Raw genomic sequence first — 121946 nt, forward strand, 5'->3', positions numbered from 1 at the left:
TTTATTGAAATATGTTTAAAATAGAGGATAACAAAATAATATCTGAAACAAGTTAGGTATTTCACCAAATTATAATAGATTCACCAAGAACATTTGAATCTGGTAATGACATGACAATATTTGAGTTTAAGAATTATAAAATTTGAAATTTATTTGTAGCACAAGAAATTATAAACAAAGTCTAGCAGAAAATGCATAACTTTTTTTGCAGTAAATGCTATTTTCAATTTGAGAAAAAAGTTCATAAAATATTATTTAGCTTATGCATTCCACACATAACACATAGTCTGTCAGAAAATGCGGAGCAAGAGTAAAGAATTTTAAGCAAATAAAATTAATTAATGTATAACCATGTGTATATTAAAACATAATAATATATGCTAGAACATTATAAAGTGCTTGTATTAAATATTGTAATTATCATCTGTTTGCTTAAGATCAATGCTATTGACCAATGTTTTTTTTTTTTTTAATTAGATAATATACAATCTACACCCAAAGGCATAATAAGAATATGTGCTACATTATATTAAAAACATGAATAAGGTGAGGGAAGAAACCATCCAGTGATCACACTTCCTTTGTTGACCAATGTTAAATTCAAAATGACCATAACAGATTTAGAAAGTGGCATTAGTCAAATGGCTAACTAGTTTTCAAAATGTCTTTTACCACTCAATAAATATGAATTGAATAATATAAATTTTTTTGATTTGTGCAAAAGTTCTAAGAATTTTAGGTTAACTAGAAACACCGAGCAACTTTAAAATGAACTATGTTTTAAAACATTGTCCATTTCCTTAGTTAGATTAATTTTAAAGTACTGTTCCATAATTTTGTCGCCTACTCAAACAGATCTAATCGAAGTAATCGAGTTCAAAGATTTTTATTGTTTTTAAGCGTAACCTGCATTTTAACATTAACTCACCTGAGTTAATACCTCTTTGTTCAACTCAAGCTATTCTTAATTTAATAGACATAAGTATGCTGATATGTATTTTGTTTTTTGTCTTGATTATTAAATGATTTGATATCTTCTCTCAAATTATTTGTCATTTTTACTTCCATGTTCCTTAATATCAATCACATTATTGTCAATTGTATATATTTTTATGGTTGCGATAATTTCATTTATCAATAGGTCAGACCAGGATGATAAATTTTGATTTATTTAGTAAGAGAGATCCATAAAATCCTTGTTTTTAAGTTATTTAATATTAATTTTTTAATTCATTTGATTCACTTAACTTGATTTATTAATTACTGTTATTATTTAAACCTTATTTGTTTTGTACTATTTTAATAATATTAGTAGTATTGTATTAATGTTAAGATGAGATCGTATAACATACTTTATTAGAGCCCTTAAGGACATTTATTGAAATAAATAAAATGATATGGTTTGGATGTATTATTCTTATATTAAATACACTTGAGAATAGTGTGGAATCTGATATAATGTTATTTTAGTATTTTTAACAAATAAAAAAGTAATATCACTGAGTGCAAGATAAGAACTATAAAAGAGTGACAGTATCCTATCTACAGCAGATAATATAAAAAATTTAGTACGAGACTGGGTGTTTTCAAGAAAGAAACCTACACCACAGATTAACATTTGTCTTTTGGTATTTTTTAATTTTTCACCATAATTTATTAGGCTTCATATAGGACATATAATTTATTGTAGCACCTAATATTGCACTAGATATTTGTTTTTTTTTTTTTTTTTTTTAGAGCTGAAATACGTTGATATGTATGGTTGCATCTGCTAAAATTCATGTCTCTGCAAATAAAAAGTACAAATTAATATGTATAAACTATAAAGGTAATAACTAAAAAAATAAAACAAAAACGTTTACCTTATATTCATTCTTGCCATTTCAAAATATATGTACTAATTATGATGACATGGCAGTGAAATCTATGTAAGTACTGCATAGCCAATAAAAATATTTCACTTAACTGTGATTCATAAACCATGTTTTCATAAGATTTATTATGCATGTAGGTCAGCCATAACTTTTTACTATAGAATTTTTTATCAAATAATTTGTTTTAAATATTTTCAACTTTAATTAACTTTTAATATTCAATTGATTCTTTAACTTCCAAAGATATATTTTTATTAAAGCCAATATTCATAATTTATTAAAATAATTTATGTAATTACAATATTTTTTTAAATAATATTCAATAACATTTGATTTACTTAATATACATGTAATATTATATAGACCAAACAACAGTTTTATTTGGGAATATTTCAATAATACTTATTAGTATTATTGGAAGATCCAATTGATATAGAATTTATGGTTTACTTTCCTAGATTTGTTGACAAGGAAATACTTAAAGTATTGAAACAAATAATATAGTGGTAAATATAAGTAACTATAAATTAACAAATACATAAAAAGCAATATCATAGACTTATTACTCAGCCACATATATTCTAAAAACTGAGAACTTCTAGGAATCGTGCAAGACAATAAGAATATACGTAAAATTAAACTTAATTTGACCTTACAGAATGTTCACAAATATTAATATCTTGTATCCGTATGTCTTATTTCTAAGAAATAGTAAAAATAACAGATTATATCACCTATATATATATATATATATATATATATATATAAAAAGGTAGACCAATAAATTATGAAATACAATTCATTCGTGTTAACAAATTTAACACAATTTAATAATTTGAAGATAATCACCAACGTTACAGTCAACAAGAAACATTAGTAGTACCTCCATAATAGAAACTCCAAGAAATAAACTAGAAATTTACATAAAGTTCAAAGAATTTAACTAGATCATCTAAAATTGTTTTGTTTTAAGTATTATAAAAATATTCTCAAAAAAAATTATTATAAGAGTTAAAATATTACATAAATATATTGTATTGGGTAAATCAAATATCACTAATTATTATTCAGAGTTTAACTACATACTCTGAGTGTGAAATTTTTTTTCAGGAATAGCAATAATATTTAAGCAATATTACACAAAGTAAAAAATTTGGTTAGGTGATTAAACAATCATAATTAAAATATATTATCATTTCAATTTTAATAAGTAATTTATAATATTATAAAATTATAATTAATTGTTTACATTTTTAATCTTATGTATAATTAGTATTTTAAAATATTTAAATAAAAATGAATTATTGATATGTTTTCTTAAATTATAAAAGTCAAGCAAAGGCTGGTACCAAGTAATTTTCAACTTTTTATGTAAATACTGAGTATGTTTAAAATTTTTTAGTTTTTAACAATGGTCCAAACATCTACCTATCTAATCAATTGTATACAGTCCTATTTTAGGTTTCTTTTGAAAATTTATTTTTGTTTGCAACAAAAGTTTTCAGCTATCAGTTGACTAGAATTTATTCCAAAGAATATTCTATTTGGATCAGCAATGCTCATTTTTTAAATATTGAAAAATGATGTTCCATAAGTTTTTCTTGATACAGCTATTCCTATGATTAACACATTATAAACAATATATATTTTTATTTTTATATATCTTAGTTTCTGTACAGACCTTATTAGTAGAAGTTGATGTGGCTAGGGGCTGAATGTTTTCCAGCATATTAGTATCATGTGAGAGTATTGAAGTGAAGAATATTAGCAGAAGTTAGTACTGGAAGTTGACAAGGAGTAGCAGTTGTCTAAGGCTTCATCATTGTAAGTTTGGGTTGTATTCAGACCAATCATTGTTTTGTAATAAAATTAATTTTTATCAATGGCATAAAATACAGCCTGTAATAACATAAAAAGTTATGATTTAAGTTAATAAATGATAATTTTTAATGGTACCTTAGAAAGTTAGAAATAATCACAACTTCATCCACAATACTTTCTCCAAACTCATTAGTATCTATAATAAGTTGAAAGTTTAGTACACCAATCTTAGGAAACATCATAGATTATTAAGTATCAAGCACGGCACTAGAATTTTTTTCAGGGAGGGCAGAGCGGGGCAAGGTTTTACATGGCCTAAGATTTTTCTTATTTTACAAATTTCAAAACATATTTTATTAAAATTGTAGTAGATTTTTCCCTTATTAGACTAGTAGGTTAATCCACCGTAGAAAGACTGAAGATGTTATTTGTTCAAACTTCATTAATTAAATTATTATAATCTATACTAAATTCAATTTATTTAGTAGTGAAAAATATATTAAATAAACTAAATATTAATATTTTACACAATATCTGTTTATGCACCAAACAGTAAATGATTGAAAATCTTAAAACGTTAAAATAGTTACAAAAATGTTTAAAATTGCATCAATACCAGTAGGAATAATATTTTTTTTAATAAAAATTTGTGATTACCTACCTAATAATATTATTTAACTAGTAAATTTCAAGTTTTTAGTTCAATATATTTTTAAATTGGTATTTGCATAATATATTATGTATTAAAGAATCTACTTTGTATTTTTTGTTGAATTTTGGAGGTTAAAATAGTTCATAGATATATATTAAAATATAGACACTTAAAGAAATCTTTTCTTTTTATTAATTATTAAGTAACTTCTTACACAATATTAGTGTATTAATTAAACATATTAAAAATAATAAGTAAACTAAAAATATTTTTACTTGTAAACAATAAACATTAAATTAAGTTAATAATATTCTTCTGTTTTTGTGTATAAAATATCAATGTTATTAAATCGGTTTTCATAACAGCAAAAACTTAAAACACATATCTACAAAAATAGGAAAGTATTTACATAATATTACTAATTTTTAAAAAGTATATTTCATAAATTCTCTGATATAGCTCTTTTAAAAATAATTTTTTATGACTTTATTATATCGTTCATATTATTTAGTAGGGTGGCTGGCGAAGGGGCTGAATTATTTTCTGGGGGGCTAAAGCCCCACCTTGCCCCCTCTTGGCGCCGTGCCTGAATAAGTATTATAAACAATTACTTATAATATTGTTAAGAATAGTCTAATAAAGTTTAAATGTTTTATGTATAAAATATACTCTGTTTACAACAAGAATAGACTATGTGGTATATCACAATTAAGCTCTTGGCGTGGTCTAACTCCCTGCCAACTAATTTGTTTATAAGTCGGAAATAATCATTTATAATGTGCGCCATCAACATCCCACAGTCGTATAAAAATGGTTATTACGGGTAGATTCATCGTGATTTGTAGTAAAAATAATCCTCCTTTAAGGTACCTATAGAAAAAATGAATAATCAATAATAAAAAAAACTATATAACCAACAACTGAATAAAATTATCAATATTAAATGTAAATAAACATACCAGAGGTAATATTATGGTTCGTAACATCTTCATAATTGTTGTCATATATATTTTAAATGGATTTAAAATGTAATCGAATAAGTCACACCAATATAGCCATTTTTGGATGAGCTAATACTTTGTTAGTTTTTCTTTCTACTTTTTTTTTTCAGGGTTTGAACCGATGGCGCCGCGAAGACTGCTTGCGTATTACTTCCACGAGCTTTTCCACCAACTAAATCATACAATACCAATTCATAAAAATACCTTATCACCTAATGTAAATGCAATACTACCTGTGCTATGATCGTAGTCTGTTTGCATAGCAGTTGCCCAAATTGCCGACTTCGCTTTCCTTTTGTGATTTTCACTACAGCATTTTCCAGCCGTAGCTATTTCTTGTATGCATAAATGGTTTTACAATGTATACTCAGCAATTTTAAGTTACTCAGCACTTTTAATCTAACACTCACCCTATTAACATTCTTTGATTCGATAACACTGAAACTCACAGTAATAATATCCAAAGGAACTGACTTCTCAGTGTACTCAAAATTTTGTTCAAGCTTCCTTTTTAAGTTTTCCATTACTTAGAAATTAACGATATTGACGAGTTTTATACAAAACTCTAGGTACCTACCTACAGGCTACAACAGAAATACAGTATACACGAACATTAATTATCGTGATTGATTAATGAGAAGTAGTTTTTATTTTTTATGATTTGAATAAAATGAAAAACGCGAACACCGTGTGTTATCACAGTTATTATCTGTTATCATTTCAATAGATAGTAATCACGCGCTTGAATTTTATTGATAATGTTTTAAAATTTAAAATTTTATAATTATCGTGTGTTCAAACTTTCTTCGAAATTAAAATGCTCGGTAGTGTAAGATCCTGACAATATTTGTGCCTACCTATTCGATAATAGGTCAAATATTACTCTAATAATAATAACCGAGTAAAATAGATTCCTCTTAACGTAAAATTGGCTTGGCCATGTTAATTAGAGGGATATGACATCTATGCAAATGCAGTAATATTTTATTATACATTCACTCATGATTAAATATTTAAATTTAAAAATTAAAATATCGAAAAAAAATGAAATTTCAAATACAAATAATATTTATGTATTTAGTATAAATCTAGTTTAGAGTAGGGCTGAAGCGAATTTTCGGTTTTTTTTTTTTTTATCGAAAAATGATGTAAGCAATTAGAATTTATTAGTAGAACTTAGTTTTAAAGTTCACAATTTTACGTTTTTTTATGCATAACCGACTGCAACAGACACGGATCCAGAGCAAAGATCTGTGGGGGAGGGGCCCAAACAATTTTTACATAGGTACCTATCTACTTTATTCATAGTTTAAATTTTGTAATCAATGTAATAAATGAATTAACGATTATTTAATATTATATAATATTTATAAATTAAATCTAAACGTCTATTTACAGTTTTGCTTTTTCCTATATATATCCACTTTGTATAATATATTATATTATTAGACATATATGTGATTTGAAATAAAATAATATTAGGATCTGTAGGATTATAAAAAAATTTTGAGAAATAATATATCTGGGGAAATCCTGGGCCCCTAGGCCCTCTCCCTGGGCTGCAAGCACTACGTTTTAGTTTATTATAGGCTTTACCCTAATACCGATTTTTTTTTTCATCGTACCTACTTTGTTTTTATATCAGTTCAGCACAACAAAAATCGGGAAAACAAAGTTTCAAAGTTATAGTCGTTTGAGGCGACCAGATCTGTCTATCGGACTTTGCGCTTGTCTTGTCCACTCGCGTATTGTCAGCCAAAACACCGTCGACATTCGACATTATTATACACTAAAATTAGATGTATATTTGTTGACAGATACTTTTAGATGGTTAATTTACATATTATGGTAGTGCGGCGATGAACGTACAAGAAAATACAAAATGTCAACTGACAAATTCTGATTACACTATCGTCCGTTTAACATGCAAATATGCAATATAACTTTATAATATCCTACCTCGTACAATTTAATTCGTTATGTCTAGCCGTCTAGACTCTAGGGTAATGTGTCATTTTTCTTATGAAATACTCTCTGACGAAGAAGTTGCACCGTTATACATTTTTCGGTGTTCGTGTATTTATTTATTAAAAATATTTTGATTGGCATTCCACCCACTGTATTGCAGTTGTTGCGAACAGGGGAGAGTTTTAATAGGAACAATTTTTTTATTTTTTGGTCACTGTACTTATTGAAGTACATTCAATTTTTTTATAACTGAAACATACATATCATGCACGATCACTCAAATAGTTAAATATAAATTTCAAAATATTTTATATTTTATCATATTTAGTAATTACTTAGTAAGAACATTTACTAAAATTTAGATTGTATTTAAATATTTGATCAATGGTAACAAATAAGTAACTCAGAGACAGTGGCGTAGTTCATCCCAAACATAGGCCTGTGTGCAGAATTAAAAAAGGCCCCCTTCCATCTTTTTATTCTACAATTATAAAATATTATTTGAATATAACAGGTACTTTCCATGTTTATTAAAATTTTAATCACAAAAAACAAAAAAAAAATTAGATGAAATTACATACAATAAAATAACATAATATATATATTTATTAATAATGATAAGAATATCAAAGGTGAGTAAGTTAATGAAAATATTTAACTCGAGTTAAGTTAAATTAAAAGAGCACGAGATCGATAAATTAGAAGTTAACAGTTAATAAATTATAAATTTAATTTGATAAGTTAATGTTTAATTAAGAAAAAAAAAATAGGAATTTAACTCAGTTCAAAAAAAGTTAAACTATTTTTTTAAAGTAGTATATTAATCACATAAATAATGACTATCTATGTCTTTCTAATTTACTAAATTATAAAAAACAATTTTATTTAATTTTTATCATAATGTACATTGTACAGTTTAAATACCCTTTCACGTCAAATAATATTATAATATCTATTAATTTAAACTATACAAATCTCAAATTAGTAATTTAACAAATATTATTTTTATTTTTTTATATAATATAACAATTGAAGGTCATAAAACATTAAAACAATACAATTTATAATTCATAATTTTATTAAAAAAATGTTTAATATCAACTGCAAAAAGCTAAGTTATTTCAACTTTCAATTAAACTCCATAAGTTTATAAGTTGATTAGAAAGTAAACTAACTAGTTAAGTTAAAAAGTTAAAAAAATTAAATTGTTGACTAGTTAATGTCCATTTTTGAAGAATATAATAGGTAGGTAAGTACTTAATAATAATTCAATGGAAAAATGGAACTGATTCAGAATTCTATTTTTTGTAGAAAACAACCAACATAATTGACAACATAATATTTTATTTAAAGTTAATGAGTAACGTAGCCATGTACGTTATAAAATGGACCTTAGGCTGACAAGAGCCTTGAGAAATCATAAAACTTTTTTCTGGGTCACTGAATAGATATTTAAAATGAACTTTGTCAGTAGGAAAAATGCTCAGATTAAACTGTAAAAATATTAGGTTCAACATTTTTAGTGTTGATAGTATCATTAGTATCAATACTAAACGTTGCAGTTGTTTTTAAGACGGAAATATAAGTAGTATTCAGTTTATTTAATAAAACATCCGAGTTATCAATATCTTTTTTCTAATTGCTCTTCTTCTGTTTTTTAATGGTTTTGTTTGAATTAATGTTTCATTCAAATGAATTTATAAAAACAATGTATTTACTTTTTCTTATATATTTGTATTTATTTAATTTATTTTTTTTTTGTGGAACGTTGAGCAATAATGGGCCCTCCAAGTCGAAAGCTGTGGCATCAGCATACATTACATACATGTATGACACCTACTTCTCAAAGATATGATTTATGGCAGACACAAATTTTTTATGATTAAAATATAAAATAACACTAAGTCTGGCAATTGTCAATCTTAATGTTATTGTGATTACAATTCATAATATTAAAATACTATTATTTTAATTCATTAATTCCAATAATGATATCTAATACAGGCAACATGATATCAACATATTAGAAATTAAACAAACCTTGATTTGTGACTGATGATGTAACTAGTTTAAATTGAATTATTTTATTTTTCTAACTGGTAGGTACTTAATTTTTTTTTATTGTTAAATCAAATGTCCAGTAAAATATTCTGTACAATGATAATATATGAACAATTTAAATACATACGACCACAAATGCACAAATAAATATTCAACCATAAAAAAGTTAATAATGACACCTAATTGAAGACAAATATCAATGATTGTTTTACTTATTAACTTTCATCAGTTAAACATTAAAAATGTAGATTTTTGATTACTGTTTGCAGATATATATGTAAAAACCATTTATTATTTTATAAATTCAAGTCACTTGTGGAAATTGATGCTAAAAGGTAAAGGATGTGTTTGCTTGATTTACATTTCATTTGAACAATAAATTGTTGAGTAATAATCTAGTTACAATCATCTCACTAGCTCAGCAAGTAAGGTAAATGTGTAAACGAATGAGTAAGTGTATAATGAATACATAATCAATATATTTTGATTGTGATCGATAATAAATTATTATGTATAAAAAGAAAAACATAAAACTCCATTTCAGTTAAAACCATACTTGCTGAGATTACTTTAAAAATATCCTAAAGTTATTTATAGAGTTGATTTCCAGTATTTACACTTATATTAATACTAGATGAATACTGTTTAAATTTCTTAATGCGACAACATTATCAAACAACACTCGTTTGCAAATAAAGATATTAATTATAGTTGTAATTATTAAAAAAAAATAATAATAATAATAATAAACATGAATGTAAAAACAATACATTTTTCACTTCACCTAAAACCAGCCAATAAATGGTAGACTTTAGGAGTTGCTTGTAGCTGCTGTTTCAAAAAAACTAATAATATAAAATACAAAATAGGAATTTTAAATACAATTAATTTGCATCTATACAAATATAATAAATGTTTTTTTTTTTTTTTTTTTGATCGAAATTAAAAATAATTATTAATTACAATATAATAAACTAAATAGTGGTATACATATTTTATTTAAGAATAAATTAATAAACATTTTTCTTTTAAATTTTTTAGTATGACAGTCCAATATGAATAGCCATCATGGTAATCATGATCAAATTTTTATATTAAATAAGATTAACATTCAGAAGATAATATTATTACATACATATTAAATGATTTTCTGAAGTCGCTATTTCATGGTAATACAATTTAGTAAATTTCCTTATTATCCATCATATATTTAAATTAAAAAAAAACATGATAGCAAGTAGTTTTGTAGTAAACATATTATATAATTAATTATTGCATTACTACACGGACCCAAACATATACGTTTATAATGGTATATTGGATACCATGCAATAATATAATATCATGACCAATCGAATAATCAAAACACCTGATTAGCAGTTCACGTAAATTAAAACCTAGACGAGCATTATTTGTAATATATGTAATATTTTAGTATATGGTTGAGTTTTTGAAAAATAATTTACTACAATATATTTTATATATTAATTTATATTACAATGATAAATAGTGATCAAAGTGAAAGGAATAATGCGACACTTTTTTACGATAATTGAAATATTTAGTTAAATAAACATTTAAAAATAAGAATAAAACACCTTGTGTAATTAATACAAGACATATAGAAATAGTACTAATTTATATCGCAGCTGTACACTCTCTGCGAGTGCAATTTCAATTACAAAATAATAAGATATATATAACATAAAAAAAAAAAAATTAACTACAGTAGGGTGTTTGTGCACTAGTTTGTGCTGTACATTTAACACTCCTACTAGTTGTTTGATTATTTTATAAAATAAAACATAAAATGAATTATCATTATTATTATTATTGTTATTAATTCACATCCTTTAATAACTTGGGTCCAATATATATTTCATATTATTTGCTTTTAGAATCTATACTAGGTAAAAAATAAAAATAATTAATAATAATAATAAATAATAAAATAATCAATACATTGATAAATAAAAATAATATATGTATGTATACAGACATATAAAATAAGATTATATAAACAATAAATCATTAAAATGGGTTTAACAATAAATAGAATGCAATATTATACAGTACGATTAGAGAACACACTTAATAAGTTTTGCATAATTAAATTGGTCCTCTGGTTTATACAACACACAGAACACAATAGACAATATGTTTATTAAGAAGATCATAACGGTTCAGACATATAAAAACCATTTTATCAGTATGAATACAATAAAGTTATTTTCTTCTTTTAGTGTAATTGGAATTAGTTGTTAAATGTATAATTAGATAGAAAATAAATAAGTAATATTAACATTTACATGTTTATGAAGAAATACGTAAAAAAAAAAAATAGCAGTAAAATAAATAATTAAACCACTAATGAAATTTTACCATTCTACCAACAATAATATTGTCTAAAACTTGGTTTCATTTATTTATTTTTTATAAGCATAAAAAAAAAAAAAAAATAATAAAAGTAAACAATTACTTCAAAAATTGTATTTTAAATTAATTATGCTGTTGTCAATATTAAAAGAATTAGGACTCATACTATAAATGAATATACTAAATATTGGCCTACAAACACTTATATGTTAAATATATATAAATGCATAAATGGTACCTATAATTACACTTCTGTAATTCATTAATAAATACATACACAAAATTATTTATATATATATATTTAAATATATATTTATAAACATTTTTTTTTTTATTTATATGTATTTGCACATCCTTACAATTATGGGTTTGTTAAGTAATATTTATTAAACAACTATTAGAATTGAAAATTGTTAACAAGTCGAAATACATATATTATAATAATAATAAAAAAAAAATTAATTTTATTTAGGAAAATGCTAAATTTTTCTAAGCTACAAACATCAATTTTATTTAGTGTCAAAAAAATGCTGTTTAAAAGAATAAAAAATTTTTATCTTGTAGTTTTTTAGTCACAATAACTTTAAACGAGTACCTTGTGTGATTATACAAATTTTGTAATAACAGAAGTTATAAATGATTATGTTTGTTCGTTATCACAAGAATATTATTGTGCGTCATACATACAGGTACAATATACAGAAACTATAACCATTTAATATTTAAATAAATAAAATATGGATGATCATAAAGTATTATGCCAGATTGAAACATAGTACATGAATAAGGAATTGTTCGATCAATGTTTTTAGTTGAAAAAAATATTTGTCTTATGAGTAGGATTGAATCTATTAGATTTTCATAGTGCAAAAATATACGGTTAACATAAAACTCTACCTTGAATGAATAAAATTAATTTTCAATTTTTTGATAAAAAATAGTATGAGACTAATGAAATCCAAGGTTTTCCAAACAGAATATTAATATTTAAAATTGTCTTTTATATTATAATTATAGTTTATAAGTTAAATAAATGAATATCAATAAATTAAGAATGTGAAGAATAGCACACAATATATGGAAAATACTCATCAAGTTCTAACAGGTAGACCTATTATACTTATAACTGGTGTTTATCTTAAACCCTGGATGATTGAAAACGCGATTTAAAACAATCAATGAAATAATACAATAATAATCATAAGCTCAGTTAAGATAAAAGACAAACTATAATAATATATTTAGACAAGCTTTAGGCCTAAATACAATATTTATGTACAATTCAAATGTATACGAATTGTATGGTAGCTAATAAATAAGTATATAACTACACTAAAAACTTTCCGGGAATTTAACATTTTTAAAATGAAACAATTTTTAAACACTTCATTACTTTAGTTGGTTATTTAGTTATTTTATAATTTATGTGCTATAAATAATAAGTATATATATTTTTTAACTCTGTTTATATGTAATAATATTGAAAAAGAAATAGTAATAAAATTAGTATTGGAATGGATAAATTTATTATTTTAAGTTTATGTATTATGCCAAGGGAGTTTCAAGTTTATGATGTTTCCAAAATTAATGAATAATTCAAAAATTCAGTATGTCATGGTTGATGTATTGCAAATCTAAAACTCAGGTGCAGATTTTTAAATTACCAAGAAACAACAGTTATTATTGGCAGCATAATTTTCAAAATAATCACAATTTTATAATTGGAACGTTTGTTAATGAGTAAATATTTTAACAAATATAATTGATGAGTTATGAACTTTAAATTGAGAAATGATACATTGCAGATTTTATGTATAAATGAAATCTATATTTAACTATAAACATTGGCACTTTAATGGAAAACTATGTCAAGAATATTTATTTTTTAAAATATAATTTCAATAATAGAGAGAAAAAAAGGTTTAAGTTTTCAAAAAATAAATTAAAAAAAATAAAGGATCATTGACACATTAGATTTATAAACAAAAAAACGGCCCATTACACATTGTTGTTAGATTGTGTAAATTTTTTATAATTAATGGTATTTACAGATCCAGGCCTCAGAAAAAATATTACAATTCTGGCTATATCCAATAATGAACAATAAAATAATAATAATAATAATAATAATAATAATAATTAGGTACTTATAAATTAAAAAAAAAAAAAAAAAGTACAAAAGCAATTTGGAAAAGTCGATTTAGCCATTTAAAATAAAAATTAGTAAGCAATAACAAATTTAGCATTGACTCATAAAACAATATTTTTACCACATTGTTAAACTTTCCTTTTTCTCTACGTGGATTGATGGTATTGATTGTTGTATCATCATTGTTATTAAGCTATTTAGAGAAGAGCGCATAGCGACTTCTTTTTTTGTTTCTGTTTTTTCTCTGGACTTTTTTTGTTGATCTGTCTCACTAAATCATAGAATATCTAAAACAAATACAATTTTTTATTTAATAACCCAATTAAAATTAATTAAAAAAATAAATAACTAACATTTTGTAAATAGATGTACTTATTATGGATGATAATTTAAAATTAAATTGATATATTACATAAAAATAAATAAGTCAGATTCATATTAACGAAACAGAGCTGACATTAAATCTTATTTTATAAACTTAAATCATGTAAACACACACACACACACACACACACACACACACACACACACACACACATATATATATGTATTACATTTTTAGTATATTAAAACAAAAGTTTTTAGTTTTAGTTTATATTAAATCAATTTAATTATTGTACAAATCTTAAATGTTCAAATTTCGTGTAACAAAGATCATATTAATTTTGAAAATTCTGTTATTTGTAACATTTCGTACTACCAAAAAAATTTTTAGTGGTAACACGCTAAAGCAACAATAAACTTTGACAAAGATGGCAGAATAATAATAAATAATTACAAAAAAAATTAAAAGAAATTAATTTTTTTAAGTATAAAAATTCATTATTTATAAATATATAACAAATAAATAATAGAATATCGAGTAGAATATTTAAATTTTCAATATGAAGTCAATACAAATTACTAGTTTATTAAAATATTAACGATGAAAATATATACTAATTTATTAAATACTCACACTTTGATGTTTCTAAAAAAAAAAAAAAATTAGAATAATAATAATAAAGGGAATGAAATTAAACATACAAGGATACCTTTACTACTTTAACTACTGTACTATCAATAAAATAAAATACACATGTAACGATTGTCATCTATCGACATCGTACATTATTCCTTAAGTAGAGCACACATTGTTAAAATGCTGAGTGTGAGGAATGGCTAGCGAGGCAGACTGCTGACCTAAAGCTTTAAGGCAGCAGTCTAGGGCAGTAGTTCTCAACCTTTTTTGATTCATGTCACCTTCAGTCACTAGAATCAAATACTGCGTCACCCAAATATCAAAATAATAAACAATCTTAGCTGTGTATCACACGACAAATTACTAGGTACACGTGTTTATCGGACCAAAAGATTAAATATAAATAATACAAACTATTATAAAGATACGAACTTTGAGGTATGTTATGTACATGACAGTGGTGGTATAGGTGTATAATATATTTATTATAAGAAATAGGTAATATGATTATTTTCGAAAAAATTATTTTTTATTTCTTTTCTTGTTAAAATTCTGCGTCACCCCGGTTGAGAACTACTGGTCTAGGGTATATAAAGATTACCAATCGTATAGTAATGAGTGTGTGCGACGCGGAGCAGAATAGACGATAAGAAGACTCCTCAAACGATTCATGCGACCATTCTCAATCCACACTCACGGCTGGTCAAATCTACCCGGATTGGTAACCTACATACTATTTATATAATTACAAATTATCTGTTAAAATATACATTATATTTATAACAACTGTGCTTTACTTGAATAAGGTAACCCTGATCTCTAGAATATTAATATTACACATCGAGGTCGAGTCTCTGAAACCCCGTTAATCAAAACATAACTCTATCGGTATGGCGACGCGAGATCGCAACATCAGGTGAAGAGGGGACGTTACACACACATACATATATGGCTTCTTAATACTTACATCAATGACATTAATTTTAGCTTTAGCGGATGTTTCCATAAAAGCACAATTGAATTGACGAGCAAGATTCACGCCATGTTCTTTGCCGACTACTCTTTCTTCTTCTAAATCACACTTGTTTCCCACTAATACCATAGGGACATCATCAGTGTCCTAAATTTTAAATTTTTATACATTAATATGGCATGTTATAAAAGCAATAGTTGTTTTATTTAATAAATAACTATTAAAAATGGTATACCTTTACTCTTAAAATTTGTTCTCGTAAATCTTGTAAGTCATTAAATGTAGATTGCGCTGTAATGGAATATACAAGAACAAATCCTTGTCCATTTTTCATATACAAATCCCTCATAGCTGTAAATTGTTCCTGTAAAAAATTAATAATATAAGAAATGATACAATATACATTTTTTACATCAAATATTTTGATATTATTATTAAAAAAATTAAATAAGTAAATAAAAATTTACACTGCATTAAGAATATACAATTTTAAAATGTAAAAATTAACTAGTCTTATTATTAAAATCTAAAATGAACCTAAATTTTTATTTCATTGGGTTAAATCTGAAATACATATTGATGTTATGGACCAAAATTGTTTGGGGTACAGTAATGAGACTGAAAAGTGAGAAAAATCATTTTGTTTTATTACCATGATTTTATAATTTTATTTTTTAATGATCGAACTTTTGCACAAAATTCAGATACATAACAAAAGCTTCTAGAGTTTTATGTCAATACATTACTCAGCATAACAACGCAATATGATTGGAAAATTTTACATGACAGAATATTTATAGTAGTAATAAATTTATAATCATAAATATTTAAAAAAATATGTTTATAGATTGGTAAACATACAGTAATATATGCAACGTATATATTCATATAGACACAATACATAGATTTTAAACATCTATATCAGGAGTCGGCAATTAAAATCTGGTGGTCCAGAAAATTTAAAAAAAAAATTTCAAGGGCTAGTCAAAATTTAGATATTAGTTAATAATTATTGTGTTATCATAACTATTTTAAACAGTGATAGATAAACACCATCATAAAATAGATAAAATATATATTATGTGCGAAAACCAGCATTATTAATAAAATATTTTTTGTGGTGCAAAAGTAGTTAATATTTCATTTATACACACTTGCTTTAAATGTACAAGTAAACAGAACTGTTAAGGAATCATTTTCTTTGTTCTAATCTGATGCTTATTGTTATGATTTCTACAGTATTTAGCATTTCAATATTACAAAAATAAATTTTTAAATTTAACTAATTAAAGTATTTTTTTCTTTTAAATTTAAATTTCTAAGATGTAAAAATACTCCTGTTTAGCTTCATAGACTCAGAACTAACATATTAAATCTTTAAAATACCCCTACGACAATAATTGTCATAATACTAAATTATTTAAAATTATGATGGTAAAGAAATGTTTTTAAGATGATTGATGTACCAAGAATATTTAACCTATAACATTAAACAGTGTTTTAACATTAGTTTAACATAAAATGATTGACGTAGTACATAATATATACTACTAAAGAAAAATAATCAAATTTTATGATTGAATGTAAAAAACGAGGTAAAAAATATTGGAAATATAAAGAAACAGTTTAGTTCTGCTAATTCACAAATTATGAAAATATGTGAACATGAAATTTATCAATAAGATAATACCCATTATTTTCACTTTGTTATTTTATAGTTTAACCACTTTTCAGTAGCTTCAAAGTTTTTAATACTATCATACAATTTATAATATCGGTTAAAGAAAATATTAAAGATAGCAATAAAAACAATAAAGTTACAATACAGTATATCTACATTTATTAAAGTTACTGAGTTAATTTACTGAATCAATATTTTTTTAACTTTTACTCCATTTCGATGAGTTGGAATTGTCACTTAAGATTTATCATGCAACTTTAATGTAGGACCAACTTCAATTTGTTTACTGCAAATTTGGAAGATCAAAAGGAATTATTGAATCGTGTTTATTAAGTCAACACAAATTCAATTCCTTTAATAAATAAATTATCTATATAATCTATAATGAATCTATAAAATATTTAATAATTGATCATGGCAAGATCTTAAAACATTTCAGTCTTTAAACTATTATCATATTAAGTTAATTTATTAGTTAACAATACCTACAAATCATCTTGTATTAGGATGAAAATAGAAACTTCATAAACTTTTATATTTATTTTTAAATATTAAATTGCTAATTATATATACTTGTATATTATTATTTTAATACATACCGTTCCAGCTGTATCAAGAATTTCAAGCATACATTGTTGTCCATCCACTTCAACTTGTTTACGATAACTGTCCTCTATGGTTGGATCATACTTTTCAACAAATATTCCTTGTACAAACTGCACTGTTAATGCAGATTTACCAACTCCACCACTGCCCAGAACAACTATTTTGTATTCCCGCATTTTATTTGATATTGTTCCAAATATATATTAAATTATTTAAATTAATTAAGTCCTGAAAAAATAAAATTATCATAATTAATAAACAACAAATTATTTATTAAGATAATATAACAACAAATAAACTTATATATTATTAGTTATGTTATATAAATATAAATTATGGCCATAAACATAATAATAGACAATAAATATATCAAATTTCTAAAGCTTAATTGGAGCGTGTGTGTTGGTTGATAATATTTAATTAAAATAGCCTACAAACAAAGTTCAATGTATAATTAAAGATCAAACGGTTAGATAGTCACTAATAATATAGGTAGGACAATGGTTGAGGTAGGCATATTATTTCACTGGGAAAGAGTTAAAGAAAAATAGCCTTAATTTGTTTAATAATATCACTTCAAATATTATGAATTATGTTGTTTATTATAAAATAGAGACATTGAATTAAAACAAATATAATATTTAAAAAAATTAAGCTACTTAGATTTTTAAATCACACACCTAACAACTTACCAATTAGACTATATAGAAGCATACCTACAATATAAATGTAATTATTTTTTTAAATAAGCAATAGTACAACTATTAATTAGGAGATACTAGACATATGTGTGCAGATTAGACAGTTCAATTTTGCAAAGTAATAAGTTAGGTATTTAAATTAACACAAGAATAAGGTCAACTTAAGACAATGGAGCTAATTATTGAAAGATTTTAAGTCAAGAATATTTAACCAAAAAAAAATATAATACATTAAACAAATTTTTTTTGAAACTAGGTATCGATTGTAACTATTTTGTATAAATAATTTTAGCATACTTATCGTAATATATGTAAACTAGTATTATAGGTTTAAACAATAAATATTATATACCTATGATAAATAAATCAAATATTAGATTTGCATAATATTTAATGTAATTTTTATTTTCAATCATGCGTAAAGTAAATTATACATGTTAAATTTGAGGTTTAATAAATATTAAAAAATATTTAGAGTTGGATGCTGTAGTACTACTAGATATTTTGATGACAATTTACTGTATAAATGTAAAAAATACTGTATTTTTTTTAAACAGAAAATGAAATATGGGTATACACATATTATGAACAATGAATGTGCAAAATTGAAAAACATTAGTTGATTAATAAAAGCAAGTAAGTGACTCATATTATATATATGATTTAGATATTAATATCTAAGTAATCTAAACAATAAATAAAAATGTACTTAACTCTTAATTATAACAAATACAAAAATAAATTTAGCTATGAAAAAAATTATTATATAATTGAAAATGTTATAATTAATTACTCGGAGGTATCTCAGAGAATTAGTAAGTAGATACAGTAGGGTCTTGTTAATCCGAACGGGCTTGGAAATTGCTGCATCGCTATACTAATACAGACATGTAGATGTATCATAATAATATGCAATATAATATGTATATATTAACTGGCTAAATAAACATAATTATAATGATTTTGATTGTATTCATTGTGTTTTTCAACAACAAATTATAACAAATTATGCAGTACAGATAAAAATAAATTTCAAAATTTAAATTGCAAGAAAATTGATTTTTTTTAAGTCATAAGTAATCAGAATAATCCCTATCCTGAATCTCGTTTGGATTAACGAGACCCTACTATAAATATAAATTGGTATAAAAAGTACTAAGTCCTTAAATTGGTTTGATATTTCTGAAAATTTAATTTAATTGGTAGGTACCTAAGTTTAATTTTATAATTACTTAATATTTAAATAGGAATATAAACATTCACAGGAAATCACTGTTACGCTCAATTATTATAGGTTGTGAGAGAAAAAAATAGGTATTTGTGCATGGTAGGCTAGAAGACGTCATGCTCAACGTACACCCTTTGCGAATGATTGAAAATGACTTAAATGTATAAGAATGGATAATTAATTAAGAAAAATTAAATAATAACACAGTCCACCATTCGTAGAAGAGTGAAGAAAAGTCAGGGGGTGGGGGATGTGGTTCAATAGTCAAGTGGACCAACGAGGGGCGGGGTGTGCGAAAATAAATTCGTACAGACGCCGCGTTTCAGAAGGTACATACCAGAGAGAATCGATCCGATCACGAGACGTCGTGAATGTTAATCGCAAATGACCGGAACACAAGGGTAAAAAAAAATATTGAAAAAAAGCAAACACAAAACTAGCGAGAACAAACGACGGAAACGACGGCGTTTCAACGTACTGATAAGACTACGCGATTGACCGGACCGGAGCGGACGCGAACGGCAGATGATTAGACGATAGACGGGTGGACAGGGGGCAAGGAGAAGTCGGAGAGACACGCTAACGGAATGATGTTAACGAAAATATCGAAACGGAAAATCGCAACAAGTCCGATCGGGCGTCGGTGTCGTAGAGTTTTGCGCGTACGGCTACCGTGAAATGTCACCGGACGGGCGTGAGACGACGACGTTCACTGCCGTTGAACGACGTGAGACGCGGAAAGGATACGGCACGACCGGAAACGCGTCGGATGGGCGGATGATATCCGCTGATCGCGCGCACAATCGACGACAATAGTAACACAATTAAAATAACAATATAACGGGCGTGCTTATGCAATAAAGACAATAAAATATATAATCCATGCTACCGTTGTTGGCGGTGCGTACGGAAGACGAGACGTACCTTTGAGCTCGGAGTAGGGTGTTGCAGTGGCGGCGGCGGCAGTGGCAGAAGACAGACGACGATCCCATGCAAAGCGGACGACACCGGGGGGGAAAATAAAATAAACTCAAAGTAACCAAACGTGTAATAACGACGATTGCAGTAATAATAATAACGACAACTAAATGAGATTAATGACTGCGTGAATGGACGGGCGAGTCGGTATCGGGATCGCGTTATGATGGTATTGTATCGGCGTACACGACCGACGGACGCACTCACACACACAAACGTAAGCGGTACACACTCACACACACGCGCACGCACACGAAACACACACGCACACACACACAGCGCTATGTGAACGATGCGGTTTTTTAGGACCGACTGAATGACGACCGGGGACGACCGACGACGACGACGCCGCCGCCGCCGCCGGTGCTGCTGCTGTCGGTGTTCGGTCGAGTCGGCGTTATGTCGGGTCGAGGCGACCTCGGCCAAGCGTACAGCGAATTGCTGCGCGGTCAAATATCATTATAATAATAATAATAATAATATGATTTCATTTTGGATATTTTACGTATTTACGTCGAAATGTTTATTTATTTATTTATTTATTTTTTTTTCATATCTGTTTTCTCTGTTGCCGTTACCGCCCGCGGGCGTGAGTCGGCTCGTCCAAAACCGTTTTAATTATTGTAAAAACAACAAATGCCGAACAGTTGGGGGTGGTGGTGGTCGTTGGTACGGGCTGTATAAATTATCAAGCATAATAATAAATTGTAGTAGGTATTATTAAAAGCGTACAGAGAGCAGCAAAGCCGTCTGAAACATTTGGGATCGCGTGATTTTTTTTTTTATTTTTTTTTTTTTATCGCTGTTGGGGGAATATATGTTGATTTCGATTACAATAACAACAATCGGTTAGCCGAAAACCGAACGCAACGTAATATTATAAATTATACGAGTGCGGTGTGGGCAAGGCGGACGACACCGCACAAGAAGCGTATTTTGTATGTGTATGTGTGTGTGTGAGACTGTGTGAGTGTCGGTCGTCGTCTGTCGGAGTGTGTGTACGCGCGCGCGCGTGTGTGAATACTCATACTAAATCGGACGCCCTGCAAAGGTTACCGGCTACCACGTTACCGACGCCACATCCCGTCACCGGTAACCGGGCGAGACCGTCGAAAAACACGGTTACATTTCTGACGTCTGCGTACGCGGATCCCTGTGCGGTTAACACTGCCGCCGTGTAGGTACTCGATATTATGTTATGTTATGATTAACGTGAGACGAATTATAAATGTATACGGTGTTCAGATTACGCCCTGGTTTTTGTCTGACGAAATTATTATTTTTTATTTTCAATTGAGATGCATGTCTCCATACAAAAAAAAAAAAAAAAAAAACGTGAATAATTTATTAATGCACTATATAATTCTTTCTAAAACTTGGGTTTACTGACGTTACTCTATAAATTATATAAATAATAAATATATAGTGGGGTTTATGATATGAATAAATTATGTTTACATGTTCACATTTCATTATAGGTACTTTAATGAGCTTAGGTTATAATTGCATTGACAAAATAATGTTTATCGGTATTGAAAAATCAAATTAATTTGAAAAAATTGTTTTTATTAAATTTAAAGATTTTAATACAATCCGTTGTTCAATAGGCAGATTTGGTACCTATATTTAAGTTTAAGTAATAATATTTCTTTATTACGGAAATAAATTCCAATTAGGTACAGTTTTTATGTATATAATTATATTAGTTATAGTCATTTATAGCTGTCAAATATTTATCAATTGTCCGTCACATTAAGCCACCACTACATATTTTATGTAATTTTTCTTGCATATTTTCATGAGTTTTTTCCTTTTTTTTTTTCGTTTGGATTTTGTCTATTAGAAATTTGGAAAAACGATAGTCTCTCTTATTCTTTCTTTTTGTTTGGTTGTTGGTCCGATGTCCATTACCAAGGGTAGTTTGATGGGGACATTTCACGTTGATGGTGGATAGAGTGGTAATAAAAAAGTTGAAAGTGAGACGCGTGCGATGAAATATTCTGTTTAATTTATTTGGTTTTTTTTTTATCTTATAGCCAATAGGTACGCAATAAAACCTATATCTATGCAAGCTATAAATGAATATGTTTTGAATACAAATTTTTATTTAACTTAAAATTATTTATAAAATATATGATTAATTTATTGAAATTTACTTGTATTAAATATATACACTTTATATTATGACTGTATTCATTTAGTCAATAAATATTAAAATTAAAAATTTTAACCATTATTAACTAAATACTTGCTATACATGTACTTATATAAGAATTTATTTACTTATTCTAGCTTGAATAAAAGATAGAAAATCCCTAAATTAAATCCTGAAACATCAATTAAGATGAAGAGTTTAAAAAAAAAGATTTACTACTAATCATACAAGTTTTTGAATAAAATACAATATTATAGATATTACTAACAATTTGAGAAACTGTAATAGATCAATAAATTATTTTGCTACTTTTTAAATAATATTTTCAACTGGTACATACTTTTTTAGTTGATTAAATTAATTGTTGAACATATTTTCTAAGCATAGAATATTAAACTTAATATTCTATATAAATAAATATACAAAGTTGCTCCTTGTAATAACAAAAAGTTTACGTTTTTACTTGTCAAAAGCATGAAATAGAAGATATTTTGAAACTTTTGTAGTTTTTAAAATTAATATCTTTTGATTTTTGTATTCATTATGTTAAAATATTATGTACGATACATTATATTGTTGATACAATGATTATTTTAATTAAATTGAAAATTAATATTTTAAATACACCATTATTAAAACAAGTGGTAACATAATAAACTTCTAGTGCAGCTTCTAGAACAGAGGTTCCCAACCCGTGGTACGCGTACCACTAGTGGTACGCGGAAGGCTCGTAGGTGGTACGCGAAGAAATTTTTTTATTACTATTTGCATTCAATATTATTTAGTTTAGTTTATTTGATATTAGCTAATTTTATAAAATTATTATTTTATCAAAATAAATTTAATGTCGATAACATGGGGTTTGTAATCGTAGCAATTTAGAATTTTAGATAATCTATTCTTATCGATAAAGCGCATTCTTATAGTTTTAAGTGTTTTAACGTTTGTGTTATTTATATTATATTTTATATAATATGGTATATTGATGACCTTGTAAAAAATAAACAACAACAAATATCACATTAATTTTATTTATTTAATTTTATTATTATTTATATTTATTATTTTTTTTTATTAATTTGAAAATTGTAATTTAAAATTTAAATATTTAGATTTAACTAAAAATTATGATTTTTTTTACTTTCATAAATATCAAATAATAAAAATGTAAAGAATTGAATGAATAATAAAAATATACGCTAAAAAAAATTTGACTCCTAATTTAGTTTTAAAATTGAGGTGGTACGTGTATTGATTATAAAAGTGTCTGGTGGTACTCGATGATAAAAAGGTTGGGAACCCCTGTTCTAGAATATAATAGCCATACTTTTTTTTTTTTTTTTAAGCACTTGTTATTACTTATTTCAACATTTTTTTCAAAATTAGATCATTATTCTTTTTTTTATATAATAATACAGGTAGATACTTAAGACTAAAATTGTGAACCTATCTATATTTATTTTGGACATATTTTATTCAAATATTTATTATTCATAGTTAAATAGTTGTATATAATGAATTACGCATTTGTACTTACTTTTATTTGGTAAGTATCTAATAATAATAAAAAAAAAAAACAAGGCTTTTCAAAAACAATATTTATTTAGTACAGTTCATAAAAAAGAAACTATTTATGTTTGATTTAAAGAAAGGTTATATATTGTTAAATTTTTATGAAAATTGTATAAAATTGAATTTTATAAAAATTTGATCTTTTTAAAAAAAAAATGTTACTCAATTTTTAATGGTTTTAATTGGTTTATAAATAACTTATGAGAAACCTTGTTTTAAATTTTCAATCATTTTAACTTAAAAAAAAAAAAATTAAATCATGCATTCGAAATACAACTATAAAAAGTAATGTATAAAATATATATATTATATTCCAAATAGTTTTAAATATTATACCAAAATCATTTCTATAAATTATTACGTCTTGTAAATACTGACATAAATATTTGGAAAAAATTTAAAGTCTACAGTTATTAATTTTTGAATTAAAATAAAAAACAAATCCATTTTTCAAAAATGGATTTTGTGTAAAACTTTTGGATTTTCCCTGAATTTTTTTCTCAGCTATTTTTAAAAGTTATAAAAGTTATACTTTGGTTGTTATGACGAATAGACGCCAAGCGACTAGATCAAATTTAAGTATTTATGTACAAGGTTATGCTTATGACTTATAAAACGTTTATAATTTATAAGTGTTATTAATTATTATAATAATGAATAAAAACGTAACTAGCAAATCAGGATCCACTATCCAGTTTTTATTTTTGATAGATCTAAAATATTATTCCTAATGATACATAGAATTATATTTTATAGATAGTAGATACACAACAGGATATCTAATTTTAAAACACCCACACGAAAATGTTGCTATTTGTTACGTTAGGAATCATAGAGTATTTTTGAATATGTAAATCAGGGCTTTAGAATTGTATGTGTTAAAATGACGTAGATAACGTAAATAGTAAATACCAAATATTAAAATAAAATATTTCTGTTACAAGTTGTATTTGTCGCCTATAGTAACATGTGTATGTATATTATTTCTAACGATTCAAATTTTGTAAATTTTTTATAACATATTTTATTTCTGGAGGATAAATTTTAAATGGAACACAACTGCCCGTTGAATAAAGTTCAACTTGGTAAGTAAAATATTACGCTAATTCAAATTAAGTTTTATTAACAAAAGTTTGAAGTCTGTTATGATGATTATTTTAAATATCTACCTAAAAAATAAGTTGCTATTGAAAATATTTTTCAATTTATATTTTGTATCTTTGAAACTAATTTTTATACTTAACGTGCAATTTATATTATGTGTATTAAATTGTATTTAATTTACAAGCTTATCTTTTAATCAGTTAATTATAGTACAAACAGTTATTTTACAATTTATTAGAATTAATGGCAAATTTATTTGAGTAATGCATGTGTTTTTGCTATGGAAATAAAATATATACGTTAAGTTAAACATATTACATATATAAGAAATATATTAATGAGTATTGAAACATTGACATATATTATGAAAATTTGAAGGTGATTTATATATATTATTGTATTGTTATACTGACTTTCTGACTTTTTGAATTTACATTACATTTTTTTAATACCTATACCTACAATTACTTAACATTATTTAATTTATTTCAAATTAATTCCTATTTTCGACGTTATGATTTATAATTTTTTTTTTTTTTTTTTTTTTTAAGATATTAATTCTAACATTAAAATTAGGATTGTTAATTTAGCAATAATTTACAATACAGACGTAGAAAATAAAATAATGATTATTAAAAACACGGTTGTAAGTAAAAACGATTTATTAACGTCATACAAAATATTTCAAAAACACGCTTGCAAAGTAGACTTTCTTAACTTTTCTTAATTGTGTTATTGCCAATCGCTTCTAAAGTTTATTTATTCTTCGTAAATCATAATATCTGAGTTCACTCATGCCTCGACATAGTTAAATTGGTAACCATAGGCAACGAATCGATAGGATAGCAGCGATGGCACAATGAAATTATAAAATATTTTATACCCACGTATAAAAACCTAAAACTAGTCTAAAGATAAATTAAAAAGTCCTTTTTTACACATTCTATTACATATATCAGAATGTTTGAAATAATAAAACATTATTAAAACTTAAAATATTTGTTATCGACAGGATATCATACCTGGAATTTGCTTCATACCATAGTGGCAAACTACCCGGACGAACCTTCTTTCCAAAAACAACAAGATATAAATCAATTTTTTGAATTACTTGGACGTCTGTATCCTTGTCAAGCATGTGGTCGTGATTTTACCCATTTGTAAGTTACACATATGCATTATGATATTATAAAGAATATATTTGTAGGTTAGTAATTATTTAAGTATTTTATGTGCCCCAGTAATAGATCAAAATATCTACACATTTGTCTAGATACATTCGAATTTTGCTAGTATTGATATAGTATTTTCATTAATAGATTAACCCAACGACCGCCAGAAACTAATTCTCAAAATACATTATCTGAATGGCTATGTTCTATACACAATGATGTCAATCAAAAAATTGGAAAACCAATTTTCGATTGTGACAGAGTAAATGAAAGATGGAGAGATGGGTGGAATGATGGAAGTTGTGATTAAAATATAAATTTATGATATATTTATACATATACAATATACATGTGTGTATTATATGATTATATTATTATATATAAAAATTGAAAATTATTTATTATTGTTTGTTTTTACATATTATACAATATAGTTTGAGATTTTAATGTATAATGTAGGTAGGCATCTTATGTAAAAGATATTGTTGCAAAATACTTTAAATAATAAATATTAATACTAATCTCAATGGTTTTATTTAGTTTATAATATAACTAAATTAAATGTGTAATAACTTGTATAATTAAATTATGATGGATAATATGTATTTATAGGTAAATCTTAAACAATAAATACATAACATATATAAAGCAATAAACCTACGTCCTACCTATATTTAAGTTACTAATTATTAAATGTTTTATTATAATAAAACTACTATTGTGTAATGTATATTTATTTCTGATTTTATAATATAAATGTATTGATTTTTATCCTGTCCGTCATTAGTCATCACTCATCACCCTTTATGTACTTAAAAATTAAAATTCTTCAAACTTCAAAGTAAAATATTCTTAGCAATTTTCAAAATAATCAAAAAAAAATATAGAATACAAATGATAAAATTTTTTTCATTATTGTAAAATTGTCATTTTCTTTTTAAGCTAGCGTGAAAATATACTTAAAATTAAACTATTATTAACAGTTGAATATTATGTTAATTATAAACAAAAGAGTAATTTTACTGAAAATAAATAAATACTAATTAGTAGAATATATATTATATATTGTTTTTTATTGATGATTTGTTTTTATAACAAATAGCAAATCAAGGAAAAAAATATTCATAGTTTTATAGAGGCCCAAGTAAGATTTTATTGATGTTCAGTACACTGAGCGTTGCAGGACCGTATACTCCTTAAACTCAGACCAGTTTACTGCTTTTTACATTGCTTGATTTATTTCTACTTTTGCGCAATATTTGGTAATAATTTAATTTCATTCAACCCGCCAAAATCTTGATTAAAAAAATGTGGGTAGGTACTTGATTATAATTTTTAATTGAGATTCTTGAAATATTGCTTAAAAATCATTGCTTTATTAGAAATTTAAAAAGCAATCGTTTTTTTGAATTTATATAATTTCTTATGGTTTTCTTATAAATATTGAGATTACAATATTTTATTATTATCCAATTCATTGAACTAATTTATGTAAATATTCCAATTTAATTATTTATTTCTACAAAGCATTCTATGTTCTGCTTTAAAAAAAATATTTTATGTTGGTTGTGTAATTAGGACAGAAAGCGGGTAAATAATAATTAATTTGTATAATAAGTAATAACGTGTATGGACATATATTTATATATATATAGGTATGTAAATGTATAAACGAAAACAAACATGACAAGACACTCAGACTCAGTACATTTATTAATTATTATAATATATTTAATAATATTTTAGATATAACATGTACCTACTCTGCACAAACATCTACCACAATTGTTGCATACATACCTATAAAATAATAAACACATGACACACGGGGCCGTTTTGAATCGTGGGTGTATTTGTTGAACGTGCTGCGAAGGTTGACAGATTTATATTTTTGACGAAAAATCAATTTACCCTATTCGCAGAATTCATACTTGTTTGCATAACCGCCACCCGTCATTCGTTCGCACACAATATATATATATATATATATATATACATAGTACATACGGTTACTATAAGGGTGGTTTGTCAATATTTAATAATAATATGATCGTCGTTTACTATTATTTTAATAATAAAACCCTGATATTATACATTATTCTGTGCGCATATCAAATATCACATAAACATTATAGTGATGGTCGTACGCCTTCGTTGAATATCCATATATATATATATATATATAATATACGAAACGCGTATTGTGTTAAATAAAAGGGGATTAAATCATCCAAAAACGACTTCCCTCGTAATCATTAAAAAAAACATAGTTTTATAATAATCAGTTGAAATAACTTTTTTTCGTAAAATTTTCGTGATTTTGCTTAATATAATAATAATTATGATGCTGGTGATTAATGAATAATGGTAAATACAAATTTACAATATTAAAACTTTATAGCGAGTTAAAAGTTTGTAAAGTTTGTAAAATATAGAATAAATATCTACTTCGAATTTTCCAAGATAAAACAGTTATGATACTCAGACATTCCCTTTTTTGTTATAAGGTCAATACTCAATTCACTCTTAACATTTAAAAGTAGTATTATACAACATAATTATTATTTATTATTGAAATATTTCATAAATGTGTATTTTTATAAATAATATGTATACGTTTATTTTATAAGTTATTATTTTGTTTATTGCGTTCCTTATATTATTTATACTCATTTATATTAGTATCAATAGTATCATTTAAATATTTTTCATTTCGCTTTTTAATTATAGTTATTTTTTTAAATCATTTTTTTTTTAAATTTTTTATTTATATTTAAAATTATATATAATTATATATTATTTTTTATTTATTGAAAATACATTTTTTTAAATAATATACAAAAAGTAAAATTTCTAATTATTAACTTTATAATGAATTGTAAATAAAATTATGTTTAAATCATATTGGTAATAAGTAATAACTAATATTTAATAAATTAATAATTCGTGTACCAATTCAATAATTATGAAAGTTTAAAATTATTAAAAACCTTCAGATTTTATTTATTTATTTATTTTATATTATTAGAATACCATGTAATATTATAAGGTTTCAAAAAAAAAAAAAAGAATGGAAAGTTGAGACTGCTATTAGTATAATATATGTTATGTACAAGAAAAACAAATTTAAGCAGAGTATATTTCATAATATATTTTTTTTATTGATATTGAGTCATTTATATTAATAATATTCTGTAAATATTTCATTCAATATATTATTAGTATTTAAATATAATAATAATATATATTTATACCATATTACATTATTGTTTACTTTGAAAAGTATTAACTATTTTTGGATCTTTCTAAAGTAAAATTACATCCGATTTGCACAGAAAATAGACAAACAAAATACATGTTATTGTAAAATCAATACGTTCATCGCTCCGTTTAAAATCTAAAAAAGTAAAATAGAAAAAATATAATATTTTTAGAAATTTTTTGTTTTTTATGTAACTTAAAATAGTGTAAAAAATAAGATGCTAACAATTTTAGAAATTACGAATAGTTGATGAAAAAAATCACCTTGTATAGAATTTTATCAGCAATTATAATTGTTGATAGTGCGTACAGAGTAGTGACTAGTGAAATATCGAAAATGGTCGCAAGTAATTTGTTATTAGGTGGTTACGATTGTAGTTGGTACTCGATCGAGTAGGTTACTCATCTAAAATTTTTGAAAATTTTTTTTACCAATATTTAGTATTTAATTTGTATGAATTTGTACGAGAATTTTCAAAATTTATACGATCACAGTTTTCCAGTTATCGAAGAAAAATAGTGAGTGTAGCTGGAGTGATGTGATTTCAGTCCCCCCATGCTTAAAAATTATATATTTATAGGTTTAACTACATCATAATTTAGTACTCAATTTATACGAATTTGTGCTGCCGTTTTTATAATTTCTACGATCATTTCTCGGCCGCTATTGTGGTTACTTAAAATAATTTATTATTTGTTAGATTAAACTTAGCATAGCATATTAAACATAGCATTATGCATTTGAAAATATTATTAATACAGGAATATTAAAATATTTTTATTCAATTTGCTTAATAGTATTTTAATGACATCTCACAGCAATACCAATAGTATAATTAATAAATGTTTATTTAATTTAAATGTTTTTATTAATTATTATGGTCATATATTATACTGTAAGTACAATAAATTGATGAATAATTTTCAGAATTATTTTGTAGATATTAATATGTCTTATGTCTGTGGGTCAAAAAATAAATTATCTAATAAAAAGAAATGCAATATTTTTTGGTTTCTCTAACAACATATTAGTTCATGAGGTGAAAACTGACGGAGTGACATGTTCTCAATTACATATTCAAATATATATTCCACCACACCTTTTTCTATTATAAACCATTACTTACAAATTTACAACACTGTTGATATAAATAGTTAATTAACTCAAGATTTGATCATAAGATCAATAATATGTATTTTATTTATTTTTCAAAAGGTAGAAGCTATTTTACTATTTTTATATTAACTTATTTTTTTAAATTATTTCTGTATTATAACATAAATATTAATTTAAACAAAAAACTATTAGTAGTACCTAATATAATATGTATTATTGATTATATTGAACAAAATATTTAGGAATTAAATATTAATATATGATCTTGATTCTACTTATAAAAATTAATAAACACTAATAGTGTTAATAATGGTTAAACATTATTTAAAATAGACGTTTCAGTTTTCTCATGCAACATGTTTTCTATTATAATCTATAGAAATATAAAATCAATGTTAGTATCCTTATCCTAGGCTACTCATAAAATCATAAAAATAATTGGTAGAAGACATAAGCGCCAAAATAAGATAAGAAAAAAAAAGTCGTATCGAACGAAAGTTCCAAATCCTAGATACCAGCTATGTGCCACGGCTTATAGATATTAAATAACAGATAAATAACAGTCATTATAAATCAAAATCAAAACAAGTCGTATAGAATATGAAAAAAATTTGAATTAAAATCAACCTGCAATTTATTAAAATAATTATACTTATTTTTATTTTAACGATTATTGACAATTAATTTTGTCACAAATGATATGTCATATTCTTGTATCTTTGGCGCTTATATATATATAATTTAGCCAAAATAATACTACTACATAAAAACGAAAATATTGTTCATTAATCATTTCTAGGTATACTAAGTAGTAAGTTCCATTAAAGATTCAGTAATTTCCCTGTCATAATCTATGTAACCTAATCATCTAAAAACTTTATACATACTAATCGCTAGAGCTATGACAAAAATATATTCATGTCCACTATGATATCAAAAATACGTAGGTTGATTAAACTGAAAATATTAAATATAAAATAATTTTTTTACAAACAAGTATATCATAGTTAGTACTTATAGTTAGTACTCATGTAGTCATGCCATTAAAAATTGAAAAAGAGTATTTGTTATTTGATAAAGTATAATAATAATGATATTAAACATTTTTAATAGTATTATTAGTATGATAACAATATTTTGTTTTTGTGTTTAGCAGAGCAAAAAAGTTACAGTAAACTGTAATCGTATAATATATAATCAAAATAAAATTCTAAACCTGAAAAATAAATACTTTGCATGTCTAAACTCTTAAGTCTTAATAAATATTTAAACGTAAACGTGACGATAGTTATTTTAGATATAGGTACATTGTGTACTTAAAAGTAATTATGTTAATAATTTGAAAATATTTAGGTTAATCACAGATTGTTAAAATCTAAAATAACGACCGTAAACTGTGTCTGTTATAGTAGGTACTTCATTAGCAGGATCGAACTGGCATCAAAAGGCTCAGTCTGCAATTTGATCAAAGGGCCTTTAGGTTATATTAAAAAATTGTAAATAAAATGTAACGTGTAATAATTGTTTACGGCGCCATTAATACTAACTATTGGATAGTTTTAATAAGCTTTAAAACAATAATTTTGAAAGTTCATTAGAACTCTTTTCAATAATATTAATTAAAAGCTTAAAATATTTATCTGATCGGGAATCTAATAAAATGTTAATGGTTGTTATACTAAGCCAAATGGAAATTCTGAATTCACACAACATTCAAATAAATCGACCATAACCAAATTCAATAGGTACATGCTCCACACAATGTATGTATAAACATAATGGATTCTTGTTTTTTAAATGTGCTTGTAAACTATTGTATGATCCTTTCATGTTGGCTGTTCCATCAAATGAGCAACCTGTAATTTTTAGAAATATCTAAAGTTAATTTATCAAATTAGTTATTTATTATGTTTCAGTAAATAAGTATAAATGGTATAATATATATTATATATATATAGTAATATGTCATTATAATTTATGATTTTATATCATTTAGGTAATATTATATCAGATTATAATTACAAACACCACAAAAATACTAAATATTAAACAATAAAATTATATAGTGGTAATATTTTTATGATTGACACAATATGTTGGAGAAAACATATACGAGCTATAATAAGTACGCAGTTTTTGTAATTATTGTAATGCGACTTTTTAGTAAAATCTCATTTTGTGAAGTTTAAAGTTTGTTTAATGTTCCATATCAATATTGTCGAGTTAAAAAAAAAACACGTAAAACGGTCGAAGCGTGGGTTACTCACAAGGTTGTTTATTACATCTCCCACTTACTATATTTACGTCACTATAATGGTCTGAAGACTGAACTCTGTTCAAAATTGTTATTTTTTTTAATACTATGATTTAACTTTGTTTTAAAATTCAAAAACTTTGTAATACATTAATATATAAAAAAATAATATAATATAAAAATATTATAATATTATGTAATATATATATATATATGTATAATATATTACATAATATATCAATAGCTTGAACCAAGATAATTCGATTTTACAATGATGTATTTTCTTGTACCTGGTTTTTTTAGAAAACAATTTTCGTGCATTAGTTTACGCAGTTAAAAAGTTTTATAAACCTCTATCAATTGATTTTACCTAAATCTAGCAGCAGGTAGCATTTGTATATATTGTCATTTTTCAAACTCCCTACTGTAATATTCTAGTGAACGATTAAAAACTTTAGAAAAAGGATTGAATGTAGCTTTACTATACTATGGCAAAATAAATTTTATCTACTCACTTAAATATTGAACTATTTTTTAAATGATTATTACAAGCACCATTCTAGATGACTTTGAATTTTAAATAAGTTATGTTTTCAGTATATTATATTCAAACTTTAAATAATATTACTTATGACATAAATACCTAACTAATCAATCAAATTCTATAAAAATACTCATAAACTAAGAACACGGTATACTTATTAGTAGGGTTTGGTTGGATTTAAAGAATTAAGAATCATAATAATAAGTGTATAAAAAAGCAATCTAAAAAATCTAATTACCATACAGTTGTACAGTTGAAGTCGTGTACACTTATCATAATAGTTAGCTGGTCACTAACTATATATATGAATAGTTGTTACATATTTTCAATTTTGATAAATCATTGCATTTTAAAAAGGTAAAAGTGGATCTGTTCTGCTGTACATTAGATGCAGTTGAGTGAGTCACTATTATGGGCGTGTAAAATGTAAAATTGAAATTAAATAATTTACTATTAAATATCATAGAATAATAAAAACGATTCTAAGTGGTTTATATCATAAAGTATATATGTGTATTATAGTATGTTTTTTGGTGATAGCTAATAAAATCATTTATTATAGTTGTAATGCTACGTAGGTTGATACAATTGCTACCAAAAATATTAAATTTATTTAATTATAATAATAATATATATTTTTATCATCTTATATTACAAGATGTAATAACATCTTTTTGTAAATAGGTACCATAAAAAAGTAAAGGTAGATGATATCATAAAATAAATCAAAAATGTAATTGCGTATAATAATATTCATAATATTTTAATATAAGTAGAAAGTTTAGTCCTTGCGAATATTGTGTGATGAATTATTACATACTAATAATTAGCAACGTTACTTATCGTTTAAGTAAGTAGTTTCTTTCAAGCTTGAATTTAAAATGTCTATAAAAAATTATTGTCCTTCTATATTTTTACATATTTTATAGTTTCAATATGAACTACTAAATAGGAATCTTGTAATCAGTGGCGTACGCAGGGTTAGGGTCAAGGCGCCTATATGGGGGGGGAAGGGAGGGACATGTCCTCCTCTGGAAAATGTTGAAAAATTGTATAAACAAGATCTACAATGAGTGAAGATAGACTTGATGGATTATGTATGATAAGCGTACATAGGGAAAAAAATTGATGATAAAACGATTATGAAAAATATTGTGATTATAGATTTTCCATATTTTTTAATGGAGAATTAACAACTTATGAGGTGGAGCTTTGTATTAAATTTTCAAATATTTCTACCCAGCGAATAACTTTTAATCAACATTCTTGAAAAAAAAAAAAATCAAAATCCTCAACTAAATTCGATCTGCTATCTAAAACTACCTTAGAAGTAGAAAATCGAAGCATTATATCGACAACTTTATCATGATTATACACAAAAAAAAACACATCATCTTAAAATCAATACATTTATTGTTTCGCTCAGAATCTAAAATGATTCTTAGTGAGTTATAATAGTGGTTTGTCAGCTTACATTACAAAGTATATTTTATCATATATATATTTATACTATTATTATATAGTAATTAATTTCATAATTAGTAATACGACATAAACAAGAAACAGTTTACAATTAATTTAAACATTTTGTAAATTTCATAGTGTATAGAAAAATGAGTCATAATATTTTAAATATTATATATCTATTAAATTTATATACATGAATATTTGGTAAAAATTTTAAATATTATTTGTTTTTGAAAATTAGAATTTTTTTTAAAAGTAATAATTATAGCACCCACCAAATTCATTCTCCAATCAAAAAATATTTTAGTATTTTTTCTATACCCAAACACACACAAAAAAAAAAACACATTGTTTAATCAATATATTATATTGCTTTGCTTAGAATTGAAAATTAGTAATTTTCTAAAAACATTAATGTTTTTTTCTATTATATAATTAAAAAATGCTAAATATTTGTATCTGTGTGGCTGTGCAGTAAATTTATTATTATGGAGGTATGTATTTTTTAATACCTTCTATAGAAATTAATTTATGTTTTTAAATGACTACCACTTGCGTTTTTTAAAAACAGAAAATGTAGGTACTTATCAAATAAATACCTTTCAAATTTTATATTTAAAATTGTTTAGTAACATGTCATTAATTTCCATGCCCAAGTAGGTTTCAAGGAAAAAATTCACTCTTAATCGTTTTACTAATTTTTTAAATGTGATGATATAAATAAACTAAAAGGGAAGATTGATTTCTGTAATTCTTCTCACCTTCTCAAAAATATACCTCAGTTCGTAATAAGATGAGTGCCTATTATTGCAGAACTCTATTTTTTTAATGTTTACTTATTGATTGATGCATACATGATAAATTAAAAAATGTTAAGCATTAAGCAATATATTCATTAAACCGTTTTCTAGGTCCGTAATTGTTCGAATACACTCCAGACTGATTTTAAAAACGAGATGCTTAATTAATTATTATAAATTATTATAAATTATAATACAATACTATATTGGTAAATGTATTACTATGGTAGAAATAATAGTTCAATATTATAAATTATTACATTCATAATTATTATGGAATGTCATGAACTGTTATTGAATAGCGCAAGTCAACATAACAATCAACTAAGATATTTACAATACTTTATATTCAGATATAAAACCTAATTGATATTGATTATGATTCATGGTTATAATTTTAAATTTATACCATACTGTATATGCATTAGGTAAATTATTAAAATTTAATTTAAACAATTAAAATTTAAAATTAATGCTCGAAATGGTTTTAATAAAAAATAAAAATTATAGGAAATTTTATATAAATATTTATAGTAGTATTTTAATTTTACATTTTAGTCTAAAGTTTTTAAATTCTACGAAGTAATAAAATAATAAATCAATCATTTTAATCTTATTTCTTATTTAAATAAACAACTATATTTATTGTATTAACTATTTATTTTATTTTTTTGTTTATTAATTATTCACTCATATATTTTTTAATTATTGTTGTTGTTTTTTTTTTTTAATGTGTCAACAAACTTATGTTTTTATATTAATTAAATTCTAATTTTATCGATAAAAAATATAAATCAACAAATGGTAATAACGACTTCTTTAACACCTGAGAAATATTTTCTTTTTCATTTATAATTACTTTATTATAACCTAGATTACAACTTATACTAATTTAATTTCGTATAGTTACAAAAATAAATAACTTGCCGTAATTTTTTTTCGAGAACATCTTTTCATTTATTATAAAATATAAATGATTAAATAATGAAAAATGAATAGGTGCCTACCAATAAATACGAATACATCAATGTGAGTTAAATATTGAATTCTATTTTCAAATTTAATATTTATCTCATATTTAATTATAATAATACAAATCAATTTTCATTATTCACTATTACTTTATTGTGATGATAATTGACACCATTACATTAGGTGATAATATTTAACTATTATAATTTATATATAATACCCTAGACGGATAAACACATATGCAATCTTACATTCGTTCTGTATTATCATGCACTGGTAAATTAATAATAAGTAATAACTATAATAATTAATTATATAATCCTTCTACCATATTTATGCAGCAAAGTGGTCTCATTTCATCGCTTGTTCTGTGTATTTAATACCAGGTCGTTGGTAAAGTAAAATATATTCTATTAACATTTTATTTCAATATACGTTAAATTGCACTCGGTATAACTAAGTGTCTTGTCTAATATTATTAACATCTAAATCCCATCATATTCCCCTGTTTCATATTAATCTGTCACTGCCACACCGTATCAGAGACAGACAACGGTTAATATTAATAAACGTCTTGTGGCTACCACGTAACATCACTCGAAGCAATATTTTAACGTCATATATTTTATATCTAAACACTTTGTAATATTTGTAAACTAAATATACTCTTATAATATGTATTATTGTATGGCAATTCATCTCGAATAGCTTAAAATTCCTCTATAGTTATGATTTATATCAATGTATAATAAAATAACATCGTGCGTACTCTAAATAAAATGTATGTTATTAATATTAATAATAATATAGGCATATTTTATTTTGGCTTTTACGCTCCTGTTTTTGTTGCACCTCTGTCCTAAGCTAGTTACAAAAAGTCCTAGTTACGACTCTGGCTGTAGAACAAAGCTCTAAATTAGGCTTAAGATAAGTAACAACTAATAACTACCAATATTCAATAATTTTGGCCAGGATTTATTGGATATGTATACTTAAAAAAAAAAAACTGAAAAGTTAAATAATAATAATTTTACAAAAAAAAAAAAAATTGCATCACAACCTATCTAATTTTTTATATTTTGCTAATTTTTTCAAAAAATTTAAACAACACTTTTTCTATTTAAAAAAAAAATAATATTTTTTTCTTACTTATAACTTAAATTTTTATTTATTGCTTGCTATGGATAATGCATCGATATCGTTTCGTCGCCTGATAACCTTGGTTATTGTCGCTTACGAAGGCAAGTAAAGCAGTTTTGAGCAAGTTGAAGGTAAATTATAGAAGTATAATGATATTAATGATAAATTACAATTGTTACATATGGTTGTCATAATAATATAGGTGTATTCTCATGTCAATGTAGGACATAATTTAGTCGTTAGTTAGTTTCCTTTATTATCGAGTGTACACAAATTAGGTACACGTACCTACTTTACCATACAAAGTTACGTTTACCTTTACATCGGGTTTCATTATATTAGACGTCGGCGTTTCTTTGTTTGTAGACGTGTCACCTAATCGCGTTTTCGTGTGCGTCGCGAAACGTATATGTTCGTTAAACATTAAATATTTTATGTTACTAAGAAAGTGATTATTGTCTTAGTAAATAAAACATGTCTCAAAATGTTTCACCATAGATATGGTTTGATAAATGTTTCGTTCAATAACTTAAACAAAATATAACTTTTTTGAAACTGCGAACACGTGCGGATAGCCAATATAGCCGATACCCAAACTAATGTAGGTATTCAATCTTATCAATTCATATTTACCTATTTATTTTAAAGTTTTTTTTATGCATACCCGAATACGAATTTCTTAACTTTTATTACCTACCTACATATGATTTTGATAATTATCTATGCAATAAGTATTCCGAGCACTAAAAATAGTAGGTACAACCTACGTAATAATCGTAGGTACCTATCGTTTTAGAAACGTAAGGATTACGCCACTGTCCATACGACCAAAAACATTTGTTATAATGTGTAGTTTTGTGCGTCAAATTTCGAAGACACAACAAATATTACTCACATTATCTATCTATATTTATTTGTAATAGGTACTTAAGATTACATTTTATAGTTTCGACTAAGGTCCTGTACCACACGTTAAAATTTTAAATACTTACTGGAAAGTAAGATTCATGCCTTCAAATTAAATCGTTTGCCGTACGTTCAACATTATGTATTTACTGTTTTCCACATTGTACTTTAGTATTAGGTTCGTGAAAATATTAAATCGAATCACTATTTTACCTCCGCGTTTGGAGGAATAAATCCGTGTAGTCTTCCTCCATGGCCATTTGGAATACAACGCTAAATATTTTAGTGAGTATGTAAATGATAACGCGTTATGATAATGATATTAATTTTTTTTGTTTTTTATTATTGTATGGCATACGCTGTATGCAATGTTGTTTTAAATTTAATGTAATTTTGATCTAATGCAAACCGTTCAATATTGAATGTTATAATTAATGAGAGTTTAGTCAACTGCGTTTTATTTGAAACTAATGGTTTTTCTATCTACATAAAGTTAAACGTGCACTGCAAAAATTGAAGGAGTTTGGTGAAAACGTAATTTGCAATATTAATCCTAACTGCGTATAGTAGGTGAGAACAGCATATTCTCATAAATACACTAGATAACTTAAGTAATATTCTGTGATTTATTATGTTACCAAATATCTTTAAAAACCAAATTATAAAACTCAGGTCCAAAATCGTTTTGTTCGATTTTTAGGTGTTGCATATTTGTACGAAATGGAAGATCTGCCGAGCTCAAGCAGTTATTCGTTGGATTCAAGTAGCACATCTAAGTCTATAGTTATTCCGATTGGTCCAGATTCACCTTATTCTGGTGATTTTGGTGAATATTTTTCTGAACAGTATTCTGTTCTAAAGTTGGTTTTATCTTATCTAAACTATTATGATCTTAATACACTTCGGGAAGTCAACAGTTCATTAAAGATAGCTACTGATATACTATTAAAAAAACGTACATGGATTCAAGCTGCTGCTCTAAATTATATGCATGGAACTGATCATCGACCAGAGCCTATACACAGTGGACATTTTATTGATTTAAGGATTGAACCAAAAGTATTGTTTACTTTTGAAGGTATGGGTGGTGGACCTTCCTCTAGGTCCAGACCAAAAATTTGTATGCGTTTACGAGATAGAAACGATAACCGTTTCTTTCCCAAAAGTGACATAGTGCCAAAATCAGTTAAAATATTTGTACCGATTGGTGCTAAAGGCATTATTTATCCAGACAAAAATGAAAAAAATGAATTAATAACTGTTCAAACTATGATGCATAAAAAGCTGGCACTTCTCTATATGCCTACTACTGACACTTATGATGTAAGTGTATTTACACGTGTAGTTACATCCGACTCATTTACACCAGAACCAATACATGAATTTTTTCATAGTGATCCACGCCCTATAAAAGGATTAATATTTTTGAAAGTCGGTGCACCATATATTGATGAAATGATGAGGTTTATTGTGAAAATGGTATCTAACAATCAGTCTGAACCATTTGCATTGTCTGGAGGACATGTATCAAGCTTAGATTATGATAATCCACCAAAAAAAAATATTCCTGGTGTTTTAAAGGCAATTATATTTCGTGGAGATGGTATACGTTGTGTGTCAGATTTCATTAGTTCTACAACAGATGATGGAGTGCTTGAGGGATTAAAACATACTGCACAGTATGTTAATAATACTCTTGGGAAATTGAATGTTCACAAGACATTCATAATGATGTTCCAGTGTGTAGATAGACATTCATTGCCTATTGAAGATAATGTTCATATTGCAAAAACATTTCCAAATATACCAATTTTTGGAATGCAGACTTGGGGAGAAATTGGATTTAGGTCTTTTATGACAGATGAATTTAAATTTGCTCCTAAAAAGAGAAAGTTATCTATAATGCATTCAGTTAAAACTACATACATGATTGTTTCAATAGATTAATAATAGTATCTAATAATAATTTTACTTGAATTATTTTAAAGTATTTTAATACTTTCATTTTTTTTTTTTTAGTTTTATTAGTAATTTTTATTGTTTTCCTTGTTAAATATTATATTTTATTTCTGATTTATGTGTAATTGACAATTATTTTAAATTTAAATAACATGATTGTATAAAGTTAAAAATACATTATCTGCAGTCTGAAATTAAGATACAAAAAGAAACTTTTTTTAAGTATAGATACATATTTTTTTACTTTTATTTTATGATTTATATTTTAGATAAATAGTCATAATTGAGAAGAGTATTATTGATGTCAGTGATTTATGCTTATTTACCTATAAAATATTTTATTATTATTGTTTTGAAAACATATTCGTTTTATGGATTGTGATAATATAAATTTTGTCACAATTTGTAATAAATTAAGAAAAAAAAATATATTGTTATAAACAAAATAATTCAAATTGGTTTATTAGTATAAACACAATCTTACTTAGGACAATGCAAATAATTTCAGTTCTTTTAATGTCATTTTCAAAAGAAATTCTTCATTCACTTTGAATTAAATTAATTAAATATGTCTTGAGTTATATATTTTTATATAGATTAAATTGTAAACACCATATTTATTTTTAATTTATATTTATTTTATAAATAGTTATTTGGTTTTTTTTTATATTTTTTTGTGTAATAATAATTTTGTTTATTTGTGCAGAAATATGTAACTGTAACTTATAGTTTAAAATAATTGTATAACCATGCAATTTTAAGAATTATAGTATTTGAGAGTGAAATTATGTATAACATTTCATAACTTGTTATTCTTTAAATTATGCATATCTTAATCATCAATGCTGTTAATTATACTAAGATTATCTAAATAACTAAAAAAACGTTTTTATAGTTAGATTAATTATATTTAAGACACGATATACAAGTCTGATGTAATGTTCACATAATTTTTTAAAGTACAGTGATTCATGAGCTGATCTCAAAATGTATCGTTCCCAAAGTAATTTTTATCTTTATCCTAATTGTTTTCAAAGACTTTAGTGAATATACACTTGAAATTTTATGTATAATATGCTCTAAAAGACTTAATAATTATTTTACTCTTGAGAAATTGTATTTGATATCTTTAAGCCTTAAGGTCATAAAATTTGTATTTTATATAATTCCTAAACTATTAATATTAAATGATCATTTATGTTTATTAATATTATTTAAGTCATAATTTTGTATTTTAATTTATTTTACAAATATGAAATTGTTATTTTATTTTTTAATTTATTAAACTATTATCTATTTATATTTTGATTTCCACCTAATAGATACATGTTATGTATTCATCATACTAGATGTTTTATTGATATTTATGTAATATTTTATATAATTTTATATATATTTATACTTATGTATTCATTTTTTGTTTGTATCCCATAAGACTTGAAAAGGTTTGAATAATTGTTTACAATTATTTCAATAATATACTAATATCTTGTGTCTACAATAATTATATTATTTTATTGAATTTTAATTTTTAAGTAATTATTTGATAACACTCTATATTAAAAAAATTACATAAAAATGGTTATAATTTAAATTTTAAAACCAACATCAACTGTTCTTATCATATAAGAGACAATTTTTTCAAAATATATCATTTCTTTATTATTATTTTTTTGTCATGTATAAATTGTGATTTATGAACTATTAATTTTTACCAAGTCCAATATTTTGATTGTAAAATGTATGCAATTTTTAAAAACTATTTCAGTTGTGGAAAATAAAAAAAATAAATATTTTGAAACAGTTGAAAGTAACAGGGTTAAGTAGCCTTTACTAATTACTTAGTCAAAATTAATTTTATTTAATTACTCGCACATTATATTTTTACTTATAAAATAATATTAATGGTTAATTTTTATTAGTTATTGTAAATGCATCTAGTATACCTTAAAACAAATATTGTTTATAAAGTAAACTTAATAAAATACATTTGTAATAAATTGTGTGATGTTATTATGTACACAATTAAAAATCCAACTTAATTAAATGTTGTTATAAAAAAAAAAAAAATATTTATGATTATTTATTTTTAATTTATATAAACTATGAGAAATAATTAATTTTAAAATTGATCAGTATGTCATTTTAAATTTAATTTTATTAACTGCAGTTTCAATCTTTTTTTTTATTATTATTATTATTTGATTTACATTTAACACATAAGTATCTTCTTATCTATCTCATGTTGCTTAATATAATTTAATTTAAATAAACATTGTGTACTTATAAGACACTATATTATTATTATCATTATATTTAGTTTTTAATGATTTTTAATATAAAAAGTATTATTTTTCTATTAAATATAATATGTAAGTAGATATTTTAACTTAATTAATATTTCATCAAAAAAAAAAAAAAATTACATGAAATATGAATGCTCAAGATTATAATTAGTAATCATCATATTTTTACTTAATATAAATATTATTGATATACAGTTACAATATTAACATAATTTTTTGTCTGTTAAAAAATAATTCATTTTTGTAAATGGTATTATTTTATCCATTCTTTTTGTAAATAAATTATGTTATAAGTTATAAGTAGTTAAATTAGAAAATAAATGCTCAAACAATACAAATAAACTAATCATCTATTTAAAATATTTATTTATTAATATTAAGCTTGAATCAGCAATTTGTATTATTATTTATTTGTATCAATACTTTATGATACATATTATATTAGTTGTATGTTGAGACCTTAAAATATTTAAGTTCTTTAGTAATACATGTAAAAATGATGGGTTAAAATTAAATTTAAAAAAGTATACACCTGTCCGTTTTCTTATAGTAAATATATAAAACGTCTGCTTCAGAAAAAATAATATCCAATAATTTTTATAAATATATTCAACTGTTATTATACATAATGAACAGACCTACAACTAATAAGCACTGTCATCATATAAATATATAAATATTTTATATTTATTAATATATAACCACATTAGATTTAATGGTACTAGCTTAAACATAAAAAAAATATTATTTATCAGCGAATGAATTGATTTAAAAGATGAGATTATAATATTAATTTTTAATTTTTAATTTTTACAGAAGGTTATACAAAGTTAGAAAATATATGGTTTCACTGGTCTTTGTTTTATACATAGGTTGTTTTAAATCTAGTGTACATTTTTATCAAATGCTAATTAATACACTAATATTGACCTTTTTTCTGTGTGTATTTTGTTTCAAAATAGGTGTTAAATCTATTAGAGTTCAACGTTCACATGTTTTTCGTTGTGAATATTAAGATAAATTATAAAAACTCAACTTTAATAATACATCTGTTAGGTAATTGTAATATCTAAGTTTTGAAGTTTATTTATAATACAGATTAGTAAAATAATTAAATAGAATAAAAAAAAGATTGAATGATCATTTTTCAATAGTCAATTTACTTACCTACTGATAATATGTGTTAAAATTTATATCTAAGCTAGCCTTAATTTATTATAAGTGTATTTTACAGGACTGAAGAAATTTCACTAAATCTATTTTAAATACTAATAATTGCATTTAATTGATTTAAAATTTTCTTTTGAAAATTGAATATTGATATTTTTTAATATTTTACTCTAACCACAAGCCAGACCAGTTTTTTGATTAAATTGTAAAATGTATCATTAAAATAAAATGAATAAAAAATTCTCTTAAATTCTCTATAAATTTACATAGTATCTAAAAATAATAATAAAGAAATTATTTAAATTAAGTAATTAAATGTTTTTAATTGTTTTTCTGTGAATGTTTGTTAAAACTTAGTAACGAAAAAGGAAAAAAAAATTATTTTTCTATTACTAAGTACATTTTATTGCATGTCACTACTCCCTTTTGATAATTATTTTTATTATATTTAAAAATTACTATGCAGTACCTACTGACTACTACATGTTTTGTGAATTAGATTAAGATATAGTTTGAATATTATGAAAATATTAAACAATGTAATATTCCATTACCTTACTTTTAACGTTTAATATATCATACTTATCATCAAATTTGTTTGAAATAGAATAATTATAAATTTATAAAATTGTTATCAAGAATTTTTAAAATTCAATGTTTAGTAATATTAAATTTAAAAAAATGTATACAAAATTTTTATAAAGTTGATTTCAAGTAAATGTCATGAAAGATTCAAGTATGTCTTAAAAAATGTTATCAAATAATCAAGCTAGTTAAACAATTGGGATAAGTTTGATACTTTTAGACTAGAAGTAAACAATTATTTATAATATTTATGCGACTGCTATTTATCTTACACTACAGTCATACACAAATGACAAATCATTTAATCCTTTACTATGCACTTTTTATATGATGCACATGCACACGCTAAGAAAAATGCTCATATTGGATGGTTTAAGAACAATTAATAACATAATATCCCCTTAACTTACTTTCTTATACAATTATTTATGTCTATCTAAAATCGACAATCAAAATATGACTTGGTAATTGTTCTAATTTCATTCATACCCATTGGTGGCCAAGAGATTAGTCGGCTCTATACAAAAACATTTTTTATGCTAAGCAAATTAATTCTTATTATTAAAATGTTTTTAACAACAAATGTTTATCAACTGTAAAATTAAAAAATGAATACCTACTCAAATTTAGTATTTTTTAAATTATTTAAAATTTATATTGTTGAATAAAGAATGTATAATAAAAAAATGTCTTTAAAGGCACTAAAAATAATTGGAAACAATGCATTTCCTATTAATTAGGAGTTTCTCTTCAATCCAGATGACTTCACCCTATTTGACTTATGAGAATGTTTAGTTATACTTTTAACATTTAATTGCATAATGTAGTTTCTGTATAAACATTATTTAAAAATTATAAGGTATTACCAAACACGACTAATGCTTAAGGTACTCTCATTTATAATGATATGTATTTTATTTTTTTTATTATACAACAAATTTTTAAAAACTATAATACCTACTAACTTTGTATTAATATTATATTGTAATAATAAAACAAGAATTTAATATAATACATTAATGTATTATATATTATAGCTTTAAGATTCCTTAACTATGGAATACATTAGGTTTTAAAATATTTATAAATTATTTTGTAATATAAGATATTTAAAGGGCCAAGGGGTATGGTATGTCATAGTATTTAAGTGTACTCACTAAATAGTTATGCTATCAAGTATTGTCCAGCATTACTAGCTCTTGAATGGGAAACCACTCAGCAGAGTTTTGGCGATAGTCTCACAAATGGAAAATATGTTGTGGCCATGGGTTTCTAAAATTTAAACCTTTTCCAAAATGGGTTGTATCTTCAAAAGTTATAAAACCTATAGTATAGTTTATAACATCAATAGGTATACACCATATAAATATGGCTATGATAAAAATATAGAATATTTTATATTGGGTTACATTTATTACAAAAATAAATATGGTGAATAAATTAGGGTGATTGTAAATAATTTCACCAATCGTATCTTTTTATATCATATTATAAATTAAAGGTAAAAATAGAAAAATGTATTTAAATTAAACCAATATTATTTTTGACTAATTAACATAATTTATTTAAGTAAAGCTCTTGTCATTTTGTTTATTGAAACAATATACAAAAAATACAATTAATTTCAAAATTTAAAATTAAAATTAAATTTGATTACAATAATAACCATTTTCCTTCTTATTTTAAGGCATCATAAATACTTTAATCCATAAGCATTGTTATAAAATAAATATAAGAATACTTGTTCTTTCTTATTGTAAATGATTTATTATTCAATTATTACTTTATTCATTTCTAACCTAATCTTTACTTTGTTAAATATTTAACAAGCACATACCTATTTTATGATAACTAGGGAAGTAAACAAATAGTTTATTTTAACTTAGTGAAAAGCAAAATATAAAATATTTATTTATTATAATCATAATTGGGCAAATTTAGTTTAAGTTTATAAATATTTTTAAAATGTAGTCAAATAAATACATCTTACTAATTTTACTTATTTATCTGACCTTAAAATTGAGTAGGTACCTACCTTAAACAATAAAATTTACTTACAACCTTATGAATAATCTATATATTACAAAATATAAATTATATACCAAGGATATTTTTTTATTTTTTGAATATTACAAAATATAGAATCATTTGCACAATTTTCCTTATAGAGAAATTTTATGGGCGGTGTACAGCATAGGCAATAGGTACACTTAACATTAATTTTAAACTAATCAACAATTCTGGTATTAACTCGGAAATTAATGGTTAAAATTTAAGTCTGATTTTTGATTAATTATAGACAGAGAAATTATTTTGAAGTTCTCTATCCTTTAATTGGATACATTTTTACTAAACGAATGCAATAACATAAAATTAAAAGCAATTAAAACAGAATAATGTATTCCTAAAATAATTTTTAAATGTTATGATAATTGAAAGTACGGTTTAAAATCAAGAATACCTACTAATATTTTAATTATTGTTCAATAGTTTAAACTTTAAAATTAAAATGTTGAGATTATTTGAGACGAAAAACTAACTTGTTTATTTCCAAATAATAATTAAGAATTTTACTGAGAGGACTTTCTTAAACGTAGCCTATTGTTTTTCCGTGTTTAAAAATACCATGTTCATTTGTAACAAACATTTAAATTATTAGTATCAACTTAAATTTTTAAAATATATCATACATATTATCAGTTTTTTATGTATAAGTAATTTATTGTTAGTTAATTGTAGGTATTTGATGTTTGTTTTTAGATCCTTAACATATTATTTAAATTATGCATCAAAATATCTATCAGTAAAATCAATAATATTTTTAATGTTAAAGGATATTATACTGATTTTAATTGAATAAACCTTTTAAATGTGATATTGTAGGTATACAAGATTATAAAGTTAAATATATTTTTAATAACCATGACTACTAAAACATCACTTATGGTTGTAATAAATAATGTAAATATTTCAGAATAGACAATAAAATACATATTTAACATTTCATTTTTATAAATAAAATTATAGTATCTACCTATTTTAATATTGAATCTAAATTCATAAAAATAGTAGGTAAGTAATCAAAATAAATACTAAAAACTATTTTATTTTTTGAATTGTTCAGCAATTATGTTTAATAATAAAACCACTATTCAATAATTATTTGCTTACAGTCTGCAATGCAAGTTACAGTTGGTTGTTTAACTAAATATTTAAAAAAATCAGGTCTCATCATGGAAAATTTGCATGAAAATTTTGATACACAGATCTCGAAAACGAAACGATCATTGCTGAACAATTAGTTAATAGTTTGTCAACTTATAACCAAAATGAAGACTTTTTTCGATTGACCAAAATTTGAACACTGAAGAAGATAGTAGCAGTGATAGCAAGTAATTAATCATTAGAGACAGAAATGTAAAGAAGAAACCAAAGAAGCTGAAGAAACTGAAGAACCTGTGTGTAATGAATCAAATTATTTAGAGGTTGTTAATCAAATAAAAAAAAACGGGCAAGTGGATACCGCTCTGCTGTACATTAGGTGGTGGGGTGAATCTCGGACTAGGGTAGGTTAAATTTGAATGCAATTATAGGTATCATTGTATACGAAAAACGATTCTGAACGGAGATAATTTGTCAGTCTAGGATATATTATATTTAAATATTGTCATACATTGTATTTTGAAACAAATATTTTATTTTTCAATTAAGACGCATTTGCAAAAGTCATGGTTAATCAATTAATTGTTAATTTTTATGAATTATATCTACAAAATAGTTTGCAAATATTCTTGGTTTTGACGAATGTTTGTCAATATTTGAACTTCAAATGCTAATAAAAAAAAAATTGTGCCTATGTATTCTTAAAATTTTTTGATCACTACAAGAATAATTTATGAGGAACTTTGTATTAAATTTTCAAGTATTTTGATTGGACCAAAAAATTTCATCGACACTTCAAAAAAAATTTTTCAGAAAAATTGAAAATTTCAGTTGTCTGTAAATAGCTCAAAAAAAGTCAAAATATTTTGAAAATTAAATCATGTAAAGAAAATGCCAATCTAAATAACTGGTAAAATTTTTAAGTATCTATGACTTATACTTTTTAAATATTAACAAATATTTAAAATCGTTTCAGGATAAATCGTTATCGTTACGCTATTTCGTAAAAATTTAAAATTTAAACGCACTTAAAATTTTTCCTATAATGATGCTTCGAGTTTTTACTATATCTACTTGAAGGAAAACTTGGGGAAAACATAGTGTAGTATTTTTAACCCTTAGTTATAAACACAAACAATTTTATGATTTTTCAACTTAAAAATTACTTACAAATTTTCGCGTTTTCGATAGATTTCATAAATATTTGAACTATAAACGTTTATAAAAAAAAATTGTGACTAACGATTTTTAATTTTTTTAGCTACAATAAGAACAACTCATAAGGAACCTTGTATTAAATTTTCAAAATTTTTTGGTCATCCAACATTTTTTTATCGAAACTTCAAAAAAAAAAATTCTCATAAAAATCAATAATTTCAGTGGTCTATAAATAACTCAAAAAAAGTCAAAAATTTTTTAAAATTAAACTGTATATAGATAACACTAACATAAACATTTGGTGAAAATGTCAAGTATTTACAGTGATTAGTTTTTGAATTACAACCATATAAGAAAATCGATTTGGTCGATAACTAGTTTTGCGTAAAAATTCCCGTTTTTCCGTCATGTTTTTTTTGTTTTCCTGATTTTTTTGAAAACTGTTGGAAAATGTTTACTTTTTACATCTATAACGCACCAAGGATATTCACTTTGCCATCGGAAACCACCCCCTAAGTTTGAAATTGAAGCATTATTTTGACTACTTATACTGTACACAGACACAAAAAAAAAAAAAAAATTAAAAAAAAAACACACATCATTGTAAAATCAATACTCCATTTAGAATCTAAAATTAGCTCTTTTTACTCTTTAAAAAGATGACGTAGATGGTTTTAATTTATTAAAAATAGTAGAAATTCCTTTTAAAAAAAATGTGTTAAATACTAGAAATTTAAAACAAACTAGACGTTCGGTCGAAACAATTTTTTTTACTTTAATTTTTACCCTCAAAAGATGTAGAAGATGCTTTTGCTTATTTAATTGAAAATAGCCCTGCTGATAATTTTGAATTCACTGATTATAAACTCAATAATTATATAAATATTTTGATGCTACTTTTCTACCAATTTTATGGGTAACTCTAGCTGAACCTTCAACAGAGGCAAGAACTTTAAGATAATTAGGTAAAAGCTACGGCAATCGTATTATGTTTTTTTCAGGTAAAAAGATAAAATGTACGCAATTGTTTTGCATCGCTAAATAATGGTTATGATCTCCGATCTTTTTGGCGACCATTACGTCGTTATATGAAGGTTTTAAAGTATTTGTCACTAATAATTCTATGGGCTATTAAAGATTTTTCATTATTTTTTCCTTTACTTGCAAGTTATAAGGTGTGGTTAATTGGTAATGCTAATCAAATAATATTCAAGTAACAAAGAACAAAGAATTCATGTTATAACTAATACTTTAAATTGATCTAAAAAAGAAAAATAATTTATTTTCAATAATCTTATTTACATAATATAATATCGTATGATTAATGAGGCAATAATTTCTTTAAATTAATTGTTTTGATCTCGGAGTATTGAAATATTCGATACAATTTTTAAACTAAAAAAACCGACTGTAGCTTGCAGAAATAAACAAGCAACCGACAAGTGATACGACAGAATCACATTTTTATTATTAAAATATAATAATTGAGGCGTTTTTGTACAGATTACACACTAATACGGACTGCTTATATAGTACCCTTACTTTTATTTCAATACCAAAAAAATTTACAAAAAACTAGTAAAAGTCATTTTAAAGTACATACATTTCTTATTTTATTTTGTTGAATTTAAAACCTCTATATTAATACTACAACGAGATGAACAATGTAAAGAAACTCATGAAAATAAAATCGAAGTAAATACTTATCGATAATACAGAGCATATAATTTAAATTTAAATTTAAATAAACAAAACGAAAATATTTGTTGGACAAATGGCTGATCCTTATGAAGATTTCTTTCTTTTTTCATAAACAAAAATTCAAAATAAATTAATTTTAAATAAATAATGTAACTCTATGTAGAAAAAAAGCTTTTGATGCACAAATAAATTAAAACAGTCATGATGATAATAATATGTTATACTTCTTTGATTCTCGTCCAAAATGTAAATAATAATGTATTTATGTATATTTAAAATATTCCGTGTTTATTTTCACAGAATTGACATTGGGGGCATTTAAACATTTATTATTATTATTATTATTTGACGTTTGTCAAATCTACTTATACGAACTCGTGTATTTGATGTATTACAAAAATATCCATCTGTACACAAACAACGAACAAACATTTTTTTGGAATGCGAAAAATGACCTATGGAAATTCTATAATATCCTCTCCTATGTAAATACGTACAACACTAAAAACGAGTCTAAAAAAAAAAATTGTATAATTATTTTTTATGGTTTTACCTTGCATACAGAAATTCATCAATATCATTTCTGTAAATAACGGTGCAAGTTTACGGGACATGAGAAATTATAAATATTATATTAGCGCATATTATACAATATAATTAATTAACAATTATTTGGAAGTATTCACGCACAAAGAGACGCGCGGAATGTTTGATGTAATTATTTTTCTGCTGTCGTTAATAATATACTATATTTTACGTTGGTAGCGACTAGTGGGTACCTATATATACATACATATTATATATATATTATACATTGCAGTCTTTTATGGTACCGCCGACAAAGTCAACCGAAGTGCCTACATCCGTTTGTGTCCCGTCTCGTCGTACACCGAGGGGCACTTCTGGGGTAAAGCACTTGTTTACGGTTCGAGTAAAAATTATGCGTCTGTGCGCAACTTATTATTATTATAATATTATTTACTCGACCTTTGCGAGCACTTTTCCATATATTTTTTCAATCTCGAGCGTTTGATTATTTTCTCATTTTACGAAAAAAAAATAATATTATATATACGTTTCAACTATATTATTTGAGTAGTGAGTACCTATCCTATATAATCATCGTTTAATTATTAAAAAAAATATATATAATACGTAGGCATATTGTAAAAAAGAGATGTATATATATATATATCAAATATTTGATATTATCATAGTCGTATTCTATGTACACGAATAGTTATAGACGCTATTTTGTCCACTGCAATTTGAATTTCGTGTTTATTTTTTTTGCATGAATAATAAGTACTCGAGTTATTGAAAACATATTATATGGTTTCGTAAGTATTTAATTTTTATAAAAATATGTATTTATAGTTTATACCATAATATATTAACCTATATAACTCAAAATTTAATAATATCTTTCTGTAAACACCAAATAGTTATTTATCGACAATCATCGAAAAAAATTCAGAAATTTCTCAAGCTTTTAAATAGCTCAAAAAGAATAAAAATATTCTGAAAATTATACCATATAGGTACAGAAAATTATAATAGATATTAACATTTGGTGAAAATTTCAAGTAATCTGCTGTTATCTTTTTTGAAATATAACAAAAAACCAAAAATTGTTTGAGGAGAAATAATTCTTTTACAGGTAAATGTCGAAATGTCGTATGTCATAAAAGCTTTAACTTGAAATGCTCATAAAAATTTAATTAGGCTTTCTGGTAGAATTTTTTCTTATATTTATAGGCTGAAAAATTTAAATAGAATTTTGTATTCAATTTTCAATTTTAAGTAAAAAAATAAAAATTTTTATGGATTTCTAACTACAAAATAATTTGATAATTTTCATAATTCTTATGAATTTTGTAAAAATTAATATTTTTTTATTAAAATGTGAATAAGTTATAAAAAGATCTATATTACATTTTCAAGCATTTTTGCTCAGAAAATAATTTTTAATTGATATTTATAAAAAAAACTAAAAAATTGAAAATTTCCTATACCTACTCGTATAGCCTATAGCTCAAAAAGAAGTGAAATATTTTGATAATGTTACTGTTAAACCGTTAAACGGTTATTTGTTTACCAAACGAATAAAATGGACATTGTCAAAAAATGGATTAGTGTACAAATTCCCTTTTTCCTTTTTATATTTATGTGTTTCCCTATTTTTTTTACTTCTGTCCCCTAAAGTACTGTGGCGATGTGAACAATACACAACGAGCCGCCCAAATTATTTACGATGTCGACAGCGTACAATAGGAAAAACCCATGTTCTAGAATATTCCACGATGGTCTCGCTAGAGTATATTCGGGGATGTTCTAGAACAAAGCGGAGCCTATAAATACCAGCTGATCAGATGCTCAATATTCATTCCGTCAGTGACTATGTATCGCGACTTACCGTGTTGTTCAGTTCGCAGTAATATTGTACGCGTAATTAGTATTTGTTATATTTCATTCTTGTACATACATATCACAGTAATATAGTGCTTAATATTTTATAAATTGTGAGTGATTATTTATTACGATAAACCACAGTACTAACTAGATCCAATTTTCTACAACAAATAGAAAAAAAAGACACGCATCGTTGTAAAATCAATAAATTATTCATTGCTCCGCTTGGAATTTAAAATATCGTGCTTTAATGCTGAAAAATATTTTAAGAAACTAAATACGTGAACTCTATGCACTATGTTTATAAACGTTGAACTTGAAACGAATAAATTAGTTAATATTTAAACTTTTTATGTTTGGTTAAAAGCGATCAGTCATATCTTAAATGAATGTCACAGGAATTCACAACGACTTTCGTCTTGATTCGTCATCTCGTTGCGGGCACAGCCAAACAGTGATATCGCGATCCATGTACATTTTAATCTGTGTGCCATTTGAGTACATTTTTCTGCCGTACAGCGACGCGAGTTTGCGAAGTGTTTTCGTCACGACGACCGACGGCGTCGAGCTAATCAATTATATTATAGCACTACAAGTGATATAATATGTGTGTGGCGTGTACACTGTACATGTATATATAATATATATATATATATATATATAATGTTAACGATATCGATCCCGAGCGACATCTGGTCAAAGGCACACCGCCGGACCGGATATATGTGGAGTGTTGCATATGTTGTGTGCGCGACTTAATATAATATATAATATTTATATGCACAGTAGTCGAGCGTAGGTACTCTCCACATGCTATTGCACACAAGTGTGTACAATAGGGCACGAGACGATAGAGGGGAAAAAAGCTACAGAGAGACTGTATTTTACGACGTGTCTCGTCCGATGATTATGATCATCACATTTCTATTTTCTGTTTTTTTTCTAACACGCTCGCGCGTTGTTTATTTCACGAGCTTATATAATAATCTCTTTTTACCATCGGCGCGATTTTCGAGGACTTTTGCCGCCTTTGACGGTCCATTGTGTGTATATATAACGGTGCTCACCGTTTTCACCACCGTCACCCGATATATTATTATTATTATTATTATCATCATCACCCTGGTCGTCGTCTACACTTTGATCACCGAGTGCAAACACCACGCCACGCCATCGTACAGATATAACAGATACGCTGCTAATGCAGTGGTATCTATAATATATATATATATATATATATATATATATATATATATGTTACGGTAAATGATGTTATATCAGAAATTAACGTTATTCGCCGGTTATTAACGTTATTTACCTACGAATGTGGGAATTATCGTTATTTTCTAGTGAATAACGTTAATAACCGTATGATTTGGGAAATTTTGATCTGATTATAAAATAAAAGAGGTTATTGCGGAAGATTTAAAAAAATAACCAAAGAACCAATCATCAAAGAAGACAAAATCGGAAATTAAATCATAGAAATCGCAGAAAAAAATTCGGAACTTGGTACTTAAATATTTTTTAATTATTTAACGATAAATTTCCGAATTTTAAATATAACAAAAATAAAACTAAAATATAAATATTTGAAAATTATTTTAAATATTTTTTTGATGATTGTCAAGAAAATATTTGTATTGCATGTAAAAATTCAAAAAAAAAATTTAGAAAAACAAGGAGAGGAAATGATGAAATTTTCTAAAGAAAAGTTTCCTCAGCTTGAAATAGGCTTAACTGTATGTGTATTTATACCAAACGTTGATAGAGCTCGTGGTTCTATGCAAAATATACTATCAGTAAAGTTGTCACTCAAGTTGAACATGATTTATACAAACTCTGTAAGTTAATTCTTAATGAAAAAATATACTATTAAAATTAAAATTTGTTTTATTATTTTATAAGTACGGAATATAGTTTTCTTAAATATTATTTCACATGTCAAAAATAGCTGTTTGCAAATAAAATCTATTAGACATGGACAATGTGATAAAATTAGCAGATGGTAGACAGTTGACACTGAGGGAAGTAGCTAGTAATAATTCGGTTGCGAGCCCTCGAAAGTACCAGCGTTGTCATTGCAAGACTAGTTGTAATAATAATAAGCATTGTGCCTACCTTGGGGCTGAAAAATTATGTTATATTAAATGTCATGGGAGTAAAACTTGTAAAAATAAATAAAAATAATAATGCATTTATTCTATTTTTAAAAATATCTGGGTATTTACATAATTTTTCAAATTGTAGTATTTGAGATTCATGCGCTTATCTGGTTTATAACATCAATTACCTGTGTATTTGGTCATTAACGTGATTATCCAGTTTATAACGATAATTACCTGTATATTTGGTAAATAACGTTAATAACCGGTGAATAACGTTAATTTCCATTTAACATCATTTACCGTAACATATATATATTAATGCATAGAATGTGCATTGCTTCGTGTTTGCGATTTTCATTAATTTTTAATCCTTTATAAAATCGATAGATCCTATAATAATAATACCATCTAATTATATTATAGCGCCTTAAAAATACTAATGTTTGTCATTTTCTTTCAAAAACGATGAGTGTCATATTGGATCTATCGTGTTGAAATTTTATAACAATTATGGTGACACAGGTAATACCGAAACAACGTGTTGCCTTCGCAGTGAGAAAATACAATAGAACAATACAGCTGATCCCGCTCAGAGTTGCCCGTGACTAATTAAATAATGTCAACACAATATTTCCAGACTTAAACTCCGTTTAACGTTAGCTACACGTATTTTTAATACAGTAATTTTATTATTTGAACGATTTTGATTAATTAATATAAAATATTAGTATACAATTTTATCCAGTTTCAATGAAAATTAAATTTTTCGCATCTAAAACAACTTCGTACAAACAAATAGAACCATTCGTTTTTTGTGAGCTAATGAATTCTCTACATTAACCAGATGTAAGCATCTATTTTAGTATTTTTTTTAAATTTAAAAAAAAAATATTTACATAATTTTAAATAGTTAGTTAATTTTATAATTAATTTAATAACTTCACCGGGGAATCAACATATCTATTGTAATTTGTAATGATTAATCATTTATGCCCGGTAGATATAAACTCGTTTAGCTGAAGTTGAATTAAACTGTTGCATATATGATACCTATATCATGGCTTAAATTAGTTTAAAATTGTTTTAAATGGTTAAAAATGTACTTTATCTCCAGTTAAACTAGTGGCTGATTTATCACCGTGTAAAATTTTATGTATTTATGGTTAAATTTCTTTATCAATATATTGTGATATGATCATAATTATAGTGTCAACTTATATTGCAGGTACTAGGTACATTTTTATTTAATAACCAGTACATTGGTTTAATAATCTGAATACAAAATAATGATAGAGTAACACTCATAAATTCAATACATTAGTTAAACAAACGTTAGTTTATCAATATATTAAAATATAACTGTAGAAAAAATAATTTACCTATAGATAACAAGTTTGGTGCAACTGGGCATTAGCTTTTTGGTTAATTTGAAATAGGTCCATTTTAATAATTATTGCTGGGTATACAGGCAATTGCGTTCATTAATTTCATTATTTCATCGATCGAAAATTCGGAGTATACGACATTTAGGTGTGAGTTAATTACATGTGCATATGAAATTTAGCGTGAGACGACACGGCGCAATAGTTATTAAATTAAACAATTTATTTATAACCGAAAGAATTTTCAGATAATTACATGGTGTTATCGTCGAAATAGTAGTTATTAATATTACAGTATACCTATTTTTTTTTTATAGATAATCGAGAGGATCAGACGTAATAGTATTGAGTTATATTTTAGTATGAAATAATTTGGTGTAATATCAAATATCAATCATACTTTCGTTACGTCATTCAGTATAACTGCGTATATTTACAGTATAACTATATTTTAGTACACAAATCATTATAACATATTAAGTTTTTTTTTTTGTTTTTAAAAACAAAGCCTATAATATATTACGAATTAAAGAAGAAAACAATAACTATTAACATACAAATATTTTAACAGTCATATCATGGACTCATGGATAGGATAGATGAAATAAAAATAAAATAATTTAGAGGTGCAATGAAAACTAAAATTGTAATTTTGAACCAGGTCACAACTTACAGTAAGTATGAAAATATCTAGTTAAATAAAAGAAATATAATATCGTATAATTAAAAAATATAGCATCATAGTTGAAAATTGATAATTAAAAAATATCATATTTAACTATAACATTATATTATTATAAATTATAATTTATAACTATACATAGCCATATTATAGATATCAATTAGAATATTATTTTTGTATGTCCATTTCACTGTGCAATAGTCTTGATATTTCGCCATTGTATCAAACCGGAAACCTCATTAATTCGTCATATTTTTATTTTTAGATTATCGCTTTCATAATTAAATGTAATTTAAACTTTTGATAACATTGTTGGAATTAAAAAAAATACATAAGCTAATTGTCAGTGATATTAATTACACCTACAGGCATAATTCAATAAAAATGTAATGAAGTTAAATAAATAAATTTTAATTTTTACTCGATTTTTGTTGTTAATGATAAGCCCGCGGTACTATGGTTTCATCAGAGTATAGACACTGTCCGATATTGACCAAATCAGGCGACATTGGCCTTGAACACGGTCTCCAGGGAGGTGTGGCATACATTATCATTTAAATAAATAATATCAATATTATCACAGAACAATATATTGTTGAAAATTAGTTGAAACCGTTGAAAGAACACTGAATAATAATAAAAAAATGCAACTATTGCAATTTCAAATTTACTCGTTTCTAGCAATGTTTTTTTTACATAAGACTCGTGAAAATCACTCGGGCAATGTATTGTTTCTGTTTTTATAATATCGTAACAAATAGGGATACATATTACCAACATCTAGTCAGATTACGGATGCGGTTTTAACTTTTAGAATCCAATACTTCATACCGTAGGGATACAGTAGACCGCCCAGCTAATTGAGTGTCGTTTCTATATTGTTCTGTGGTCTCATATAGGTCAAATTAACAAGATTACTGTATTTACTATTTATGTCACCAGTCACCAAAGGCATAGTGTTTGATACCATTTGGTCTTATCAAAATGTGGTTATCGGCTGATCGGTCACCAGTAACATTTACCATGGTTTATCATTACATAGTAACGTTATCACCTCCTATCCGCGTCATTAGCAGTATATTTAATATTATGTTGCTGACCGATCCGGACATCCGGTTGTTGTAAACCAAGCATTGCATCGCGTGGTTTCGCCATCTTTGCGTTTATCGTTTTTCAGTGTGTTTCTGTACATGCGGTGGAGCTGGTGACGTTGAACAACGAACAAGGTTAGACATATTTCTAGATATATTAAATGTTATAACTTATAATCTATACAGTGGTCGCCAATCTTTTGGACCTCACGGACCATTAAACACGTAACTCTAAATTCTATGAACCACTTATACTCATAAGTCATAACTCTTACATACCAATTTAAAAAAAATAAAATAAATTTACTCATATTTTATGAGATATCAATAAAGGGTTTTTTTTATTTATAACAAAATTATTTAAGTTAGTTTAATTATTATTGATTACAAAGAAAAATAAAAGTTAAAATGAAGACTGGATTCGAATTATTAGTGTTCTTAGAACGTATTGCGAATTTGCGATAACGATGGGCGGAACCTACAATATCATACATATATTATACGATATTAGGTTTATTTATTTTATAACAAGCGATAATAATGACAATATTATTACTTGTTTATTCTTATTTGCTGTAAACAGAATCTACATACGGCAACATTATACAATACTTTTATATATTACGATTATAAACACATTACAAATAATGTTCGAATTTTTCTGTAGACCACCAAATTTTTACTGTGGACCACCCGTTGGCGACCGCTAACGGCGCTGACTTATATATTATATTTTTAAATAATAATTTGTATTAGTGGATAAGCAATATAATGTATTAAGAAGGTATAGAATGGGTCGACCTGGTAAGGTGACAATTGTGTTTGTATAGTGTGCACTGTGCACTGTGCACACATATTTAAAGAGATAAGAAAAAATACAGTCTGTTGCATGTTAAATATATTATAATTTATTGGTAACTTTTTTCGGTGTACAAGTAAACAATCACCATATACATGCGCAGATATACGTGTCTACTCATAGACTGATATGAATAATATTTTTTACCTTGAAATTGTTAAAGGTATGCATTTTCTGTATATGTGATATAATAATATATTATAATTTATATTCATGTTTAAATGTTTAAAATCTTATTGTTGCAATATAATATTGGTAATAGATTGCGATATTACTTAATATGTGCGTATTCGTCATGTATTGATAAAACATTGAACTCAAAATCAAGCAAGACAACTGCGAGTGAACACATAGGTACTAATACGTCTTACAATACGCGGGGCATGCCCTTTATTCTTCAAAAACTTCTAGCAATAAAAATGCTCAAATATTTTCACGTATTAATACCTAAGCGTAAATCACGAGGGACTTGATTGTCTCCGACTGCAGGAGGGTGAAATTCGATTAATTGCTTTATCCAATGACGATGAGTATAATATGTTGAGCCGAGACGTTAAAAATTCCAAGCTCCTTTTAATGTACTGTTGTAATACGGACGCGTAACGTGTTCAGTTGGCGTGGTATAGATATAAAATCTAATCTCAAGTTTAATTATTATAGAGCTAAGGTCTTAGTGCGCTGAACCGATCATGATCAGTACAAAATATATATCTACATAGGTGTTTAACATACTTGCATAACATAGTACTCATAAGTTATACTACCAAATGAGCTGGAGTGATTTAGCTATATACATCTAGAGTCTAGACGAACAATCAAACTAGTGGGTACCTATCGTTTATAGATGGATATAATAGTATATACAGTGGCGTATTTTCAATTTTTTTGTGGGGGGGGGGTCTCAATATTAAATATAAGTTAATAACATTATAATAAAATACATACGAGTTATGATTTAATAATGATATTATTTATATTATATTAAATTTCACTATTATTATGAAAATAAATGTCAATTAATAGTTAAACCCAAGTTATATTATATAAATCAATATTATTTTTTTCTGGGGGGGAGTCGAGACCCGGGACCCCCCCCCCCCCTAATACCCCCCCGCCACTGATATGTATATATATACAGTTCTGTTGTTGTTTTTAGTTCTGTATCAACGACGTGTACAGAATTTTATTCGACATATAAAAACATAATATCGAGTGTGTAACGGCACCCTGAATATCTATACGTCTGCGATAATGTATTACGATTATTATTATTATTATTGTACCTCGTGTGCGCTTAACATTTCATTTCGAAAACATTAATAATATAATACACCCATGTACGACCGCGGGCGGCGTAGGAGAGCTGGTTTATTGTTCGTGCAGACGTGTGTGCAAACTTTATACCATCAGTGTCATATACCTACGTTTTATTATTATTATGAGCGCATTCGACGTGAATAAAACATATTCGAACTTTAAATTTTATATTCTATGTTTTACGATGAACACAATACAATAATGACATTGGCTTATACGCGCGGTGAAGAGCTGTAGAGAGTACCTACGTCGACTCGACGGCGAAGCTGATCCGCCGGAAATCAACGGTAATGTGTCGGGGCGGAAGGGGTAAGTTATTTTTGTGCGTGCGCGCGAGCTCGTCGACGGCCGTCGGAAGTCTGTGTAGAGGACGACGATGACGACGATGGTGGCGAGTCCCGCCCAGCGGCCGTGGCCACGCCTTCCCGGTGGTCCGAACGCGCACGCGTCCATCGCCCAGCCACCGCTTCCACTGTCGCCGACGACGTCGTCGTCGTCGAGTAATTGATTATTTCCGCTACCGCCACCTTCTTCTGCACGATCAGACCGGGAACCGGAAGAGGTCGCCGCCTCCGCGCTCGTTTTAGCCGCTTACAAAGATATTTCCGGTCTACAGCTTGGCGAGTTGATGGGGCGCGTAGGTTGCGCGCGCGCTGCCGAGCTCGGCGCATATATATGTATATTGTATATAGGCAGTTATGTAGACGACAACGGTGTAAACAAGAAAACAAAATTCGCCGCTATCGTGTCGGGGTCGATGCGCGATTTTGGCTTTTACCCTTCTTTCTCGCATTAATAATAATAATAATAATAATAATATCGTTTCTTCGTGCGTACGTCGGTGAGTCTTTTTTCTTATTTCTCCTCCCCACTCCCTTTTCCTGCGCTATCGGACCACCCCTTCACCGCACTCGTACGTAATGTTACGGGGATGGACGAAACGCTCTACACGCGCACACGAACACACTCAAGCGTGCATAATCGAACCGCCTCTGGTTGCTGCTGTTGCGCTGTTGTTGTCGCCACCCACACGCAATAACTAAAAAGCTGCCGACGCGACTACGACTATTTCGCGTGCCGGTAATGAGCATACGACGATAATAAACGCACCGTTAACGCCGTGGCGCTTTTTTTTTTCGGAAACGTGATCGACGCTCATCGCGACGACGACGACAATGACATTGCAACTATTATTATTATTCCAGCCGTAGTTGTAAATAATAATTATTTCACCTCCGGTAAATCACTACTGTACCATAATTACACCGTCGTCGGCGGGAAATGATCGACGACGACGGCGTTTGATTTCGTTAACGCGCCAAAACCACGGCACCTAAAGCCGTCATCATCTCCGAATAATTCTTCGTAAAATTATTATTATATAACAAATACCTCTTGTTAATCGCGACGCGTCGTGTTTTATTGGTACACGCCGTACGATTTTGTACGTCCACACTCCGTCCACGTGTTAATAGCCGGTAAGTGTTTACAAGAGTATTTTATTCTATGCTATACAATATAATAATATACGTTATATACAATTATTACCCATTTGCCTACAATATATCTTTGAAAATATTGCATTTAAATATATCATTGAGTGTTTAAAATATAATAATATATAATATAAAAGTTTCAAGTCTCCACGAACAATTTTTTGAATTTAAACAAAATAATGATCGTTATTTACAGTTTGAATAACAATGTAATTTTGTCCAAACTTAAATTTTAAATGCTTATAAAGATTGATTGTGAATATTTATTTTAAATATTTTTATATAGCTGTTAGAAAATCTTTTGTTGAAACTATTTTTAAATATTTTGACCAGAAGAAAATAATTGAAATTTGTGGTTAAAACTAAAAATAATTAAGAACATTTCAAGTATCTATAGTTACTCGTTTGGGTCGAAATTCTAGTTTTTCTTAAAAATTTTTGTTTGTTTTTATTGATTATTTTGAAAATACTAGACTTTTTTAATTTTGATGTTTAAAAGAACAAACAAAATCCAGTTTGTTTACAGAAACCACCTTTAAAGTTTTAATTCGAAATATTTTTTTAAATACTTATCTTGTGTACAATCACAAAAAAAATACACATAATTATAGAACTAATACTTTCATTGTTTAGCCCAGAGTCTAAAAATCTTTCTTGCAATCGCAATATAGTTGATAGTAAATAATACTTTGCTATATCTTCATATAGGAAAACCAACGTTTGGTACCTAGTACCTAGATAGTGACCGGAATAATCACAAATATTCGAATAATAATTTCAATATTATTTGAGTATAAATCTTTCCTACTACGTTTATAAATTATCTAAAGTGGTAAAAGTTATTAAAGTTTTTATATTCCATCAAAACATTTTATTTGATGAGAGTAAAAGTGAAATAGTTTGCTTATAAATTAATTAATTTTTTAAGTTTATTTTGTACACCGTACACTTAACACTTTTCATCTGCCTTATCACGATTTCAGTCTTTAAAGTTCTTATTCATGTAATTTAGTGATGAATTTAAAAAGCTTACAGAATATTTCATTCGCTTTTCATGAAAAAATTAAAAAAAATATATTTAATGAAAACTTGCTACCCCCCCCCCCCCCAAAAAAAAAAAAAGAAAAAAAATAATTACTGCCTCGTGAGATTGTATAGTTTGTAAACTCGGTTTGCTAATAAAGTATTTTAGAAATTTTAATAAATTCTATTCAATTTTGTATTTAATATTAATACTATACTTTGTAGTCATATAGGTAGATAAATCAACAAAATAAATAGATATTATATAATTATACAAATAAATATACTATTAGTAATCTGAATAATATAATAGTTAAATATTATATTATATAAATAATTATTATACTATGCTTTGGATTATGGAGTCTTGTAGATATAAAATATTTATTTTTTACCTATTTAAAAATTAAAAATAGTTTTATAAGTTATAAAAGATTCTCTTATTTAGAATTTTAACTTTTTTTTATATAATATTTCAATAGATAACACAATACATAATATATAATTGATAAAGTTAAATTGGATTTGGAACTATTTTTTACTTATACTTTAAAAATAAATGTCTAGTTAAAAAAAGATAGCAGCAGAACTACGGTTCATGGGGCCAATAAAGAATCATAGATCAATTTATACTTAGTATATAATTAAATATATGTATAGGTATTAAAATAGATTTAAGAAAAATAAAAGTTAATGATTTTTTGTAAATAATTTTAAGAGACATTATTGATTATAGACATTTTAGGCATTATTAAATAAGCCATATTACTTTGTCAGATATGTATATTACCTATAATATTTATTTATTTATTAAAATAATTATAAAACATCCAACTAATAAGTAATATATTTTAATTTTAAGTATGCATATATACATATGAAAAAAAAATATAATAGAATTGTGAATGCTATATTTAATTTTTTCTTTTAAATTAGTTATGTTGATCAACGAAAATTCAAAGCTTATAACAAAACGTAAAACTGAAATAAACGAAAAATAAAAAATAAATAAATATTTATTAATTACGATGAATTATAACTGTCTCGATTCATCGCCTGTAGCAGAGAACTTTTATTTTATTGTTTTCTTTCTATGTATTTGTAATAGCCGAGGTGATTTTTTTTTTTTATTCAGAAGTCTAAATAATACGAGGATTGAATTATAAAAATATACATCTACTTATTTATGAATAAAATATAGTTGAAATGTTGAATGTAATATTTATATTTTAACTTCAATACAAGTCTTACCTAAGACTTCTAAGGGTATAGATGCTGATAATTGATTGTGGGTCTAAATGATAGAAAAAAAAAATACAGCTCTGTTTTTATCTTTGTTTAAACATTGTAATATTGGTCGCATTGATTTATACACTTCTTCACAAGTTATTTTTTGTTAAGAAATAATATCAGTAAAACATCATTGATTGTACGTATTATGTGTAATTAATCAATAAAATTACTGTCATTCAATTTAAAGTGAATTACTAAAATGTTATCATTTTAATAATATAATATATAGCTAGTTTAAACTTAAAAATTGCTATTATTTAAATACTTATGTAATATTACGATAAAAAATTGACACAAAATATACACTTACATAATTTATTAGACTATTATTTTCAATAAAAAATTGTAATTTAACTTAACCTACCTACCTAATTATCAATAATTACATTTATTTTTATTAATGAAACAATATAAAATTATTAATATATCCTTTAATTTTAAATTTCTAGAAATAATAAATGTATTTACTAATTTAAAATATAAAAAATTTATTTAAAAAAATCCGGCCGTTTTGGAAATTATAAAATAATTTTTTAAATTAAATAAAAAGTTATTCTTGTTTTCTTCTTTTTTATTTTCTCTAGTAAACTGAGATGGTATTTTTTCTTCAGAAATAACTGTCAGTATATGTTTATTGTTTTTATTATATAAATACATGTAAATATGAGTATAGTATACGCATTGATGTGTATCTGGTTTATTTAACTATGACCAAATGACCAAAATGATAAAAAAACTATTATTGTAGTTAATAATATCGATGGTACTTAATTTTTCAAGAAAAAAATATGCCTAAATAGGTCTAAGTATGAGCTATAGAAATATAAAAACATTTACTTATACAAGTATAGAATCTAACTCAATGGTATCATTAAAAATTTGAACAACTATAGGTGATTTTCACTGTTATAGATATTTAAATATGTTATATTGTTTTTCATTGAAAATTTACAATTTAGATTCAATTATTGTAATTATTAATATTATATAACCTAATGCGTAGTTATAAAACATTATAAAAAGGTCTTAAGTAAGATTGTTCGAGATAGATTTTATAGTTGTATTTAAATAAGATCAAATTTGTCTATTATATACTGGTAGGCTATAATCTTGCCATCATATAATATAGTTTATAAGCCATAAGGTCTAAACTTAAAATACCTACTTATTTCTTGTACATTACTGCGGTTTGTAGTGGTTTGTGGAGGACAAATAGTTTTTTTCATTGTTTAAGGTAAGAGTATAATAGTACCTATAGAAAGACATTCATACTTGAACATAATCTTATATCTATTTATTTATATTCAGTGAACTGAAAATCTTTTTTGAGTTGACCAAAGATTTTTTATTTGATTATTTATTCTTTAAAGTATAAAAATACGATTTCACAAAGGTATTATTTACATGCCATTTTATATACAGATGTACTTTATGGCTTATACATTATAATAATATTTATTTTATATTTTATTATTTATTTTTTTTTTTTCGAAATCTTGTGAGAATTTAAAACGCATTTTTATAATGAGTATTTTTACTTTCTTAATATATTATATCATTTAAAGTTCAATGTAAATTGTTTAGTCATCACTAAAATAATTCGTATAGAGCTATTGTAATAAGTTATTACTAATAACTAATAAGTATGTTATATATTCAACATAATTTACTATCACATTTTTATGATAACAGTTTTTATAATTTTGTATATTAAAAATAAAAATAAATATTGTTTATATATATTAATAAAATATATATATTAAGTTTCAAGAATTAATGTGAATGGTTTTTATAAATTAGAAAAATAATTGATAAATGTATAAGCAAGTATTACTAAAGCACAAACTGCTTTACTAATCAGTAATCTAAATCCATTAAAATGCTAAATTGAAATGTATTCAATTTATTACAATATGTCAAATGTCAATATATTTATATATGATATTGTGGTCATTCAGTATTCTTACAGTTACAGTTTTATTTCATAAAATTTGGGCAACTTAACTTTTATACAGATAATATTGTGTTCAATAATTTAATTCAAAATCAAAACATTATTCGTTTTATCTACAGCAGTTTATATTAAACAGGCACGTTATATTTTGTACCATAATCAGATTATTATGATTTAATAAACTATTAATAAAAATAAAATAGATAAGCTTTAGTACAAGTTGTTGAGTTCAAACATTTCAAATGAAACTATAATGATTATTATAAATAAGTAGATGTTGTGATTTATACATATAAGTTTTACCTTACATACTCGTGTGAGGTATAAAATAGCCTGTTAATCATTTGTAGACTGCAACTAAAAAGCGAGCTTTAGAAACTTCGGTTTCTGGTGTATTTCATATCAATATCAAAACGTTTGATCACTTTCTATTTACTAGTAAATACGAACGTTTATTTGTTTTTTGTAGTAGGTAACTGTTATATAACTAGGTAGTAACTATACAAATAAGGAAATAGTGCAATACCCATTTTATAACCCAGGGAAGTTTGTCTTTGATATATTTTACGAGAAGTAAGTATATTTTAAACTTGAATAAATAAATAGAACTTCTCATTTGAATCCAATAAGTTAACATTTATAACCCTTTCCCTCTTATGCATTCCTTAATTTGGGCAAAATTTTGATGAAAATTTAACAATATTTTTTACATTATTGTGTATATATCATGTATAATAGTTATAATAGTTATAATAATTATAATATATTTATAAATGTATTTTATACTGAGAAGATATTACACTCGTATCGAGTGTTATTACTTGTTTTAATCTTTCATATTTTAAACATTAGAAGTTGAAAATTACCGTTGAGTGGAAATTATTTAGTTTAAATACTATCTGAGCAGTGCCAAATCAAGAACAATCGATAATGCTCTTTTAAAGACTTTTTTTATAATGACTTTTAAGTTTGATATTATACATCTATTTGCCTAATACAAAAAACTAACAAAACTAAATGATTTATACTGAACGTACAAACGTACATTTGCAGCAATATATAATGCATAATATATTCATTGTGCATTTGTAAGATGGAGATAACAATTACTACGGGTGGAACGTTCTATACAATTAAATGTTCTACAAATATTTTACTATAGGTACACAATATATTGTATGTAGTATAACGTCATAATGTGTGTATATTATACACAATGAAAGAACGTTGTTAAATTTTAATTACAGCATAAAATGTTGTGTATAAAATATATAGAAACTGAAGCATTCATATATTATGTGCAAGTTCATTTTGAAAATAGGTGAATACAAATTTCTGTGTAAACTTAAATTAGCATCGTACTGCATACATATAATTTATACATGTAGAAACACATTATACTGTATGTCAAAATTCAGTGAACTCGTTTTACATTGCATAAAAAATAAGTATATTTATCGCGATTCATTTTCTATACAAATATTTTAATTTACAAACCTTATACGTAGATATTATATAATATATACAACTAGTATATACGTATGTATTTGAGTTTTGTACATTTCAATTTTAAATCTTACAAAGACGGTAAAATGTACAAATCGTACAGACTCGTGTTTATATATTTTGATGACTACGGTAAGGTACATAATGTACAATACGTATTATTGCAGATGTTGTAATTTAGTATTGCACTTGAAAGTTAGTTTAATATAAATTTCAAAGAAATATATTTTTTACAGTGTACACGATTTACTCTTTGACAGTTAGGGGTAGACAAGTTACTTAATAATTTGTTATAACTGGTTAAAATTATAATTTTCACCAATATTATGAATCAAGATACAAGAAAAATTGGTTACAAGTAGCCCCTGCAGAAACTTAGGTGAATTTAAAGTTAAAAGTTAATAATTACTTAATTATTTATGTTTATTTTTTCAAGAAAATAATGAATATTTGTTTGTAATTACGGGATCATGAGAAAAATGTATTATTTTGTTTATAAGCTTACAACTATAAAATGTTTAAGTATTATGATTGAAATGTTTTTACTATGCAATAATTAATTTGTATTGTATGAGCATATTATTAGGTATATTATATAGATAAAATATGTATGAATATCACTATTATACTAGAATAGTAATTTTTAACACTGATAAATCAATGTTATAAATCTTATAGGTATAAGTAGGTACTATATATATTATAACATCATGCGCGTGTTAAAAAAAAAATGTATAGCTAAACAGGTTATGTATTATATTATACTATAATATAATACCCATAGAATTTATTTTCATTTTTTTTTTTTTTTTTTTTGAAAATTGCATTCTTGCCACGTCATCTCGAACGATCAGAATGTTATCACAGCGATAGGTACTTCCACAATATATTATGATACATATTATTATATACTGTATCATTGTACGAACAATAATGTTGTATATACAATAATAATGGAATTTTTTCGTGTAACGTGTTCAATCGCGCTATCCGATCCCACCTCCGATCAGAAGTGTTTTTACATCGTTGTCCGTGTTGATCCGTGATTTGAAATCAGAGTTCGACGTCAACGAGCAGCGCGATGGGGAGGTCATATTGGGGTGTGTGTGTGTATATGGTGCTAAGGAGAACCTCAGTTGGCTTGTGGAGGAGAGGACGCGGCGCACACTGCTGCGGAGGCGGTGGCATGAAACTCCTCCTATCCTTTGCTGGTGGTGCGTGGAAGGCAACGCAGCGCTGAAAAAATATTGTATTATTATATTTTGTCGCGCAGTCGCTTGCATCGATTATCCAAGAGAAAAAATTTATGAACTTGGTTGTTGTGATGGGTAGTGGGTGAGTAGGAGGTGGTTGATTCTGAAAAATATTGTTCATTCGTTTGTTCAACAGACGTTCATCTGTGATCGTAGCTAGCGTATACTCGTATAATTGTGTATAACTCCAAATAACATACCTTGTAATTTCGTGCACAAATAGGTATTTTAAATGCTCCTTATATACATATAATATTATACTCGTTAAATTTTATGTTCGAAACGTGTTCACATATATTATTATCCTATAAATAATTGACAATATACCCGTAATATAGATAACCAATAAAACAATTTATGTAGTATCTATAATATATAACAAGTACTACAACAATGTGTTTAGTGTTGGCTTTGTAACTTGTGAAAAGGTTATTAAAATAATATGGGTCTAAAAATTTGTTTACAAAGAATAGTGTACGCAATTAGTTAAACTAACTGCAAAATGTGGAGAGTAAACAATGGCATCGTTTTATTTGTAAAAGTGGAATTCAAAATTTAAGTAAATTAAAATTTACTTTTTTGGCTTTGATTTAAATAAGTGTCTGAATGGAAACTCTTATTATTGATTAAAAATTAAAATGTGTTATTAACAAATACCAATTATTACATCAATATTGATATATTTAAACACTCGTTACATATATTTATTTCATAAATGTAAAAATATAAAATGTATAATTTATATACAGTATTAATAATAATAAAAAAAGAGATTGGCAAATAGTACCGCGTTTAGCTGAATATTAGGCGTCAAGTGGGGTTCTGTGATGGATACGTTATATTTAAGTTAAATGACATATCATTAATTATTATCTTAGGTAAAAAAAGAAAAATGTTTGCGTTTATTTTTATATTTTTGTATAAATATAAAAACAGAATTATTTGGGATCTTGTATTAAATTTTCAACAATTTTGAACATTTTTTTTTTTGATTTCCTTAAAATAAAATAAAAAACTTGACTTAAATTATTAATGATATACTAAAAAAACAATTTGTTTGTTTGAATGTAATTGGTTTTAAATACCCACTAAATTATATTTTTTATAGTGCATATAAACTAATTGCAAAATATTTATTTATTTGACAAACAAGATATCCAATTAGAATAGTAAGGCGGTGTACATATTAGATATTAATTTAGAAATAAAACACAGTTAAGAATTAAGAAAAATTAAAAAAATAGAACTAATAAATTAATAATGTAATTGATAGTAGTAGTAGCTAATAATAATAATTATAGAAAACATTTGAAAGAGCCTTAGGTGTTCGTTATCCAGACGCATCAATGCATAATATTGTGGTGAATTGGGTAGTTTCTATTATAATTTTTGATGCGAAACGGAAATTTAAAAGAAGAATTGGATCTAGCGGAATGAGATGGAATTTATTTGGCAAAAAAGAGAAGGAGCTTAATATGTATGTATTTTGAAACATTATGCTTAAAATATCTTTCTATTTTGTTAGTTGATTACTTAAAAAATATAAGATATATTATTATAAATATATATGAGATATATTATTTATTTATTTTATTATATATTTAGCTAGTTAATTAGCTTGATATTTCTTCACAATTGCCGTTCTATACAAAATATATGACTCAGACTTTAAAAAAGGGTTATTTTTTATTCATCTTTTTTATATAATAATTAAATACTTGAAACTATAAAAACAATGAAAAAATTGTTATAATAATAATGTTTTATTTATTTGGTTATTAATTAAATACAATGATTTTCATAGCCAAAATATCAACTAAGATTTAAGAAAAAGAATTTAGGTAAAATGTATGATCAAATAAGTATTTTTGATGAAGATAACTCAAGATATATGCCAAAAATGCTATTTGCTTTACACTTGAAATCATATCAGTTTAATAGCAGTTAGGTACTGAGTTTTTAATACATAATTTGTATTTATTAAGTTATTGTAAAAATAACAAAGATTGTAACTACTCTGTTTCTTTCAAAATATTGAAAAATATACTTTTTATAATATACATAATATATTTATAACTTTATTATAAAAATAAAGTGACTACTGTAGTGCAATACTCTAAATTAACAAAAAATATAAAAATCTATTATTAATTAATGTAGATAAGCAATTTTTCCACATTCTAATGATTATAATTTATAAAGTCTCCAACGTCTTTTTATAATTTTAATTTACAATAAAATATGTAATTAATCAATAATAATAGGAGTTTGGTTGATGGATAATTAATTATTTATAATTGAGAATACAAAATAGTGTTTGAAAAAATAAATTATAATAGTTCTGAATAAATTTATCTTTATTATAATCTATAATTATGTCTCTGCGTTATGTATACAATTTTACATACAAAATCGCTACTTCTATCATAGTGATATAAATAACATAAGTAATATTAAATATTGCTGTATACTACTGCTTCATTTGTAGATTTCGATGATTCTATTATCGATAAAACTGCTCAATTTCTTTAGCTTGAACTTTTCGCCTTCTTGTTAAACGTTGTTTTGCCTGTCTGACACTTACTGCAAAACAGGATTACCGCAATAGGGTGCGTCAAACACAAAAGTGGAATGTTTAAGAAGTTTGAATTTAATCCGTATATTACTTGTCATCTGCCGTCAAATGCATACTGGATCGAAAAAAAAATGCGCAAAACTAAAGGGTTTAGAGTAATTTTTTTTCTTTATATATAATATAGATATTGCATTATTAGCTTTCGATATAATTTCAATATCAAATATTACGCTGTACGCTGTAGAGAAGTGTTTAGTGTAAAACGATACAGTCAATGTCCATAAAATTCTGTATTAACTTAATGTATCTACGTAGAAAATCCATAAATTAAAATAAATTTTTTTTATACAAATCTATAAAAAAATCCAATTTAAGTTCAAAAAGTTTTAACTCAAAGTTGAGTAAAAAATAATCATGTTTGAAGTTGAAAAAATTAAGTTTTTCATGTTAGTGATAATAAATATATCATGTTAGAAAAAACTAAAACAGATTTAATTTAGATTATTTGCTGGTTTTTAGATGATAAATAATAAAAAAATGATATATTTTTTTAAATTGTTTAAACTGTTTTATTCGCTACCTATTTCATATTTTTCAGTGTAATTTAAAATAATTTAATGGTTTAAAAATTAGTAGTTATTATTCCAAAAAAAAATTGAAACATATTATTATAAATTTGTATATTTGTATGCTATAATTATAATTTGATCCTAATTGAATCTGCTTTAACTTGCTAAAGTTTTACTTATATATATATATTGATTTCTTGAAAAAAAAGGTTAAAAATAATATTATTTCAAAAATTGAATCAAAATTATTTTATCAAATTTATATCTTTCAATCAGAATTATTTTATAAATTAACAATAAAAAACTAATATTAAAATAATTGGAATTACTGATTTTCCATGGAAATATTTTTAACGTAAGTGACATTTTTAGCAACCAAGTACTCAATTTTTTTGATGATTCTCTGTTTAGCTTAATAAAAATAAACTATAGGTATAATTAAATTTCTCCGAATTATAGTGCAATTATTGAAGTCGTTAAAAAAAAAGAATATTAAGAACCATCCTTGATTTGACAAATAATCATTTCTTTAAATTAATTTAAACGGTTTGATATTTGTTAAATTTTTCGATTTGTGTAAATTGAGATATAATATTATAATCAGTAAAATAATTTGTACTCGTAGATTTTTTTTCTACAAACATTATTGGAGCAAGTGTTAGCCTTTTCGGAACTTGAATGAAAAACATTATTTTGCATTGAAGAAGAATCGAGAAGAGTTAAACCATAAAATATGTATGCAATAATATATGCGGAAAAACAAATATCTTCAATACTATATTATTAAGATTTTACGAGTACCAGCTATAGCTAAAACACAAGACAAATTAATTTAATTTATACATTTTATTGATTTGGGGTTTAAAATTTTATTTTTCACCAACAGATTTTTTAATGTTTTATTTTAAATTTGAAACGATTCCTTTCTTATTATTAAGTCGTAACTCATAAACATGGATTTTTTTAGGTATTGATATTCAGACTTTGAAGTGTACAGAAAAGTATGCGGATAGTTGTGTATAGGCAACTTCTAGGTACCTATATACTAATATAGACAGTAGACACTGAAAACTTTTAAACCGTATACTATATTATATCACATGCAACTATAGCACTCGATAAGGGTTACGTGTTAATTATTGAAGTAGTGTGATAGCAATAAACGTCGTTTTAATACTCGAAACCTTAACGCTATACAGTCAGAAATATATGTATATCCTGAACGTGAGACCGACCAGGTCACGTTCATATTATTATAACGACGACTAAACGGACTGTTAAAACGAATACGTGAGATGTTTATCGCGTACGTGCGTGTGGCGTTGTAAAAAAATAAAAAATAAACAAATAATGAAAACAAAAACAGAATAGGAAACACATCGTTTCTACCATGTTTTTAAACACGGACCTATTGTGTACAGTACCTATAGATATTATATCACGCGGGAGGTCGTGCAGTGGCCGGTGGCGACGGAGATACGCGTGCCGATACGGCGGTATTGTGGTAAGTGTTGACTATGTTGTATAATAGGAAAAATTCCGGAAATGAAGATGTTAGTAATAATAATAACAATATTATCATTAATCTCTCACAGAAATCGATCGTGTTATTGGTATTTCAACTGCAATAAATAATAATTTTTAGTTGTTTAACAAGGGTTTTGATTCAAGACGTTTATAAATTGTACGAGTAGTATTTAGGAACAGTTATAGTGGAATTTGGAGGAGGGACTTTGACAGATGTCATTAGCTAACATTTCCGGTCAGAATTTAACAGAAATTCTCACATAGTTAAAATTTCATTATTTTTTTAAAGTTATAATGCAAATAATATAATAAAATACATGAAATGAACTTAATAATATTTTTTAAGTTATCATTAAGCAAAATATGATAAATTCTTAAAATTTCAAAGGAAATTGAATAAAGTTATCTCGCATGTAAGCTAAATCATTTTTGTTAGTATCACTTTCAAATAAAATTATAGAATTTTTAAATTTCTTTTTTCGTAAACAGAATCACTGATTTTATTAGATAGAAATCAAGAACGAAATAATTTTTTTTTTTAATTTAGCTTTTTACATGACTTTTGTTTAAATATAGATACTGTAAACACGCATTTGTAGTGTTTAAAGTTTTAATATACAAAAAAATATAGAACATGTGTATCAATTCGAGGCAATTTGTAGATATTACTAATTAAAAAAACATTACATAAATACTTCACCAATGCATAAAAATTCTAGTCCTACTGGCTGCTCGTTAACATGTGGGTATAATTTAATAACCGTGAATTCAGGTATAGAAATTGATAATCATTGATTTTATTGCGCATATGACATAATTGGGTGGTCCTTGAGAGTAAAATACATTTTTGATGAAGTATATATTTAAAGATGCTATTGTAATAAAATGGTTTTCGGCTCCAGAAAAATTGCATTGAACTTTTGATGAATAATTTATATATTACATAAATTATTAGAAAGAATACTGGAATTAATACATAAAATAAGATACCTATAAAAAGCTATATAGTACTTATTATACAGTTACAAGATTTGAACCATATGAATTCGCATACTGGTTTCATGTAGAGGTTTTTAACACTTTATACAGGATGTACATACCTTAACCATGTTAAACATAGGCTTTCGATTGAGTATGTAGATACTTTTATTTTCTTGAAATGTCAATAAAAACCTAAAATAGTGCTTAAAATATAAAAATAGCTCACTTTTAACATGCAATAAGTTTGTATTTTGGTTACCGGAATCAGATTCATAATTCGCTTGGCTCTCTAAGACCTCTCAAAACACATACGAAAATGCTACAAAAATGTCAATAGTCATAATATTATTAATTTTCGTATATTATAATAATATGATACATTATTGCTTAATGGATGTTTTCAATATTCAATTTGAGCGTTTATTATACTTATATAATATATAGTACTAAATACATAAAAATAGTTAATTTCTTGCAATGCAATAGCTTAATTAAAAAACAATTAACTTCGTTGCCAATTTGAAATTGTAGATACAAACACTCATTTCCATAAATGCTTGTTTATATATTTAATCAAACCTATTGTATGGGTGTGAAGGTCATTTCACTCAATTCAATTTACACATTATTTACTTAATGTCGACAAGTATTTTTTTATAAATAATTTCATCAATTTAAATGGAATTTATTTTTCTTTATATTAAAATAAAAATAATAAACGCAGAAAAGCGATGATTAAAATAAAAGCTACATTTAGTCTTTACTTCTACGTAGAAATTGTTCATTTAATATTTGATTAATTTTCTTAAAAAATAATAATAATAATAATAAACAAATAAACAAACAAGAAACAAGTAAGCAAAACAAAGTTCTTATTTTAATAAACGTTTTAAAATTATAATGTGATGTTTAAATACAACATGATTTGTTTATAATTATAAAATTGAGGATATGATTAAGAGGACGCCGCACCCACACGTGTTGTTACTGTCTTACATACATACAGCTGAGTTATAGCCATATAAGATATTGAAACTTTAAAATGCTCATAACTCACTTTAAAATTATAATATTAACAAAAGTCTATGTCATTGCCTAGATAAAATTCTTACATTTAAGTTTGATAATAGGTAAATTTACTCTAATATTAAAGCTAACAACATAAAATGGATTCTGCTGAACGAAAATTTGCTATGTTGTATGTATGTAAGACAGAGATAACACATGCGGGTGCGGCGTCCTCTTAAGATTGCATATTATCATGTTATGAGTGAAATGATAAAAATTCATCTTGAGATTGAATATCTATAATATCATGTAAATTATTATGTGATTTAAGAATGTTTACGGTGAATTCTTTTCATGGGCAAATAAGTTATAACACATTTAATTTCACGCTCTTTTGTCACGAGAGGTTGGGATAAACGAACAATATTCATTGCAATTTAATTTGTATATTGATATACAAAGAAACAATTTTTTTTTTATCACGAGATTACATGATATCACCCATTTGCGCTAAAAAAAAAAAATAAATTCTTTTTGAGTCCCATCTGTAAAAAATAAAAAGGAACATTTGTTCCGACCACCCATTTGCGCCAAATTTACCTATGCTGTACATGATTTTACATAATAATAATAATAAATTTAATATGTATATATTAACATTATAATAGTTATTAATACATTTTTAATTAAAACCACCAATAATTGTGAATCTTTTCACGCTTACATAAATACATCATCCAAAGTAATAGATACATATAAAAACAAAAAATTAACGCGTTATGTATATGTAAAAATAGTTGCATTTAACTAAAATAAAGTTTAGGTTATTTAAAAAAATAAATGAATATGATTAATCATTTATTGAAAACAATTAAATATATATTATTTAATTCTACGAAGTAGAAAAAACGTGTTTGAGAAAATAAATCTGATAATTTTTTGTTATTTCTAAAAAATAAGTTTTATCATCTATTATTATTCTTAGGTAATTTATAATTTGAAAACAATTTAAACAATTAATTATTATTATTATGTAAATTTACTGCACAAAGCTGGTAAATTTGGCATACATAGGATGTCGGAAAAAAATATTTTTATTTTTTATTTTGGCAAATTCAAAATTAATTAATTATTTGGTGCAACAGACAATTTTATTCCTTTAATATGAACGTAAATTATCTAAGAAAATTCTTGTCACAATATTCATAGGCAAGGGCTCGTCGAGTGATGGACCGTTTAATTATAATATAATATTATTTTACTCGTAATAATATTCTCTATGCGGCGTTGAATGAAAACTTGTTAACGACACACTACCTACATACATTTTATATACTTTGATAAGCCCTCTTCGGAGATATTATTTTTGGGAGAGTGATCTTGTTTCGATCGTTTATTCCAAAGGAACGCTCCTTGTGTTCTTGTGTGAAACGCACACATGTGCGTGTGTATGTACGTTTTATTATAGTGTTTACGCTACCTGAATTGGATTTGACGTGATTCTTGTTGACGTATATCTGTATATAATGACAGTTATACAATAGAGACGAGGGTTTATAAATCGCGAAGCGTACGACACATTATGGGCGCGCGTGATTACGTGAACAATAAACATAAACCATCTTCACCGACAGAGACCGACGGCGATAGTTGTGTCGCATCGTCATCGATATAATATAAAATATTTAATATCATATAATATTGTAGGTAACCTAACCTAACCACTCTGTGGCGGATCGTTAATACGTTGCTACAAATAAACAACCACCAGATTAGATTTTTATTGACTCACTTAGATTTGGAATGGTCAAGATTGCAGTGTTATAACTTATAAAAAGTGGTTCATACTTTCATTTATTTGTTATTTTATGCGATTGTATGACGGATTTAACAAATCCTATACTGATGGTGTAGCGTCTTCTTATATCATTAATACAATACTCACGTTTGATTTTCAATTGAAAATAAAGGTACTGCAAGAAACATTTAGACATTTTTTAAACTTACATACCGTACAAATGTTGTTAGATTAAGGGTGTAAAGGTTCATCAAATTACAGTTTCGTGCACTTTTAAACGATTCTTTAATCAAGCTCTGCTACACAGTCTAAATCGTAAACATGACATATTTATTAGTAAAAGCTGAACGATAAAAATAATCTTGATCGTAAAAGATATTTTTAAATAATTGACAACAATAGTCGGTCATTTCCGTATAATCTCTTAATTTTAATAAATTCATTTTTTTTAATTATTTAACCATTTCAATCATATGTAAACAAAACAAATTGCATTTCTTTTCCGAAGTAGTTTTTTATAATATGTTTAATATATATATATAGTTGTTTGTGCACAAGAGTGAATAAAAAGAAGGGATCGATTCCCTGTTGGCAAATCGTTATTGGATAGGTATACGGAATCGTCCGAAAACGATGTTAAAAAAAAAACAAAAACCAGGAAAAGATGAGCGCACATACAATTTTACGTTTTCTGCGAAAAATCCATTAATTTACGCCTGAAATTCAAAAATATAAAAATAAATAAATATTTATCGATGAATATTTGTTCTGGGTAGATTGATTTCGTGGATTTAAAATATATACCGCTAATATAATGTATAAAATATGCATCAGTGTGTCATGTGTAATATATTATACCGTTATGTATAAATGAAAAGCATGAATATCTCAAAATGAACCACTCAAATATCTAATTAAAAAAAAAACTTTAAACAAAAATTCTTTATTTTAACGGAAAATAAACGTTATCCATTTTAATTGTTATACGTATAAAATATACATATAATAATATAAAATTTGTTAATATGTATGAATATTGTAATTTTTTATTATTTTAATAGTAACTAATTGAAATATTAATTCAATTTCTCATTTCAGAGTACGGATTTGAAATTTAAAAAAATACACAAATGTACGTATTATCGAACATTCAGACCGTATATACTTGAAGATGATTGGGTGTCCTTTGGTCCATTAAGAAAATTGGTGAAAATATCATTTCAATACACTTGTAGGAATAGCATATAGGTATAGTAACAGATCAGTGTTTAATTATTTTTATCAATACATTAACTTTAAGTTTTAATCAGTGGTATACACAGAAAAAATTCTAAAAGAATTTTTATGTAAGTATTAATGATTGTCTGGGTCGTGAAATTGAATATATTTGAGTAAAAGAGGTACCGTCAGTTGATAGTATGATATTGGTTATGGTAAAATTGGCCGTTTTCAAATTAAAATATATTTTTTAAATTACTATTAATATCAAGAAAAAAAATACATGACAAAAGTTATTATAAATCATGAAAAAACAGTAGATAAGTGTGAAAATAATTATAAGTTATAAGCTAACTTATGTAATGTTGGTATTTATTATATAATTGTGTATTTTATGACACCGTTTTTTCGTGTCATTTCAATATTTTACAATATAATATATATGTATAGATTATAGATATTATATTATGTTTATAAGATGAGACTTAATTACTCAGGGATTTTTAGTACAAATATTTGCTTCAGTTTCCTCACATGAATAACTCGTATACTTCTTTTACAAATCAGTCAGATTACGAAAATGTATTTTATTTTATTTTTAAGTTGAAGACTTTATCTGCATCGGATTGTATTCCGGTTTTAAAAACGTCATTTTTAGATATTGTATTATAAACTTAATACGAATGGTTAAAAAAAAAATATAATTATATTTTATGGGAAATGTTCATTTTTGTAAGGTAATTTTTGATCATTAAAGTTGTTTAATTTAATTTTTCTGTACGGCTTATTGTAATATTTTGTGGGAAGTATAGTTTATCTAATTATCTACATAATAGATGCTATCAAAAATTATATTTTATCAACAGTAAATAACAAGGTAGTTAAAAACTTTCTACTTATAAGTTCAAAATTATTATTTTTCTCTGATGGTGGTATGGTGGTATAGCTATTGAATGGGTTTTAAATTATATATATTTATTTTTGTATATAGAAGAAAGCCTAATTATTTTATTTATTTAATAAGTGATAAACTATATACTAATTTTATTTACTCTTAAGTTAGTGTTAATTAGTTTGTTTTGGAAAATACCTTGCCAGTATACAATGAAGTTGTTTTATTAGTTAAATCAAAAAAATAAGATAAAAATTAAATTAATTTAAATTTTAGAAGTTACACTGTCCAATTCAGTTATAAATATATAGATTTATGATTACGTCATAAGTATATTAATATTCTGTTAATGAAAAAACAAAAAGTTATTGATATAACATCAAATTAATAAATGAATAACTAATGTGAACAGTATTCACAAAACGCTCACTCAGACATATTATTTTTTGGTTTAACAGTAATTTTTATAATATTATTAAAAGTGACTTTGTATACTACGTTTGTATCTTTGTTACCCAATTTTTTGGCAAGTAACTAACCTTAGAAATCATTTGAGTATTTAAATTATGCTTATAACTTATATAACATTATACTAAACATCTATAAGTTATAAATGCTATAAAATATCCATACTCAAAAAATAGGACTGAAAAAATATTGTGTAAAGTCTTGTCTTTTAATAGAAAAATAGCACGATATTATCCCGCCTAGGACTTATATCGGTTACTCTATAAATTCGATCACCAATACAGCGGTCGGGCGTGTGTGTAATTTCAGTCTCGTTGTAACAACTATATCATTGAAGGTCTTAACATAAGTATAATATATAAAATATTGTGGTATAATATGTGCGCGACAATAACATACATTATTATGAGAAAAACGGCGGCGACAAATCGTTTTTTTTTAACCACCGCCGTGACGCGGGTGTTGTATACAATGATATTCCCAATCCGGTTTTGCGTGTGTGTGTGTGTGTGTGTGTGTTTTTTGTGCTCTATGAGATGTGTGGTTTTATTTTTATTTTATTTTTTTTAATCACTTCCGTTGTCGATTTACATCAGTCCGCTCGGTACAATGTCTATTTACTCGGCGCATACATTTATATATAGGATTGAAAATAATGACAATAATTGTCCTTTTTAGCACACACAAACACGCGGTCGAGTGCCGGGGTTTTAATTAAAATAAAAAAACGGTCTGAAAACAGATTGAAAAAAAAAACAAAATAATGGACACGATGACAATACTCTCCCCCCACCTCTATCGTATACATACACCCTCGTCGTACGTACGTGTGTCACGTCAGCGACCGCGAAGGGTTCGCGGGGGCGGACAAAGAGGTGTGTATGGGTGTAGGCGAGGCGACGACAACGACGACGACTGCGATTCTCTGATTCCGATTCCGATTCCGATTCCCGACTCCGGTCGACGATGACGATAAAAACATATCACACGCGAGTGGACCCTCGGGACACTTCATAAGCAGAAACGAAATATTTTAATGCACGTCCCCGTCACCGTTGCGGTTAAATAGAATTTCGACCCTTATTTTCTTCTTCTTCCTTCTCCTCCACTCGCCTATTCGCCGTTTTCTGCGGGCCCAATCCCTCGGGCCAACGCACTTAATCGGGTAAATGCGATTATTTTTGACATGCGGTGACAGCGGCGGCGGCTCATTACGTCTACCGTATAAACGAGAGCGTTGCGCGCGCGAGCGGGGCGACTACAAATCATTACGACTAACGCGTACACGACATATCATCATCATATTATTTTTATTATTATTATAGCAGCGGATATACTTTTATACGTGATATTATTATTATTGTATTTCAATATTTTCGTCATCGCCAACCCGCGCGCAGATGAACGAATAATAGTATAATGTTTTCGATTTGCCCGAAATATATATGTTATTAATATGTTACGCGCGGTCTCTCCCCCATAAAACAATACACGCGTGCACGACACACACGCACACACATAAAATATTGTACATGTTTATATGTATGTATATACCTACCACCTACCCGTAACGATAATAATCATTCATCCAATTTTCGTGCGCTGCTTACAAATCTTTCGTCGGTCTCCGTGTTTTTCCATTACACCATTTAATGCGCACTTGTTAGATAACATAATAATAATAATATTTATATTTATATTACGCACGAGTTCAGAAATACTTACCCGCGTATGATATGTAGTTCGACTTTCAATCAGAATTTCTATATTCCGACGGGGTTGCGATTCTGACGCTGTATATCATAATAATATAATCGTTCATTACAATCGGCTGACGTTGTGGTGACGATATCACGATTAATCATAATATAAATCGCGTGTAGACTTTGGTCGCAGGAAATGCGACTGATAAAATATGCTTCTTAAATAACTAAATAAAATATGGTGATGGTCATACTATAGTTTTAAAATATTTTTTATTATTAGTGTTCCTAAAAATAATAGACCTTTTTTTTTAACAATATTTGTCTATGTTTAAAAATAAACATATTATATTTTAGAAAAACAGAATATAATATTTATTTTATTTGAATAAAGATGACGTGCTTATTGCAAAGGATTGAATTTAATAATTTTTTGTCACAAAATTAAGCTGTAAATATTTCATTTTATTTTCTTTAAAAAGTGTTATTTTGGGACTTTGTTTATTTATACACTTTAAAAAAAAGTGACTGTTCCCAAGCCGTAGAAAACTTATGCAAACGTATATTCTGCATACTTAATGCGCACACGCTTTGTCTCGAATGTTGTACTATTATTTTTATCGCTGTTTGTTATTATTTTATGATGTAATGCGATGCAATTAGTAAATAGAATTATGTACGTATTACGAGATTAAAATTAACAAAATTTAACGATGCGAAAAATGTGTTAAGGATAAAATATATGGTTTATAATGTATACAATATAATATAGAAATTTAGCTACATGGAAAATACAAAAAATAAAATGACTTTATTACAAAGTAAGATTATTTTTTCGATAACAGATATGTAAAAAAAAGTTATTATGTTTGAAAAACATTTAAATAACATTTGTAATATAATAATGTTTTTTTTTTTTATATATATATATATATTAGGAATTAAATATCGAAAAAATAAAAACTTTTTTTTCATGGTAAAAGTTATCCTATTTTTATTGGAAAATTTTTTTTTTTTTAAATTAATATTATTACTTTAGTAGTATTTCTAGCCCACATAAAAAACGTGTAATTTTCATTAAAAAATAAATGGATGTAACTGAAGAAATTTTGTGACCATATTAATTTTTGGAACACAAAATATTCATTTTAATTTCAATATGTGATTATTACTATAGCAGAGATATTCAACGCGCGACCTCAATAGACTATAAATCAATTAATAAGTTATGAAAAAATTGTATATTTTATATATAAAACTAAAAATTAAATCAAGGCATTTATATTGATTTAATAACTAGTAAACAACATGATATTGTTATTTATAAAGATTTTTTTTTAAAAGTGAACTTTTTGCTGTTATTATAATAACATTTTCAGTTAATTGTCATAACTTTGATTTATCCGCATATTAATTTAATGTTTTCACACAAGAAGCAATTTCAAATGTGTTTTTTACTATTTTATTTATTTATTCTCATTTTAATTGTAAATAAATATATTTTTTCCCTTGTAATCATAATTAAAATGTATTATTTTAAAAATATTTCTATTCATTTAAAAACACATTGCTATTTTTTGTTAAACGTTTAAGTAATTAAGTTCTATTTATCGACTTTTCGGTATCTAACTGGCGGTAAAAATTTCATGAGTAAACAGGATACTATTATTCTTACGGCGCCCGGCGTAGCGTTCGAATTAAAAAACAATTAGGAGGTATACTTACTCTTAGAAATAGATATGTTCGTTGTAGTATTTTTTAATTATGCACAATACAATATATTATCTAAGCTTAAAAAATAAATTACCATTCATTTAAATAATCATCAGTTCTGCATATAAACGAATTGTCTAGATAATTATACCACGCTAGAATAGTTACAATAGTTTTTACATTTAATAATATGTATGGCTTAATAATTTTATGTATCATACTATTAATAATAGCTATGGGTTAACAGTATACAGTATACCAAGAAATAAATACGTTTTGAGTTAGTTGTGAGACAAATATCAAATATTGTGCACCACGAATATACTTATTATTTCCATCATTCAGGAGTTTTTTTTTGCACTTCTTACACTGACATTTGGAATTAAATCAATTAAATGGATGCGGTTTGTGTTTAATTAATGTATAAATTATATTACTTTTAGAAAATTTGAATTATTCTAAATGAAATGCAAAAAAAAAAAAATAGTAATTTATTTATAATAATAAAAATATTTAAAAATAATATTTGATTTTTAAATACTTTGAGAAAGTATTTAAAATATTACACGTATTCACGTCTAAGCACTTTTCAAAAAGTATTTAAAATATGTATTTTAGAATCGGGAAAGTATTTGAATTTACTTTTACATTACTGTACAATATTGAATTGTTTACAATGGGCGATTTTCCATTTCTCTCAACAACGGAAATTGCGGCCCGAATTCAAGTAGTCGTATTTTCTCTCAAATATATTATGTACCTATCCCGATTACGTCCAAATACACATTGGTTCACAAAATAGCTTAAAATTATAAAATAAAGTAAACATTTTAAATACTGTATTGGATGTATTTGTATTTTAAATTTAAATACTTTTATGTAAATACTTTAAAATTTGAAAACAATTATTTATTATACATCACTAATATATAACAACATGTTTCTATTTAATTTGCTAATAGCTTATGAAATCGAAATTTATATTTAAATATTACTAATATTCTTTTTATTTTTATTGCTTAAAATATTTCGTAAATTTCCATCATTTACACTTTATACTACCTAACCTATCGGACGCAATCGGGATGAGTGAAAACGCAAAAAAGTAACTTTGAGCCGCAATCAAGCGACGCTCCTCAACAATAGGCACGCAAAAGTGCCTGGCGTGGTGGTGTATAACAGTACATATGGTGATTTTTTAACTGTAAACATTCATTATCTCGAAGGGTATTAACATTTTTGAAAATATTATTTTCAATAACTTAAATTTATTACAAAATAATATTTTTAAGAACATTCATACTGTCAAGTATAACGAGCGTTTATTATTAAAATCGCTGTAAATGTAATCGTGTTAAGTTATTGAAGTGATGCGAACGGTCCTATAAAATATTATATTTTATGTTTACATTTACAGTACCTACTTAATTTAGATAATATATATTAATATATTTATGATATATATATGATTATATAGATATTGGATTTAGTAAAAAGTTATTCGAGTTAACCATTTATTACATTACTGCTTATATTTATTTAAGTCTCATCACATGCTTACAACTATTTGAGTTATTAAGCGAACTGATTCCTAAATAAATTCATTATAAATATTAAATTTTAAACAGTCTATTAGCGTTACCCTCGAAGCATACATGTTTATAAATTTATAATACATTAAACAACTAGAACATTCATATTATGTTGTCGCACATGGTTTATCATGATTATATAGAAACCATACCCATTTATAAATGTAAAATGATAAGTTTTCCGTTTCATCTGTAAATTATATAGTTTTTATCATTTTTAAAATTTTATTTTCAAATTTACATTAAGCAATTAAATAAATAATTGAATGGATTTTAGCTAAAGTGAGAGTAGAATTTCTAATACAAACTTTTAAAGATTTAATAAAAAAAAAAAATTAAGAGTCAAATAAATCTAATCCTAGTATTAAGTGGTTAAGTTTATTTCTTAAAATCATCAGTAAATTGCAAAACAAAATACTGTAATAATTTCAAAATTTAAGGATGCAGTTGCTTTTTTTTTTTATACATAACAAAACCAGGTTGCTTAGATATATTGAAATAATTTCGCAAAATTATCAATTGTGACGAGACTAGATTTTTTTTATACCTCGAATCTATTAAATTTTTAGTGTTTAAAAGTATGTTAAATTTTTATGAAACTACAAGTAGTGGTGAAAAATAAAGCATCATTGTTCTTTGTATATACTCTTCAGACAGTTCATTGTTATCTCCTTCCATTACTTAACTTACTCTTACAAAATAATTTTCACATATTATTGTAACTAGTAAAAAATGGAGACTATTTGTTTTTAAATGATCATTATAAAAGTAGTTGAATTGACTACATTTCATGTATTATAAATATTGATTTTATTATAAAAATATTTATTTATTATTATATAAGATAATAGATTATAATATATAATAATATATACCATTATAGTTTGTTGATTCACAAACACTGTGTGTATTTACTAGAAAATGTTTTTTTTGTTTATTAATTTTTAATAATTTATTAATAACTTGTTAAAAATATGAATTATAAAATTGTTGAAAAAATTAGTCAATGAGTACAAAATAAATTTTAAATGATTTTAAATATCAAAAATTATAATCAAAAAATTATTTAAAGATTTAATACTTTAATAGTGCTTGTGTGTTCGTTCAGTGAGGCAATCACTCTATATTCTAGGTAGACGATTTTAGCGCATACCTACTGTGGAAACGTCAGTTAGTATACGGATTTTATATGCAATGGTATACGATAATATTATATCCATCGGTAGACGGGCCCCTAGGCTGCATAGGGTCTCAGAGCAATTCATCGAAAGCGCGAGTGTAAAGCTTTATCGCTGTTTTCAAAATACTAGCTTGCGGGCGCGAGTATGGCGTTTGTTTGCGGACATATGGCGAGACCCATATAATATTATAGATGATAATAAAACCTATGTAATGCAAAAGCGTATATAAATGACTGCGATTCGTACAACATATTTGCTGCTCTTCGCTGCAATGTAAATATTATACATTATAATAACTTACAAGTATATGTATAATGCAAATCGTTTCCCGCCCGATCGCCGCACCCAAAATTGGCCCTTCTGTCAACATACAAATAACGATAACACGTTACAATTATATATATATGTTTAATAGTCAAGTTCCCGGAGGACCTTGATGCGGAGCGCAAACGTCCGTGGTGAAGTGGTGAAGTGGTCCTATATATGTATGTAATATTGTGTTGTACGTGTACAAAAAGTACGATCTACCTACTGCTTTTTTATTTTTTTACTTTTTTTTTTTTTACTCTCATCGTAAATCATTATTATTTATCATTTTTTATTTATTTTGTTACAAACGTACACAAACAGCGGGCGTATGTTTGCGGTAATCGGCACGAGGGATCGACGCGCGCGCCGAGACGACCGCATTCGTTGTATTACTGTGGAGAGTGTTGTCGATTTATCGCCCGTGAGAGGGTGTAATCGCGGGAAAAACGCACACTGAAACGCGTGTACGCACACACAGGCGCTTATTGAAAATGCCCCTCGGCGGCGTTCCAGTAAATATGTATAACACGTGTAATTATCTTGTCCCCTTTATATTTATATATATATATATATACAAAAAATATGTGCGCATAAACGCTGTTATACATTATTATGTACCTACTGATGACGGTACGCCTACGCCACTCAGCACCTCAACCCGCCGTCACACATAGTTGACCACCTCTGGACTCTCGTCGATGATGACAATGAAATCGATGCTATTGGGTTTTGCCTTTTATCCTCATCATCCAAAGGTATAAATGTATACCTAATACCTTTATTCCCATAGCCTTTGTTTTTCTCGTTGACTTAAATGAGCAATTCAAATACGACAACCACCATTAACGAACACGTCGATGTAACAATACACGCGTGTGAATACATATATGTATATGTAGACAATAAATAGTTACATAAGTACACTTACAGTATTGTAATTAATATAATTAAACCTAAATTATTATTTTGTTTGGTATATTTAAACCGAATAGCTAATAGATAATATATTACAATGTCATTGTCTTGCAATGTGAATGCTTAATTTAAAAAATACCTACAGATAATTTATTGTTTTATTTTTATTTTTTAAATCTTAATTCGAAAATATAAAAATTTCATAAAACTAAAATTATAAGAATATTATTATTATTATTCATTCAAATTATCTAAATTTATCGGCTCTAATAATCGTTATTAAATTCACGGGCATTTTAATTTTCACGACCAATTCAAGTCTTACAAAGTTGCAAATTATGTCATGTTTCAAATTTTCTTATCGTCGTCGGCTAGTTAATATTTCGAACTCATATTAACCGTTATTGACAGTCTACTAGCTTAATTTTTGATGAGCATAAGATAATTAGTAATAAAAAAAAAAAAAAAAAAAATGTAAAAAAAATTTTAAAATTGTAATTGTTAAAATATATTAATTATATAATAAAAGTAATGTTTCGACAAAAAGCAAATTAACTAATGGAAAAATAAATTCCTTTAATAGCAATACCCAAATACATATTATGAAGTATACATTTCAATATAGGTTGACAGAAAGACAGTATTGCTTTTTGAAAGTATTGATTTATCGTTAAATTCAAATTTAATGTATACCTATTTTAATAACTTATTATTAACTTTTTTATTTAACAATTTTAAAGACCACTTATTTTTATACAAGCTAATTTTTATATTTTAAAATTGACTTATAATGAATAAAAATGATATTGATAACAATAGTGAAATAAAATTACTAAGTCAACAGTATTTAAAGTCAATTATTGAAATCAATAAACGATTTGAAAATTTTATTTCGGAAAACTGAATAGAGAAAAAAAAATAAACAAAAACACTTATTTATTCATTTCAATTAGATAGGTACAATACTAATCGTGAGTCCCTTAAAGTTTATACAAGTGCCTATCTGGTTTGCGTGTCGTTATGTTATATCTTCTTCGTGGATAACACATAGGTATACCAAGTCATCGAAACTTCAATAAAAACGATAAAGAGTCACGCTTCATAAACGAAAACTTATCGTGCATTTTACTCGTGTACAATTATTTTATATTATTTGGTAGGTGGATACATTACGGTTCATAAGTTATAAGTAGTAATAACCTATCTATACGATGATTGAAAATGCAGGTATCTAACGATTTGCGTTTCAACGGTAAGTATTATTATTATTATTGTTTCGATAGCGATGTGACAGGCGATAGTGAACAATTTCAAAAGCGCGATGACACAATGCGTGAACATTAACAAGTTTAAAAGTTGCTGTTAAATCTAAAGTGTATATTTTTTCTGTATTACTTTCAGTTTAAATATTTAGTTCAAACTTTTACCCGTAAAAGTGTTCACGGGAAAGATTATAATAACTATAACAATAGAGTAAAAATAACGAGGTGAAACCGCAATAATATACATTCCCCTTTTAGAATCATTTTTCACTTAAAATAATGTATACGAGGCGATACCTTAAAACAGAACATTCAATACAATATATTTGAAACATTTTTTGTTATAAAATATTTAGTGTTTAGGAGTTAAGAATTATTTAAATATAACCAAATTACATAAAACGTTGATAAATAATTGTTCACTAAAATGTAAATGTACAAATAATGGGTCACTAAATCATGCTTAAGAAATTATTAAGGTTGCTATTGTTTAAAAACGTTGATGATTGTTTATGCGATATAGTTTTTTAAATACTCAACAAACCAAAAATTTCACGCAAAACTTAGTTTTTGATAAATCAAAATGATTTATTTATTATTGTCTTTTAAAGATAACTTTTGTCGAAACTTTTTTCATCAAGTATTTGTATAAGCATTATACAAATTATACATTAAACATGATATAACTTTCTAAACATTTTAGCTTTTTATTTATAATTAAATAAATAAATAATAATGATTAATGAACGAATCTGCGTTAAAATAATCATCCTAAACACGATACAGTAAAAATAGTTTTCATTACAATTAATAATTGGAGACGCTCAGTTAATTTTCTATAAAAAAAAAAAACTCATTGTTATTAAAATAAAACAACGAGAATATCATGTAGGAACATCTCAGTAATTTGAAGTCAGATTAAGACACAAACCATGTGTAAATTCTCGGCACTTTGAAGGTATAAGTCTGTCCACTAATTTTGAATTATCGAGAGTCGGTTGCATCTATAATTTCGTTGTGATCCAAATACAATTTACTCGATTTATTTGCGTATAGGACTATCGGTGATTAATAATATATCTATTATCTACAAGGTAAATATTATGCATACAGACTTATCTTAGGCCTAAACATAATGTAATATAATAAACTTGATCGAGAAAATAAAAAAAAGCAAAAAAGAAACGATTAACCATGCGTTTTATCTGACGCACTCTTTGCCGCCGCTAATGACACTGCCATTTTATTGTTACGTCTCTTTTTAATACACTCATTTATTTTTTTTACGGATGTTTATACATTCTGTCCGCCCCACTCGTGTGATTCTCGCCCTTAAGCTACAAAGGCATAATACATACGTATTTTCATGCTGGGTATCTCACCGCGTTTTTAATTTATTTTTAAACATAATATTACTTATAAATTATAATACTTGGACACATTTATATAACTAGATTTGGAACCGTAATTGTAAATTTTAGAAATTCTTAGGATAAGACTATTATTTACAAATTAGAAAACCACTACCAAAATCTGATTGTTTTAATTTTAATTTTATTATTTTTATCATTCAGTTAATAAATTCATTTAGTAAAAAAAAAAATATGTGATATAGGCCATTAGCAGAGTTTAATGCTATTTTTATTTCATTATTGTTGTTAAATAATTAAAATAGTAAATTCTTTGATGACGTATACTTTGAATATTTATTTTTTATTTATCTTATATACACTTGAACGACCAATTTTATACTTTTAAACAATGCGGTATTCCTCTATATAACCGGAACTCGTATTTTTTACCAATTCTAATCAAATCTAAAAAAAAAAAAAAAAACTGAAATTTTAAAAACCTAAGTCAGAACCGAAAAAACTATAAAAAGGTGGTTCCTACGATTTGATTCTGAATTATATATACATTTGTCGTTTTCGCACAATTAAATACTATGCGGACCCACCCACAAAAGGCGCAAACGGCACACGAGCACTCACCACACATTTATGATGATCATCATCATCATTATCGTTATTATTAGGTATATAATTTGTTATTATAAATTGTGTGCACGATATTACGCGTAAGTGCACTGACATACGCATTGACGAGGCGCACGCGGGCCTCGGGGCGCAATATTATTGAACGTTGTTGCGGCGACGCGTCGTAGCCACCGTTTTCCCGTGTTTTATTTTTTTGACACGGAGGTCCGCCCCCGCACGATTACCAGTGAAACGGGCCAGTTAACGAGTCATATGTGCACTAGGTTTGTATACATTGCAACATGCGTGTCTATTGTGTGTGTGTGTGTGTGTGTGTGTGTGCATAAACGTCGTGTGTTCACGTGGCACTGTTTGACTTGCACACGCCGGTGGGTGCAACATTTTTGTTTAAATATAATACATAAACAGTTGATAGGTATTGAGTCAGAAGTTATTTTTTGTCGGTATAAAGCTTATTGCTCGATATGTATATGTATAGTTGCTAATGCCAACTATGACAACTTGATTAGAGTTCGAAAATTAACGTATCGATAAATTGTTATAATGTATGATAAAATATAAAAAATTAAAAAAAATTCATAATTTTTTTGATTATAATTGATTATAATTTATATTTGTTCTTAATAATAATAACTATTGTTGGCTGTTGCCGTTTAAAAAAGTTAAGTTGATTCTGTTTTTGGAACAACAACTGAATGCCAAAAAATATTTTAAAATTATCAGTTAAAATAAAGAAACACGTATATTATTAATTTTTTTAAATTCCAGATTATTGATCGTTTATCATTAAAAAAACCGCGCATACAATGATTATAAATTACATTTATTCATGAATTTCGTTTTAGCTCATAATCAGAAAATATTTTTTTTACTTATATGTAGGTACATAGGAAATACCCATTAGTTACAGGAAAAATGAAAAAAAAATGGTATGGATTCGCCAACTGACTTACACGGAAAGAAAATAATATTTAATTATTTTAATTAATTTTTTATTATTCAAATGTTTAACAAAATGTTATATCTGTATACTGTAGCTTATTAACTTAAAAACTACTCAACCAATTATGACTAAAGATTTAAAGATTGTTTTAGATAAATAAAAGCTTAGAGAGTAATTTGAACTACGTTTAAAAATATATCAAATGTTGTATCCAACCCGCTACAAATCAGTTAGAAATCAATTAAGTTAGTAAATCAATTTTTAGCATAGTGATTTAGTATGTAAGTTATATTATATTTGTGTTTCTCTACTACCTATTCTATGGTAAAACGGTGTTATTTGTGTTAATATAAAACTTAAAGTACCCATAGTCAATAAATAATTGATTCTAGTTGTATTTTTATTTATATAATGCAAATCTATAATATTTTTAGTGAAATAATGCATAGGTACATTTTATTCATTATTTAGATAATGCATCGAACGATTTTTACCACCTGATATATTAATATGACTTCGTGTTTTATGCATCACCTATTTTCGAGTTAGTGACGTTAGTGTTAAATTATAAAATAACACTATGCTTAAAAGTACAACTGTTCTACAGCATAATATATTTATCAAATTTATATAGGTAATGTTATAATGTAAAAACGATTTACGATTAAATTCATTGTAATTTTAATGGCAGGGAAAGTTCCTGTTTATTGACATAATCATAATATTGTACTCTATATTTGTTCATTGTAAATCGTAATAATACCATAATATTAATAATAATAGTATAATGAACAACGCAATCGTAACACGCCATTATATAATATTAATATTATGTGCGTATATAATACGGTTGTTGATGTTTGCGTTAAGCCGTTATAATGTCGAGAAAGGGACGACTATATTACGCGACGAGCAATCGGTTTTGAGTCCAAAGGATAATTAATTACTGCATGTTTTATATTTTTGTTTTTCAAAATTTAATCCAATTGTTTTACCGCATCCGGTATGGCCCGATATAATTAATCAAAAGCAACGAGTTTCCGCAAAATCCTTTTGATTCCACATGTCATCTGCAGGGGGTCGAGTGTGACCGCGTGGCGGCATTTCGAGTGGCCGACAGTATACATTACCGGAGAATAATAATAATAGGTACCTACATAATATTTTACTCGTTGTTAACACTCGCGCACAATCTGTAATCCGAATGATCTACAGATATAAGTTAGTAGTAATAAGTGTTAACCGTATTACGTATGAAATTTCCGTTGACTCCAAAAACCGCACACTTTTGATAAATAACAGGACAAAACCGCACACTTTTGGTAGGTTAAAACCGCACACATTTTAAAAATTGTCGTATCCAAAAAACCGCACAGTTAAGATTTTGACGACCCCAAAAAGGTCGATAAACAAAAAACGCGTATTATTATGTATAATTAATTATTTGTTCTCATTATTTTCATAGTTCATCAAAAAATATGTATGTATTTAAAAATTTTAAATATTAATTTAAAAAAAATATCAACTTAAAAATGTATATATTCAATAATTTAAAATATTAATTAAAAAAAAAAAATGTAAAACTAAAAATGTATAGGTATTTAAAAAATTTAAAAAAAATTTAAAACTTTCAAAGTTTGATTGGCTGAAACCGACTGCCGACGTTTTTAAAAAACTAAATACTTGATTATTGAATAGTAAATATCTTATAATCTTATCTTTTCACTATTTTCACTAAAAATAACCCATTATAAATGTACGGTAATTTGTTATACAATGACCGATAAACTGTGCGGTTTTTGGCTATCGACCTTTTTAGGGTCAAAATCAAAAGTGTGCGGTTTTTGGATGCAACCGAAATTTCATATAATTATAACTTATCAGTAGGTATATCCAATTTCTACGTCATGGGGTTTATGCTATGATTTCGGGCTTAATAATTTACAACTGGTAGGGTAAAAATAATGAAAATAAAAGGTAGCAAAACATAAATAAAGAAATGTTATCATGGAAATGTGTAAAAACGTGAAAATCAAAATGGCAAAAATGCAATTATTATTTTATTGTTACCTTTATTATAAAATATATAATATTTGTAAATACATATTCTATAAATATAGTTAACAGTTTAAAAGAATAAAATTGCCAATATACATACAATTATAAAATTTTTAATTGCCTTTTCTGTTTACAAGGTGTTTAAATTTAAACCACTTTTCTAGAATACGATTTTAACTTTTGTTTTTCTCACATAGATAATTTTTATATCATTAGGTCATAAAATTTATAATTGATTGAATTGTCATATTTAAAAATAAATTATCTATGAATATACTTTTTTTTTTTTAGTTTAACATGTTGGATTTAGAAATGAAAAATTAAATATTCACTTTTTTCGTATAAATAGTCAATTTAATATGAATTGTATTGTTTGTTTAACATCGTTTAAAAACATTGATTTTACAAACATCCACAGTATTTGACTATTTGATGAATACGGAGAACAAAAAAAAAATTCAAATATTATGTTATTTATGTTTTAAAGTTTTGCCAGGAATGGTCTTTCTACATCAAAAACATTTATTATTTTTTTTCCTATCATGGGTAATCTATTAATTAAAAAAAAAACTACATATTTGGACGTTTAGAAAAATTACATGCATGACAGACAAACAAACATCAATAAATAATCATATGAACATTTTTTAAATAGTAGGCACAATTTTTTATGATTCTTCTGGTGACTGTAAACTTATGATTAGAAATAATCATACCTTGAAATTCTTGGACAAACTTACAATTGACATTTTAAATTCTTACCTGTTAGGCAAATAGTTTAGTAAAAATCTAAACAAAATTATATTTTTGTGAGAGACGAGTCAAATTATTATTTAAATTATGGCCAGGAAAAATGTTAATATACACTTAGAAATAATCTTAGTGAAGCTTAATGTAATACTTAAGTAAGAGTTTTCAAGTGAATACATAAAAAAAGGACTTACGTAGAAAATGTACTTAAAAAACATTTTGGCTATAAATGAAAAAAAATTATCAGATCTTGAATACTATAAGACTATAATTATGGACAACGAAAAAAATAATAATAAAAATTCATATTTTTGAAAAATAAATGAAAAAGAAGCAGAACTTTCTTAAAAAATATTATTTGAATTAATATTTTTTCCAAGGTAAAAAAATTTAAAAGTTATTATTTTATTCTGCTATATTTTTAAAGTTAAATTTACAAAGAATAAATTATGTTAGTTAAAGTTAAGTTTTATAACATATTTTATAGCACCTATTTTGTATTGTTATAAATTATTCCTAAAATAGTTATCAAAAAGTAAAGTATACTAATGTCAAAAAATAATCATTTTTTTTCCTTATAATGTTTAAAATAATTTTATAATTAACATTTTCATTTATTTTCTCCTAAAATAATTTTTTCAGTTTGATTTTGGTTAGGTAAAACATCAGTAACACATTTAACCTGATCCAAACATTGACATATATGGTGCATAGGTACAAAAATTTAAAAAATAATCTAAAAACATTGGTTAGATCATTATATTTTATTTCGACTCTTGTATAAAAAAATGATTTTCATACCACTTATTTGGGAACTTTAATTATACATAATTTATTTAGTTAACTGTTTGAGATTAATTTAGATAACTAGAATACTTGCTTCTAAACTACAATTGTTAAATAAATAAATACTTAGCTGAAGTACTCGTTGAAAAAAAAATCAATTTATTCTTAAATTTAAATTTGTCCTAATCGTTAAGTATGACATGTTATAGGTATGTCAGTTTACCACCTACCGTATATGTATGTTATCATTTTTCACCATAGTATATTAGTTATGGTATTTTACCGGTTTAATAAATATGACATGTACTTACATATTAAAATATAAACACGCCATAAATATACAAACCGTTTTGACATTCCAATGGGGGACGAAAAATAATATTTTCTGAAAAGTTTATCGCGTTTTCAAAAATTGTGCGATTAGTCGTCAAGTGGGAATACTCGAGGCGTGCATACAAAATGTACCTAAATAAAATATTATGTTTTTTTTTTTTAATAAGTTAGTGCAGAATGCGAATGACGTGTGAATGGAAATGCATCGATCGGACCACAAGAACACGACTACGCGTTTACCTATAAACGTGTATTTGCTGCCATCATAATTTTTTTTTTAAATATTTATTGCCCGAGCGCCTTGTGCCTTATGGTGTACAAAATAATAATATATAATATGTATAGGTAGGATAGTTTAAAAGTTCGATCGTCTTGAACTGTGCTTTTCTACCTTCGTATTTTTTTTTCATCGCTTCATTTTTTTTAGAATAGGGTGGTGGCATGTATTGAAATTTGAAAAGGAAAAAACACTCGAAATCACTTGGATTTTGCGTGTCGTGAACACATAAAGGAAAAAGATCGTCTGGGATCCGAAGTTCCTTTATTATTATTATTATTATTTATAAACTATATTATATATACACACACGTACGTGTGTTAGTAGAAGAAAAATATTCGTATTGAACGTCAAAACACTCGTCGAGTAGTAGTCAGATGGATGATGGGACTTTAATCAAAACAAAATGCGTTCAGTTTAGCAGTAAGTATTTGCCGACGTCGTCACCGCCCCCTCGTTTTATTATTATTATTATTTCAAAGGCCAAGTACTGCTGTATTAGAACGTCGTTGAGCACGCACTGCTTTCACTGTAGTCAGTCCGTCGTCTCCACCGTCTATGTAAAGAATAATAATAATAAAAATAAAATTAAAAAAACCAACATATAAATATATATATTTATAAGTATACATTTCTATGTACGTATGCTAATAATTATTTTGTTCTTTTGGACGGGTCTTAAGTGACAGGCTTTTTAAAAGGATCAAAGACTATTAAAAACATAATGCTGACTTTCTTCTTTTCTAGGAAACTTTTACGTTGCAGTCCATGGCCGCGTTGTTAATTTTGACTGAGTATTATAAACAATTATAATAGAGAATCATAATTTATAGTCTTATAAGTTAACTTATAGATGTAATACCTATACATGTATTCACTTCGTCGACACTTGCACTTTAATGCTCAATTAGCATTAAAACTCGTACAGTCAAATAGCAATTAGTAGTAAAACACAAATAACGAGTATGTATCTCTTGCATATTGTACCTATATAAATTTAAAATATATCGTTAACAAATAATATTAGTTTAATGGTTGGAAAATAATTATTATTCAGAAGCTATCGCAGTCACTTTCTATTGTCGTTTGTAATATTTAAATTAGGTACTATATGGAACATATTTTAGCTATAGATATTCTTTAATCTTAATTAAGTATACTGTATTTAAAGTTTGTGTGCTTGTAGCAAAACAAATTGCTTTAACAAATCCAAAACTTTATCTTCCATAAATTATTATTATATAATGGTCGTTAAATTTTTTTTTGATCAGTATTTATGTATTTTATTGATTTAATAAAATTAATTTGTTCAATTATATTAGCATAAAATAGAATGTAGGAATCGAATTAAAAAAAAAATTAAATAGTTATTTGCATTGTATTATAAGTTATAACCATAATTATTGCAATTTAATTGCAATTGTTTATTCTATTTACATCGTAATAATATTAGGAAATATTTCAGTTAAACTACGAACAACTTAACGTTAAGTTTATCGTTTACCATGAGCCAACGAGTCTGTACGGTTTTCGGCAATGGTCTCAAAATTTATTATTGCTAACAAAAATTTAAAAACAATTTTAGAAAAAAAGAAAAATTACCATTACAAATATTTATAGAATTTACGTATCGTTCCACTTTAAAAACATGGTGAGTTACTAATTAGTTGCATGCGGCGTGATTGGATCAATCCTCTATACTTAATAAAAATGATTATTACAAATATAAATAAAAAATAATAATAAGAACACAATATCGTAAAACTAACACAGTCCTAAGGTTTCGCTCTAGATATTGGATATATAATATTATAAAATATATGAATTAAAAAAAAGTGAACATCATTTTCTTTTCCTACTTCATTATTGGACATTATGAGAATTACACATTACGGGGCTGTGCACGCTCACGATACCCAGCAGTCAGACTTTAGCAAGTACCGGAAATGAAAACCAAACACGATAATGACCTCTGTCCAGCGATGGTTATCGAAACGGAATATGCGCACATAAATTTTAGTCATCCATCCACCGAGTGTGCATACAGCATTTATATATAAATTTATGTATATATTCTATATACATGCATATATTATACGCGTCACTATACGTATTAACTAAATAATTCAATATTCACAGGGTTCTCAAACTATTGTGTGCGGGAAGCTCTTAAGTTTCAGTAAAAAGTCTATAACACTCAAAATGCCAGAAATGTCAATAATTATGAAATACATACATTTAATTTGATTACTAATTTATTTTTTTTATAATGCATCATAAAAATACAGATCATACAGTTAATAATTTAAAATTAGAGATATTTAGAAACAGTGATGTGTAAAATATTATGTAATTTGGCTGATTACGTCATTGGTATTAGAATTTGTTGGTTGAACACATTTTAGATTCTAAAAGATCAGTGAATGTATTGGTTTCACAATGTAACGTAGGTATATGCTTTTTTTTAAGTTACTTATTGTATTAAAAAAAAATGATTGATCTCCTTTAGGTGGTTTTTGATGACAAGTTGAATCTAGTTTGTATTTTAAGAAATCAAAATTGACGTAACTTTTGTTCTTTATAGTAATCGGGAAACTAAAAAATAATAAGTGTAATAACTTGAAATATTCATTTGCTCTTTTAATGCTATTTATAAACATTTACAGTATTAGATTATTTTTTTGAATAAAGAATGCATACGTGAGTTAAAAAGTTTAACATTTGATACAAATTTCCTTTTAGGTTTTTTACAGTAAAAAAAATTAAAAAATATATAAAATAGACAATCATTATTTTTTTTTTTCTAAAAACGTTTTAATTTGAATATTAACAAAATTTATCACGATCACGAAAATTTAAAAAATATAAATTAATAAAACATAATTTTCACACTAAAAGTTTTACTATGAAGTTTTATACACCATTTACCATAGTTCATCAGTTTTTCTTACAAGAATTTAAAAATAAAAATATATAATAAAAATACACTAAACTTTTATAAGCATTTTAAAATCAGATTTTGTTTTAGATAATTGGATATTTCTTATAATAAAATAATGGCTTTGGTTATTTTGTTGCCATTTAAAAAATATTAGCCATATAAACATAATATATTTTACTGTTACTTATATAGTTATATATCTTTTCTATATTCAATTATTATATTTTAAAGAGATTTTTATATGCATTTTAAATTATTATTGCGTAATTATTGGATTATCAGCCTATACTTTTATTAAATAAATAAATTAAAAGAAAAAAAATGAACAAATAAATTCTCAAAGTTTTTAATTTTTTTTTTTTTTTGAATGTTGATAAAAAGTTTTTTGCAGATGAAACTGAAAATTTGATACAAAATTCTTCATAAATTATTATTATAGTTATTTAAAAATATTAAAAATACAAAAGCACGTTCTCTTTTAAATGCGTTTTAAGTTTAAATTTTGACAAAAAGTTCATGATAAAATTTACATAAAAAGAATATTATTTTTAAGTAAAATATTTTATTTTAGATTATTAGATTATTTATAAGGATAGGGAATTAAAATTTATAATTATAAAGCATATTTTTATTTATTATAATTTAATTTGTTCGCGGATCGCCATTTGATGACCCCTTGTATATACTGTATCATTAATAGAAAAATAAATTACAATATAATAACTACAATAAAAATGCCTTATGAAATGTATGCCGTTTCTGCTGAAAATCGTTTTTCGGACAAACTTTTGTTTACACACCGGTTACTATAATCTATTAAATAATAAGGCGCAGTCGACAATTTAATATAGAAAGTAGTCTTTTCTCTGTTTTTTTCTACGTGTACTCGATGAGAATGATTCACAGCAATGGCGATTAGTTAAATTTTAATTGTTTTTTTTTCAAGAGATATTAAATAAATATAAATATTTAATTATTCTAAAAGAAACGATGCAACTTATATAAAACATTTCAATTTAATTAATTATTTTCCGTGGAGTTTATACATTTTCGGGGTAGAGTTTTTGAACCACTGATTTAATATACACGATACACACACACGCGCATTATACTCTTCGTTTGAATTAATTAGGATATTGTTGTAGGTATATTATACTATAATATATTGTTATAATGAATGTGCAGCTTGTAACGTTATCGTCCGATCCTAATCCGCGCACCACTGTTTCGATGAAATATACGAGAATGTTATGACTATAATATACTGTTCGTGAACTACAATATACGTGTATATCGTAATAGCGATAATAGCACGCCGTATACGTGTTAAACAGAGGGTGGTCGGAAGACAAAAAACAACTTCAGCGAGGGACGGATGGTGAATAAAAAACAAATATCCATTACCCACACCCCGTTTACGGGACTAATTGTGTGGTATAAGAAGGGACTTGCCTTGAATAGGCTTTGCTTTCGCCGGGGTGTACCTATTATCGGGATATATGCGTACAGAATAACGTGTGCTATTGTATTATATTGTATATATTTATAGGTAGTACGCACTATTGCGGTGATAGTTTTAATTGTTAGAAAAATGCGACGTGCAAAAATAGGTTACACTCAAAATTATTAAGTACGACGAGTGTTTGTTCGTAAAAGCCATTTAGTAAAATTGCCTTTTTTGCGAAAAAACATACTTACGATGTAGAGCCTACCATCCGCTATTCGGTTAAATGTCATAAATATGTACAAACTACAAATAGAGTTATTTATTAATAATCTATTTGCGTGTTTACCTGATATAAAAAGTCGGTCGAACGTCGTATCCAGGGCTGAAGCTACCAAATATTGCACTCCCAGCATATTGTGTTATGATTAGGCATATTCAAATTGTTCAATTCTTTAGATATAATAGTTATTGACTAGCATTGATTTTCCTTGATAACTGAGTACATGTACTCTATAATATGTCGATTATATTCTTCCCGTATCTTTTTTAGATTCTTATCGGCGGAGCGATGAATACAGTGTTGTACTACGGGATGTTATTTATTTTTAATTATGATTAATAATTAAAGACATTTCTGCTTTATGGCAGTAGAGAAAAATATATTATGTAATAATAATAATGATAACAGTTTATTTTTGACATCGCTAAAAATAACCGTGATTGCATAGAAAATAATAAACATTTTTTTTTAAATTTAATACTATATATTCTATTTTTATTAAGTGTAAGATATGAGTTATTTATTTGTGTTGAAATGTTTTATAAAACTTCAAATACATTTTAATTTGAAAAAAATATCCAAAAAAATCACTATTATAATTTAATCTATTCCTACGTAAGGTGAAATTTTGTAAAAAAAAATCTACAAGTCCATATAATAAAATTAATTCATAAAAACAATAATAATAATTATAGAAATATTCATTCAAATTTCTCATATTTATAAGTGTCCGCTCAGATTTGTGCCCGGGTCATTGACTTTGTAGGCATACAGCTTAATACCACTACTCTCCCTACAAAACGAGTTACACTAAGTTAGTAGTAGATATAATATTCTGTGATTGATTCAACATGCAGGTACATATTATTATGTATGTCTACTACATTGTATATAAAATAATATGACCAATATTCGTACCCATCAACTTTTATTATTATTAAATTATTCGATCAATTAATTAATTACATAATACCTTGTCCGGCTCTACACATTATACTTAACCATACATAACGTGGCACTTGTGTGTTGTAGATGATTTTTTCACCGGTAAACGCCGCCATGGACTCGATAACGTCGATTGGCAATAACCGGGACGGGGATGGTTACCGGAAAAAGTACGGTCCCAAGTCGACCGATTCGCTAACCTTCTCTATTGCCCGCATAATGGAACCGGACGTGCGGAAACAGCCTAACGCACCAACGACCGACTACTTTCACGCACTTGAATCGGCGTTTAAGAAATACGTGCCGGCGTTCAGGTCCATTCCACTGCAATCCTCGCACTGTGCTGTCTCCGCCAACGATGGACGGACACCGCTGACCGTCAACAATAACGACCGTTATCTGTCAACGACGATGACGACGACGACGACGGCCGTACAGCTGTTTCACTATCAGCAACAACCCAAGTTGCCGTTAGCCGCGGTAGATAGACTGGCTCATTCCTGTTCACAACCGCCCCCGCCGTCATCCGAACTTCCGGTGCTCACTTCACTTCCTGTACTTCCTACACTTCCGGTGCCGCCACCGCCATCGCATCAGATGACGCTCGGGCGACTCGCCGCATCCAAATCCGTTCTGCCACCGTCCAGCGCCAAGGAATCGTCGCAAGCTGTCACCCCTGTTACACCGGTTAAGACGTTTACATGCAACCATTGCGGAAAAGTGTTCTACGCTCATTACAACCTGACGAGACACATGCCTGTCCACACAGGCGCTCGGCCGTTCATTTGCAAGGTATACTTTAACACTTAAATGACATAAACATATACAATTTATATACATAAGATAATACCCTAAACGCACGTTTCCTGTGATTTAAAATTTCAAAAGAGTTTTAAAACAATAATTGTAACTGCCCTCCATAGATCGCTGCACTCATCATTAATTTACTTGAATCACTGTTATTTTATTTCCGATGTCTTAGACTATGCCTTGACAAATACAAGCTAAAGTAAATCATGTACGATTTAAAAGATAAGCATTAGTAAGTCGACTTCATACTAAAACTGTATAGTTATATTCTCTCTGCGACATCAATGAACTCAACTGCAGTCTCAATATTAAATTATTAATGTATAAGACTCTTTTAAAATCTATTTGGACGCATATTGACTTCAACAACGATGATAACCGGCAGTATATTTAACTTATACAAAATACGTATTTAGGATCTACTGGGTCTGGTATTAGATTCTAATCCCCTCAAGTTTAACTTAAACCCAAATTGCGCCAATGACTAAATGGTAAATTAATTAATTAATAAAAACTTTGTGATATAGAATTAAAATGTAATAACCATAACTATAATATAAATAATTAATGAAATAATAATAATTTTGTAAATATATCGATAAGTAGGTGTAGTAAAACATAAAGCATTATTAAAATATTAGTATAGTATTGTATTATATTTTATTAACATATTTGACAAATGACAAGTAACACTTATTTCACAATGTCACATGGATAATAAGAAAACTCAAACAATGGGTAAAACATAAACTATGATTGTAACAAAATTGCATATTCACACTAGTATAATATTAAAGTTGTTTGTATATTTATAGGTACATAAATGAATATTTATGCACTTATATAGATTTATATTATACGATGATGACATAGAATTAATTATATAGACTAATATTACAATAAAAATAAATGATAAATAATGAAAATAATTAAATATTATAAAAAGTAATTATTATACTGTAAATATACTGTAAAAACAACAATATAGGTATAATACGTATATGTATATTAATTAGTCTAAAATTTTTAAAAGTTATTATGTAACTATTTATTTGCAACAAAACTGATGAATTATGTTTTGAAAATAATACAAACTATTATATTAACAATTTTTAATCAATACAACATTTTTGGAAATTGCAACAATAAAATTGTCAATTGATACAAAAATCTTGTTAACTCTATAGCGTTTATATCAAAAAGATTATTTTCAACCCAACATGGTTATTAAAAGTATGACTGTTATTTTTATTCAATGCAGCAAACACTTAAACAATCCGAACAAAACAATGTTAGTGAATTGGATTCGATTTGTTGGATAGTTTTTTCAACTAAAACAAACTAAAATAAAGTTGTTGTGTCCAGTTTCGGCCAACATATTGGGTTCAGCTTCGGTCAATATCTTGTCTACAGACTTCAGTCATAATTGAATATTTTTCACTTTGTCAACTCTGGTCAAAAAGATTCCGCATACGGTACTTCATTTGTTTCCTTTAAATATTTATTGTGTAAAGACGATAGGTACGTCTAATATATGTAAATACATTATATTTTTGTATGTTGATAGTTCAGTTGATTTGAATATGACCATTTGTAATTAATTGGTATTTTAAACCACTTTCCAATATTTGTATTTTTATTTTTATACTTTTTATAAAGTATTAAAATAAAATTTATTTTTCAATACCATGCTTGACATAAAATAAATCGGTATGGTTTAATTTTAATATTTTCAAATACATTACTCGGTGCAGTATGAGTTCTGACTTCAAAATCAAAAAGTAATAATCATGGATTTAAATTGCTATTTTTAATTATAAACATAGGCTTATTAAATTTGTCTATATACGAACATAAAAATTTAAAGTTTTAGATGAAAAAAAAAACCAACAGAAAGCAGTGGTCTATTGTATATTGCATATTGCTGAAATATGTTTTGAGCAATATGTAAATGTACCGTCGACTAAAAGAGTTTCTGTATTGTCGTTGAAAATAAAAAATTGGTTTTGAAAGTTACAATTATTATTTTATCCACTTCAAATACGTGGAAAAAATTTTCTTTGGATTTTTTATCAATACAAACAGCTTTATATTTTTGAATAGCATCGGCTGTAGACGATGAAATGGTAGGTAAAGTTTTGCGTTATTCTCGATACATTGATTTTTGAAGAGCATTTATATTACATGAACATACCTGAGAATCTTCAATACTTGACAACTCTTCTTGAATTATTTTTATTAGCTTTTCATATATATTTTCAATAGCTTTAAGTTCAATGACTGTACAAATATTTTGCAGTTCTTTTTCTTTGTTCATCATTGTCTTCATCATATTGGTAATCTTTAATATTTTTTCGAATTAAAACCGTTTTATTATTAATGGTAATAATAGTTTTACTGCAATTTTTTACATACATTGCTAAAAAATATCATCAAAACTTTTATTAGTTCTAAAATAACGAAACTTATAGTTATCAAAATTAATGGAACTATTTCCATGATTATTTGTAAAAAGTTAAAATATTATTTTTATTTTATTTTTTTAAATGTCACGTGTGATGGTTTGAAAACTGTTAGCCGACTGATAATTCACGACAAATTTGTACACTATGGATAAAATCTTTTACAGATAAACCTTAAAAATATCGTGTAACTTCAATTTAAATATACACATTTATCAATAAATCGATATTGCCAAAAATGTATGGCTAAATTTGTATGCGGTAATGAGATATTCAGTATTATAAAATCTGTGTGCGATTTTGTCCTATGCGTATTTGCGCATTTAAGCGGTTACAGGCGACGCCCATCTAAAGATATTGTTCGTCTTTTTCATTGTAGAAACACGTCAAATACCCGTTTAGCAGATTCGTCTGTTAAAATATATGGTTTTTATTTGCGTTCGACTTATTATAACTCGTTCCCATTTTGTACCTTGAAAATAAACAAAAAAAATAAATAAATAAATAAATAAATAAATGCTGTTTAGTTTAATCATTTCAGACAAAGAGTTGTTGAATAAAATAAACTCCCTCAAGCGATCATTTTAGTACTTTCGTAAGAGCCCCTAGGGTAAACCAGCTAACAGTTTACGAGACTTACCTATGAAAATAAAATCAGTTATCTTGGACGTACGAAAACATGTAACGTTTTTCAATATGATGAACCCATATGTTACATGCTCAGTTTGAGTATCGTTTGCTGCTACCTTCGCCCAGATGTGTCTTGTTTCACATTTTATACTATTAATAATAGATTTATGACTTCAATGGAGTGTGTAAAGCCACTACATGTAATATTAAAATATCCCCTAAAAAATCTTGACTAAGTACATGTATTTACTATAAGTTGTATTGATAATAACCATTGATTAAAAAAGAAATGTAATATCAATAACATAAATTCAGAGCCCTAATAGTTGATTAATCCCTTACACCTCTTTAACTACACCTTGTTACCCCCACTCAGCCAGTTAAATCTAAGATAACAGACAACAGACCGTTGTCGGGCATTCCACTTTTTTGTCAAATTCGACTTTTACGTTATTGCCAATTCTGTTTATTATTAATGTAATAATATTATGTATTTTTATTTTGTATAGTGTTTAGAGCAGTCATTAAATTGTAAAGACATGTTTATACATATTATATTATTATATTTCTCAATTTTATTGTTAAACCGTGCCTAGTATATTTAGCGCTATACTCGTGACTTTATCAGTGTATATAATGCATATTAAATATATATTTATATATACTAGTCTCTTCATGATTGCAAAGCTATAATTTTTAATATTACTTTAATTCATAATACTCAAGTATATTATTATTTATGCATCTATATTACCTGTAAAAGGTATGTTTTAAAGTAATAGACTTATAACAAATAATGAAATTACGGTATGATTACCAATAAATATTAAATTTAAAATTTAAAATTCTGCGTAAGAGTTGGGTGTTAGTCCTAGTCTATAGTATTTACCAGTATATTTGAATAATAAAAATTTAAACCATAAAATAATACGTATGATAAAATTTCCCTAAACGTTGGATGTATAACTATAATAAAAATTATAATATTCATTAGATGTATGAACGTCAAAATGTAATAATAATTAGGTTATGTAATATGTATATGCGAGTTGAAAACTTTGCTTTTTAATTTAAACATATTCCACAACAACTTTTTACTTTTCAGAATTTCATTGCGTCTAAATCAATTCATAACCATCACCCGCTGTAGTAAAAACGTTTGCGTTATATTTACAAAAGATTTTTCACTAATCATATGCATTATTGTCTACCCACTTGCACGATCTGTTTGATCTCAACAACGAGCACCCTTACCACGTATTTGTACATCATGCGGACATATTAAAACATACACTAAACAACACACCACTCAAAATGATCAGCATAATGAGAACTACCAAGTACCAAACACCACGCGAGGTCTCTAACCTTTAACTTTATTAGTCAAATCAATACACAAAATATAAATTAATTATGTATCACGCTGTTATTGATAAAAATTAAAGGGCTATAATATACCAAATATTAAAAATAAATTGGTGACCCCTGCAGTTAGTTTAAAAATGGATATTTTAAATTTAGCTCCTCTAACGTAAAAATATGTTAATTACATTATAGATTAATGTATTTTTACAAGATACAATTCTGGAGTTTTAGACCGAATTAAAAATAACAGTATTTTAATAGGAATCTTTTGAGAATAATGGAACTGAAACATTACCGACATTCTTTTATGATTTCCTTAAAAACTTAAACCAAGTTGTAACTGACATTTGTTTGAAGAGAATTTTTCAGTTGTTATTGAGTTTCAATTTTATTTAAATTATTTATATATTAGGTTATGAATAATAATAATTGATTCATCAAATTTGGTTGATGTTTTAAATCTATATGTATATTTAAAATTTTATATTTCTCTAATAATAATTACAGAGAATGATAAAATAAGAGCAGTTACCAAAACAAAAATATATAACTCATAAATACTGTTATTCGCCCGTCGGTTTGTAAAATCCGTCATCATGATCATTTTCTAAATATCTTATTATTTATAAATAGTTTTGAATGATCACGTTCGGTGATGTTGAATAATGCCTAATAAAATGATCATTAAAAGATCAACAAACCTGAGCTCCCGTTTAAATTGTTATCATATTGTCTCGATTGTGATATGAGCTATTAATTAATATAATCGTAACCTATTTATTTAAAAATACATATGGTATATGCCATATATAAATTAAGTATAATTTCTGAAAATTTTCTTATAAAAATAATATAGGCATAATGAGCAATAACGAATTATTTTTATTATCGATTAATGTTCGATTATTCTTATTGTAAGCTATCGAATAAAAATTGTACAATTGAATATGTTATTTTTATTATTATCGAATTAGTAATTAATAACCATTATTTAAATAAAATCGCTTTTGATAAAGATCATTAAGTGTTTGGCTACATGACATAAGCGCCAAAGGTGCAAAAATGATATATCATTTGCACCAAAATTAATATTTATATATGAAGTATAGTTATTAAAAATTGCCATCTTATAAAAAATTATATTATATAATATATTATATTAAGAAAATTGTCAATAATAAATTGTTAAAATATAATATATATCCAAATAAATATAAATTTAATAAATCGATTGCAATTTTATAAAAAATAAATGTCAATAATAAATAGTTAAAATATAATAACTGCTCACCCACTGTCTATAAGACAATCTATCGTAATCAAATAATACATTTGTCGATTAAGATTAAACGTTTGGAATTTTTGAGCGATATAGTTTTAAATATGATTTCTGTTATTTAATAATTATTAACTGTAATACACAGGTACCTAGGATTTTGGCGTTTTTATACGATACGACTTTTTTTTTCTTATCTCATTTTGACACTTATGTCTTCCAATTATTTAAGTGTTTGATTATATCAAATTATACGATGTACTGATATATCATCACCGCTGATGTCATAACTATGAAATAATTTAGTGATTGAGAAATAGATAATACATGACATATGATATAATTAATTCAGTTCAAATACCATAAATTTCATTAAAAAATTCCAGAAAACACTTTTAAGTCGATAAAGATGTATTACGTTTTCACTAAAATTAATAAATATAATGACTTTAATTACAAGCTACCATATCATATGATTTTTTTTCTTTCTTCATATTACGTAGTTTTTATTTTTATTTTTCCCTCTCGGTTCATTGCAGGTAAACAAACACACATAATACGATAAAAATGAATAAGTACCAGCTTACTTACTGAAACCTAAGCAATATAAAATATTATTGTGTGCACCCTAAATCGGTCACATATTTGAGAGGATTACCCGTCTAATATACCTTTATTTTCGTGCACTAATGTACCACCACGAGGTCAGTCATGTAGAAATTTATTTGATTCCTATTAAGTGTTTCCGGCTTTTTATTAAGAAGTCTTTGGAAAATGTACCTAACCATATAAAATCATTTTCAAACAATATATTGACTCAGAATATTCTACTTGAAATACTACCTACTACGATATTGTATACATCAGCTAGCTACTTGTATCATTTTATATCAGTATTTAATACACTGTTTCATAACTATTTCTTAGTCAACAGTAAACCGTCGGAACAAATGCATATACAATATTAGTGTTAGATACTACTTATCTGTTTATTAAAGCATAATACATATGTTAAAAAACTTATATTACACAGAAAAAATGTTTTTCAATCGATCCCTTCACTCTATACTATATACTACGGATCAGTCATGACTACACAATAAACAATAAATATAAAATACACATTATTTTTCAATATAAATTATTTTTATTACATTATATAAATATATTGGCATATTGCAATAATATCTGATGAAGCATTTTAACTCTTTAATCTTGAAATACTCGATAATGCAATAATTTTTATAGTATTTTTACGCATAAACAATGTTAGAAGAAATAGAATTTTAAAATTAAATACTCGAAAGTAATAAGGTAACTAATCATTACGTAATATTTAACATTCATTTCATATCGTTTATGAAATTTAAGTTTATTAAATCAGAAATACAGATTAGAAGAACGTGAAGTTAATGTGTGCAATTTTTATATTCGTATAAAATATAAATATTAATATAAGAAAAAAATTCTTTTTTTGATTATTTAACTAGTTACTTTTTAATATTTATTTTTCATGCATATATCTACATACTTTGAATTGACTAATTTTGTATTTTTTCACAAAATAATCTTCTCAATCAACTAATTTAAGACTGATGAAAATTTATTCTCATTTTCTCTCATTCAGATTGATAATCATCTGATATTAACATTTTTGTAATAAATAATTCTTCTATTTAGATAATATTTGTTAAAATAAAACACTTGTCTTTATATATCTAATTAATTAGCCATTTAAAATAAAAAAATATTCACCTATTTCAATATTATTTAAGCCTTAAGGGTTAAAAAGTTCAGGTTAGGTAAAGCATTTCGGTTTTAATTAAGCTATACAACGAATTTCTTTATTTAACAGCTTATGGAGTTTAAGTTTTGTAATAGTAAGCAGTGAATTAAATTAATTAAATTTCTATTCATGTATAATATAAAGTTAAATTATATATTTTCTTGCATACATATTTTTTGTTCGTTATATTATTGATTTTGAAAGTTGAAGTAAATAAGAATATAAAATATAATTATAAATGTATTTTCATTCAACAAGATACTAAAAACAATTAATTAATTTTTCTTATAATTTCTAAATTGAGTTAGTTTACTTAATCTTATACCAAAATTAAACTTATATCCGTATTCATCCATAAAAAACAATCATATAACCTACATAATGTAGGTTTATCTTAATTTTGACGTACCTCAGTTCATAGGTAAATCGCTATATAAATCGATTTGTAAACTACGTAGTTCAACTGATATGGGTAATCCGCCTTAGTTGGATTTTATATGGTACTTGATATACATTCAAACTACTATCTAAACTTTTTTGATATCTCTAAGAGCAATCTTCCAAATATTCATCAAAATTGGTCTTCGGTCTATTAGTTTTTGAGTAGGTACCTCCTATAATAAGCTACAAACATGCATTTATTTGTATATAGGTATACAGTTAGATTATATAAAAGTCTTTTCTATTTCTGTAACCAATGGAAAACCTTTACATAAATAAAAAAAAATAATCTATTTTTATGAGTTAAAATGAAATTGCTGTGTGCAAGTTACCCTTAGCAACATAAAAGTTTTAAAATCGAAGCTATAAACATTCCCCGACCTCTAAAGAAATATTCAGAGCTGATTGGTTCAACAGTTACCTACCTATTAGGTAAGTACTTGTGTTGAAACTTTATTCAGTTATTATCAAAATATCACATATTTTCAATAATAAACTACTTTTATTATCTTATTCGGTAATACTCAATATGGTACAACGTTGAACAGTTTCACGGAAACTGAAATAGTTACTTTCTTAATATCTAATGATCAGTTCTCTCTTTGTGTCATTTTATAGTTCAGGGTTTAAAATTATTATCTTAAATATTTCATTAAATTGTATTTTAAATTAAAAATAATAAAAAAAAAAAATTTGGTTAGTGAAGATTATACTTGACGTATTGAACGAAAAATTGAAAAATAAAATAAAATAATTAAGTAAACCGTTTAACACGATTAAATTAATATATCTATTAAAAACCAAATAAAAATATAAAATTAACGTATTTTACGTAGGTTGTTGATATAAATTATTGCGTCTAATATTTAAATGTAATCAATATATAGAAAATAATATATGTGTCCAATTTGACATACTGTTAAATTGTTGCGACCATTTGATGTTCGTTCAAAAATTATACATCAACGACTGTTAACACATAATATTACAAAAAGTATAAATAAAATAAGGACTACTCAATCTTAAATTTAGATTTCAAATGATGAAAAGAAAAATCAAACGTATATTTCGGTAGTCTTGATTGCATAATTAATACTTAAAAATATTTTAGCGATTTTAAGCGTAGAATCGTGAAGTTATGAATCTAAATGTAAAAGCCTCAAATTTTTTAAAAAAAAAAGGTCATTGAAACTGCATAATATTAGCGATATAATGAAATAATGGTTGGTATGACCAAGTAAAATATTTTCGTATAAGTACATGTACATGGAGTTTGTCGAGAGAGGGAAAATTGAATTATATTATACCTTATACGCTTTTTTTACAACGCCCGAAAAACATCAATTTATATGGTCAAAAGTAATAATAGCAAATTATGATTTATGTATTTAAATGAAATACATATTATTTATTGACCTATGTAAGTTCTTAGTTAACCATAAAATGTCGATACATTATACTTATATTTTATTATAATATATAGTTCAACTTTAAGAAATTATTAAATGTAATTGTATTGTGAAAATATATATATACTTACCGTAATATAGTTTAAGTTTTATATAGGACATTTCCCTCACTTCACGATAGATGACTTCGTTATAGTTGCGATTTCATACTGTATTATGAATAATATATACATATATGCAGTGCAGTTCTACTACCTTGAATCAGTTTGCAGGCATATTACCTTGTACGAAATATAAGGAATTATTATTATTTTTTTTTATATAAACACTTAAGCACATACTATTCTACATGTTTCTATGACGATCAATCAGATCTGTAGAACTGTAAATTCCATATATTGTCTGATTTACGTTAAAAGAATCACCCTGTACCATTACGTAATAAGTTTCCATGCAATTTAGTTTACTGTATAATGTATCCGTGTGATGTAGGTGTGCGGCAAAGGTTTCCGGCAAGCGTCCACGTTGTGCCGTCACAAGATCATACACACCGAAGAAAAGCCGCACACATGCGCTATTTGCGGTAAGGCGTTCAACAGGAGCTCGACGCTGAATACGCATACGCGGATACACGCCGGGTACAAGCCATATACGTGCGAATATTGCGGTAAAGGATTCCATCAAAAGGGCAACTACAAGAACCACAAGCTCACGCATAGTGTGGAAAAAGCGTACAAGTGCACCGTGTGCCATAAAGCTTTCCATCAGGTATATAATGTCGGTTGTCATCATTTATGCGCCTAACCGGGACTAAACATCAAAGGAACATATTAAACTGAGTTTGATAAATTGGTAATATACCACGTTGAATTCCTACAGTATAATTTATCTTTATATTTTGCAAAAAAAAATTAGGTATTATTATACTGATTTTTATGATTTTTAACCATCTCACGAGTCTGTTAAGATTTTTTTTATAAGGATTTGAACCGTGGGTTAGATTTGGTAAATTTTTGTGATGAACACAGTTCCCTCAAATATAAATGTCAGTTTAAATTAATTTATTAATAATATAGCTCATATAAATTTACTGTGGCTAAAATTAAAAATATAATAAATCGTTTTTCCACAACATTTATTAATACATGTTTACATGTTTAATAATTTTTAACAAAAACCGAAATAAACATTAAATAGACAAAAACTAAATAGAACCTTAAAATTTAAAAACATGCATTAAAAATCGTAATTACTTCAATTCATGTATACTATAAAAATTTAAAATGTAATTTGTTCCTAGTTAGTATAAAATATAAATAGGTATTTGCGATTATATGGAAAAATTATCAAAATGCATAAAAATCTGCTTACTTAATAGAAAACATTCTGTTTGACATTAATTTATTTTTTGGTTTGGGAAATGGCAAAATTGTTCAGTGGACTTTTAATTAGTAAGTACCTATCTACCAAGTATAGGACACAAGTGTTTGAGCAGTTTTAGTGCTTTAAACGAGGTGAAATGAGCGTTTAAGATCAAGTGCGCTTTATGCGGCCTTCAACAAGTCATATTATGACGGAAAAGTAGAAAGACTAAAAAAAAAAAAAAAAATCAACGAGAATGTCGTATGACATTAAATTAATTACCAGAAGCTACGAAAACGAGTTAGAGCGTTTTCAGTTTGATTGAGAGTGCTGAGAAAATGTTCAGATTTCTAGCGATTGATTTCTAATTATTACAGTAATAGCCTACTTGCTGCAGAACGGAGAGTTTTAAAACCTGGATTTATAGTTATATCCTGCCAAAATATTGTTTAGATAGAAAGATAATAAAAAGATCTAGCATTAAGTCCGCCAGTTGCATTGTCTTAACAGCTAACAGGCTGTAATCGATACCTATTAAGGCCATTCCACATAAAAATACGTTGATATCTATTGTGGTAAAGTACGTTAAAATGGTTGGATTTTGCTATTAGTTTAATGCATTAATTTCGTTCATTTATTAGTATTTCAAAATAGTTTTATCTTCGTGATGTTTGTAAAACACAGTATTCCCAATGATGATATTATAATCAATAGGAAACAATTATTTTACAAATATAATCTTTCCAACTGTGTTATAATTGTGTTTATTAGTTAAAGTAGGTAATTTACTCCCGCTAAACTAACGAAATATGTCTAAAATAAAACCAAAAATTTTTTAAAAATGCAATTTATTAATTTTAAAAGTAAAAAAAAAAAAAAAATTGAAAATGATGTGGATGGCTGTTCCCTTTACTCACGTTTTAAAGTCTAATACACTAATTGTTAACTTATTTACTTATTGTATTATTTTGTGAATACAGATTGTAAATGGCTTTTATAAATAAAACAAAAAAAAAAAAAAAAAACGTAAAATATGTGTCTGAAACATAATGCAGAAATACAATATTAATAATTGTAAAGAATCTTTTTAAATTGTAAACGCGAAGAAATAAAATATTACTGATTTTAAACATAATAATTCTTATGTTTTTGACGTAATTACGCATTACAATAATATTACATATTTTATCAATTGTTTGAACAATCGTTTATTTTTATTTTTTTGAAAATATTGTATACAAAGTAATTTAGTATTTTGAAATAACTTTTCATTTTTTAAAATAATATGTTTTTAGGATAGGTACTCTATGTAACATGTATTAATTATTTAATGGGGACGATTACTATTATATAAATTATTTTTTTCATTTTTTAGATATAATAATGTCATATAGTTACCTGATTTTTTTTTCTTGCGGAGCTTACACCACAAATAGGTGGAATATTATTGTGGTAAATGTGTCCTCAAATCTAATTGGTAAAATGGACAAATGTATAGTGCCTCAAATCGAGAGAATCAATCTAGATACTTTGATAGGGAATATAACGTGTTTTTGTTATAACATTTTTGAGTTGAGCTTCTTCCCGACCACATCTCCCCTTGCCAAAAGAGTCCCGGAACGGTGTGAATATCGTTTCTTGTGCTTAATATCGTTTTCAAATGTTTTGTCTTTTAAATATACCGAATAGGTGTACAACCTGACGTTTCACATGCACACACACAACGAAAAGAAGCCGTTCACATGTCACGTTTGCGGCAAAGGATTTTGCCGGAACTTCGACCTCAAGAAACACTTACGCAAACTTCACGACGCACCTTATCCGCAGCACCAGCCCGCAACAGTCGCGCCGCAAGCTACTGCAGCCGCATTGACGGCACAGCCGCCTTTGCCACCGCCGCCGCAGAACATCCGCCACGGCCTTGGCACGTGCGTGCCACCGTACCAGCCGGTCCAGGCTGAATCCCACAGGAATGCAATCATGTCACATAACTCGCCGCACCATTACTGATTCCCGACGGAGGCTGGTTAGGTGAGGCTGTCGTCCGTGTATAGGGCAAACATTATATTTTATACGTCGCGTAAAATACTTATATCTATGTATAATATGCCCAAATACTGTAATGTATAATATTCTACTATAATTATATAATATGGGTACCTATTGATAATATTATTATCTATTTTTCTTATAATATCAAAGTCGACATTTTTATCCTGAATTCGATACCTCGTGTTTCTGAACGAATATGATATTTGATTTAGTTGCGTGTTTAACATATGTGTAGTTGATTCATTACTCATAACCGCGTTTATTATACTTTTAGTTATTACTTATACATAGAGTTCGGGACTTGTTGCACAAAAAATGATAAAAATGTGCAAGCAAATATGCAGTTAAATGTATCAAAATATGCAGCTAAAAAATGTAAAATTTGTATAAGTATTTTTATTTTTTTTTTTTTTTAACAGCATATATGTAAATATTACTTTGTTGTGTGCTTTTAATCTAATATCGTTGACACTGCTCTGCTGATTTGTCTTTTTCTGTTTTTAAATGTCATGTGACAATAAATCACCTATCAACACCTACTCTTGTTTCATAAAGTTTAAATAATAAAATATCTCCATCAGTAAAAAATATATTTTCTCCGAACTCGGTTATGTATTGACTTATACGATTATTATTTGAAACTTTAGACATTTTTAAACTCGCATAATAAAACAACAGTAGGTAAGTTTACAGTACTGCTTTCTCTCCATGATGGATATTCTAAAAGATTCGACTAATTAGAGAATTAGACGATACTAATTTTGTATAACTATTGATAAACTATACACGCATAGAGCGACATACCTACTAGCAAATAACAATCTTACTTTCAAATATGTGTAGTCAATATGCATCTAAAATCTGTAATTGAGATTGAAAAATTTGTTCCTATCACGCATTAAGCACTAGAAATTCTAAGTTTTTGAGAAGGAAACAAAATAATACCAATATAAATGTAATAATAATATTAGTATTCCCGTAACATGGTATTATACAAACATGTACTAACATTTATATTTCTTCGCATTAAAAATAAAATTCGAATTATAAATTTATATATATATATAGGTATGTAAGTACCAAATATTTAATAAAAAGTGTTTTAAAGTAATTGCGAATAAATATTTTTAAAGAATTATAAAATTTAAACATCGGGAGATTTTAAAGTTCCAAAAAATAAAGCATTTTTTCATAATTTTCAAATGGAATAAATAACTGTTTTTTGTAACCTTTTTAAAGTTCTTTCTCTGTAAATCCATTTACTCTACACAAATGTATACAAAAAACACACATTTTAAAGTTATTAAATAATCTATTAGTTTTTTTTTTTTTTTTATCAAGAGGACGTCTGATGTTTTTAAGGAATTTAGTATAGGTAATTTTGCCAATTCTCTTTTTAATGAAAATAAGTATACACATTTTTTTATTATTTGAATATCGATATGTCATAACTGTTTCTAGTTGAAAATTCATTAAAGCATATCAGCTTTTTCTAAGTTTGTATAATTTTTTCTTCTAAATGATTATATCTTTTTGTTAAAAAAAAATACGACATACCTTTCAAATATCATTCATATTCAAAGTGGCTTATCTTTAGAATTTCTTTACATCAGTTTTGGCCTATCTGCGGTGCCGACTTCCTTATATAGAAACTAAAAATTTTCGACGATGTTCTCTAAATAAAATATCATTTTTACACTTAAATTTTAGTCTTGAGAAATTCAAGACATAATTATACTAATAAATCCGAGAATATCCAATGCGTAGTTACACATTTCAAAGAAATGTATTACATTCATTTTTTTTTTTAATATATCATATGGCCATTAATTGTTTTTTTTACTATCTATTTGTTGTTTTTAAAGAACATTTATTACGGGTACAATTTTTTTTTTTATTATGAAATAGTTTTAATTAGATGCAAATGTATAGATAAGAAATATAAGTAAGTAAAGTTTAATAGAGAAAATTATAGTCACTGTAGAATGATGGGTGGTAGTCGGCAAGTTAATAATTGTGTAAAGTTGCTTGTATTTTTCTTTTAATCTCGGCGGACTCGATAAAGTTAGGTACCTTTCTAAATGTTAGGTAATTACGTGATTATGAAAATATATAGGACATATAATAATCGTAATTATTGTAGTACGTATTATTAATGTTGTTATTGGTCTCAAATTAATCATAATACATAGATTATAACCTAATGGCTATAATATTTCATAGACGTTCATTTTTAAATAATATCTTTGCCGAAATAATAATATAATATAGGTCATACCTATCTATTTCTTTTACTTTGTTCAGCGGGAATACATACCGGTTAGGTTAAAAATTAGTTTTTCTGCGCATTCTCTTTTTATCTGAACAGAATATATCAATTCTTGCAGTTAGATAATATCGTTTGTTAATGGTGGCGTATGAAAAATATAATTATGATATATATATACACATGAATGTATATATATATGTACATTGTATATGTGTCTGTATGTGTGTAAGGATATTTTTAACGTGTTATTTTAATCACCCTCACTATTTATACTTTAAGTATAATTTATTGTATTTTAATAAAATATTATTATTGATTTACGTTTGTACGTTGATATTTGTTTTTTTTATGTTTTTATCGAGTCGTTAACAATATATTTTGTTATGTTTTTTATTTATTTATTAATTTTTTTTTGTACACACGTTTGACTGTTCAACAAATAATATCTATTATATTCTTGTGTATTTTTTTTTTTTTTTTGTTCATTTGTCTACTTAGAAATATCATATTATAATACATTAAGATTAATAGATCAATACTTACAAATATACCTACTTACCTAAAAAAGTGATTGTATATATAAGTATATAACTATATAATATAGTTAAAGATTGATGTTTATGTTTTTATCTTATTTTAACGAAGCTATTTTTATTCATTATTTATACCTAATGATATATATTATATATATAATTATCAATTTAGCATGTCCAGTGGTGCTAAATTCCGTTAAAATATACGGGCAAGTTCAGTGTTAACTTAGAATTTAAAGAAACACACTCAATGACGTAATTAGGTAAAAAACTAGGGCAGGGGTAAAATAATTTATTCATCAAAATTAAAACATTGATCCTCCCATAGGTGTAAGGTGTTTTGGTTTAAATATATTTATTTTTATTTAATTATTTATTCTTATTATTCATATCTTTTTTAATAATAATGATGACAAAACACATTTTATTTTCGTTTCTCCAAAAAAGTTTCATTTCTATATATATTACCTGTGGTGTACAGAAATGTTGAAGTTAATGGGAATGGTGTTAGACATAATCTGGTATAGGAACTGCATATAGTCTGATATAGATATATCTATAGTAAATAAATAATCGAAGGTCAGTAATATTTTTATTGATATAGACTTAATGAGAATTAAAAAATATATGTGTTAATTCACTTACTCTATTAAAAAAAAAATTAAAATAGTCTAAATAGAAAAAAAAGTGTTTTTGTCACTCAGTGCTTTATAGTTTTCACATAATTTATCTACTCAACTACACCGACGATATTATAATATAATATTGATTTATAATAGGTATGCATGATATGTATTTCAATAAAATTATACAATGGAAATGGCCGCGTTCAGTAGTTTAAGAAAAGCAAGGCCGATGCATGTGTCGCGACTCTCGAACCGGAAATGATGGGTACACAGGTAAAAATGAAAACGAATAAAATCATAACCATTGTAGTCGTCAGACGCTGTTTACAGCAACAACAACTAATAATGTATATGTGTTTGTGTGTGTGAGTGCAAAGGATATTCAGAAGTGTGCGCTGTACACAATATGGGCACATCGCGTGCAAGGAAGGGTGAATAAAGGGACGTGTGCAGTGTGCACGCGCGTGAATTGGCCCGGAAAGTTGAATTATACATTATTATTATTTTATATGTTTATTTCCGGGAGATCGGCATCGCCCGTGGGTAACGCGTAATTGGTTGTTTGGTTTGAGGTGCATCTGAAAGGAGGCGGCGGACCGTGTTTATATTCTCTGCGCGTTCGTCTATAATATTATGTGCAGTGTACGCGACCCAGCGAACACGCCTAACCCTCTACACATACGTGTTCGCGAACAATCTTATATAAATACCTATATAATATAAAATATACATACGGGATGAACATAAACAATAAGAAATCGTTCCTAACGTACATTTTTCCGATTTCCAAGACGGTCATATAAAATTATATTCAGTGAAATGTATACGTAAAGCGCTGATTTGACAATCACTGCGTAAATATATAATCGTGAAAAAATCATGTAAGTACCTAAATTGCTTACATTTGCTTAGAAATAAAAAATAACAATTTAAATGTAGTTTTAGAATTTTTTTTACTCATGTTTTTTCCCACTCTACATACATTAAAAATGCAGTGACGTTTCACTATGTTGCTTGTGTCAGGGAATAATAATTGATTTAGATTCTGAGCGGAACGATAAATTTATTGCATTTACAATGATTTTTGTATATTTTGGGTGTATGTGTAGACGATAATTTATCGATAAAATGATTCGATTTTCAACTTTAAGGTGGCTGAAGTAGGTAAAAAATGCTGCGGTAACTGCATATAATTCTGAAGCAAATCGACTCTCAATATTTAATAAATACGTAACTACGAAAAGTCTTGATTAGTTTACAAAGTGGTACATAAAAAAGTATGAGATATCTGAATGTCGGAAACGTCGCCGTCTTCTTAGTACACCAATAAATACATCTGTCGGACCTATTGAAGAACACGGAAATGTAGTAAATTACTGTGACCCACTATCAAATTTAACTGAAACAGAGTACTCTCAATTAGAAATGGTATTTTTAAATAAATTAAAACTGATGGATAATGAAATTTGGTCTTAAGAAGATAGGACAAAGAGACAACATCAATGTGATGAGTGACATTTAAAACGTAAAAAACGGTTAGTATTATTACATAGTACACAACATAATTCAATTTATAAATAACAAATATATAAATTATCCTATAAATATTTTAAATGTATTTGTTTCGATTCTTAATTAATTTAATTAATTTGATACATATATATTATTTGATATTATTTGAAACGTTTAAAGGAAAAGCAGCAACTTGGTATAGAATAGAACATAAAATGATTACTATCGAGCAATTGATAGATTTGGAAAGTAAAATAAATAAAAAAATTTTACTTACAAGGTTAATGGTAGATTTAAATTAGCCTTAGCTACATCGCCTGATGGTTTGATTGAACTTAACCTTGTTGAAATAAAATATCCAGTAAGTGTTAAAAATATGATATTAAAAGAAGGAATAAATGATAAAAAAAATTAAAAGTTGTAAGATAATAGATAACAAATTGCATTTGAAAAAACAGATAATTACTATTATCAAGTACGGGGTCGAATTTTATTTTAATAAAAAATAATTACAGTGATCGGATGGTTATAATGTTAAATCATTATAATTATTTAAAATATTTATTTAAAAAAAATTATCTAAGTATAAAAAAGTATCTAATTTTATCATCTTAAGCCGTATTTACGAAAATACTTAATGTGGTCTGGTCTAGTAATCCGTTTAGTTCGCCATTTATTTTAATATTACAGTTATAATATTATCATACAATTACTATAAATAAATTTAATGGTTTGACTAGAAAAATGTTTGAAATTATGGGTACAGAGCACAAAATGAAAAACAAAAACACAAATTAAACTATATGTGTCTACTTAATTTACATAGTTCGTGAATAATAAAATAATAAAAGCAACATTGCCATTAACAATATAAATATAATAATAACCATTGTTTTTATCAACATTTTATAGAATGGACACTATTTATAAGAAAATATTAATGTTTGAAGAAATGGCTTAGATCAAAGCTATCTACAACACTTATCTCAAAATAATTTAGAAATAAATTCTGCAGATGTAGTTGAATAAAACAT

General features: G+C 26.0%; 4 protein-coding genes and 1 long non-coding RNA gene across 7 annotated transcripts; 3 read left to right on the top strand and 2 right to left on the bottom strand.

Moving 5' to 3' along the window:
• Window positions 1-1705: 1705 nt before the first annotated feature.
• Window positions 1706-2058, bottom strand: LOC112600054. Its single transcript, XR_003114984.1, has 2 exons — window positions 1863-2058; window positions 1706-1786 (listed from the first exon to the last, which is right to left on the bottom strand). It is a non-coding gene; the product is annotated as an uncharacterized LOC112600054 (long non-coding RNA).
• Window positions 2059-13943: 11885 nt separating this feature from the next.
• Window positions 13944-21332, bottom strand: LOC112600049 (ras-related protein Rap1). Of its 2 annotated transcripts, none has more exons than XM_025347193.1 (5): window positions 20977-21332; window positions 18117-18351; window positions 16072-16200; window positions 15831-15983; window positions 13944-14189 (listed from the first exon to the last, which is right to left on the bottom strand). In XM_025347193.1, the coding sequence occupies exons 2-5, from the start codon at window positions 18297-18299 to the stop codon at window positions 14100-14102; spliced, it is 555 nt and encodes a 184-aa protein (XP_025202978.1). In that variant the 5' UTR covers window positions 18300-18351; window positions 20977-21332; the 3' UTR covers window positions 13944-14099. The 2 variants fall into 2 exon arrangements, with proteins under 2 accessions (XP_025202978.1, XP_025202979.1); XM_025347194.1 differs by lacking the exon at window positions 20977-21332 and adding an exon at window positions 20390-20712.
• Window positions 21333-25805: 4473 nt separating this feature from the next.
• LOC112600031 (FAD-linked sulfhydryl oxidase ALR-like) lies at window positions 25806-27343 on the top strand. Its single transcript, XM_025347166.1, has 3 exons — window positions 25806-25842; window positions 26874-27021; window positions 27181-27343. The coding sequence occupies exons 1-3, from the start codon at window positions 25806-25808 to the stop codon at window positions 27341-27343; spliced, it is 348 nt and encodes a 115-aa protein (XP_025202951.1).
• Window positions 27344-39844: 12501 nt separating this feature from the next.
• Window positions 39845-41444, top strand: LOC112600027. The gene is made up of 2 exons (XM_025347162.1): window positions 39845-40064; window positions 40195-41444. The coding sequence occupies exon 2, from the start codon at window positions 40215-40217 to the stop codon at window positions 41439-41441; it is 1227 nt and encodes a 408-aa protein (XP_025202947.1). The 5' UTR covers window positions 39845-40064; window positions 40195-40214; the 3' UTR covers window positions 41442-41444.
• Window positions 41445-59274: 17830 nt separating this feature from the next.
• Window positions 59275-116008, top strand: LOC112600043 (fez family zinc finger protein 1-like). 2 transcript variants are annotated; one of them, XM_025347176.1, is made up of 5 exons: window positions 59275-59345; window positions 79468-79617; window positions 102467-103171; window positions 113051-113326; window positions 115610-116008. In XM_025347176.1, the coding sequence occupies exons 3-5, from the start codon at window positions 102467-102469 to the stop codon at window positions 115928-115930; spliced, it is 1302 nt and encodes a 433-aa protein (XP_025202961.1). In that variant the 5' UTR covers window positions 59275-59345; window positions 79468-79617; the 3' UTR covers window positions 115931-116008. The 2 variants fall into 2 exon arrangements, with proteins under 2 accessions (XP_025202961.1, XP_025202960.1); XM_025347175.1 differs by lacking the exon at window positions 59275-59345 and adding an exon at window positions 62588-62864.
• The last annotated feature ends 5938 nt before the right edge of the window (window positions 116009-121946 follow it).

Source organism: Melanaphis sacchari, unplaced genomic scaffold (genome assembly GCF_002803265.2).
Source record: "Melanaphis sacchari strain LSU unplaced genomic scaffold, SCAv2.0 Contig59_pilon_pilon, whole genome shotgun sequence".
NCBI lineage: Eukaryota > Metazoa > Arthropoda > Insecta > Hemiptera > Aphididae > Melanaphis > Melanaphis sacchari.

Coding starts and splice junctions, on each gene's coding strand:
- LOC112600049 (XM_025347193.1), bottom strand. CDS start 18,299: ATGCGGGAATACAAAATAGTTGTTCTGGGCAGTGGTGGAGTTGGTAAA. Junction 16,201..18,116: donor TTCTTGATACAGCTGGAACG/GTATGTATTAAA, acceptor AATTTTTTACAG/GAACAATTTACAGCTATGAG. Junction 14,190..15,830: donor CTAAAATTAATGTCATTGAT/GTAAGTATTAAG, acceptor TATTTGTTTTAG/ATATTCTATGATTTAGTGAG.
- LOC112600043 (XM_025347176.1), top strand. CDS start 102,467: ATGATTTTTTCACCGGTAAACGCCGCCATGGACTCGATAACGTCGATT. Junction 103,172..113,050: donor CTCGGCCGTTCATTTGCAAG/GTATACTTTAAC, acceptor CGTGTGATGTAG/GTGTGCGGCAAAGGTTTCCG. Junction 113,327..115,609: donor GCCATAAAGCTTTCCATCAG/GTATATAATGTC, acceptor TATACCGAATAG/GTGTACAACCTGACGTTTCA.
- LOC112600031 (XM_025347166.1), top strand. CDS start 25,806: ATGGAACACAACTGCCCGTTGAATAAAGTTCAACTTG. Junction 25,843..26,873: donor GTTGAATAAAGTTCAACTTG/GTAAGTAAAATA, acceptor TGTTATCGACAG/GATATCATACCTGGAATTTG. Junction 27,022..27,180: donor GGTCGTGATTTTACCCATTT/GTAAGTTACACA, acceptor TTTCATTAATAG/ATTAACCCAACGACCGCCAG.
- LOC112600027 (XM_025347162.1), top strand. CDS start 40,215: ATGGAAGATCTGCCGAGCTCAAGCAGTTATTCGTTGGATTCAAGTAGC.